General features: G+C 41.2%; 1 protein-coding gene across 7 annotated transcripts; it reads right to left on the bottom strand.

Moving 5' to 3' along the window:
* Window positions 1-68,489: 68,489 nt before the first annotated feature.
* On the bottom strand, window positions 68,490-131,680 carry TFAP2B (transcription factor AP-2 beta). Of its 7 annotated transcripts, XR_010068828.1 has the most exons (11): window positions 131,565-131,679; window positions 130,168-130,304; window positions 125,442-125,900; window positions 117,460-117,520; window positions 101,046-101,265; window positions 97,172-97,290; window positions 93,194-93,335; window positions 77,724-77,983; window positions 75,910-75,972; window positions 75,165-75,275; window positions 72,269-73,019 (listed from the first exon to the last, which is right to left on the bottom strand). XR_010068828.1 is itself a non-coding variant. In XM_063317044.1 (10 exons), exons 2-9 carry the CDS (start codon window positions 130,246-130,248, stop codon window positions 75,932-75,934), a joined length of 1,383 nt encoding a protein of 460 aa, XP_063173114.1. In that variant the 5' UTR covers window positions 130,249-130,304; window positions 131,565-131,679; the 3' UTR covers window positions 68,557-68,666; window positions 75,910-75,931. The 7 variants fall into 7 exon arrangements, 6 of the variants coding, with proteins under 6 accessions (XP_063173134.1, XP_063173125.1, XP_063173114.1 ...); XM_063317044.1 differs by lacking the exons at window positions 72,269-73,019; window positions 75,165-75,275 and adding an exon at window positions 68,557-68,666; XM_063317035.1 differs by lacking the exon at window positions 75,165-75,275.
* Window positions 131,681-144,179: the final 12,499 nt, after the last annotated feature.

The raw sequence follows: 144,179 nt of genomic DNA, 5'->3' as shown, positions 1-144,179 counted from the left end.
TGCAAAGACCATCTATTACCCACTGACTTTTTTTTCAGATGTTATGCTTTAAAATTTCTTTATACACTTTATCACCTTTAGAAAACATTCTGCCAAGATGTCTACTTCTGGTGACTACATGGACAAGGCTCTGCATTTTTCTTGGTGACATTTTTGGAAGTGGTTTGCCATTGCCTTCTTATTAGGGCTGAGAGGGAATGACTGGCAAAAAGTCACCCAATTGACTGTCATGACTAAGACAGGATTAGAAGTCATGGTCTCGTAGCTTCCAGTCCAGTGCTTTTAACCACTACACCAACTGTCTCTGTACACATTCCTCTATTTGCTCAGATGTATCACCATTAACGTATAACCGGCAATCACTATACCTCATTTTACCAGTGGAAGATGATCAAGGAATGTAGTTCACTACCTCTGTAAGCATTCTTTTCAATGAATCAAATGGTTACATGAGACACACTCAACTGAAAGTTTTGAAAACACCAGACAAGAACTAACTTTATTTTTTTCCCCCTCATAAAAGCATGCTCATGCTTATAGTATTATCTGCCTTAGCCTTAGTCTGAGGTGGGGGAGACTGTGGCACTGTCATGTTTGATGTCTTCACCACCAGTTTTGAAGACAACTGGTTTCATTCTGCCTTTTAATTTTTTTTTAAAAGGGGGGGGCATTGATTAGAATCCATTGCATTACATGTACAGTATAAAGATTTTCCTTGGTTCTCAGGTATAAACAGAAGCGGGCTCAAATTCTATTGTAATGTAAAATGTAGTTTAAAACTCTTCCATTAAATTAAGCAATACAAGTACTACACTGACCATTCACAATAGCACTAATTAGGTCTCTAATTTCTTCCTCTCATACAATTTTCTGTTGAGAGCCCATGTGACATTAAATCTATTTCATACATGCTGATTAGTATTCAATTGTATCAAGAAGTGATGGTTTGCACGGAGAATGAATGATGACTGAGAGAATGGGAATATCATTCCGTGCAACCTCCAATGCCATATTTCTCAATGGAGCTCCCTTCACACGTCTAGATTCAAGTCATTACTAATAATATTTAGATGATGACTTATCTATGACTCCTGAAACGTACCTCTATTTTGCCTGTAAAATTGCATTCTGCATGGCCCATTAATTAAGCAATTGAAGGATTATGATGATGACAGAGTTGAACATTCATGTACTAAAATAAACTTGAGAATTACAACTGAACAATGGGTAGAAGGTATTTTCAGATATCATTGCTTCACACTTCAGGATGAGCCCTATTTAAGTCAAACGTGCAGTACGCTTGATAAAACTGTATGTACTATTTTAAAAAATGAATCATTAAAATTCCTGTATCAAACGCAAGATATATTTGATCCAGGTGACGGAATATATTCATATATTCATACAATATATCTTCATCCAGTGCATGAATATACAAGTTTTAGAACTGGTTTGTTAAGGGATAATCTATCAGTTTAATAGAGAAACATTATTTAATAAGAGATAACTTTTCAACTCTCTAAAATCAATGCAACTCACAACAGTCTTTTGTATTAGCTAAAATACTGTATATAGCATCCAAACAATGCACTATGGAAACAAAATGTTTTTGTCAAGATAAACATTGTCTATTCATTTGCCTTCTTTTATGTGTTGGCATTTGCATTCAGGGCTATCAAAGATTTAGGAGTTTTTAATGGAAATGACTGCTCAGAATCAAAATACATGTAAGGATTCATGCTTTGTATGAATGTGTATTTAATTTATAGGACTATATTTTCATTTTTCTCACATCTCTATCAACATGATTTATCAATTAGCATATTTTGAAATCTAATATCAAATTATCTTTTTTTAGCCTCCACAAATTCATGATGCTGATGTTTTAATAAATGCCATGACATCATATGCAATTTTTTAGGGGAAATATGGATATGGATCCATGGATCTGGAAAAGAGAATTCAAAATACAAGTCTTCTAACAGGTTTCACAGAGCTAGCCAGTCCAAGTTCAAGACATAACTGAAATCTGATGGCAATAATGCTGTCAGAATTACTTTATCATAAATCAGTGTCTCTGTTCAATAGTAAGAAAGAAGAAGAAGAAAGATCCCCGAGTCGTTTTCTGACTCTTTGGGGCATGCTGCTTTCTCAACGTTTTCTTGGCAGACTATAGAGTGGGGTGGTTTGCCATTGCCTTCCCCAGTCATCACCTTCCCCAACAAGCTGGGTACTCACTTTACCGGCCTTGGAAGGATGGAAGGCTGAGTTGACCTGAGCCGGCTACCCGAGAATCCAGCTTCTGCTGGAATCGAACTCAGATCGTGGGGAAAGTTTTGGTTGCAATACTGCCACCTGCCACTCTGCACGAGGCTCTGTTCAATAGTAAATAATTTGAAAATGTTTATTGATGATCCAAATCCAGAGCATGTCTGCACATTTTCTCTGACTCCCAAAAACAGACATTGAAAAGAAGCTGAAGTCCTTGAAATGCTAAAAGTGTATTTAATTCTGTGCTTGTGCAGTCTGCATATGGATGGGAAGAATGTAGATAGCACTGAATATGTAGAGATTTTTTTTATATCCCTGGTTAAACATTGCCTCATCCTTTTTACAGAAAAACTGCTTTTACATAAGACGCTCCCACTGGTGGATCATATTACAAATTTCACAGAATTTAAGGTCAGAAGGAACTATTAGAATAATCTAATCTCCCTTCCTGCATAGCACGGGCTGTAGAGTTTCCACAAAATTTGCACAGGTTTGATAGGATTAAAGGACATGCTTCATACTTCCTTGCTTGCTGATAATTGTAGGCCAATGATTGCGGGGTGGGGAGGCTAGGTACTTTCTTTCACAGAAGAAAATCAGAGCCTCTGAGATGCAGAGAGTTTACAGTTATTTATAATTAATATTAATATCCCTTCTATAAATTCTGTTCCTCAAGATGGTGCTTTGATAGTGATTGGAAAATAAAGATTAAAAACATGGGCCTGTTGTGACATAAATAAAAAAATATGCCATTTCTTCTTTCTCAGTGATCAATTTAAAAAGTCCCCAAGACAGACAGTGCTATTCTTTGCCCATCAGAAAAGTCCAAGGGGAAAGGGGGGGTGGGGGTGTAGGGGAGAGTCAGAGAGAGAGAAAGAGAGAGGAAGAACCATGTGGAGGCTTTTCGCTCACAGCTATGAGACAGTTCTGCACTCTCTCCTAATAACCTTGACCTGCTTTTCCTGGCTTAGCAGCAGCAGCAGCAGCAGCAGCTGTGTCACATCAGCTCAGCATCTGTTTATCAATCTAACAGGGCAATCCTGATTCCTGCTTTTATTCTTTTTCATGCCCCCAATATTCAAAACAACTGAATGAATGCAACAGAGTTTACGTGGCCAGAGTGGATCTAGGTAAACTCAGGATGGAAAACAAAGGTTGAAAAAGCAGGGCAATTTGGAGAGAGGACCCAGGGGATAGGGCCCTTTTGCGAGGATGAGCTTTGTTTTATACAGTCAGTGCTTGGATTTGGCTGGATCGCCTAATATGTAGATCATCAAGCAGGAAGAGAGTATGTTAGCCAGGCCAAAGGCCCAAAGAAGCTTCAGGTAGCTCCTCCCTTCCTCTCCTTGGACAGCTTCTATCAGAGTTGTTGCTGACTTTCAAAGAAAGCAAAGGTTGGTTGGTGTGGTTTTAAGTCAGCATTCATTAACGGAAAAAAGCAGGAAAGCAGCAAGCCCTGAAGGTATCGAAGGTCCTCCCTGCACCCACCCCGACACCCACCAGCAGCTGTTCCCCAGTTTTCAACCTGGTTGTTTATTCAGCACTTGGGAAAGCAAGCTGGCCTGGTTCTTTGTTTCTCTGTTAATGCTGGCCCAAAGGAAGGAGGTGGATTTGAAGGGCAACAGGCTAATTCTGCCTGGTCTGAGTCCTTGGTGGCTTGATCTACAAGCCCTTTTGGTAGCTATTAAAAAGAAATATCTCCTCATCTTGTATTAGGCCACAACAGATTTATTTAATTATTTATCTATCTATCTATCAAATGTGTCACCGCCCATCTCCTCCCACCGGAGGGACTCTGGGCAGTTTACAACAAAATAATCAAAAGACAATAAATATATAATAAAATTCCAATATAAAAGTGCACTATAAAACAATTTCACATAGCTTTCAGATTCTGAAATGATGTTGGAACTGGAAGCTTCTTCTGAGAAGGCAGAATTGTGTGCTGTGGGAATGCCAATGCCGAGTTTGCCATTCTTTTTTCTATAATGTTTTGGCATTCTTAACAATATGGTTTATCCATCCCTTCAGAGGGATGCTAAACATGGGAGGAAAGAGAGGAAGAGGACAATCAGCAGCCAAGGGGAGTAGACTCAATTCCAGCAGTGATGGGTGCACCATTGGAAGATCTGAAGAACCAGGTTGGGGACAGATTCTCCTGGAGGAGGGCTACCAGACATCTGGCAAAAGGAAAACATGTCCTCCTTTTTGTCCTCATGTCCTCTGTCCAGTAGGCATAGCCTTAAAATCCAATGTTGCCTGGCTTTTGGAGAGTTTTGCTTTTGTTTCATTTTTTGTATTTTTTTTTTCATAACAGTAATCATTCAAACTTTCATGTATTGTGATCTTGTAAATTGTCTGTGTGGTGGATTTCAGAGCTGCTTTTCTTTCCCAAGAGGGAGGGGGCGCATTCCAGGCAGATAAAAGATTGCACAGTCCGGATTCCGCTGGTGGGAAAGTTGAGAGGTTCAGGGTGACTCCGCCTTAGAGCCATCTCTGATTATTTATCCATAGGTCAGTTAGAGTACCTTTAGTCTGGCAAGATTCTGTTCTATGGCAAGAATAATAAAGAACTAGAATTGGAATTATGGCTCAGAATGGTTCTTCGCCTGATTCCCTGACAGTCTGCTTCTTTCTTTCCCTCATCCATTGACAGACTCAACAACCTAGATTTACATTATTTCCTGATTCCAGCAATCAGCTTCAATCCAGACTCTTCAATTCTATGATCACTGTAGTCTGTAGATCACATGGTTCATCATACGTTTCTGTGGTGAAATTTGAAAAGCACATTGTTGTTGATTCTATATTATTGCTAGCATATGTTCTGAAAACTAAAGGTTTGTTGGAAAAATATTGCAATTGAAAAACCAGTCTTTCTGATGCTGGAAAAGTAATTTAATATACATATAAGCCTAAGTACATTTTTTTGCTTTTTTTTTTACTGTAATTTTTGTTGTGGATGCCAAGACAATTAATCAGTTAGTATGTCCTCCTTTCCCCCACTTGTCCTTCTTTCCAATTGTCTGCATCCTCTTTTATTGTTCAGATATCTGGTAACCATATCCTGGAGGAAATCTATTAATATGGTTGCTAAGAGCCAACATCAGCTTGATAGCACATAATCAACCTCGCTAAATATGATATTAGAGTTTGACTTAAGGGTCACTCAGATACAGGTTGAATAAAGAAGTCTTTATTGCCAACCATGGCCTCTTTCTGGTGTTCCTTCTAGATGCATACAATGAGATGGACACATATGTCTTGATGAGCTCCATGTCATATTCATTCTGCTTCTTTTCTGAAAATTACTTCTTGGGTCCAAAGGGAGATCCTCCACAACAGCTTGGATACTCCACATTATATGAAACTAAACTTTAGAAAGATTAGAGTGTCCTGAAAATGGTTGACGAGCTGAGAGCAGTTTGTCATTTGCCAGCTTTCTGGACACAGTAAACAACTAGCAACAGACTATCTTCAGTGGGATTTTTAATACTTGTTATCAGGACATCGTTTTTATAATGTTTGTGTTTGTGTGCAGGGCAATCTCATTCCTGAGATTCCAGGCAAGAACACTAAGCTATCACAAGATATGCTTATTCTTCAGCAGATAGGGTTTGAGGTTGATATTGTGATTATTTATTGCCACTGTTGAAATGTGAATTTAAAAGCACCCTGTAAATCTTACAATTAAATTAAATAAAAATGAAAAAAAAATATTGGGAAACTCCAGCAAATTAAATAAAATCCAAGGTAACTCCTGCTGTACAAAACTCCTAAGGGCAAATCTATACCTCATTAGTTTTGATTTTCTTCTATGGGTTTCTTAAAAGAAATATCTAGGAATACACACCATACTTTATGGTAAAGCAAGAAAGACTGTGGTAGAGATGTCAAACCTTCATTTAAATTGCAGTCCTTTGTCCATTTTGCAAATTAAGAAGTAGGGATTCCAATTTGGGCAGAACTTTTTCCTACATCGATATTGTAGAGATAGACCTTATAATTTAAAATATAGTCTAATAAGGAACACGAGTCAACAGTATTAAAGACATGGAGATTTTTCACATGACAAAAAACTGGAAGGGATTGGCAGACTAGAAAAAGGCTGTTATATAAACTGTTCAAACACAGTCAGATTAAACTTATGATTTACAAGTCCCTAGTCATGTTGCATATATTTATGGATCCAAAAATATTAGTGAAATAAGATCTCTTGTTTTATTAATGCTGGGTCCAAGTTAGAAATAATGTAAGAGTCCCTCTCCTTTGTAGATCATTACTTTGTAGTGGTGATAATGCTATGCCATTGGGAATATAGACTTCTAGAAGGGTCATCTGCAATGGGCAGGTTATACAGGTGAGGTCAAACTAAACATGGTTCTCTAGAGAAAGGGATGGCAACCCATTCCAGTAGTCTACCAAGAAAACCAAACTGCTATTCATGATCAGGACAATGTCAACATAATAAGGAAAGATGATCCCCCTCCCCACCCCAGGACAGAAAGTATGCAACAAACTACTGGGGAAGAGCAGAAGGCAAATCTGAGTAGCACTAGTTTTTTATGATATGGCTGGATTAAAACCAAAAGGACATTCAGCTGCTGATGTGCCCAGAGGCAAAAAGAAACTTTGATTTTATACAAACACACACACACAAACACACACACACCATTGATAGGTGAAATGTCAGAACCATGAACCAAGACGAACTTGATGTTGTCAGAGCAGAAATGTCAAGATTGAACACTGACATTCTGGAAATCAGCCAACTGAAATGGAGTGGAATGGGTCGCTTCACATCAGAGGAAGAGAAGATCTTTGACTCTGGACAAAAATATAAAGAAGAAATGGAGTTGTCATCATTATTCATAAAAGAATGCTACAGTCAGTGCTTGGGTACAGTCCCCCAAATGGCAGGATGATCTCCACTGGAGCCCAAGGCAAACTTTTCAGTATTACAGTAATCCACGTCTGTGCTCCAACTATGGATGCAAAGGAACTGGATGCTGAACAGTTGTGTGCTGACATACCTTTTTGATACAAAACCAACAAAAGACATTCTTACCAGCAACTGGAATGTTAAAGTTGGAAGTAAAATAGCACCTAGAATAATGGAGAAATTTGGCCTCAATGTACAAAACAAAACAGCAAATACCTTCTTCCAACCATCTAAAATATGCCTCTACAGACAGACATTGGTGAATCGGCAACAATGAATCAAATTGACCACATCCTTCATAACAAAGATGGAGGAGCCCTATTCCTTCAACATAAACAAGACTTGTTTCTGACTGTGGTCCAGACCATGAACTTCTTGCAAAGTACCAACTTAAAGAAAGTAAACAATATCATCAAGCCAACAAGATACAATCTCAGTAATATTCCAAAGAGAATGCAATGTAAGTAAAGAACAGGTTTAATGGACTGGATCTGATAAATATAGTGCCTGAAGAACTCTGGGCCAAAATTCATGGTATTATTAAAGATGAAGTAAAAATCATTGCAGAAAAGCAAAATAAAGATACATGATTGTCAACTAATACAGTGAAAATAACTAAGGAAAGCCAAAAAGCAAAAGGCAACAGGGAGGAAATTTCACCCAGCTAAACACTGCATTCCAAAGAAGAAAAAGAACAGACAAGGAGATATGTCTCAACAGGCAATGCAAAGAAACTGAGAACAAAAATCAAACAGGAAGGTATTTACCAAAATCAAGGAACATTTATGCAAAGATGGGCATAATAAAAGAGAAAGAAGCCAAAGATTTGCCAGAGAAAAAGATATAAAGAAGAGAGGTCATTAATATATGGAAGAACTGTAAAAAACGATCCCAAAATCAATAATGTACATAGGTTTGATCACTGAACTAGAGCTGGTCATTCTGGAAAGTGAAGTTAACTGGACCCTAGAAAATATCACTAACAACCAAGCTGCAGGAGATAATGAAGTACTAGCAGAACTGTTTAAATCTTGCAAAATTACGCTATTAAAATGCTGCCCTTTGTTTGCAAGCAGGTATGGAAAACACTGCTGTGGCAAGACAAGTGGAAAAGATCAATCTACATTCCAGTAGCAAAAAAGGGCTAATGAGCGCACTGCACATATCTCACGTGCTAGAAGGACAAAGCTCAAGGTTTTGCAAACCAGACTTCCATATTAAATGGAACAAGTTCCATTTGTACATAATGAGGTACAAGCTGATTTCAGAAAAGGCAGAGGTACCCAGGGTTACAATGCAAACATTTAATGAATGATGGAAAAGGCAAGAGAATATCAAAAAGGCATTTAATTTTGCTTTATTAATTATATGAATGCTTCTAACCACACCGACCACCGCAACTTATGGGACCCCTTGAACACATAGGTCTTTTAGGCTACCTCATCTAAATGCTGAAACCTTTGTATGCTAATCAAGAAGCAACAGTTAGAACAATGTATGGAGGAAGCAAATGATTCCAAATCAAACAGCAAGCAGCAAAATACCATTTCAAATTGGGTAAAGGTAAACCTCCTCTTTCTTTAGCATCTTACAACATCTTGTATTTAACTTGTGGTTTTTTACCTTGCCAAATAAATTTAGCTATGTCTTTCTGCCATTGTCTAAGTGGTAAATCTGTTGTCAAAATAGGTATTATCTGAAACAAAAAATAATATTCTAGGTAAAACATTCATTTTCATCACAGAAATTCTTCCCATCAATGACAGATGTAATTTCTCCCATCTTGTGAAAGGGGAAAGGTCCCCTGTGCAAGCACCGAGTCATGTCTGACCCTTTGGAGGGATGCCACTTTCACGATGTTTTCTTGGCAGACTGTAGCGGGGTGGTTCGCCATTGCCTTCCCCAGTTGCCATCTCTCATCTTACCATGTCTTTTTAAATTTCATTCCACATTTTAACAGAATTATTTTGAAACAACATACAATTCATATTTGTCAGATTAACACCCAAATACTTTAACTTTCATGCAGAACATAATATGAGAAATGCTGGGGGGGTGGGGGGGGGGAAACAGAATGTGGAACTAAACATGCTGGAAGAAATATTAACAGCCTTAGATATCCTAATGATACCATCTTGGTGGCTGGAAGTGGGAAAGATTTAAGGAATCTCTTGTTGAATGTGAAAGATGGGAGGGTAAAATCCAGTCTGATGCTCAATATTTAAACAAACAAACAAGCAAACAAACTAAGGTTATCGTCAACTGATAGTGGCAGTCAAATTAAACTAGATGAAGAAGTGGTGGAAGTCGTACCAGACTTTACCTTCCCAGGCTCAAAAATCCACAGTGTAAACATGAAATAGACATCTGCTCATTAAAGAAAACTATGGCAAAACTAGACAAAATTATAATAAGTAGAAACATACTGCTAATAAAGGTATTTACTGTTGAGTCCATAGCCTTCCCAGGCATAATGTAAGGGCTATGAAAACCAAACCATTAGAAACAACTGAACAAATGATGTTTTTAATTGGTAGTGATGGAGAAAATTTTGCAGAGTCAAAAGGCATTAGAGAGAATTCTCATGTTCTAAAAACTCAAAGTCAATAGCAAAAGAGACCAGAAGAAGGTAGGATGGCTAGATGCTATCACTGGTATCATAAGCATAAGCTTACAAGAACTCAAAGAGTTCCTGACGAACAATCCTGGCAAGCTGTTTTTCATCAGGTCACAAAGTGACTGAATGACTGAACAACAAGAATAAAATAAATAAAGAATAGAAGAACAGTTCTGGTATTCGAAATAAAACATAACAATATTCTCAATACATTTACCAATTTTAACTGAGTGCCCAGCCAAATCCTTTCAAAACATCCAAGAGGCTGGGAAAGGAAAACATAAAATCCTGATCATTTTGTTTTTTTAATATAATTTTTATTGAAGATTTTTAAAAAGGAAAATAAAAATGAATATGAACTAATATAAAGTAAGAAAAAGAAAGAAATCAAAGAGAAAGCTAAAAGTGCAAGAAGGGGGGGAAAGTAATAGAAAAATAGAAAAAAGATACAAAGAAGTAGCTTTCAATTTTCTTTACAGCAGTTATAAGTACAATTATAAATTTACCTCTTCTTCTATGGTTACAACTTAACTCTCTTCTTTCTATAATCTATCATATCTACTCATCAAAACCATAAATCATAAGTTCATTTTTTGTTTTCCACAAAAAAAATCCATAACAGGTTTCCAGTCAGCAATAAATGTAGATATTGTCTTTTCTCTAATCAAAAAAGTCAGTTTGACCATCTGAGCAAGTTCCATCATTTTCACCAACCTTTCCTCCATTGTGGATAGTGCCGAATCTGTTGTCTACTTTAAATCTTTCTTATAACTGTAAATAAGAAAACCATTGACAACTATATCCTTCTGCCACCAGTTCTTCTCCTGGTTTTATTTTCCATTCCCCTTGACAAAATTCTAGTATCTCACAATAAGTTAGCCATTTGTGTTTGCCTATTATTTCTCATCTATAAAATGCTTCTTGTGCTTCGTGTTTTCAGGCACAATCTGGGCTTGTATCTATTCCATATTCTCAATATGGCACCTCTAACATTTTTAAAATCCACATTAACTTGATTTTGTCGTACCACAAATATCCGTGCCACCCAAATCTTAGGTCATGTCCTTCTAGCTCCAAGAGCCTTCTCAGCATCACTCACTCTTTCATCCAAACCAAACAGCAAGTTGCAAAATACAATTTCAAATCAGGTAGACCCAATCCTGGTAATTGGTAATTTGCCTTCAGTGATTTTAATATTTTTCTCAGAAGTTCTATCTAGTTGTGGGGAGATCACTCCATTCCAATAATACTAAAATATTTTGTTTCTCTTTTGAGGAGTATTTGCTCCATTTATATTCTACATTATGCATCTATAGTACCTAATTCAGTATCATCCCTTTCAGTTTTCTGTTGCACCTGTTAAAGTTTTTGTGTAGTCTCATCTGACACCTCCATTTGAATCTCCTCCAATTCCTCTTTAAATTTTCTAGAAATTCCCTTGCCTTCTGGATAGAATTGAACCAAAACCTCTGCTGCCTGAAAGTAAAAATCACACCTTCCAATCTATCCCATCAAAATGGATTTTTTTTCTGTTTTAATCTAAAAGTAAAAAAAGAATATTCTTTTCTCTTACACAAGATTCTAATAGGAATTTCTTTAAGAACAATTACATCTGTATTATCAATCTTCAGTCTTGTATTAAAATGCTGCTGCAAAACTTGATCCCTTGTCTTCTTCCTGACAAAGTGCGCCAAAACACCCCTTGGAACATATTTCTTAATCTCACAAATCTTGTATTCCATATATTATTCTACATACATTATCAGTTTCTGCCTCTGAATCCTCCTCATCCCAATCCCAAAATTTTTCTAAAGCTTTAGGATTGCTCTAAATTCCTTCTCTCTCAATTCCAGTAGAGCCAGATTATCTAGTTCCCTTTCCAGCTCTCTGTCCATAACTTCTGTCTTACTCTCCGGAATTTCCACTTTGTCATTAATTTGTTTTAAATCTCCAGACACTTGTTTTACAGAGCTTTCCATCTTCTTGACCTCTTCTTTCATCTCCTCTTTCATCTTTACAAGTCTCTGATCCATTCTTTTTTCAAAAGTTGTCAGTTTAGTATCCAGTGATTCAGCTAACTTACTGCCCAGTTGCTCAAACATTTTCTTAAGCAAATCTGGTATAATTCCTCTCTCTGCAGGTTGCTCTAGTGATGCGCTCCTCCCCTCTGCTATGTTTTGCTGCTTTTCTGGTGGTTGCCATTATGATATTGTAATCCAAAACTGGAAGTGTCTCAAACAAAGGAAAGAGAAGGGCAAGCTTCCTCTTTTTTTTTTTCCTGTTTTGTCTTCCTGTGCCCTTAATACTTTCATCTCAAATGGCACTCCATAGTTACAGTCAGCATCACAGCTCATATTACCTTTATCTTTTGTTTTGTAAAATCCACCAATTGTCTGCACTCTTTAAGAGTAAACAAAAAACATTTCTATGACGGTCCAATTCATTTGTCTATTTTAATTCCGGTTTGTTCAAAAGGATTTTCACCAAAAAATAATATTTCAAAAAAACATATCCCCTTTATCCATTTTAAACTTCCTCACACCCTGATCATTTTGGAATGAAAGCCATGCTTCACCATGTGCCCAGCTTGGTGCTCAACCCATATTTTGTTTTGCTGTTGCCATGCCATTGGTTGGATTTATTATGCAAAAGAAGCCACATTGGTACACTAAGGCAACATATCTCTGCCAGTACATAGGACTCTAGAAGAACTTTTGTTCAAGAATGCCAGAGTCCTTATTTCCCATCTTGCTCCTGGAAGAAGGAGAAGAGAGGGTTGTATGGAGGTTTATGCATATCTTTTTTTTCCTTTTGGACCACAATTATATGGGTGTGCTAACTGGGATAAAATACACGCACGTGTTGCCATGCTTAAAACTGATCAGCACCTTGAAGTCTCCTTAGCTTGATGTGGTCATGAGTTTTCTGGTAAGCAGATAGAACCATTGCTTAAGGTGGTTTCTTTTCCTCCTGCTGACAGAGCAAACTGTTTATAGTACCGCGTACATGTAATAGTAAACAGATTGGACAAATTCCACAGTGATACAAATGGATACGCTTGCTGGTGGTGTTTGTTCTGGCCAGGTTTCAGACTGGGTGGGAAGTAAGAACCCCTTAAGGGTTATACAGAGGAACTGCTTCTCAAGAATTACTCATCAGATCTTGATGCAAGGAAACTCTATCCTTGCCAGACTAAAAGAGGTCTATATGAACAGCAAATCATCTGGTAAACTGGTGTTGGACTATTATATGCAGGTGGAAGATAAGACTGTATATGTTGCATGCCTGACAAGGATTCTAGCTTGTCTTCCTTTCTGCCCTAATACTTCCCTTTACATAGTTATTTTCCCCTTGCATGAGCTTTCAAACATTAAAAGTGTCAGAACCAAGCTTGCCTCTGACTTGGAAAGTGAAACTATTTCTGAGTCAGAGGAGGAATTGGAAACTTACCGGGCTGAAACTGGGAAAACGAAACTCCCCGATGAGTCAGCAGTGCGGGAAGAACCCAGGGCGCTGATTGGCCAGGATTCGGAGGAGGATTTGAATCGCCCAATCAGCACGCGCCAATGACGAGGTGAGAAGCGTGCCAAGGAGAAAGCAGCCCCATTGGCTACAGACGGGTCCAAGCACACCAAAGATTGGGATAAAAGGCAGCCACTCTGAGAGCAAGCTGCCAGAGCCAACCGATCCTCCCAGCCTGCAACTTTGAAAGAAGAGTCCTTACCTGTGTCGGAGACAGAGTCTATAACCAAAGAGGAACCAGAGCCTTTGCTCCATGTTGAGGAAGGACTGAAGTCTGTTTCTGCTGCCACTGAGGAATCTGCGTCAGCCATGCCCAGCAGCCTTTGCCTTGCATCCAGCCTTGAAACTTTGTGATTTTCCCCATAGCGTTGCCGTGTCTTGAGGCCTCAGCGCAGCCGTTTGCCTTCTGTCTTGTGCAGCTGTGCCTCATATGCTCAGTCGTGTTTTGGAATTTCACACCTATCTTGTTCAGGATCTGGATTCCAGTCCAGTCCAGGGCTTCCAGCAAAGTCCAGCCTTGTTCTGAGTTCCAAGCCTTGCTCCAAGTCTCCAGTCCAGAGAATCCAGCCTAGTCTGGGGCGTCCAGCCGAGTCCAGTCTTGTTCCGAGTTTCCAGCCTTGCTCCGAGTTCCAGTCCTATCTCAAGCCACAATCTAGTTCAGAGACCTTAGTCAAGTCCAGTCTTGCTCCAAGTTCCAGTTCTGCATCGAGTCTCACCCAAGTCCAGAGCTCCTAGCCAAGACCAGCTTTGTGTTCAGTTCGCAGTCCTGCTTCTAGACCCAGTGTTGTTCCAGTTCAAGAACTGTTGCTTGCAGTTCATAGTACTTCAAGGATTTCTTTACTGTAAATAGTTATTTAATAAAGAGTATTTTTGATATTAATCTGCCTGGTCGCATAGTCTGAACAGGACAAAAAGCCACCTAAAATTTCTAAAATGGTATGAGGTGCAAATTTTAGCATGATCTGATGTTCTTACAGATGAGGCATGTTTCATATTAATAGCCATCTCCAATTACTAGCCACTGAATGAGTGAATGTGGGAGGTCTACATGCACTTCATTACAGAATCAGATTCCTACAAAGACTGGAGATGTCTTCACAAACAAAAGTTGTCATTTTTTTTAAAGTACTGAACCAGGTGATCTGAAAGTTGAGTCATATCCTCTGCCCACATTCACACTGATGGATGGGTTGTACAGATATTGTATCTTGGAAAACATTTTAAAAATCTATTTCCCAGACTGGGTGACAGTAGGGCCAAAGGCATTCATATATATACCAATGGCACTGAAATTTCCTTACACCATTTTCAGATCTCTTTTGAAAGCCACAATTATTATAGCTCTCCTGCTGAACTTCTAAACGAGTTAACTTAGCCTATTCTCACTACTCTTTTATCAGTCCTTGAACTGTTCATCTTCCTGCATTTGCTAATAGCCATCCTTAGACTACCTGCATCTAAGCTAAGACAGCCTCTCTGTTCTCAACTTTTGGTCACATTTGGACATTGTAGGAATCCAGAATTTGTCAGATTGAACTATTGTATGCTTTTTCAACTCTGTTCACTAGAATAAGATCCTGATTTATGTCCTGGTATGAAATGAAATTTGTTATGGTTAGCTGTTCCACGCTTCTTGAAAGCCAGCCATTCAGCAGCAAATGAGCACTGGTACATCAACATAATCTCAAACATGACATCCCAATGTGACCATTTACTGAAAGTTCTCTTGCCTTTAGGGACATGTCCTTCCAAGTGAGACTACTGCCTCAGAGTCTTTCATTGAGATCTGATTCAAACATGATGCTGCCTATGTAAATTAGGTAAGATTACACTATATAAGACAACCAGATAAATCCTATTCAGATGTTGACTCTAAGTTCAGTGGATACATGAGCAAGGGAAGGTACCTGTGCACCTCAGCTTTTACTTGTATGTCTTTAACTGGCTCACTGAGTGATAGCCGTCTTGTAAAAGGTGTAGGCTCCAGCTGGACATGCAGGTGTCAAGCCAGATTCAAGAAGAGCTCCCTCTGCATTTGTTAACTGAACATACCTCTGCTCAGATAAAATACTTGTCATAAGCCAGCATTTTAAAGGGAAGACTGCACTAGTCTGGGTTTGGTAAAGTCAGGGAGCATTTATACAGACAGTTACTCAGAAATATCAGATTCATGGGAAGTGTACTGTACAGGTCAGACTCTGACTTCCTTGATCTGCATAACTTATAGGGTGGCTCTGCCTCTCAAGACTCCCAAATGTTTATTACTTCTTGGTTGTTGGGCCAACAAAGAGTTGCAGTCAGGGAGCCTAAGGGCATCTAAGTAATCTGGAGGAGAATTGTGCAGAGGCAGAGCAAGCTGCACTTCTTACCCAGAAGGCCTTAGCTGCCCTTTGAATGCTTCAGCCTGGCCATGTGTGATCAATATATGTGGTTTCTATTATTTCCAAGCACATTAGGAATGTAAAAGCAATTCCCCCCATTTACCTTGAGGTGCATTAAAGGAGAGAAGGAGGCATCTCTAGGAGGGTGGCCATTACTCAGTACTCTGCATAGAACTCCACTTTCTCACCTGTGCTCTCGTATTTGCTGTAATGGAGTATTTATCCCTCTGAGACAAGAATTCGCTAGGAGAATATTTATGTGGCAGTAAAAAACTTCAGAAGGAGGCGGTCTGGGTCTAATAGACTCAGGTATTTCAACACATCTCGGCTTGCCATGTGTCATGTTGAATTACACCACTTCCTGCCTGTGACAGTAGCCTATAATGCAGCCTGTGTAGCTGAAGTCTGACATGTCATTCAACAGCACAGAATTTTAAAGTAAAAGGGCACCTTTGATCTTGTTGGAAAGGAGCATGGCTTTCTAGCAATATTCATACATGTAGATTCCATTCCTATCACACTTATTATTGATAACAATTCACTTATAACATGAAATAGCCAATCCCACCCCTGTTCCTTCCCACCCCATTTACTGCCTAAGTGGCCATGCAGTTTGCCCCTTTGTTCATATCCAATTTTAATTCCTTTAATGAGAGGAAGACATATTCTTATTTTTTTTCCTCTCATTAGAGGAATTAAAATTTGACTCAGAGTAAAAATGGGTAGTTTCCTTCATTGCACCCAATACTTGTAATCTTTTCAAAAAGGATTTCAAAGATATAAAAAGATAATCCCCATCTGGAGTAATAATATCATTCTAATAATCCCCTGTCTTCTTTCTTAAAGATTACATAGGATGTCCAAAGTAGTCTGCTCAAAAACAACAACAACAACAACAACAACAACAACAACAACAACAACAAAGGTTGGAGGGTAAGAGGAAAGGTTTTATCTTAGTTACTTCACTGGATTGAAAAATTCATTTATTTAAAACCTCTTGACAACCTCTTTGTTGATTACCTGGGACGTCTGGAAGCTGAATTCCAACTTATCTGTAGAACAAATAGGGAAGGAAGGCAAAGGTTTTTGTAAATCGTGGAAGACAGAATGTTAACTGGGAGGAGTTCTTCTTACAGATTTATTTTATAAAATACTCCTGCTATAAAAAGCAGACTAATTCCATAATCAAAGAAAGTTCAGTTTTAAGCTCTTTCCAGCTCAAGCTAAATTTATAACTAAAATCAGAATTCTGCAGGCAAAAAAATTTAACACCTAGACATATACCTGATGGATTTTCATTATTCTAAGTAGTTCTGTTTACTGTACCATATGTGCAACCAGAAATTCAGCAGGTCCACCATTCAGCCACAACAATTTTCAAGAAATTCTATTGGATTTCTTATGTATACCCAGTTCATAGTACTGTGAAACTGTAGAGTGTTATTGTCTGCCTATAGTTTATTAGCAATACACATTCAGAAAATAGTACTGTTATCACACTGGTTCTCTTGCACAAGTGACCTGATTAACATATCTACTGCCATTAACAAGGAATTTCTGTAATTTGGAAAGAACATTTAAAGCACCTTAACCTTCTATTAAAATGCAGCTATGCTGTTTTCTGCTCAACTGTTTTCTGGCAACTCTATTTCTGATGGTACGCAGCTGTTCACAGTTCTGTGGATTTTTCTGCTCTCAACTAGTTCATTAAATTCCTGTTTCCTACCATTTCATTGCAAAAATGGCTCTTGAAAATCCTTGAAAATCTGAGGTCTCATATGTAACCCTTACTTTAAGTGCACAGGGAAGAGCTGCAAACATTGCAGCACTGGGATTCCATTCCTATTAATGCAAGAGCTATTGACCGTCCTTTAGGCTTACTCTCTCCGGCTTCAGCATGATAGCGTAGTGGTGTTGCAACTGTGATACCTTTCTTTCATTCTCTTCAACCTAAGACCTCCTCCTCTGTCCTCTCCTCCACCTCTTACAACTACAGTACTTCTGTGAAATAGCATTTACAATCCTGCCGCTATGGCTTCAATGATAGGGGCCAATTGTCAACATCCATTCGATAATTAATAAGTATAATAATTAATTCCGCCTGCTGAACATTAGCCCAGATGGAATTTTGCCTCGCACCTATACATTAGGCATACTTTCACTGGAGTCTGCCTGGATACAACCTTCCCCAGCCCAAACTTGACCTAAAATATCAATATAAATGGTGGTTAGAGGAAGTATTATTTTTAAAATTATAAAGTATACAAGGTTCAGCAGAAGTTCATAGCTGATATTGTGCAACTAATTGGTGCTTAATTTGCTGGACTTTTCAAGCCTAAATGGAATGAGCTTCATATTATCATCTTAAACCAAAGGAGTTAATAAAATGTATGTTTCTCTATGTTTGCACAGATATCCTGTTTCCAAATACATGTGATTTGATTATCAAAGTATAAGCTGTGAATTGCAAATCCTTCTTCTGGTTTCTTCTCGTTTTGTTTTTAATGTTTTAAACAATTTGTAAACTGCCCAGAGTTGCTGGGAGTCAGGTTGCATATAAATTTAATAAAGTATGGTTGTTGATGTTGTTGTTGTTTATATCAGCCCTGGAAAAGTGTTTTCAATGTCTCAAAATATTTCACACTCAAAAAAAAGCATTTCCACTTCATAAAATATCTTAGAAGGTTTGGTTTCCTACCCCTCCTCCCTTTTGTTTCCCCAAGCTAAAACACAGGTCAACACATTGTCTCTGTCAGAGGAGGAGGAGGAGGAGGAAGGGGACATTGTCCAGGATGAAATATGGAGATTCGGTTGCAAGCTGCAGCCAGTGAATGGCCTATGAGCAGGAGAGGAGGATATTTGTAACGGGACCATCACAACTGCTTAATGGCTTCGTCTTACTTACTGGTTTTGCAGATAGACAGAGAGGTACATTCCTAATTGCTCTAGAATAAATGAGGCCTGGACATACATGCAAGGCACATGGATACTGCTACTTTGAAAGAATTGCTTTAGCCCACAATAGGACCCTGAACTCTTAAGAAATTTATGGAAATTAAACAGATATGGATCTACTGGTAGACCTCTGGGGGATTATTGCCAAGGACTTTTTTATTCCTAATAGTTTAACAGTAACAACATATTGTTGCTGTTGCTGGAATGGGTAACTTCTTTATGGCTAGAACTCAAACATTTTTAAAAATGAAATAACAACAACAACAATTTTGGCCTGTGATAGTAGATGGCATGGCCAAGGATGCCATGATATCACATATGTTTTCAACCCAACCCAACACAAAACAAAACAAAACTAGCCAAAGTTCTTAACCCTATTTTGGGGATATTTAGTATGATTGGGGAGCTTAAGCAGTAAAATGAATGTCTCAGACCTTAAGCAACTCGGTTGATTAGCACTGACCTGATCACAATGGGCAGTGAGATTTGAGGATGGGCCTGTCAGTCTGATGCTTCCCTTCCCTTATTACAAGGTATTTTACACAAGCAAACATAAAAAAAAAAAAACACCTTTTTTGATACAGCATCCATGTGCCACCTAAATCAACACTAGTGCTGGAGCCTCACAGTTTTTGAAAAGGGGGCAGCTAGAAGCTGCGCTTCCCAACTCAAATAAGTGAAAGCAATTGCTCTGATTTGCCCCAGGTTGGAGTTTTGCCCTGAGACTCAAACATATAAATCAAGCCCTCACTAAGCTTCTACTCCTTCTCTTGTCCTTTATGGAAATGCATGCACTTTTGGTCGTATTTATATCTGCCTTTCACCTTACAGAAATATTTTAAACGTCTACTTGTTTAAAAAGATGAAGATTTCATCTTTTTGAGATTGTCCTGGGGTTTGTAGGTGTGGAAATGTAACTATTATTAATCCAATATTTCTTTGTGTCTATGATCACTTGAGAATGGCTGAGTCTTCCAGGATCAGTTAATAAACTTCTGTTGTACAAATCAAAGCATAAATCAATATCATCATCTTCTTCTTCTTGATACCACCAGTTGTTTAAATTGTCACACTGGTATAGTGATTTCCCAAAATCTCAGATTTTCATGGGCTTTCCACAGCATGAAAAATAGGGGAGGGAATGAAGATCCTTCAAAAAGACAAACCACTGCTTATTTTGTGTTGAAAAATGCAATCCTTTCCAATCTCTTGGCAAAGACTTGGGTTGGGCTATATATTGTATGCACAGAATTGCCTCTGTGGAATTGGGAAGTGCCATATTAATGGAGATTCACAGCATGACCAGTCACCCTGCCTTTTGAGTAAAGGGTTTGCCAAGATTTGCCAAGATGTGGAGGGGGAAAGATCATTGTCAGTCTAAGGGTTGCCAAAAGGATTGTGTGTGGTCATTTTGTCACACACTCAGCTTTTTTTTTCTCCTCAGTCCAGTGAGCACAATTTGTTGACTGGCAAGAAGAGTGGCCAAATACGGTATGTAGCCATCTTGAATAAGGAATCACTCTGGGCACATGTTGCCATGCAACGGAGGTCACGTGAGTCCATTCCAAACTGTTATGGTGGTGCTGGATGTAAGAGAAACAGCATGCCCATTAACTGTCAGCAGGTTTGGTTTAGTGTAACACATGGATTTTTGCCAGTGCTCTGTGTGTGCCAAAAAGCACATTTACACTCAGACAGCTGCATACAGGGCTTTGGCTCTACAAGTTGCAAGGTCCAGTAAGCAGCACATTTTGAAAGCATGACGAGAGCATTGATTTGGGTTTTCCAGAGTGTGCTGAGCCAATGTCTGACATTAATCTGGGAGGCTGGGTTGTTCTTCCAAAGCTGAAACAGCAGCAGCAACATTAACTGTGGCTGCACTGTTGACATAACTGCCCATTCTCATCACAGTACCATCCAGAGCAGTAAATAAGTTTATTCACTTCTTAATGGTCGTTATGATTACTTTAACAAATCAGCCAGCAGCCTTTTGGTAGAAATGTCTTTGCAGCTGACAGATCTGGGATCTTTATTTCAAATTTCTTTGGGGAACTGATTCAAAGTCAATTCATGAGACTATCAGACTCACAGGAGATTTGCAAAGGCATTCAAAAATCCAAAACCTGCCAGAGAAAACTGTAAGACCAACTGACCAAAAGCAAAAAAGCCAATGTGCAACAGAATTTCAAGAGTTTTCACAAGCTTGGTGATGAACTGTCATATGACTTGTGCTTGCCTGCTGTACACAAGGACTTTCTTCTACATCAAGGGAAGGTAAAGCGATGCCTGTAGGCACCAAGCTTCTCTGAAACATACTCTTATGTGCCTATCAAGCTTCTTGTCCCTTCTGACTTTTTTTCTTTCCTCTTTTTAAAATATGAAAAAAATTAAATAGGGAGTTGGCATGCTGTAAAGCAAAGTATTAGCTCCTAGCATCCTATTTATTTGCCTCAGAGCTTTGGATTCCACTAGACTTTATTAATAACATCTTAGGGGATACTTTATGTCTGTTAAATGGATGTTTTATGACTGGGAAAACCCACTATTGTACCTATTCTGCAAAGAATAACTACCCTTTCATAGGGGCATCCACCACATGCTTTCAAAATGCCAAATATGTCCCTAACATCAAACAGTTGCCTGTTTCTTTTTTAAGTTGTCAAAGATGCTTCATGTTAGGCAGCAGTATGTCAATATCTTTCTTATAAAGCCTATTCAAGAACTTGAATCCCTAATTTGCAAGCAAAATCCTTTTAATTTTTTTTTTAAAAAGAGAAGTGCAAAACTGCAAAAATAATTGTCCACTGCATGACACCTAGGCATTGAGGGGCAGGGTGGGGGGACACACTCACAAGGAAGACAATTGATGAAATATGCATCTTGATATTATGATGGAAACTTTGTGACTTACAAAACTGTGTCAGTAGTGTTACTTGCATCCAATGTCAGATTGCAAATACAAAAGTCCTGGTGAAATAAAGTTGACTGGCTCATTGGCTCATAGCTGAAAAAGACTAAATGACAGAAAAACAATATTTATGGTCTAAATATTGTTGAAGGGCCTATGTTTAGACCTTAAATATTGTTGTTCTGTCATTTAGTCTTTTTCAACTCTTTATGAGCCAATCAATTTTCAAAGAGATTATGGCACTGAAGATGTTGCCTAGTCTGGCAATGAAACGTCTGCAAGAAAACAACAAGGCTCAGATAGCACCCAGGACTCCAATCAACTTTATTTCACAAGCACTGTCTGTCAGTAACTGATTTTCTGTGTTCTTGCAAGCTTATGTTTGGGTCATCAGTGATAGTATCTAGCCACCATGTCTTCTGACAGTCTCTTTTTTATTACCTTTGGAGTCTTCTCCAGTGATTTTTGCCTTCATGTTGCATGTCCAAAATATTTTACTTTTATATTTATTCTTTGTACTTCCAGGGAGCAGTCTGGATTTACTTTGTCTCATATTTAAAGGTTGGCTCTTCTTGCGGTCCAAGGGAATCTCAATTATTTTCTCTACCACCACAATCCAAAGGCATCAGTTTCTCTCCATCCAGTCTTTCTGATGACCCAGCTTTCATAGCAATGCATGTGTATTATGCGTGAGAAAACCATAGCCTTAACACTAGATATTGCTGCAGATGTCAGAGTTCCTGCCTCTTCTAAAGCCAACTTGTACATCTGGCAGTTCTTGGTCCATGTACTGTTGGAATCTGGATGGCAAAATCTTTTTTAAAAAGGCCCTTACTAACATGTGAGAAAAGTGCAACTATTTGATAGTTTGAGCATTCTTTAGCACTGCCCTTTTTGGATATTGGAATATAATTTATCTTTTCCAGTTCTCTTTCCCACTAGACTGTCATCTATCCCTGATTACATACTGGCAGTATATAATTGCAGCATCTTTAACAATTTGGGTGGTATTTCATCAATTCCTGCAGCTTTGTTGTTAGAAATATTTTTCTAGCGTTTATTTAAGTTCACTTTACAAAATGACTGGTTTTAATTCAGTGATCAAACCTTCTTAGGTATCATCAACCTGGGGTCATTTCTGCATAGTTCTTCTATATATTCCTGCCTTCTTTTTTCTCTATCATCTTTCTCCAGTAGATCTTTTGTCTTTTACAGGCCCCATCTTTGTATAAAAGTTTCCCTTGATATCTCAAATGTTCATAAAGGAACCTATTGTCCTTCCCATTTCTTTGCATTGCCTATTTAGATATAACTCTTTGTCTCCTGTTGTTCTCCACTTGAACTCCACATGATATTGGGCAAATTTTGCTGTATCTCTGTGGCATTTTGCTTTTCAACGTATCAGCACACAGATATTTTACCTTCTTTGGGTTTTGGGGAGAGGTTTGTTTGTTTCATCTTTAATGAGGTTATGAATTTCAGTCCAGAGTTCTTCAGGCCCTCAGTTTATCAAATCTTATCCATTAAATATTCTTACTTTCACTGCATAATCATAGGGATATTGCTGAGTATCTTTTTGGTCTGATTTCATTTGCTTTCTTCTGTGTAAGTTATAGTTTTGCAAGTAGACTTTCATGAATTGTTCTGCAGTTAGCAGCACCAGGTCTTCATTTTGCTGACTGAATAGAACATATCCAGTTTTGCTTGCAGAGAATATAATGACTTTGATTTTGGGGTTGTCCATCTGGTGATGTCCATCTGTAGAGTGATCTTTTACATTGTTGGAGAAGATAGTTGCTAAAACATTGAAATTTCCTGGCAGAACATTATTAGTTTGTCTCCTGCTTTGTTTTGTACACCAGTGCCAAATTTTCCCATTATTTCAGATGCAATTTTTCTTCCAGTGTTAGCATTTCTATGTCCTATAATCACAGTGATGTCTTTTTGCTGACAAGGTGTAGCAGGTCACCATAGAACTGTTCAACTTCTGCTTCCATTGCATCCTTTTTGGAAATACAGGAAGTCCTCAACTTACAACTATTTGTTCAGCAACTTTTTGAAGTTACAGTGGCACTGAATGGACTTATGACCAGTCCCCAAAGTTATGGCCATTGCAGCCCCCCGTGATCAAGTAATCAAAATTCAGGCGCTTGGCAGCTCGCCCATACTTACAACCACAAGGATGATTCAACACCCCCGCACACCTATCTCCAACCATCTATGCCTTTTGGCCCCCTGCATTCTGCGGCCCCTGCCACCCTAGCTGACCTTTGCCAACTTCTTGCTCCTGCCACTGACCAAGCATGCCCGGCCCAGCCCTTCGCAAGGCAGCTGTTGGCTGCATGAGGCCTTCTTCCCAAGGTCACGCATGGCAGTTTCCTTGTGAAAGAGACCTGGGGAAGATGGTCTCACGTGGCCAGCAGCTGCCTCACAAAGGGCCAGAGCGGGCATGCCTTGTCAGCAGCAGAAGCAAGACAGCAGCAAAGATCAGCTGGAGCAGTGAAGCGCAGGGTGGCAGGGGCCTCAGAGTGCAGGGTGGTGAGGCTGATTGAGGCTGGGACTGGGCCGAGGCAGCTAAGGCTGGGCTTCACACTGCACTGCAGCTCAGGCACTTTTTGCAGCCCCACAGCTGCGGCACGCCGGGAGGCCCCTTTGTGCCATGCTACTGGGCTGGGCTGGGGTGACTGAGGCTTCCAGGTGTGGCTTAGCTCAGGGTCTTCTTGCAGCCCCAGAGCTGCAGTACACCAAGAAACCCCTGAGCCACTGCATATTCTTTCCTCAGCCTTCCTGAGCTCAAGCAGCACCACAGCACCCCCCTCCCCCAACTCATGCACGGCCTATGGCAGCCCTCCCAGGCCTCCCCTACCCACCCCGCATGGCACCCCCATGCTCCTTACCTGGGACTCCCGCCTCTTCCTGCTTAATAACCCGCACATCTTAGGGTTACAATGGCAACCAGGATTACCCAGGATTGCCGTTGCTAAGCAATGCAGTCATGTGATGTTGCACTTTACAACTGCATCACTTAGTGGTGGAAATTCCGGTCCCAGTTGTGGTTATAAGTCAAGGACTACCTGTATAGACTTAGATCATATTAATATTGACTTGCCTTGAACTGAAATTGAGATCATTCAACTGTTTTTTGGACTATATCCAAGCACTGACTTGTACACTCTTTTGTTGATAGTGATGACTACTCCATTCTTCTATTATTTTTTCATCTGCAGTAGAAAATCTGATGCTCCTCTGATGTGAAGTGACCCTTTCCAATCTATTTCAGCTTGCTGATTCCCAGTATGTCAATGTTCAGTATTGACATTTCCTTTTTGACAATATCAAGTTCTGACATTAATGTACCACTAGAATATATACCTTTGAAACATCAAACTCTGGGCACTTCAGCAGCTAAATGTTCCTTTGGCTTTGATCCAGACACATCATAAATACCTATGGTACTCATACTTGCCTTCTCCATTTTCCCAGTTGCTTATTGGATAGCTTCTAACTTGAATATTATGTTGACATTGTCCTGGTTGTGAATAACTATTTGATTTTCTTGGCAAAATATTGGAATAGGTTGCCATTTCTTTCTCCACTGGATTGTTTCCTCAGTTGTAACCTGCCCATCATTACACTCCCAATGGTACAGTTCATAACATCATAGGGGTTTGTAAGCCCCATTACCAGTACAAGGTAATGATCCATGAAGGGGAATGACTTTAAAATGGTCCTTCACAGAAAAGCTTTGGGGTCCACATCAGATTGGATCAGTATTCTGGCTTGACTTCACATGATGAAGAAAATTATACCAATCTAGCATGGACTTCATACAGCCCGTCACTTGAGACTAGAACTAATCTGGCTGGTTTTGCAAATACCCACTCAACCTCAGTGATCAGTAGAGGGATTGTCAGAATACCCATGTATGCTAAGCAAACTAGGTATGTAGAATCTGGGCACCTGACAGAGTCCTCTGTCTAAAAGATCAGTAGTAGCCCTGGAAGGTACCTTTACCCTTGGAGATCATAGCAGTTCAGAATTAAATGGCAGGAATGGCAGGGCTGAGAAGTAAGAAAGTGCCTGTCACAGTAATCTAAGTTTCTTTGGATTACTACATGGATTTCCTCTGTAAAAGTTGTGTAGAGTGTGCAAGCAATAGCACAGTGATTTCTACCTGAGGCAACTGAATAAAATCACAAGCAGAAGGAAGCTAGCTTTTCATAGGAGACAGGATGAATGGGTTCAATAAAAATCAGATAAACAGTGGCCAAGAATGCTTCAGGCTACAGCATATCCCTGAAACTCACAACATGGAACTCAACTCTCCAGCTTGAACACTTAAAACAATATGCCTGATTCTATTCTGCTTTATACGGGAATGGGCATGACCATTCCTGATAGAAATGTTCAGACCACGATGCCATATTCTTTTAAAGGAAGATTTCCAAAGATTTTTACTGATTTTTTCCAGTTTTAAGGGAAACTGATTTACTGCAATTTCATTTTAAGTAAATGTAATTAAGTAAAGCTAACCTAAGATTTTTTTTTTTTTTAAAATGAATATAGTATTTTATTCCTACAAGAAGGACCATATAAAGTCCTAACAATCAAAATTTAACCTATTGCCAAAAGTAAAAAGTAAAGATGCCCTAGAGTCAAGCTTAACTCCTGATGACTTCATGGTGACCACACCAGTTCTGACATTAGAATAGATGTATTTTGTGATATTTTCCCATCCAAGCTCTAATCAGACCCAACCCTGTTTAGCTTCCAAGATTAGACCAGATGGACCAGGTACTGCCATCTGCTGAAAGCGAATGCACTCTAGCTAACATTAATCCTTTTTTCAGCTTTCTGGCAAGACTGAAACCCAATTGTTTATGCTCCTTCTATACTGCCTCCCAATTGTAGACATCTCTGTTACATGATCAGTTCCTGATTCCAAATGTTTGGCACCAAAAGATAGTAAGTCCTAAAGCAGGTTTGGCCAGCCTGTGATCATAGGTAACAACTATTTCCTCCTCTTTGCAGCCTCCAGAATCCTAAAGATCACACCATCAAAATTTAGTGGGAAACTGCTGCATTACAGCAATGCATTCTGAAGGGTCCATATGCATGAAGCCTCCAACAATGGCCTTGAGGATCTATGAATGTTTACTATTTTCCACCTCATAAAACCAAAAAATGTGAGCCAAAAATTCCATCTACGCTTTCTCCAGTGACAAGTCCCTGGCCACCAAAGAATATCATTAAAAGCAGCTTTAGGCTTTAACTATGTTGCCAACTCATACTGTACACAAGAGTACATTGCTGAGAAGGTGAGTCCCGCAGTTTTAAGGGGCTGGGGCTGCAGTTGCTTAAGTCATAACTGGTTTGGTGGGAATGTCATAGCCACAAGAGTCTGAACAGTACAGACCCTCTGTTCCTCATTCTGTAGCACTCAGTGAATTAGAGGTCATAATGAGTCAGATATAACAAAGGCAGATTAGCTGCAGTGGTACGGCTGGAACATGGCCTCAAGGCCAAGGTCCTGCAACCTAGTGACATCCAAATTACTTTTCAGAGCAGAGCAACCAAGGGGGACATCAGCAAAGGGCCAGACACCCACCTAAACTAACTTCACTGGAGTGAAGACAAATTATTTTATCCTTTCTTTTTCCTTCTTCCTCATCCTAATGTTTTCCTGCAGGTGTAGGGTCCGCTTTTTGGATCAGCTAACACCATTTCACACAATCGAATTCAGCAACCAGGTCCAACTGGATGTTGTGTCCTGCCACCTTTGCTTTGGTCTTCCGTGTGGGTATTTGCTATCGGTGTTAAAATGGTAGGCAGTTCAGGCGACAGTGTGGGGTGCTGCTTGTACAACATGGCCATACCATTGTAAGCATTTTTCCCACATTTTCTGAGTTATTGGTGCAACCTCATCTGCTGCTGGACTGTATCACTGCTGACATGGTTAAGAAGGAAGATGCCTAATGACCAATGGAGTATGCAGATCTCCGTGGCATGTAAAAAGGTGCTCAGCACTTTTGGTGTTTGGCCAGCACTCAGCACCATACAGTGCTACTGGGTGGACCATCATTCTATACACTTTTGACTTTAGTTGAATTGGCATGCACCTATCACAGAGCAATCCAGTGATCTTCTTCCACCGCAACCATGTTGCATTCACTCTTGCCAACACTTCCTCATTAATGCCACTGTCACTTTGCAGATGGGATCCTAAATAATGGAAGGAGTTTGTTTTCACTAGATCTTTGCCACCGATCAGGATGGTGGAGGTGCTTGCAGTAGTCTCTAGATACTCAGTCTTCTTGATATTGAGGCAGAAACCGAATTGGCTAAGATGGTCGTTCCATGTCTGAACACAGTGCTGCAGTTCTTCCCTAGTGGTAGCTGCAAGCAGGACATTGTCAACATAGAATAAGGCCCAGGGGGCACTGTGGTGCAGGTCTCACCTGATGGTATCCATGAGGAGAATGAATAGCAATGGCGATAATGTTGAGCCTTAGTAAACACCAACTTTCACAGGAAAGCTGTCGGAAGGCCAGCAGCACATCTCACTCAGTTGCTGGTATTAACGTAAAGCATCTGGACCCATTTTATGAGTGGCTCAGACACAACATGATCACATAGTACATACCATATCAGCTGATGCAGAACATGATCAAAAGCGTTTTCTAGGTCGAGGAAAGCCAGGTGCAATTACTTCTTTTCTCTATGCTTCTCCATGAGCATGTGAGCCACGAAAATGGCATCGGTGCTACTCAAGCCATTGACAAAACCGCACTGATTGATACTAATTTCAACGATGTCATGAAGGTACTGATTGAGGATCTACTCAAAAATTTTCATTATGTGTCGCAGATGGCAAAACTTACGGACCAACTAAATGATAAAAATGTGGAAGATTTTCAAAATGACTGGACCCCCTTCTTCAACTATGTAGAATCCACCCAAAAATTAACGTAAATGTGTAAAACATACGAATACAAGATGTAAATATTATGTATTTGACTTATATAATCTCAATAGAACTGTAGAATTATTGTAACCAAATTAGTGAATTGTGAAAAGAAATTATTTAGTTAAGGTATAACATTGTATTACTTAGGGAGGTGGAAATCCATTTCCTTTGTTTTAAACCTCTTCTTCTCTTTCTTCTTTCTCCTTTCCTTTTTTTCTTTCTCTTGTTTTTGCATTTTATGTTTATTGTTGATTTGTCATTTTATGTTTGTATTATTTGTGTAAATAATTTAATAAAAACTATTTTAATTTTAAAAAAAAACTCATTATGTGTGACAGGACGTGGATTGGTCTGTAATTGGAGCAGTCTGCTGGGTCGCCTTTGTTCTTGAAGAGGGGAACTGTGATATGCATGGCCCATTCAGCAGGTGCATGGCCAGAGTTCACAATGGCATGAAGAAGCTTGTCATCCAGTCAGCTGCTGTATCGCAAAGTTCTTTCAGCTTCCAGATGTCTGCTGGTAGATTGTCCAGGCCAGATGCTTTCAAATTCTTCATGCCACTGATAGCTTTGGTAACCTCTTCAGGTGTAATACTCTTCTAAAGAAAAGCCTCCACAGGACCAGGAAGTTCAAGGTCTTTAATTATGAGGGTGATTGGCTGCTGCTTTCCATGACCACATGTGATTTTTAACCACAAGCTCCCATAGCCTAACTTGGTCAAGCAGCTGCAACTTCAGAATTCAAGGGCCACTTTGTGCTCAGCAAGGAAGAAGGCAGTGGCCAAGCAGAGTTCCCCTTCTGCCTTCTCTCTTGCCACCACGTCTGTTGCCAATGCAACTATTTTCAGGTGAAAGTGCTCCTCTTTGTTCCTCATGTTTTCATAACCCACTGGAATAAAGGCAGCTATTTCTACAAATGGCTGCCCTGTGACATTGCACTTTTAAGATCACTCAGAAAGATATGGCTTTTGCTTTCATTTGACAACATTATAGTCCCCTGAACACTCATTGCTGCTTGCTCCTGACCTTAGAGAAATAGTATCCTATTGCTTTTAATAGAGCTTTTTTTCCTAATACATTGTTGACATAAAATGCCATTTAGCAGAATAGGCAAGGGACCGATTTTGCACGGCTTAGAAAAATAGTATAGCCTGAGACTTCATTTTATTTATTTATTTGTTGGGAGACAAAGCCGTTACGTGAGGGAAAGAGAGAGACAGAGGCTGCAATGCTAGGTACGCACTCTATGGAAAGCCCCCTGAGCAGGACAGGGACCTGTTTCTCAGCAAACTGGCTGAGCGTTGGCCTGAAGGAGGGACGCCACTTTCAGATCCCTGGGAAAGGAAGGAAATTCCCCAAAACCAGGGACAAAAAAGGGTCACAGGTTTGTCTGTGGGCATTTGTTATCCATTTGCTACTCAAATTTTAGCCCACATTTCTACCAAACAAATGGTCTTGAAGGGAGCTAACAATTTAAATACACAAGCAAATAAAATGCACCACCCCAACTTTATTAAAACATGTTTATAAGGCAACACCCACCCAACAAACCAATGTATACTGCAAAGGCCCACCTATGTTAAACATGCTTGACTCGCAGCAGAAGACAAAGAATAAGGTTTTATCTTAACATCCATTGGCAGGAAGTTGAACTATCTGGGAGCAACCACTGAGGATACTACCAGAAAAGATTATCAGATGAAATAGGTCTGACAGAAGGTCCTATCTTTATATATGTATATATTTATATATCTATCAGTATAAAACTGGGAACTTTAAGGAATTAATACCTGCAGCTGAAAACAATGTTCTCTTCCTTGCAACTATAAATGGCATATTGGCCATTGAAATTTTAAGTCCACTGGACATCAAATGGAATTGCAGTGAAGCCTGTTGTAAGCATGGTCTTCAAATATGTATTTTTCTATAATTTCTCTTATTTATCCAGCCCTCCTTTACCCTCCTTAATAATTAATTATCTTGCCGATAAAGGTTTTTTTCTCTGTAAGTTACATTCTCTATGCAAGCCCATTGCAAAGCACCGGTGCGGGGGGCAGTGTTTGCTGCCAATAATCCAGGAGGGAAGCCCCACCTTGGCCACCTGGTCTTGGTCACCTGCATGAAGTGCAAGGCAGCAGCACCAGCCATCTCTTCATCTTAGTCCAAGGCCATCCATACGCAAGTGACACACATATCATCAAAGCTGCAGCTTCATTGGTATGGCAGTGACATCCTTCCCCAGCACAGCAAGAGCTCTGGCCCCAAATGGCAGTTTTGAGTAATTGACATAGTTGCCCAATGCTAGAAAATAAACTTGGGAACTGTTCTCATTAGACATCCCCCTGGTTAGCTCCTCTGTTATTGTAAAACCCAAATGCCGAGATTCTACCAGCATGGTTCTGTTTTTAATTAGTTCTGATGGCACTGGGCTAAGTGCCAAGGAAGGGGCGAAAAATGAACTTCCTGCAACGGAAGCTTATTGCTCAGTATGTCGCTCTTCTGGACTGAGATTGTTTTTCCAACATTTTATGAAAAAGGGAAGCTACGGATAGAAATCATGACCATGTTTACAGCTCTTGAGTCTTCCTCCCTCCATCCCCATTCAGGCTTGTAAAAGCACTGCAAGTGAAAGGAATCCTGAAGTTACCGCAAGACCTGCCTTTCTGTTCCATTGATTAAAGACATCCCATCATGTGCAGTTTTGTTTTAATGGAGCCAACCCAAGATCCTGTTACAATTTTAAGACCAGTGATCTCTTAGCATTTAAGTAAATTAAATTAGACATTTTTAATAGTGCCTTTAATGGAAGTAGTGAAAATAATCACACAGAGTGCAACAATACATTCCAAGCATCTAGATGTCATGGCTGTTGACAACACAGAGCAAAAGGAGAGTAGCTTCCACATTTTAGCTTGATTTACATTTTGTGGCTTGGCCATTTTCAAGCACGCTGGTTGTGACTGGAGCTCTCTTGAGCTCTAAAAGCAAAGGGGCAATTAGCTTAATACTTCCAGCACATCACTTTGTGCACAAGAGGCATCCATACGCTCCATGTCTTTAGGAAGGAATCATAGCTCAGTGACAGAACAGATATTTTGCATGTGGATAGCCCCAAATTCTAGTTAGCTCCAGCTAGAAGTCTGACAGATGATGTGAAACGTCCCATCCAGAAATACCAGGAGATCAGTGTAGTTCAGAACAGAGAGTACGGTTTCAAGCTAGGTGGACAGATAATCTGATTTAAGGTAGTTGCCAGAATTTTTTAAACTACCAGGCAGAGGAGTAAGGTAGATTTCTATGGTTGCAAGCACAATAAGTAAATAACCCATTCCTATAGTTGCCTTGTATCTTTCCCCTTAGGAGAAAAAGTTAATGCAGAAAAGTGCAGAAGACTGAAAAGTTCACACCACACATAACTTTTCCAGTGCAGTGCCTTCTCAGGCAGAACATAGCTTCTCATCTATATTTTTAAATAAAATAAAACATTACCCAGGGAGGGTAACTAACTGCATTATCAAGCACACTTTGTCCCCTGAATGAGATGCAGTGTGAGATTTAAGCAGAACATCATGATTCAAGTGTTGTCTTAGTTATAAACTCACTAAGCAGCCACTATCCATCAACTTGAAAGACCCCTTCAATATGGGGACAAACAGTCTGAAATATATATTTTATTCTTGTTTTTGTTGTTGTTGTTATTAGATCCAAGAGGTTTGTCTTTAAATGTTATGATTTCTTTAGGTGCTCTAGTATCTCTGGGCAGGGAATTTCAATTATCCTGAGTTTTTTTACTAATCTAATTAAATAAATATGAACTGGTGAATTTATTCCCAAAGAAGCTTTAGTGCATACACATTGTATTCAGAGTCTGAGTAAGGACAAAGACTTCCACAGATAAAGGTTTTCTTCACACAGATTCCCTCCACTACAGCCACTTAAGTCCATAAGGATATATAAATAAATATAAATAGAGAAATAAAGAATCCATGGGGATAACAAGGCAAATACTGGTTGTCCCTGGTCTGTTGAAAAAGCTGTTGGAATGCGGGGGAAGCCCCTGATTCTTTTTTTTTTTTTTTTTTTGCATATATTGCCTCAATCCAAATGCTGCAGGCAAAACATCACACAGATCTTAGGAAGGGCCACCCCCTCTGGGCAACATGACTCTGGGGATTTGTAAAGTGCATGAGAATACGTTTGGTCTCCGTTTACCTACGATAAGCATGTGAAGTCCGTTAAAGACAGGACAAAGAGAAGACCAACCAGCACTAAAACGAATATTGTTTTAGCAGAAAAAAAATGAAGATATTGGGGGAAAAGACAACTTTGGTTAGGTGCAGTTGAAAAAGGTTTGAAAAAAGGAGAGCATACTTGAAACAATGTTCAAAATAATCCAGTATCTCTCAGATCTTGTGAACTCTGTTGTAAATCTCTTTGAATTTGACCTCACATGTAACTTCCAGTTTAGCTATAATGGTTTATTTTGTGGAGGAAACTATCCCCATAAAATGTTCTGGCTCGGGAAAAAAAAATAAATCCTAGATTCTTTTACTATTATGTACAGAGGAGAGGAGAAAAACTGTGACAATATTGTCCCTCTGTCCATTAGAACTCTGATTTGGAACTGGGGTCTATAAAGCAGATGCAGGTCAGGCCAAGGGCTCTGCTGGTTACTCACAAGTGCCCTTATAGGGGAGAAGACCTTTCTTCTCTTTAACCACAGTCCCCTGGGAAAGAAGACTTTTCCGACCCTAGCCTTCCCGCTTCTCTTTCCATTTCCAGGCTTCTTGACTACCTGTCAGCCCTTCAAGGTAGCTCAGACTAGGAAAACAATGTCATGTAGGTCAGCACTACTTTACTGTAAAGCTATAGTAACAGAATCTTGCAAATCTGATTGCACTCCCCCCCTTCCTCCCTTTATCTTTGTGTGACTTCAGGAGGGGCTTGTTTGAGATGTTTACTCATGTTACATTCTTGCCCTGGACTCAGGCCTCTTTTATCTGACTGTTGCCTTGGTAGCAGCTCTCTTCATGTCCAGTCCCTCTGCCCTCTACATCACCATTGTTGCCAGTTAGGGAAAACTGGAGCTACAAACACTCCACAGCTATTGGGTTGGAGGGAGGCTTGGGACTCTGAGCCTAGTTCAGTCTTCCCTCCCCCTACCTATCACCTGGAGAGGACATCTGGTCCAGAGATGCTTCTAGCTAGACATCACCACAGCTGGAATATCTAGCCCCAGCTTTTTTCATAGCTGTTTGCCAGTCATGGATGTATCCCACCAATTGGATGTACTTTGTAAGCCTTAGCAGCCCTGGTTCCTAGAGAAATTAAGGAGTTTGAATGAAACAGCCCCTCTCCACCCCATTTCCATCATTTTGCAGACCTAGCTCCCCAGACAATCCCCTCTTTTTGTCTCATTCCTCAACTTCTTTTCTCCTCCTTCTCGCTCTTGCCTTTTTTTCCCTCTTCCTCTGTGTTTCAAAGAGTTCTGCTCTCATCCTGTCTCTCATACTCTTGTTCTTTCCTCCTTCTCTCAGCCTTCCCCCTGTGGAACTATTTAAGGGGGCTCCCTTCATCCACTGACCCAGCCTTGTCCCTCCCTGCCCCCCATGGCTGCAACCCATCTAAATAATCTGGCCAGATAGGGGTAGGAGGCATTTTCCAGTGACATCAATCATACTTACATAGTTGCCTTCACCCTCATGGCTGGACCTCACAGGTTCTCCATATAACTTTCAACTCTTTTGAGAGTGATGAGCTACCTCTAGTCTGTTTGTGCCACCTACCCAGCACCTACCCAGCACTGAACTCATGACATATTTCTTCTACATTTCTTCCAAGGAGCCTGGGATGTCTATTCTATTCTCCAATATTTATTGAGTGTAACTTCAGGACACTCTCCACAATATTAAGCTGGCCTGCAATGGAAAAGCTTCTTAATTTCACTCTACTTTGAATTGGGACCCATCCAGGCCTTTATGTCTTTTCAATTTTACAGTGCAATGTGTACTTCTAGAGAACCTTACACCAGGGATTAGTTTGATTCATTAATCTTTGTGCATCACATGTACAGATCCCTGCAAGTATTCAATTATGTTTGATGTTCCATCTTCTAATTTAATCATTACTTAGATTTGTTACCAAAACAGCCAGTTTAAAGAGGCTGTTATCCATCCAGGGAAGAGAGATTTACGCACTTACCTTACATTAGCATTAATAGGAGTTGCCTATATAAATCACTCAGCACTAGTATGGGAAGATCAGGCCCTCTCTGAGTTCAGGAGATGAATGGCTTTCTCAACTGAAAGATCATTTTTGGGGGGAAAAAAAGAAAGAAAGAAATGCAATTATCCAGGATGAGTCTGCACTAAAACTCCATGATCTATAATAGCAAAGTATATATTAAATATGCTTTCCTGCTTAGCAATAGATCAGTAATCAAACATAAATGCCAACAGGATTATTCTTAACTGAGAAACCTCAAAGAATGAAGTACACAAATCCATCCCATTAAAAAAAATTGAAAATATATTATGGTAAGTTTGAGGTCTTACACCTGAAGGAGTTGAGGGGTTAACAGGGCCAGAAGGTTACATAGTGGTCAAACTCTTTGATAGGGAGACTGGTAATAGCAGCAGCTCTAGAATATCCAATACCTCATGTGGGAGGACCAACTATGCCCATTTGCAGCCTACTGAACTTCCCTCTGTCTACAAGCACTGACTGTCTCTCTCTGCAGTGTCCTCTGACTGAGTCACAGTAGGTAAAATGGCCACAGGAAATCTCTGGGCTGCCATGGCACAAACAACCCATTTTCTTCACCATGATTCATTCTAAGGAGCAAGAAGGAGGGGGCTAATGGACCTTCAGAGACCCTTGCCAGGTCTGATGCCAGAGAGAGGCGTAGGAGTCATCTTCACTCTCTTGAGAGTTGCCACTCTGAAATGACTCACTCTGCAACTGAGCACCTGTCCTAGAGCCATACTCCCAAAGGAATTAAAATTGATGCTGTACAGCAATAATAGTCTTGAGGATGTCAACAGCAACTCTGAGATGGGCTCAAGGTGCTGCTGGGTGGCTTAGGGAATTTCAGCAGCAGAATATCTTACTTGTCCCTGAATCCCTTCCTTGGGTATAGGCTCTCAAATCCATCCACCACTAGAGCAGAGCCTCAGGAAACAACCAAGTTGTTAATGGGGATTATCAATATACCTGGCACTATGGCTATTGCACTACCTGAAAACCTGCCACATTTTGATAATAAATGCTAGATCTCCTCTAGCATTTTGAGGACCAAATCAAAATCTTCCTCCTGCCCTCATACTCCCCTCAAGGACTCAGTCTCGCCTTCATTTACCAAGCCTCCTGCTGACATCCTCCCCAGCCACATACCCGCAGTTAACTTAGCACTGGCCCCACCCTTAGCCCCCAGTCAGAATCCGCCTGGCCAAACCCAGGAAGCCCAGCCCCGCTGGCTTCCTCTCACAAAGACTGGCCTGCACTCTCACTCCAAGGCAGGGCCAGGTGCCCTCAGTGTGGAAAGCAGGGAGCCTTCCACTTGTCTCCCCTACTGAATCCTGCCTTAAAAAAAAAAAAGACTTTATTAGAGTTTCAAAATACAGATAAAATACAAAGTATAGAAAAGCTTAAAGAAAAAACTAAAAGAAAAAAGACAAACTAAAAAGGTGCAGAAATACTTAGAAATATAAAGAAAGTGACTTCCGATCTTCTTCAACACAGATATGAATACAAATATACAATACCTTAATCTCTTACTCTAAACTAAACCTTAATAAACATTATTTCTATAAACAATAACAGTTTAATCATCAAAACCCAAAATCAAAACTTCATTTTGTTCAGATACAAGCAAATAGTCCAGGAGCGGTTTCCACTTAGAAACAAATCCAGTCACAGTGCGTTCTCTTACCGATGCTGTCAGTTTTGCCATCTCCAAGATCCCAATAATTTCACCATCCATTCTTCCACTGCAGGAATTTGTGTACCTTTCCATCTTTGTACATACAAAAGTCTTGCTGCTGTTGTCGTGTACAGAAACAGAGTCCCAAATTTCTTTTCAAGTTCTTGGTCCATCAAGCCCAAAAGAAAGAGTTCTGGTTTCAGCTGTCTATTCACAGGTCCACCTACTGAATCCTCCCTTGATGGATGTGTTCTTGCAGGAAAGAAAGGGGCTGCCGGGATCACACTATGGGCCAGGTTCTACAGCCTCGTGCCAAAATCTCTTCCAAGAATCCTGGCATTCAGCTGCCACTATTGCCATATACTGCAGCATATTGTCAGTGGTGGTGGCAGCAGCAGCAGCAGCTCCCAAACAGCCCCATCACTGAGTCCAAACCGCCTATCTGCTAATGGCGACCCTTTCCTTCTTCTCCCAACAATGTTGCTGGAAGTTGCTGGCCATCTTGGACTGACTCCCTTGTTCCATTTGTCCAAATCACACCCTCTCCACAATCTCTGTTAACCCTTTTCTCCTGTCACGTGTACAAGCTCTGCCACTCAAACCATCTGCATGGCTCTATCCCCAGATGCTTTCATAGTCTCTTCATTTGGCCAGGCCACATGCCACCTTTCCTCTTTTTACTTTTAATATTTTCCTTCACTCAACTTCCCCTTCCTTTTTCTCCTCCACCTTCATGTTCTTCTTTTCTGCATTCCAATTCTTGATGCCCATATTTTTCTCTCTTCTTCACCACCTCCACCTCTTCCACTTTTACAGTTGTCTAACAGACTTCTCTCCTTGGTGCACCCCTGGGCTTCCGCCTTCTTCGGCCTACTCAAACACTACATGATCCATCCCAGCCAAGGAGGCTGAGGAGTAATTCGAAGAGAGGCAGCTCTCTTTGTACAACTCCATTCACTCCAGACAGAGGGGGGGGGGGCGGAATTCTGAAGAACAGAACTATAGAGGAGTTCCCAGGTGGTAACATCCTGGGGCTGCCATGACAACGTCAACAAAGAAGAACTTGGTCTGCCCAAAATTACTAAATAACAGTATATACAGTTAAAATGCATTTTGACCATACAGATCAGACCAGAAGCATTGAGACTATTCAAAACTCTTATATATTATTGCTTATTATTACCACTGCCATCATCACTGGAAAGAATTGAGGAGAATACTAAAGCCACTTTTTAATATTGGCAATTGAGGACTATATTATCTAGTAAAGATAGATATTCTGAAACTGGAAATTTGCAAAAAAAATTGAATGAGGAGTTAGAATATTGTGTTTTAACAGATCAGTAGGTTAAGGTTTTAAAGAATATTAAATATATATCTTTTGATCTTAAGATGCATTTAATTCCACAACACATTCTTCAAGCATATTGGACACCTCAGATGTTTAATGAGGACGAGGTGTCAACTTCAGTATGCTGGAAGTGTAAAGTAGTGGACATTGATTGATAGAGAGAGAAAGCCTGCTCCATAGATGTCCAGTTTTGGTTTTATGTTTGTAAGACTGTTAATATAGTATTGGGGAAAGAAATTATCAGTTAGTGGTGGCAGCAGAAGGTTCAAATATGGAGACATATTGTTGAAATATATGCCAAATTTTGGAATTTAATGACTATTACCCAATTTAAAATCTTAAAACTGCACACTGTTTAGTTACTTTCTGTTATGTCTTAGTTTTCTGTTTTTATTTCTGTATATTTAAGCAATAAAATTATAAGAGAAATTCATATAGCTTATGTGATATATCCAGTAATTCTGTGGTTAAGGGTAAATCCATGATGGAATGTGGGAGGGAGGCAGGGAAGATGGGCAGAGCCCTTATAATTATTAGGCTCAGGCACAGTAACATTAAAATTGGTCAAGTTATGTTCCCTCCCCTATCTGTGTAATATAAAACTCTGAGCGTTTTAGCACTGAACTGCACAGTACAGGAGGGAAAGATTAGGAGCTGAAGCTACACTGCAGCATTTTGTTGCAGGTCTCTGTTGGCTATTCTTTCACCTATTATAATACACAGAGGGAAAAAAATAAGGAATGCAGAAATAAATAGACTCTCAATGGCTATTTTGAAATAAGGACAGCCCTTGATGGCCGTAAATAAAGAAAACACACAAACAAACAAACCTTGAACAGCATCCAACATTACAGAAGCAAATTTCAGTTACATGGTAGGATTTCAGTTTACTGTCTTTCCCTTCATCTTCCCAGGACTCCCCCAAATCTGCTTTGGAATAAGATTTGGGGGGAGTGCAAGAAGGGGGGTTCTGTTCTGCTAGCAGATGCCATTTCATCAGCAGATGGACACAACTGGATACTCCTGATACTGATATTGACAATAATTAGGGCAGTTGGGGAGTGCAATTAACAATCACTATGATCTTATGCATGTTAATTCAGATCAACATGCCAGATGATTTTATTTCCTTCTGCATTAAAAAAAAAAAAGGATACTTAGAATTGTAGCTTTCTATGCACTTCTCTCTAAATTCAGCCTTTGTGGATCTCATTCTATATAACTTATTTGGCAGGAAGGATAAATGGATTCACTTCTTAGTGAATGTTAATAATTCAGGCAGTGCCTTGCTGAATTTTGTTTTTAAAAAATGTATGCACGTTTGTAGCAACATTTTTGTTAAATGATAGGATTAATTCTTGGTATTTTTGAACACTTAGGAAAAAGAACACACCAGAATTCTAAAACTAAATTTTTTAAAAATACAAAAGCACGCACATACATTTATGAAGTGCCCATCCCACGGGGGGGAAAAGTGGGGGGAAGCAAAATAGTTGATTGTCTCTTTCTGACATATTTTTTCTCTCAGCCTTGCGCATTTGCATTAAAGTGATTGTGAATAATGTACATTTGACCAGTGCTGTCTGTGGAACTAATGCCTATTAAAGTGATGGGAAGTAGCATATGTTCCGCCTTGGGCAGAGAAAGTCCAATCTCCCCCATTGCGTGAGGCTCCAGCTCAAAATGCAGGGCAGCCGGGGTTTTATCCTAAATGAACCCAGCAGGGAGAAAGACAGCCTAGGCCTTCGTTCTACATTTAAGCCTCTCTCCCAAAGTCAAAAGTGTTTCGTTAGGGAATGGCAACTGTAACATCCCCCAGTGAATTCACACACTGCTGCTCTGGCACCCTCTTTCTCTTTCAACCTGCTTTGTGGACACAAGGAAAGCATTCAGGGAGCGGGAGCAGGGTGTGTGTGCGCGCGCGTGTGCATTCGCTTGTTTCAAAATGTATTCATTTTATTTGCAACCCAAGCAAACTGAGGCAGACAGAGAGAAAGGAGAGCCCTCTGCTCCAATTATTCTCTTATTTTCTACCAGTGCACAATTCTGTCAGTAATTGTCAAAGGACTCGGGTCTGTGGCTGGACTTTTATATTCCTGCACTGTCCTAGAAATGCTTTGCTGCTGTTTGAAAGCTTGGGTAAAGCCTCTCTTTATAGTGAGTTTGGTTATATAATCCTTCAGATGACCTCCAGCTTGAAGTCCTGGTCCAGAACAACCATTTTTTTGTTGGTACAAAAGGAAGCCAAAACTGAATGAAACCAACCCCAAACACCAGGCGGTTTCAAACAGGCCCATGAGTGAGAAATTCAGCTGAAATATGGGAAGAAAATGTTGCCAACATGTCATGACTTCTTCTGCCTCTTTGCCTCCTGTCAGACTAAGAAACCAATGCCAAAACTACTTTAACTGGAACTACTTTAATTGGAACAGCTAGAGCAAGATTACTCAACCTTGGCAGCTGGAAGATGTGTGGACTTCAACTCCCAGAATTCCCCAGTCAGCGCTGACTGGGGAATTCTGGGAGTTGAAGTCCACACATCTTAAAGTTGCCAAGGTTGAGAAACCCTGAGCTAGAGTAATAGAATCCTGCAAGTCTGAATGTGCTCCCTCCCCCTCTTACTTTATCTTCCTGTGAACTCAAGAGGGCCCTGTCTGAGGAGTTTTCTCAAATTAGTTTCTTGGAATGGGCTCAAGCCCTGCCTGTCTGATTGTTGCCTTGGTACCAGATCTTCCTACTGTCCTTCAAGGCCATCCTCTTTGTACTCTATACCTCTTCTTGGAGCAATGGAAGATGGTTATGTTTGTTTATTTATTTATTTATTTAAAACACTTGTATGGCCATCCACCTTAGAACCACAACTCTGGGCAGCTTACAACAGTGATACAAAACCAAACATCATACAAAAGATAAAAGCAAAAGAAACAAAGAAACTCGGTGCCACAACCAATTTCCCTTGATGCAGCCAGCACCACTATCTTCCAGCTCTGACTACACCCTGTCCCAGCACTTAGGAGAAGAGTCAGCTCTTTATGGCTTTCCAGAAAGTTAAGATGGTGGGGGCCTGACGGATCTCAAGCCAAAGGGCTGCCACAGAAAAGGCACACTTCCTAGGTCCCACTAGATGGCCACATTTAAGGAGAGGGACCTGGAGTATGCCCACTCTATCTGATCCGGTAGAACAAGCAGATGCCCTCAGGGAGAGGCAGTTCCACAAATAACCTGGCCCCTTTGCACCCACCTGCCTGCCCAGGATTTCTGGATGGAAGTGGGTCTCCTTTTTTCATTGTATGTGTATGTGTTTAAGCGCATAAGGGGCTGGGAAATAAATATATACCTAGAGTTCCATATCACTGAAGCTAACAACAAATTCCAATCCCCCTAGCTATCAAACAGAGTAAAGTCATATTCTCATTTTATGTATGCAATTGATTCAAGCAAGGTTAATTAAGGTAGGAATTAATGGAGTGCGATGTTACACCAGCCATCCCAAACATGCTGCCCTTCAGAGGTGTCAATGGCCACTCTTTATTATTACAGTCAATACAGCAAAGGGCCCTTTGGTAATGAACATAAGAACATAAGCAGTGCCCTGCTGGATTGGACCCCTAGCCCATCTAGTCCAACAGTCTGTTCTCACAGTGGCCAACCAAGAAGAAAGCCCACTAGTCTCCAAGAAGATGGTCTTCAGAGGCAGTCAGTTCCCCATGACTTCCATGAATTGGTCCAGTTGGTTCAGAAAAAGAATGCATTGGTCCCTTTTTTTGAAACCAGCCAACCTGGTAGCCAGCACCACATCCCATGGTAAAAATGGATGGTGGGAATTGTGGTCCAAGGCATCTATAGCCTGTTTTCACATTTGATTTGGTTGCATACTGAGGCTTTGAGGAGTCCAGTTCCACAAAGGGCCACTTAGACATTCTGAACATACCAAGCAAAGCAAAGCCAAAGGATGGGGAGACAATGTGGGGGACAGTGCATGTGGTTGGAAGCAGCCGATGAGCACAAGCCTGTGCAAAACCCACCAGAATTTTCCTAGAAGTATCTCTATCCAGCTAGCCACTTTCAGAAGTATAATTTGCTATCAGTCCCTGCACAATATGAGCCATTTATGGCATAGTTTTGCATGAAATTCATAACTAAAATAGACACTGCAGAGGGAGATCCTAGACTGGATCTCCCACAGATATTTACAGGGGCAAATGAAGATCCATAGCATAAAACTGCTTGCATAAGGCTGTAAAGTTGGAGGAGGAGTATTTTTACCCTTTCTCTCCATACCATGCTTTTAAATTAAATTGCCCCTGTCACTTTCCCATGGGCAAAAGATAACAACTCAATCAGTTGTCAATCAAATCAGTCTCAACTGCCTAGCACTGCCTTTTAGTGTAGTGTTTTACCTTTTGCCAAATCTTTTAGTATTGGTAGCCATTGACTCCAGAGAGGATATGTCTTGAGCAAGCACAGCAGTCCAAATGGACCTACTCCTCCCACTGTACCCCACTTGATGCTCACTTTATACTATTGGGACTGTGCAGCTCTGCCACCATAGTCTCTTGGTGGTACAGTGCTCCACAGGATTATTTTAATAAGTTCCTGTCTCATTAATCACATGTAATATCAGGGATAGGAAAGTGTCATGACTACTGATGGTGAGCAGGAGGGGGCCTCTATCCAGGGGGGAAAACGCATGCGTAGTACTGAGGAGTTAAGCAGCCATTCAAAGAGACACAGATCAGACCCACCTTGACTTTTGGGGTTTATCTGTCTGGGTTTTCCCACGCTTCTTCAGTTTGTTAGGATTCTGTCTTATGTAGCAGTAATAAACACTAGAGACCTACTCCTCGTCTCAGCATGATTCCTGGCTGTTAGGACAGAAAGACTGTTATGCTGAAGTTTAAAACTGGATAAAAAAAAGTTCCTTGGCATTCCTCAAGTGACTTGGTCTCTCCATCCCATGGGAGGTCTTGCATGGTTCCATTTCTGCTTAAACTTTCAGTAAGTTACTAAGCCACAGCTTTTCCAGCTGGCTTTATTGAGTGTTGCTTCTTGGTCTATAAGCTTTGTTTAGAAAACATTTTAGAGTAAGGCATGTTTGAAATTATATATTTTTATGCTTTACTTATTGTAATAGGAAAGTATAAGTACTGTAATTAAAAAATCATTCCATGGCTTAATGGAGGGGGTGTTAATGCAGAAGATAAATGGTTGGCGAAATGTTGTTACATTTGCACATGCAAAGATTCATCCAATTTATCCATCTGACACAGGTCTTAAGGGGGAATACAGTCTCAGATAATATCATCTGCCCCATTTGAATCCACCTTATCAAGATGTTCTTGGAAGGCTTTAGCCATATTCTGACTGAAAACATTGGTGAAGGCTACCACATCAGATAAGATACAAAACAGATGAACGTTTGTCCATTTTGCATATACAAACTCAAAACAGATCTGCATTGTGATTCTGAAATGTTCTTTGCTTTCTGATGAAAAACCAAGAAAGGAAACGGAAATGCCAATGTTAGCAAAAAGCCTACAGTTCTCATGGTTGGATAGGAAGCAGATGTGGTTCAAAAAAATAAAATCTCAAAAGACAGGCTTTTTTCTAAGATATTTTGCTACTCTGGCATAAGCCTATGGACTGGGACTAAATATTCCAGATAATTTGCTGTTGTAAGACTCATTCAAGCAAATTGGAATTACTAAGGAAGAACATTCAATGCAAGCTAACCATGAGACTCTTCAAAATTGTCCAAGATTTTCCAAATGTTGAAACTTAAGCTCAACTAAAGCTATATCATCTTTCAAGCCCACTAAATAAGATTTGGCAAACCTAAGTTTGGATTTTCAGACACCTTTTTCCCTTTACTTACAAAAATACCTGCTCCCCCCAAAAGAAGGGATATTTAGATCAGCAGTTTTCCTTAGAGATTCCTGCACATCTGTTTGCTGAATGAAGGAAATTATATTGACCAACATTTAGGTTTAATTTTAAAAGAAATCTCTTCCACTTGATGCACAAAATTGAAACATTCAGCATATTCCTAACTAAAAGTATTCTTACTATCGTGCTTTCAAATGCCTTGTTAGCTGTGATAGTAGTTATTTCTACATGACAATCATATACCAGTCTAGTATGATTTTAATTGTTATGGCTTCTCCTAATGAATCCTGGGAGTTTTCTAGAACCCTAGCCCTTCCTCTCAGTGATGGTTCCCTGAAAGAGGAAATGGCCATTGAATCAGTAGTAATGCCTGAAAGAAAATCAGTAGAGCTGATATGCCTGAAGGAAAACTTCACATGGTTAAGGCTTTCCCCTCCAAGTATAATTGCATGGTACAGCCCGCAACAAGCCTCTCTCTTCCAAAAAAAGTAAATTAGGATTGCTATACAGTGGATGGATATTCAGTGGGCTGATTAGTGATAAACCTAAAGCCCACCTTGACAATATTCCATCAAGATTTTATATTTAGTTTAATTTGTTAATACTGAAGGTGCCAATGCAATTGTTTGTTTAGGTGGTCAGCTTGGGGAGCGTTATTTTTTCCAGTGGAGAAGAAGTGCTTCTCCTCTTCAGCAATGCTATTTGTAAGTCTTTTAAAAGTAGAAAACCTGGAAGACTTGGTAAAATTTCCCTTACAGGGGAATCTCCGCACCATGTCACATACCATCCTACATGATCCCCTGATTTATTGTACCCATGGAGTGCTATTACACTAAGCTTTGACTGATGGAGCAACTGCCCATCTCATTCTCAGAATTTTACAGAGCATCCAGGCAACATTGTTCCCCACTTGTAATTCCCTCTGCAATGTTTTCCCATGCCTGGTTCCATCTCCCCACCTCTCTTTTCACCAAATATACTGTTTAAGGAGGTAAAAACTACCAAATAGCTGCACAAGACCTTTGGATTGTATTTCCTCTGTGTGGAAGCAAAGCTGGTCTTTGTGTTTGTCTTGAGTTTTTATTCTCAGTAAAACAAGGTTTATTTAATTGGGGCAGTTGAATAAGGAGAATGGTGACTCCAAGCCAGCCATACATATGGAGTATATCTGGTTTTACAAAGGGCTGTCCTCTGTTTGAGAGGCTGTCAAAGAATTGTCCATTATTTGAAGGGCTACTTAACCAAGTCCAGGTTCAGGGTAAGGACCACAGAAAGGAGAACAGGGAGTTTCAACACCACTTAGCACTTTTACAGGAGACTAAGTAGACATCTTTTCTCCTTAAATTGAAATGTGCTGTATTTCTGTTTAAAATGATAGTAATTGTTTCTAGCTTTGCATCTATACTTATATGTTAACATATGTAATGTTTATGCAAATCTGTGCCCTCAATTGTCCTTCTTGTTGTTGGAAATATTCCAGAAAAAGTATGGATTACATAGGCAATTGCTTAAGTTTTGTGAAATATCTCATGTGACAAAAGTCTGTACAGAGATACTTTTTAAGAATGAAAGGAAGCCTGTCTATTTAAGGTTCATTAAATGATTTATTATTAAAAGAACAGAACCAACATCTTAACCTTTGAACTGGCATAGGGAAGTTCCGATTTCAAAGACAGCTTTTGTAATATATGCCAACAATGTGCACTGTGTCCCAGTTGGCAAAATGTTGGCAGTCATTCAAAAGCTCGTGTTAACAATGATGCTTTTTAATAGACATATCTATATGGTAGATCTTCTCTGTCTCAATACATTTGTTTGAACAGCATTTCAAATTTAAACCATGATCTTCATGAATATATAAGAAGTTCCAGATGTTCCAACATTGCAGAGCATGCTTTTTAACCAAGATATGCAGAAAATACATATTGATTAGGATAGGAAATCTTTTTTTATTTTATTATGTTTGGTATTTCCTAATGAATTAGGTTTCTAGTCCCATTAAATAATTACGATTTGGTGTTATTTCAAGACATAGTTTTAAATACACTGAATGCAGTGTCTCAGTGCTTCACCATATATTGTTCTGAGAAACCCATGATAAACTGAGAGTATAATTTGTTTCTTTACACATGGGAAAAACCAGTATCTGATTTCAAAAAGCATGTTTTGTAGACATGATTTGTGGTTTCTATTTCAAAATTATTTTAAGAATGGAATCTCAGGAGAACCTTGACCAAAACTATTTAATGAATTGAAGCTAGAACATACATTATGGACATTTGCACACACAGTGTTTGGGGTGTACCCATGTAATATCCCACAGTGTAATTTCTGTTCAGTTGTAGAGCCAATGTATTTCCAACTTAACTTCAATTCAACAGAAAATGCACTGTGTCCAGTTTTCTAATAGAAATTCTGGAGCTCTGCAGAAGTTGTGTGCAGGCTGATTTGACATTGGTAGGAAATCTTACCTTACCTTTCCTTCCAGCTATCAGGTTGTCCCCTCTTCCAAGAGGAATAGTTTTGCACTAACATTTGCCTATTATTTTAAACTGAGTAGGATGGTCCTTTAGTCAGCTCGCAGAGTTTGAATATCTCTTGATTGCGAATGCTTGATTAGAATGCTTAGATGTGTTAAGAAATAGCAAACATTGATTAAAATATAATGCAATATCTAGAAATGATAGCACTCCCATCCATACAACCCAAAGTATGGATCCGGTATGTAGATGACATCTTTGTCATAATAAAAAAGGAACAACTAGAGGAGACACATGAAACCAACAACATCTTCAAAGGAATAAAATGCACAAGGGAAGGAGAAAACAACAACACACTACTCTTCTTGGACATCCTCATCAGTAGAGGAAATGATGGCAAACTAGAAACACAAGTCTACAGGAAAGCTACCCACACTAACCAAGTGCTCCCTTACCAAAGCAACAACCCAACCTCCCACAAGAGGAGCTGTGTAAGAACATTATTCAGATGAGCCCAAGTGCACTGCAGCAACCCAGAACACCAGAAAAAGGAAACAGACCACCTATACAGCATCTTCCAGCAAAATGGATACCCCCCCCAACTTTGTCAAAAAGTACCTGACCACTCCACCCCCTACAGCACAACTAACACAAGCTATGAAAAGGATAACATACATCAGAAACAACTCAGAAACCACCAACAGACTGTTACAACCACATGGCATCACTGTAGCACATAAACTAAAACTCTTCAAAACATATTAAGTAACCCAAAAGACCCAATAGCCCAAGGAGAAATAAAAACAGGAGTCATCTACAACATACAGTGCAAGGACTGTAGCAGCCACTATGTAGGACAGACAGGCAGAAGACTAGCAGAGCGCATCCACAACACCAGCTAGCAGTCAGAAGACACAATGAAAACTCCTTAATCTCACAACACATGGACAGACTCAACCATACTTTCAACTGGGAAACGGTGAGTATCCTAAAGCAAGGCAAATCCAAAAACGCCACAGAATTCCTGGAAGCCTGACACTCAGACAAGTCAGCCATCAACAGGCACATAGAGGCAAACAACATTTACATACCATTCAAAAGAGACAATAAAAAAGCTAAAAGGCCAGAGCACCTCCTTGCCAGCAATCAACACCCAGATATGCAAAGATTAACACCAGGATTAACACCAGATGAACAATCAACGGCGCACAATACCCTAATCAAGGAACTATTAACTCAGTCAATCAACCAAGCAGCAAACAACAGCCCAATCAAGGAACTCCCAGAGAACAACACCCCCGCTAACACAAGCAGGGCAAGCCACTGTATATAAACAGAGAGCAAGGCCCACTCCCTTTTCGCACTGAAGATGTTGCCTAGTCTGGCAATAAAATGTCTGCAAGAAAACAACATGGCTCAGAGAGCACCAAGGACTCCACATTGATTAAAATAGCCAATTATCAATAGCCAATGATTATCAGGGCATTTGTTGAATTTCATTTTTACCCCCTTTTGTTAGTTGCCTGGAGGGAACACTGATGAGAACCACTGATCATCTTGAAACTGATGCAGAAGGATTGGGAGTGAATCTAGTGTCGTTGAAGAATGGATTAAGGAGAAGGTGTGATTGTAGGTATGTATTCTGATAAGACCAGTATCGAGAAAGAACATAGAATTCAAGTGGCATTCAATTTTTGGCAACTCTAAGCTTTAATTTCAGGAGGAGGAATCTCACTAATTTTTACAATGCAAAGATATGAGAATAATATTTGACAAAACTTCAGAAACCAGAGGAGCTGCTCAATAAAATTTCAAACAATTGCAGACTGTGTTGAGTTTCAGCATAGGTCTTTACCCTTGTCATGAATAGCAAAATCAGAACATGTTGTGAAAGATACTTAAAATCATGGGATTCAGTATATAAAAGTAATTATGCTAATTTTATATAGGATTCCAAATTTAGGTTGTAACCCGAAGCTTATTTTATGTCAACAGATTCTTTTATTTAAGTTAAGAGTAGGTTGTTAACTGGCCTTGATGGAGAGTATAGACAGTCTGGATGTGGAATTGTAATCCTTTTTAATGAAGTGTGTCGCCAGCCTTACAATAAAGGCAGTAGTCCAACTCAATGCCCCTCATCTAAGCTGGGATTTTATAGGACCACAGCTGCATGGGAAACACAGTGACCGCTCAGAGATCCATTCATGAACCTAGTCAGAAAAAGAATGCATAGCTAAAATTACATATGTACCTTGAAATTTAAGAAACTGCCGGGAAATAGCAAAAAATCTGGAGCAGGGCTACTTCATGGGCAAGCTACTAGTAAGACCAAAGCAGCAATTACAGCCTATGTCTGCGAATGTCCAACCAAAGCATAACTCCTATCCAGAGTAGCAAATATAAATCTGTACTAGTGTGTGATAGGTGATAGATGTATTTTTAACCAAGAACTGGTTGCTAGCAATACAAGATTTATTCTTAGCTGAACTTCTGACTATTGTTGATTGCAAGAAGAACCGTCATTATCTCCCCCATATGCAGAACGGTATTTCAGATTTCAGTGTGGCCCAGAATTGCCCAATTTCCTTGCCCACTCTCTCTTTGTAGAGTTTATACTGATGCTTTCACAACCTTAGTTGATTTTAACAGTGGGCATTCCAGTAACACATTTACATTCATTTGTGGAACATGCATCCTCTTTGGTCCATGTCCTCTGCTGCAGCTGGATTTGGGCTATAAGAAAGTATTGCTCAGTGCAAAGCACATCATCTGTATATCCAAGACCTCATCTTTAAGCAGAGGTAACTCAAGGTTGCAATGCTGGGCACAAGAAATCATGCTCTGTCTCAGGGGAAGACAGCTTCACACTGTTTATATTAGTTTCCATTTCTGAACAAATGACCCAACCAACCCACTCAACTTCATGTGAGTGTATGATGTCTGATTATATAATACATCAAACATGTTTCTGATAGAATAAATTTCCCTTTCTAAAGATTTTGACTTCCGAAGCTTGAAGTTTAAGCAAAACCTGCTGCCTTTTTTTTAATTAAAAATGGCCATTAACCATAAACCGAGGCAGCTACTTCCAACATATGTTATTTTAGAACAAGCCCTGTCAGGCTCTGGTGCTGACTTCTTCTAAGAAGCTGCATCACATTTTCCCTTTAATCTGTTTTGTTTCTTCTCCACAGAATTCATAATTCAAATTAACCTTGCAGAGTGCTTCCTGGTTCAATGACCTCTTAGTCCATGAGCTTTGTCCTAGAAGACAACAGGCACTATAAAAGAAAGGCATGAAACAGTTTTCCTTAGCATTCAAAACCAACTTGGGGTGCAGGAAGAGATAAAGTTTCCAAAATGTATTACCATAATAATATTGGAGGCAATTATTTGCAAGAAATACATTACCAGAAAAATGCCCTGCTTGGCTATCCACTGGATTAGCCCCCTCTTGCCATTTAAAGAAAGGAAACTACTTTGTAATAGGAAAATTATTTTTTATATCTCTGATCTCCCTTGCTGCTTCTTTCCTTCTATTGCGCTGATAATTTCGGTATTTTTTTTTTATGAAGAGCAATTCCAGACTCTATTATTGTTCCATGCCTTGACATTCTCACAGGAAATGAAAAGCTGCCCTAACCTTCCTTCCTGCTCATAAAGTCCTATGAGAAGTGGATACGACCAAAGAGTCTTAAAACTTAAGGCACCTTTTTAACCATTTAATATGCCTCTTGGGCAAAAGGGGGAAATATTTCAAACCCAAAGTTAGATATTTCTCATGAACCATTTTCCATAGAAATTAGAGTGCTACCACCAATCAGGATAGTAGGAGGAGATGGGCAGAATAATGTACAATTTTCAGCCATGGTGATAGAGAGGACGGACTGAGGCTGCAGAAGAGCTAAACAAATCAGTGTGCCAAATACTAGACTGTGTTCTTTGGCAAAGACTTATCAGAAGTTAACCCTGTTTATTTAGGTCAATGGCTTTCAAGCACTGCTCTGGAACTCCAATATCCCTTGAAATCTCTCCTGGAGTTTCTTTGTGGGAACTTTAATAAGAGTGCAGCAGCTCTTCTGAAAAAATATTGTGTCTACCAGTAGTGATCTTCTATACTAAAAACAAGGCAGTTTCAATCTTTCTAGATCACTTGAAATGTGGGTTTTTTTCCCTCTTCAGTGTAGAATGCAAAAGAACAGGCTTCACTTGTAAACAGCATGGGAATAAAGGTAAAAAGCAAAGCTCAAGTAGTGGTAATTTCATGGACATGTTCATTCTTGGAAAGATATAGAGGTAGTTTACTGCTGTTTTCTTCTGGGGTGTTTCTGTGACTTCCCAGTCCTAGGGAATAGTCTTCTATCCCAACCAAGTATTAACCAGGTGAAAACACTGAATAATGCAATAGAAACAACAAAGGAACCAGGTGCATTTTGTTTAATTAGTTTATTATGGTTACTTTATGATGATCTTAAGCAAAACAGCTTCTACTACATTTGGGAATAATGCCCTGAATGTGGGTGTTTACAGTAGTTCTAGTGTTCCAGTCTCTTTGAACTCATGGATCAGAGGTTTATAGACTTGATTTTATTTCCATTCCATGAGTTTCAGAAGAGACAACAGAAAGCTCTAACAAAATTATTACTGCCTCTGCGTATTCCTTGTTGTGCGGCTAAGAGTTTTAACTTTCCTCCTACAATGCAATACAATGGTGTATTGTAATGGCTTACTAGTTAAACATAAATGTATATATGTCGCAAGCTCTTTTTACTTTCTTACCCTGATCTTTTCATTTCATATTAGTTTGGTGGATCAGGGATCAGTATTTTGCTCATGTCATTACAAAAATAAATATAGCAAGAGTGAAGATTGCTTGCATTTTCAGTATATAAGTGGAGTGACAAACCAGTGTTTGTCTAATCTAATAAGTCAGAATTAAATGAGAAAAGAACTAAAAGAAAGAGACAACTACCACCTGAAAGAGAAGTTCTCCATCAAATGAGTGAATGTTAATGAATTTAACTTCAAGTCCAGGACTTTAGAAAAAGGATTACTTTATTATTGTGGCCTTTTTGTTTCTTGTTATGGCTAAAGTCATTGATGTATGAGGGTGTAGTAGCAGCTAAAGCATAAGTGGACATTTCTGAATACAGAACAGGGTCTGAAAACACAGCTTGCTGTTACTTTTGGTTCTGCTGAAGAAAACTAGGCTTGCTTTCTTGCTCTCTTTTCTACTTTTCCCTATCCCAAATAGCTTCCATATCAGTCCTTTTCTCTTTTACTCTGTTTTTACAGCATGTTTGGAGGACATGACATGTTGTATTTCCAAAATGGAAATATATAGCCCATATTTACAATAAGCCGTCTTTTTTTTTTTAGGCTTGATCTGTGTAGCGGTTTTTGCAATTAGTGCGCTTGCCTATCTTGTAAAGACATTCATTTTTTTAAAAAATGGTGCCCAAATTAAAATGTAATTTTAATGAATGCCTTTAATTAAACATTTCTTGTTTATGTGTGTTGTTGCATTGCTTTCTACACTGGTAAGGGGTTAGTGAAGTCTACAAATTATCCTAATGTCAGATTCTACTGCAAGCAAGATTGGGGTCATTATATACTATTGTCTTCATTTTAATAGTAATATAGTGTTATTTTATAATTAAAACAATTAAAAGATGAAATAAAAACAAACCAATAATTGAAATCCCATACAGAAATCGACACTGTAGCAACAGATTATTCAAGCAGTGTTAACCCCTACTAATCCTCCAGTACTCATTAACAAACAATAAGCGGTTTTGCAAGATCCAGTAATTGCTGATAACACTTCATTCAAAATGATCACTGTTGGTATATTTATTAAAATAATAATAATAATAATAATAATAATAATAATAATAATCCTGAGAGTACCAAGTATCGAGTAAAACTCCCTAACAGGTAATTGAAAGCACCCACTCACACAAAACACTAGCTGTTATATACCTGTCTGATTCCTGTTCTCGCCTTGTTGCACGTCTATTCTCTTGTCCCCTTTGGACTAGTCTCTGCTTAGAGTGGACACTTCTGCTGCATCTCACAATCAAAAATGGTTGAATGAATCAATCACCTCCAGCAGAGAACTGAGAAGTAGTAATCAACTTCAGCATGTCAGTGAAGATGTGTGACAAAACTACCCATTGTGTCTCTGCATGAGTTATTTATTTACTAGAATTACTACTAGAGATTTATCGCCCTTCATTCAAAAGTCATTCTGACTAGTTACTGACCTAGAAATAGCTGGATGCAAAATCATATCCTTATACAGTAGGCACCTATATAAGAACAACCAGTTTCTAACAGTGATTGGCCGGGCCAATGGCCAGAAGTAGAAAAGGCCAGAAGTGGAGCATCATTCCCTTTTAAGTATTCTGGTGAAGTGTACTGCCTTTACTATCACTGGGGAGTGGGGGCACCCAAACAAGTATATATACTGATTGGAAGTCTATTAAGCATTGTACTATGAGAACAGGAACAGGAATGTGCTGCATTTGAGTGCTGCAGGATAGAAAGAAACAAATCATTCTTTGATGGGGCATGGCACTAAATAAATTTATGGACTGATCTCACTCCCACTGAAATAATTTAAGTTTTCTTACAGATAATAACAACAGCGGGATCAGATGCTGTAACAGCTTGGATTATTTTAACAGCTAACAATGTGCTTCTGGTAACTGGGATATTAAAGGTTTTATTATTTGAACAACATCCTTCCTCTTTCATTTATGTTTCAAATAAACAGATGTCATCAGGTTGACACGTTAAAAACAAGGAGCTTATGCCAGCATGACAGTTATTCGTGTACAACCAGAATTAGGATTCACCTGTGGCACAATATTTCCTAAAGATAAAATTGGCTTCAGCCATCTTCACCACCACCTCTTAAATTATTTTCATTGTAAAACATAGACCACACAAACTTTGCTCTTCTGGAATTCTTAATCAGAATTTTCAGGTTCTTTTTATCATTTAGCATTCTTTGCAACAAGCAAGCACTTTCTGGTGAGCAATAAGCTGCCCTGAAATAGAATCACTCCATCATTCTGCTCCAGAAACGGGCGGGGAGGACGAGTCATGGAGGGCCATTTTAAACAAATAACTGGTTGAGCCTCCTGATATGCAAGAAGGAGGGAAGGGCAGTGGTCACAATCTAAACCTATTTTGTGGAGCAGATGTTTGTCACAGCTTATGCCAAGTGCTATGGTTGTTTTTGGTCCCTGGCTCATGTTTGAAGCTAAAGAGCAAAAGGCAGGTTTGATTGCTGTTAGTATTTCTTCTCCCACTGAAGGATGATATACATAGTTTGCATTCATATCTGATGCTATGATTCTGCTACCCAATATTTTGCTAGGAAGTCTTGCTAGATGGGTTTTATCCATACAAACAAATCTGCTGAATAGTCTGTCCCATCTTACTCATTCTTACTTTTTTTGCTACTGTTGATACTATCACTGTTACTACTACGTTGCACATTTTGTTTGAAACTTCTACTCCCAAATGCCCACTGTTTGGACTTTTCCTTGCAAAATGGAGATGGTTTTGCTCCTTTGAGGCCTGGGCTACTAGGCTTGGGTGAAGCTATTTCTACAGCAGTCCTTCAAACTACAAATAAGAGGGGCCGCATCCAAAGCATGGATGAAGAAAGCAAGGAAAGAAGGGATCAGAGTATTAAAAGGAAAGAGCTGTGATCTAGAAACCCTATTTATGACTTGTTTTCTTTATGTAAGGTTTTTTACACCTCCCCATGTAGTTCTGGAATTTCCTAGAAATTGAGAGTCCTGCCACTATTCCTCACTGCTGAATTCTAGAAATACGTGCAAGGTCCATCGTTCTTTTGAAGAGATGCAGGTGCACAAGAGCTGAAATGCTTGGATTCTTCTACTAACTAATTAAGTGTTTGGGTACTACTTGTCCTTATTTTTAATTGTTGGGTTTAATTTTACTATATAGCACTTCTGTTGTTTTGTTTTGTTTTGTTTTGTTTTTGATATGACTGTTGATGCATTCACATACTTTGTAAGCTGCCCAAAGCACTAGCGAGGAACTCCAAATATTTAAATAAATAATTTGGTCAGAGAAATTGCACCAGCTTACCAGAAGAAACCCAGCCCTGGTTTTGATATATCAGAAATTAAAATCAGAGGAAAGCTGGTTTTTCTAAACCTTACCACTAGGAATGAATGAAAAGGCTCCCCGGGGTTTTTAAAGGCTTTTAAATAAACATTTGGAACCAACTGGCTGGCAAAATCTTGGGATATCTTTTTCACTTTAAAGAAAGTCCTTCGTGGTCATGAAATATAAACCTCTCATCACATTGGCCACAACAAGGATTACAGCTTCGTATAGCAATATATTTTTTTCCAAAAGTGCTTTATGCAGACCTTAAACAAACCCACACTGAGACCTTTCTGTTGACCTTAACCACAACTTTCTAGACTGACAGCCCAATCCTGAGTGTATATTTAGTCAAGATGTTAATCCTGCTGCGTTGAATGGGATTTGCTCCCAAATTAACTTTAGGATTGTAGTCTAATTCTATTAGCAAGGGTGGTCTAGATCTGAAATTTCAAACTCTTAGTCAACTTTTTCATGTGTGTGTGTGTACACACACACACACACACACATTCTTTGTGGCCACATATAGCCTTCTGGCCTCAGAGAAGTTGTCCAAGAACTTTTGCTTAGGTTGCTAACAGACTAAAGGAAAAAAAAATGAAAATGAAAATGAAAACAGCCTGTCCTCTTTCTCTGCCTTTAATCAGATCCTAAAGTTCAATCAACAGGATCAAAGTTTTTTCACATTCTGGAGATAAAATATCTGCTCTGTGCAAGTATTTGGTACTTTAATAAATACTGCACTGTATGAAGGAACAGGTACAAATGCATGGTCCAGGCCACCAAGAGGCCAGCATCTATACTGACTACTGCTCTTAAAATTTGCCTTCAGTCTGTAGGGAGATTAAAATGTGTATGTGTCAAATGCCAGAACAAGTCTTTTACACTATCAGCCACTAATGTGAAAGATTACTGGACTACTGAAAAATACTTCACATGGGCTGCCTTTAAAGACTACTCAGATTGAAGACTACTATTCTTTAATCTTGAAGATACTCCTGAAAAAGATGCAGTTGTCAATTAAAGTCAGGGGGTTTGTTTTCTGAATCTTGAATCATACCATTAGGTATATATTCTGATTACTACCAAATTTTGGATGGTTTCATTCAGTATACACTCTCTTTTCCGGAGCCTTTTGGAATATTCACACCTAGCACCATCAATTAATTGAACTATAAAGCCCTACATGGCATGGGTCCGGGTTACCTGAGGAATTGCCTCACCCTCACTACATCGACCCGTCCCACCCAGTCAGGCAGAGAGGGCATGTTACAGACCGTGTCCATGAGGGATTGCCGATCGGCAGGGTCCAGGGGGAGGGCCTTCTCTGCCGTGGCACCCGCCCTCTGGATCAAGCTACCCCCAGTAGTTTGGGGTTAAGACAGGCCCCCACTCCCGGCCTTTTGAAAGGGGATAAAAACTTGGCTATGCCACCTGAGATGGTAGGAGCGACAGCTCTTCATGGGGTGATTGGCCCCGTGAGGTTGCCAGGATAAGATCTCATTGCCCATTTTGAATTTTATATTTTATATTCGATATTTACATTGTATTTATACATTTTTATATTATTTTTATTCTTTGTAAGCCACCCAGAATCATTGTGTACGAGATGGGCGGCGCAGAAATTTAATAATAAATAAATAAATAAATAATTGGATTGTTAACTACATTTATATTAGGGAGTAATCTAGACCTTAAAGATTTTTTTTAATACCCTGTTATATGGAAGATTTCAATCAATGCTGGGATTTTAGACCAATTACTCCATGAGTTTTCATCACTTCCACATTATTTATTTTTTTGCAACCCACTTGCAATATTTACAACTACATCATTTATTGACATTTCAGTTTGGACAAATGACATTTTCAGCTTCAGAGACACCTAAATTATTAAAAGTGATTACCAAATCTTATGGGAATAAAAATCCCACAATAAATCTTTATAATTACTTCTTATTTATAAATCAATTAGATATGTAACTTTTAAAGACTGGATGGAATAAGGAATTGGAGATCCCTATTTTATCTAAACAATGGGAGATTCTCTTAACATTTGTATCAAAAAGTTCAATCTTTGACTACAGCTTATTGAGCAAAAAAGAGTATTTTATAAAGCTGCCCATTTCAAACAATGTGACTCTGGGCAGCATATAGTATAACAAACAAACAATAAATCAAAAAAGAAAAAAACACCATATAATAATAAACAAATATAAATATAAATATAAAATATAAACTGAGCACATAACTTGGGGCTATGTTACCTGAGGAACCATCTTCTCCCAGTTGTTTTTACCAGTCAAATCCAGTCCAGCAGGATGGGCATGCTCCAGGTCCGATCAGCCAAGGAATGTCAGTGGCGGGGACTAGGAGGCATGGCTTCTCTGCCGTAGCCCTTGCCCTCTGGAACACTTTCCCGCCAGAGATTAGGATGGCCCTGACCCTGCTAGCCTTTCGTAAGGTCTTGAAGACCTGATTGTGCACCTGGGCATGGGACCCTGAGTGTGTTAAGGGCCCCATTTTTTGGTTATATTAACATCTACAGTTATTACTTTTCTTGGCTGGTATATATATTTATTTTTGAATTGGGTTTGTATTTGGTTTTAATTGATTTTATAATTGTTTGCCACCCAGAGTCACTTGTTTGAGATGGGAGGCCATATAAATTGAATGAATGAATGAATGAATGAATGAATGAATGAATACATACATACATACATACATACATACATACATACCAAAACAATCAAAAGAGGATTTTCACCCAACTGGCACCTCATGCCCAGGGCAATTGGACCCCATTGTGAATGTACAGAAAAGGAATGATCACGTTGAAGATACAATGAAAATAATGCTTCATTTGTTTCAACAGGTTTTGCATCCTCCTAAAACTGTTACATTCTGGAAAAAAAATTACATATATCAATTTAGCTTTGAGACAAATTTCAATATTTTCAGATATGTACATTGTTTTTAGTTACATACCTACTACATAGAAATTTATTTATTTATTTATTTTTATCCTGCCTTTATTATTTTTATAAATAACTGAAATTGATGGTTGGACAACAGAAATAGATTCTTTGTACCCCTGATATTGCCAAGATACTTGTTTTTCAGCATCAGGAAGATAAATTTATGGTCCCATTTGCTCAATGGGCAAAAGACCTGATGGAACTTATGAACAAGTTATTCTACCCTTTATTGAAACTTTTGTGTAAAACTCCATATATATATACATGCATGAGATGCCCTTATATGTTTTTCCCTTTTTCTTTTCTTTATTCTGTTTAATTAAATTAATAAAGGCCAAAAGAAAACAAAAACAAAAACCCACCACCCAAAAACTGCAATTGATTCAGAGAAGAACAAATAACTGAATTCATCGACTTTAGTAGAATGTTTACTAAAAATGGGGAAATGGATAAAGAAACTGTAACATATGCAAACAGTGGTAGAAAGGAAATGGTTTTTAGAGGACTGTTGCAAAGAATTCATTTTTGTTAAAAGAAGTGAAAATGGCTGTGTATAAGAGTGTGTATCTGCCCACTTTGTTATACAGAACAGAAAGTTGGGTAGGTCAGGTGAAACACAGAAGTTAAATTCAGCAGGAACGGGCTACTTAAGAAGAGTGGTATGTGGTAAAGCAAAAAAAAAAGTGTCAAGAATGAATGGGTGATGAATGAACATGAATTAAATACAAAAGGGAACGACCACTACAAAAGTATACTCAGATGGTTTGATCACAGAGAAAATGAACTAGGATCAAGTTGCAAAAATATGAAGCAGGGCTTCTTAACCTTTCTGCTATAGACCCCTTTGACAGTCTGGTGAAACCCATGGACTCCTCAAAAAGCATATTTAAATGTGTGTATATACACACACACACTATAGATATAGATATAGATGTACAGTATACACACACACACACACGCAAACAAACCAAATTATGCTTACAGTTATCAAAATATTAAAAAACAACAAACAACAAATATGTAATATATGTGCTTCTTTATTAATTAAGGTTCCCTGAGTTGCATTCAAAAATTAGGGAGGCTTTATGAGGTACTTTTATATTCCACCCTTCCTCTAAGGAGCACAAAGCAGTATACTCCCAGAGTCCTCCTTGGGGGAGATGGGCGGTGACAGAAATTTGAAATATAAATAAATAAATACATACATACATGGTTTTTCTCTACCCCCACCGGAAATATTTTCTCCTAACAACAGTTCTTTGTGTTATGTTTGGCTGAGAGTGTGTGGCCAGCCTACCATTACCCAGTGAATTCTATGGCTGAGTGGGGCTTTGAACCTGCATCTCCTCAGTCCTAGTCTAAATCTCTTTAAAAAGCACAGACCCCACTGAGCTGAGCTCAACCCTGGATGATGCGGGGGATGGGGCAATTGCCAACAGTTCAGAAGGGGTCCAGACACAATCACTTGCTGAGGTTCTACCTTTCTTAGTCACTCAGTCCCTACCTGGACCTTCATGTAAATTTGACTACAACTTTCATTATCCCAGCCAGTACACTTACTAGATTGCTGACATGAAGCCAGCAAAACCATTAGAAATAAATTTTGCCTTCTATTGAATTCTATTTGTATTATCATTCTATTTGGACTCTATTTGCAGTCGCATAGCCATTGCAGTACTGGGTTTCTCTGCCTGCATGACCTTATATCCCATATCCTTCAAATATAGACAGGAAAGGAAACCGTAGCTGTTAAGAATGATAAGAAATAGAAGAGTTGGTGGTGGCAAGGCACTTCGCCGAGATCAGGGTGCCTTTTTCTGGCATCCACAGCTGGGGAAATCCCCAGTGCCAGCCAGGCCAGCTCGCCTTTTATTTCCGAACTGCTGTTTTGCCGGCCCGGCCCGCGTCATGCTTCTCAGTTCAAACACGCTTTGGCTCTTTATTATTCATGGGCCTTTTTCTCAGTCGGTGGTGTTGAATAATAAAACAGCTCAGGATCAAATGGGCCAATTCTCCACGCCTGACACCAACTGCTACTGTTCGCTGGGCTCTGCCAAGCGTTGCCTCTGATAATGAGTGGGATTTGGTTAAACAGTAAATTAATGAATAATGAAATATCCAGGTTGATCAGTTAGAGAGCACGCTTGCTTGGCCCCGAGCGGAACGCCGGGGGCAAAAATTACTTTCAAACGGCGCTTGCCTGTCTGCTGGGCTGGATAACTATTTTACAGCCTATTGCCTGACAGAATAGGCGGGGAGGGAGAGAGGGTGGAAATGGTGCGGGGGGGGGGGAAGAGGGGGGAGGCTAAGTAGCCGAAAGAAAGCAGCCGGGGCGGGGGAAGACTAGAGGAAGCCGGCGGGTCCGTCTAGTTATTGTTACTTTGCGGCCTGCTGCAAGAAGGAAGAGCCTTAACACAGTCCCTGGGAAACTCCACGGCGTTGCGGGGCAGAAAGAGATCTGGATAAAAGCGCACAGGGGCGGGGGGGGGGCATCATTCACTGGAAGAGCTCTTGGGAAGGCTAGATTTGTTTGAAAAGCTCTTCTCGCCCCAAGTGAACCTGAAAGGCTTCAGGCGGCAGCAGCAGGTAGCAGCGAATGAGGCCACACCTGTATAGAAAGAGAGCAAGCGCAACACCTGAGTACCACTTACCTCCAGTCGCGGAGAGCCGGCGGACAGCGGTGCTGTAAAAAGCAAGCAATGGGGGACCAGTGGCAGAAGAGGCGGGAGCAGCTGTTGAGTTTGAATTCGGCTCAAGCTACCTAAAAAATAGCCTGGAGCTTGATTCTGACTGTATTTCAGGCGAAGAAAAATGATCTGCTAGATGCGTCTTTTCCTCTAGTTTTTTTATTTTACTACAGCGACGCTGTGATTTAAATGCTTTCTCTAAGGCCCTGGTCTCATTTAAAGGGAAGGGAGGTATATAAATTTAAATAATAATTCGCAGCTATAGCAGTCTTCCCAATCTTAGGGGGTATTTAAACTACAATTCCCAGCAAGCACGCTCAACATCTCAGGGCATCCGCAGTATGCCAGAGTCAAGGCTGGCGTACAGCTGCCGCGCTGGTGGCGCAGCAGCCAGAAAAACAAGAAGGAAACAGACAACCTCCCGCCGTACCCTGGTCAACTTTTTTTGAAAACACCACATTGACAGATTACGAGTTACAGCAGCGGGAGTGATCCTTCCAATCAACACCCGCAGGTTTCTTGACAAAGGCGATCGCACGCGGGCACATGCCAAGCCGGGCTGGGCGAAGCGGGAAGGCGCGGCGCGCCACCCAAAAGCACCGCCCCACATCTCCCCATGGAGGCGGGTGACGCGGCCTGCCGTGGCAGGAAAGGCGGGTCGCCGGCTAAACCGACGAGCTCCGGCTTTCCAGGTCAGGACTTGCTCCGACTACTTCCGTTGCGCGGGGCGGGACGGAGGGGAAAACGCTGCGTCCTTTCTTGCAGTTCGTGGCAGCCCGGCCGAGGGGTGAGGCCGCCCTAGTTTGCCTCACTCCGCGGGTTCCAGCTGGAGAGTTTAGGAGGCGCGACTGTTCCTGAGCTGCAGCAATTCCTGCAAAAGGTCCTCAAGCGCCCGCCCAGGGCCGGCTCCAAGCTTGTGTAAGCCTCGGGCACTCCCATAAATGTACCGTCCCCTCCCCCTCCACATTCTTTTGTGATTAAAACGTGTTATAAACGAATCTAAGTGAAGCGAATTAAGTTCGATTTAATAACTTGCTTTTCTTAGTTTTGAGTCGGGTGGGAGGCAAAATTTTCCGGGGGTTATTGGGAATTCGCAGGCCCCGGGCGCTGCGCTCCTTGTGTTTAATAGATAATCCGGCCCTGGTCCCACAACGGGGCCCAACGAAAGACAGGATTATTGTGCTGGCATCTCTGCGGGGCAGGACGGCTACCTTAAATCGGGCAGGCAAAGCGAGGCCTCCCTTTCTGAAGATGCCTCTCACTTAAGATATTTTGCTTGTTTATTATTATGCAAGACCTATCGAGAAGCCTAGAGACGTCTCTGCAGCGAAAGCAATAGTTGCAGTGGGAACAGTCTATTTTCGGTAGAGAAGAAGTCTTTCCACTCAGCCACTGAGTGTCGATGTTCCTGATAATGTGGTTATTGTATTTATCAGTATAGCAATTTGCTTTGTTTTCCACAAATCCATTGCACCTCCTTTTTTAAAAACTTTGGGAGACCCCAGTGTTAGGATCGCTGAGATTCTGAGCAGGTCACCCAATTCAGGGGCAAGGTGATCCCAGGACCCCCTTTTACCCAGAGTACTTTTGGCTGGCTTGTTTAAAATGAATAATAAGGATCCTTGACTATTGCTGATTCCTAAACATTTGGACCCAGAATTCAGTTCCATTGCAGTTAATGACATTTAACTTTCCTCCGAAGGCAAGCAAATTCATCATGCCCTGGTCCCAGTGTCATCTGAAGGGCAGAGCAAACATACATCCCATGCTTGAATGCTGTTCTTCTGGCTTTTTTTTTCTTTTTGCTTTATTTGTTAGATTTGTATCCCACGCTTTCATCAGGAGCTCAGGGTAGTATACCTAGTGCTCCCTTCTCCTTTTTTCCCAGCAGCAACAACAAGCTTCTTGGGCTGAGGGAGACTGATTAGTTGAAAATCACTCAGTGGGACTTCAGCCAATACATAGCTTCTCTGTCTTAGCTAATTTGCCTGAGGAAGCAACTATCACTAGCATAATTTCATTTGTTAGATAGAGGGGTGTTGGTTGTTATTGTCATTTTTACAATCAGATTTACATCTCCTGGACACAAAACCAAATAGTCAGAATAGGCTTTCAAGTGGGCTGAAATCTACCAATTTCTTTATTTTTAGGAGATACATACTTACATACATCCCTTTCAGCCCATAGAGCATTCCGTAAGGCTAACAATAAAACATGAAACAGTTAAAGTCTTATAAAAACATGTTTTTTAAAAAAACAAAATTCAAACTGGAAAGAATGTGGGCTGAACTACGGGCTGTGCCAGCTGGGATTTCAGCTGCTTCTGTGAAATCAAAGGGAAGCGTGTAAAAATCCAAAGATCCGCTTAAATTATCTTATTGGTAATTTGATATATCTACATTTGGATTATTATTGTTATTATTAATAATAATAATAATAGTAATTTTGGATTGCTCCTCAGTTCCCCGCAGAAATAGTTTTCTAGCAAACTTATCCACAGTCCTGATAAGAGAAAATGCTTGGGTTTAAGAGTTATGGAGAAAGTGGGTCATAAGGTATTTCAGCTTGCTTCCTTGAGAGACATAGAAGTATCTATCCAAATGCAGACCACAAGCTCCCAAAGGAGCATTTGAGGCAAGTGTGGAAGTTTTCAAAGACCAAGCCATTTGTGGCAATTAGAGACATGCATTGCTCTCTCGCTTTTGTAAACAAATAGTTTATTCCTGGAGAAAACGAACAATCCTAACAGCGGTTCCTTACTGTTAGAGAGGAAGAATTCATACCTGTAAAGGAGTGCTAGCCATCTGGTGACAGCAGGATTGTTCTGTAACAACTATTGAAGGTTAAGTCAGACCCATTATGACATCACCCAGTTTAAAGAACTTCCCAAACACATTTTTTCCCAGTTCTAAACACGCTGCTTACATTTCAAAAGGGCTTCCGGTGGCAGCTTCTTGCACCTGCTAAGATTAGGCTAGAGAAGCCATAATTTACAAAACTACCAAAATTCTCCAGGATTCTTAGCAATGGGCAAGTTGGTGGGGAGGGGGTAGCTACACTTGATAAGGCACAGGGGAAGGATGCATGGGTGGGTGATTGTGCAAAGTAGGTCAAAGCCAGATTTTTTTTAATCTTTAAGAAACAGGTTTTTAGGTTGAGCTGTGTGGGGCCCTAGATCTAAGGTTGCTTGCCCTTGCTTTGGGCATGATGATTAAGATTTATGAGAGTTGAAGTCCAGTCTGCTCGAGTCATGCTTAAAAGCACCAGACATCTTTAAGTCCCATTGACTTGTACCTGGGTATACGATCCAGCCACCTTCTTACTAAGTGTTAATTCCACTGGAACTTTCTAGCAAAGGCACAAGGATCAGAACAGAACTTTGGGGAACAAGCCCATAATTCTACTCAGGAGAAAGAGCAGTTTTGCACAGAGATGCAAAGGATTGTGTATTGGAGGCAGTAATTCTTAAAATGTGGTGAAACAATCACTGGCTCTTTTACTGTATAGTTCTAAAATCAGAAGCAGGCAAGCTCAGGTGTCCTCTTGTCCTGACTTTCATTCAGTTTTCCTCCCACCCCCTCTGTCTCTCTCCCTCCTTCTGCATGGACATGGAAGTAAAAACCCCATTGGGTTCCATAAAAGTTGCTTTCCAAGTTTGCAGCCATTTCGATTCAGACCATACCAAGGATTAAACTGGACCGTTTGTTTCTAAGTAGATACCCAGATCCAGTCAGGAGAGGGGACAGTTGGGAGAAGCAGCAACAGGAGTGGGCTAATCCTGGAAACCAGTCCATGCAGGATGAAAATTGAGGGTGCACCTTTCTATCTTGCAAAGGGAATTAGAATGGAACTGGATTTCACCACCATCTGTAATCTCCATGTACTAGTCTGATGGCTGCATGCACCAAAACTTTTGTACTTATCTCTAGCCAAGACCATTGTGGCTGGGAACTATGGCAGTTGTAGTCCAAAATACCTGGAAGATACCTGCTTTGGGAAGGCAGCTTTATGTGGTGGAGGGGAATCTCTACGTTCTTCTCTCTCTATATATGAGTTAGCGCCAAGGTTGTAACTGATGTATGGAGCTAGAAATAATCTAAAAGGTAGAACAGCTTGCAATTTTAAAAACATTTTATTGGATAGTTCCCACATATTTTTAATGGATTATTCCAAGGGAAGAGAAAATTTGTTGGTGAAGTGAACTTTAATGGGTGGAGCTGAGATGCACACATTTTTAAAGTTTAAGCTTAATCTCCACCTATTAATTATACTGGTTTAACCATCCGACAAATCCCAGCAACTGTAATTATGTTTACTTCCAAGTAAGTTTGCATAGCATGGCAGTCTTCAATTACAGTATAGTTCAATTTATTCAACACTTTTTCATTACCTCAAAAGTGTGTTTTAACCGAACTATTTGAAACCAGTGATAAAACTCATCAGATTATTTTTCTAATAAGAATAATGAAAATAAAAGACATTAAAATTTGACTGCAGTGGAAGAATTAAACCACATCATTTTTCTTCCATGTTTAAAACAATGGAAATTAAGAGTGTTTACCTGATTGATGCAGTTCTTCAGATAAGTCTTTTATAATAACAGTAAATATAAGAATAGGCACCAGAGGCATACGCTGCAAGACATGTCAGATAGAACTGAGTGGGACTACTCAGATATAAATTATATTACACATTTGCCTGTGATTGGGGAGGAGCAGTAGAGGATTGATTTGCTCCACTGAAGTCAGTGATAAAACAAACACTCCTTGAATCTTTCAATCTTTTGCCTTCATTGCAAACCGATCGACAAAGCAGTAAATGTCATAGATTTCAATGGAATGTACATCTTAGGAAATCAGCATTTTCTCAGTCAAAGAATGAAAGCAGAATTCCTAATTATTTCGAACTGGCTAGTCATATCGTCATTCAGTGATACTATTTACAAGGAAGCCTTACAAAGCTGAGTTCAAGTTAAGCCAAAGAAGGAGAGTTCTCCCTCAGGTTTTCAAGGAACTTTTTGTATATAGCTATAAGCAGTTTTTTACTGCTTATAGCTATATACATTAAGGCAAAGCTTTATCACTGAAAAATGACCAAATTGCCACTTCAGAGCAGAGAAAATAGCAGCCCATTTTAGTGTATGCCTACTCAGAAACAAATCTCATGCAGTTCAGTGGGACTTATTTCTGGGTAAATTCGTTTAAGATTGTAACACTGGTGGCACAACATGGAAATCAGAGTTTTATTCTAATTCTCATTATACAGTCAAACCCTAAAATTCTCCAATTTAACTAAAGTAATCCTGACCAGGTTCCGCTTGGAAACCAGTCCTTCATTCCACTTGAGCCAGGATTAAAGTTGGCTAGATGGAGGCCTCCCACTGACACCACACAAGAGGGCATTAACTAGCAAATACAAAATCTTAATGGTCTACAGTTCTAGAAAAGCTTAAGAGCAGAGCCTCTTTTAGATCATGAACAGTTGACTCAGTTCTGTCATAAGAAGCCATGGCTGTATTTTACTTATTTAAACATCTGAACTGCCTCTGCCTCATCTAGGCCAACTCTTCCAGTAAAAGTTAAAAGTCCCTTGATCGGAACTCAGCTTCTGGCAACATGGCCATTGGCAGGAATACTGATGTGGTTTCTCACTGCCATCTGGGATATTTTGTTATCCACTTCCCAGTATAATCTACAGCCTTGGGATGTCTTGTGGTCTCCCATCCAAGTAGTATTCTGTTCCAGCCTACTTAGCTTTGGGGATGAGCCCCATTCAGCTAGTTGCTGCCACCTGTTTTAGGGTCTCAACAATCCACTCTGCAATCTCTGGTCCTTGCCTCGGTGCTATGGCCATTTCCTCTCTAGTGATTTGAAGCCTCTTCTAGACTCACCCACCCAACTTCAGGGGTGAAGAGGATCTTTATATTGCCACAGAATTGTCAGGTAACTCTATAAATTCCTAGTGCAGGGTTTATGACGTCACTGTGCCAAGGATCACATTCTAAGGGGCGGTCGACGCTCCGGATAAAAGACGTTTCCTTCTTTGCTGTACTTTTGACTCCGACCCTCCTGCTCTGTTCGCCGCAGTGGCAAAGCCCGCACGGGAAAGAGAGATTTCCTCCCTGGCTAGTAGGAGGTGCTATTGTGCTGCAAGCCTAAAAGACGTGTTTCTATCATGGTCACAAGAGCCGTCTTTATATGAAGTTGTACGGGATTCGTTTTCGTTACTTCGGCCCGGCCTCGGGTCCACACTGCTCTTCCCTGCCTTGGCCGTGTCCCGAGGGAAAGTGGCCGCTGGCCCACACCAGCCTCTTAAAAACTAACCCATTTAGGAAGGCATCGGCTTTCCCGGATTCTATAAAACTTTATAGACCTCGAGACCTGTGTTGGACTCCAACTCTCCGAAGGAAGTGCCGGTGGGGACTGTGAGAGTTGTAGTCCATGACGGCTGGAGGACACCAGTTTGGAGCAGGCTGATTCGGAACCTTAAGTTCGGAATTATTCGAGGGAGGGAAGGAAAGAGGGGTGAATGAATGAATTTTTGCGCCGTGCATCCTCCAGATTACGGGACTACATCTTCCATCATCCTTAATCATGGGCCATGCTGGCGAAGAATGATGGGAAGGAGCTGTAGCTGAGTATCTCAGGAGGATACCGGCAGGTTATGGAAAGATTGCGTGGAAGCACCTCTTGTTGAGTGGGAGAGGGACTTTCTCAGAAAGTTCATTTGAAACAGGAACTACAGTCTATTGAAAAGCAGTGAAATGCTCTGGTTTCTCCCCCCACCCCATCAGAACCGAAATTAAAAATGCTGGCATTTAAATATTCGCCGATTATTCTGTTTAGAATTGAAAAGGGGTGTGTGTGTGTGCGCGCAATGCAAATTTATGTCATTCCAGAAATTCTCCGTTCGCTATTATTTTCATTCTCTTTTCTTTAAAAAGGATTCCACCTGATAGTTCGTAAAGTGCAGTTACAAAATGCATTGTTAGCCCTTTCCAAGGACATCAGAGTAGATGACGCCAATTCTCTGGTTCACTTTGAAATAAAACTTGAGGAACTCCCCCCTTCCCTGATAATTGGGACACTGAGTAATAAGATAACTGCGAGGAGAATTAAGATGAACGTTTTCGTTGAAATGAAAACGGAATGCTTCCTTCAGTCTTTGCCCTTTACTCTCCTCGCCTGGAAATGCACAGAGCTTTGTTTGGCAGAGAGCCAGATGCGCCAGTTCCACTGGGCTTTGTCTGTTGGGCTTAACCCTCTGCGCAGTCCGGTTGAACCACCAAAGTACACTAGGGCTGAATTGGGTTTCTTTCTCTTGAAATGTGCAAAGTGCGACCTTATTCACAGCCATATACCCGCACTATCAATTTCAGTGGAAAGTAATGCATTGGGGCGTCATTCTCATTGGCGGATCATGTCCATTTAGTAGTAATTTTACCACTTACCCTTAGGATTCATACGCCGCCTCGAAAAATGTGTAGAAATGGGCATAGATTTCACTTTATAGAGGCCATTCCCATTAGTGAGCTAGTCTCTTACAGTGTCACTCAGCGATATTGCTCAGTTAATCTAAAGGCAGCCGACGTCACTACTCAAATCTTTTGCTTACACTCCATGGAAAAGAGATTAGAAAAGGAAGGCTTGCAGCCTCTTGGCGCTGGAGTCAATTCCGGGGAATTCAGCGCGTCTAAATTCTAAGACAGATAAAGGATTGCGCTAATAGGATGCGCAATCCCATCCACTCTAAAGAAAATCCAAATGACTCCAATCTTGGAAATAAAACTGATTGAACTCAGTTGGAATTACTCCTGTGTCATCCGCTTCGATTCAAGGCTGGGCTCTACAGGAGGTAAACAGGGTTGAAGTTCGGGTTCTAACACGCCCCCCCCCACCAACCCTTCGGCCGGAGGCTTTGTTCCCTTGCTGGAGCTCAAGAAAGACAATACGCTTGTCGATGTGATCGCGCCGAGGGCCCCAACTGACTTAGGTGACAGGAGTCAAGTACACTCCCACGGATGGGGCAAAAATTAAATGTAGTCAAAATGCATGTCATTTAACTCAATCCAGTTAATATCCCTACTCTCTCTGTTTTTTATAATTCTATTCACAGGATCAACCACGTAGCCACTTGGGGAGGAAGACTGGGCCTTGGAGGCGGCACGCCCTCCCTTACACGCGTGGAACAATCTGCGCTTTCAGCAGCGAGACGCCGACACGCTCGAAGAGCTTGTTTCGCAAAAGGAGCCGGCTGCGTCTGCCTGGTTAACGGCGGCTTTGCTGAAAGGCAACGGGACTGCGGGGCTCGGAGCCGCCCGGGCAATCGCCTGCCGACCTGGCCTTGGCCGTCGCACACCTGGGCGGCGGTGCGGAAGCAGGACCTCGTCAGAAAAAAAGGAAACGGGAGTCTGCTTAGGTGGGGGAGAGGCGGTCAGCAAGTTCAGACAAAGTCAAATGGCCAAACACTTCTGAGAAGCAACGTTTATTTTTTTGTTTTCACCGTAGAACCAGGTCCTGAATTTCCCAGAAGCCCAGAATGGGAAAGTTTTTTGTTTGATTTCTCGGCTGCAGAAGTAAATCCATCTTCAGCACTGAAGCAGCACCAATGTTTTGTTTTGGTTTTTTGTTAAAAAAGAGAGAGGGAAAAATCTGAAGAGGAAAATACAACAAAACACAACAATCTTTTTATTCTTCTTATTTATGTAAATCAGGTCATCACTGGACAAGAAACCAAGTTCTACCCATTACCATAACAGTTTGTCGATAAAGAACGGAAAAAAAAATCAGATTGGGTACTATCTAGTATCAAGCGCTTGTTCTTTTTTCTTTTTTTTTGTCTTTTTGATCTCAACCCTCCCCGTGATTTAAATTCCCCACCCATTCACAGAGGTATAGTCACAGATAAATAATCCCCAAACTACTTGCTTGCTGTATTTACACAATCCCATTAAATTAAGCATAAATAAATATATACAAACTCATCACTGAATACCTTTCCCATTTTTTTTTACCCGCCCCCTGTTACTTTTCTGGAAGAGTCCCTAAAACAGTTAATGCTTCCCCATTGTTATGGAAAAACTATTCAAGGAGAATAGGCATCAGTTTTACTGTTCTAAATAGGTTTTGTGTTGACATAAAAAGGGAACATAACTGATTTCCGAGTCTTATTTCCTGTATAGGAATTTGCCTTGTTTTAGCTTTGCTCTTTGAGGCCTCACTTCTTAAAAACTCACCGTGCGAGCACAGAGCCCCTTCAATGCACACCAGGGTTTAACTTTCCTGGGATGAGTGTCAGAGATGGCAGCAGCCTGAGCCACACAAGGGGTTACACCCTCCAGGCTCATAGCCACCGCGTTTCCTTTACCAGGACAGGTGACGGTTCACTTTAAACGTTTTTTAAAAAACACAAGATGATAGAAAATTGGAGAAAACAAATACCAATACCGAAAAACATACACTCACACATATATTTTAATAAACATATGGCCGAGAACATACATCAGTGCAATTAAAGCATTAATTTATTAATTGCAAATAAGTTGCTTTTTAGAAGGGTGGAAAATTTTAGTCAGAGCTGTCCCACAAAAAAGGGCATTCAATGCTGAAGACATCATCATCATCATTGGAAAAAGGAGAAAACTCCTTTAGAGACACCCTTTCCAGGTACCAAAAATCCGGACAACCACTGCATGGAAGAAAGAGCTAAGAGATTTCTGTATCTCTGCTGCCATCTAGTGATTGCCCAGATTTTTCAGCCAGCTACATGTTTGATTTAACAATATGATTGTAGGAATCCCCTGCCCCACCCTACTACTTCCACTACTACTCAGCAAAAGAAATCAAAGACAAAGATTTTAATAATATATGGAAATGCCCCCGAGGTAAACCCAATGGGAGAGTGGGGATCACGCCTTGGTCGAATAAGCAACTCTAGAGCAAGGTGACTGTAATCAACTTAAAGCCCAATTAGCAGCAAGTTCGTTCCAGTAGTGGATGGTCATCCCTGCCACTCCGGCAGCTTTTCTTTGAATGAAAAATTAAGTAAATAATTGGGGGAAAAAGGGGGGGCAAGGACCAATATGAGAATGGGGGGATGTCTTTAAAATGTTACAGAAAAGACTCACTGTTCTCCCCAAGTAGATCCACCATTCCTTGCATCATGAATTCAGGGCCTTTTTCAGTGGGGTTAGGGTTGGCTGATAGTGTATCCCCCCCTTCTGCCCACTGAAATGTCTTGGATTGCTACAGTCCCATTGTCCTTCCCCACAGGTCATGCTACCATTGCAGTTCCCTTACTATCTCAAGGGTGGTGTACTGCCCACTCCCTCTGGGAGACTGCTGAGAACTTACTCAACTAACTGGAAGAATGGATTGAGCCAAAAGCTGAAAAGAGAAGGCCGTGAATCCAGAGCTTTGCTCCTCTTAGACTGATTGCCAGCCTGGACTGAGGGACGTTGTGCGTTCCCATTTTCCTTCCATATCTAAGGGAAGTGTCTCACAAGAACATGTATCTTTTCCACAGGTGTACCAAAGTGTTTGCAACAGAGCTTGGGCAGAAAGCAAAGGGAGGCCATTTCAAGTGAGAAACCACCCCAAAAGGAAAGAGTCAAACAGTCCTTCTTTCAGGATTGCTGGTTTCTTTTAAAGGAAACCTGGTTACAGCAGGGTTGTAATTGTCACATACTTGTCTACCAAAATACTATGAACCTAAAGAGAAAAAAGTTTCACTTAAACCAAATTCCAGAAATTCCCTTTCAAATAACTTTCCTTAAAATGCAGAACTTAAATACTCATGACTAATGCAACCTTCCTCCCTAAATTATTCTAGAGATCAAATGGACTTGCTTCTAGCATGGTACTTGCTATTATTGCATCGCTCAGTCTTTATCTGCTGCAAAACTGGCCAAACCACCAAGCCTATGCTTTTCCCAGGACACAGTAATAGGAAAAGTTGCACCTGTTGAATGTGGAAGTGACTATGAAGCTGCTGACAGCCAGAAGAAACAGAAGGTGCCAAGTACCTCTGCCATTCATAGCATCAATTCTTCTTACGTCATTTAGCTGAAAAACAGACTGTTAACTATCACAAACAAGATTACTGGGAGGGAGTGCCCTGTGGCTCCACGGACGGTGCTGACCACTCTATCGGCTCTTGCCAGCAGCACCAACGAGGGATGCTGCGAATTGTAGTTGTCAGAACTGGAGAGCCATGTAAGGGGACATTTCAAATTACCTGAAGGGTACACATGGCAGCACACCTGTTTGGCTCCAGAACAAATACCAGTGGTCTCTCCTTTAAACACTTCTTTGGGTTTAAAACAAAGCTCTTCTCCTACTCTACCTGCATGTGTATTTATCTACAGACAAGATATTTGGACAAAGCAGAACAATTTCCAAACATAGACTTTGGGGCAGAATGTGCAGGAAGCACTAAAGGCCTGGGTACAGCGTTTGGCAAAGTATTTGTTCACGTGTACCAAATTTAGCGCCAGGTTGGCTTCTGAGTGACACAACCAAGTTGTGGCCAATCTTGGTTCCCTAATAACGGAAGCAGGTTGATTTAACAATTGGATTCGTTAAAGGGGGAGACAATTTCTTTATCCCAGATGACTTTGGGAGAGTCCTTGGTAAAGCCTCACATCACTTTTATGTCTGAGAGCACCTATTCCACCAAAGACAATAACCTAGTGCAGGCATTAAATACTGTTTATTCCCCTTCTCCACTGTCTGATCAATAGTCCCTAAAAATGGAAAAGTCTGAACACTGATTTGTTATTCAGTTTATATCTTCTTTTTCTACCAGAAAGCCTGTGCCTTTAATGGCTCCTTAACATGAATGCCAGCAAAAATGTAGCAGGTGAAGCATCACATGCCACGTAGTGGGAAAACTTCACATTCTCTTCAAAGAACAGAAATAGTTGGCAAGAGAACCAACAGTGGTAGATACCTGCTTCTAGCTGCCACAAAAGTATGTACATAATCTCAGAACGATATTGCTTTTCAGCAGAATTCTCTCCCTAGAACTAGGAATGCTAGTTTTTCAGCTAGATTCTTTAACAGCAGCTTGATACACAGGAATTTTCATATAGCATCATATAGCGAAGGATTATATTATCAGCTACTTTTAATGATACTGCAGATTTGTTTCTTCCTCTTTAGATCTCAGCCGTGACAAGACTTTACTCCTACTCCCCCAATCTTGCAATAATACTGAGAAAATGTAATGGATTAAAATGACAATGCTATGTTTTCCCCATGTAATCAAAACATTCAGTTTCCCCCAGCCACTTTAAAGAAGTTTGACCAAAGATCATTTTTTTCTATAACTGCAGTCCATGGGGATGCCAAAATGTTTCCTCCAGTAATGCAATACTGCCCTTTAAGCAGGGGATACAGTACATGAAAAGTACCACATAAGACAAGATTTTATATTTTCCCATGCACTGACTTTATGAGGCAACTCTACAGATCAATAGTGGAACTGTATAGGCAGTACTTGAACGTCGTATGGTTTACAGGGATTAGAAAAGTGAGACATATTGTAGGGGTTTTTTTTACTTTACAAAGGTATCACTGACTCATAAATTAATCTCACTTAGATCAATGTGATTTATTCATGAATGAGATTAAGACGGTATCAATTATTTCTAAGAATGTATTGATGACTATTATTTTAATACATTGCTTCCAAAAAAGATTGGGTCCTGCAGCTGTGATGTAACAGTGGCATGGGCAGCCAATTTTTATATACTCAAGAGTAATTTACAAACTCTTTAAGAAAAAAAAATGAAAAGTAGAGGGGCCAGATTACCAGCTTCTAGGAACACTGACAGGATGAGGAATAAAATTACGAAAAACAAGAGATGGGGGAAGAATCATAGTTCAGTAAAGAGTAGGGCTTGGCATAGCAAAGGTTGGATTGCGAAAAATATGAAGAAGCCAATCAGTGTGTAGACAATACTGCTCAATCCATTTGTGCATTCTGCTGCAGGTTCACAGAATCTGTTGGTGATACCAAAAAAACAAACAAACAAACTTGTGAAAGAACATTCTCCCGGAATAGTTAACAAGTTATTTGGACAGAAGACCCTATCCAGTAAAACCACTGGAATTTCTTTCTATTTCCTTCTGTCTTTATGATACCCATAAGCACACACAAAATTAATTTGAGGATCAGCACGCTGAAATTGGGACACATTTATCAAGTAATGTTTCCAGATGCCTACTCTTTAAAGCTAAATAATAATTGGTCTTCCCCTACCCACCCCCCCAAAAAAATCTTGCGTATTTTATTCTAAAACAGCAAAACAGGTTTTTCTGGGGTGTTATGCACAAACTTTAGCAACATTTAAAAGAAAAAGGCGGATATATCTGCAGTTCAATAAATGATACATTTTGGGCCACTGAATGCCCAGATCAGTTGTATGTGCATTAAGGGCAAAATATCTCCTAATTAGCTGTTTGACATTTTAATTCTTCCGTCTCAATGTCTTGCTTAATTTCAATGATAATCTGTATCTTAGGCACAAACAGTTGAATTTTAAATAATGGAATATTTCTTCAGTTGGCCTTTTTAATGTTAACTCAGTTTGGATCCTGCATGTTCACATCAACAGGACGAACGGTAAATTATTTTTATGTTGTAATAGGGAACTTGCTACATTTATAAAATTCTGCAGCCTAACTTCAAAGAAAAGGGAGAACTAATCAATACTGCAACTGACTTCAAGCCCCATAAAGTGTCCTCTAAAGTATGTCCATAAAGGTCCATTGCCTTTCTTTTCTTCTCCTTTCTTTCTGGGTGCTGGAATGGATAAGACACACAAACAAGATGCAAATTTCCAATATGTCATACAAAGAAAGTTATTTTAAAAATATGCTGTGTAATCCAGTCAATATTAAGCACATTTAAGCTCCATTGGCTTTAACAGGACTAAGTTAAACACATACTCAATTCTCTGAAAAATAAATGTAGCGGACTGGGTAGATGAAACTGTAGTTTTAACTTTGCCATGTTGCCTGATGAAGACATTTCTTTTCCCTTAGGAACAGTTCCTACTACCCTGCAATATTTAATACATTAACCAGTTAGCCTTTTAATTGCCTTGATAAATTGGGCAGCTTTTTTTAAAGCACTAGCACTCAAGACCTCAAGCATTTTTTTCCCCTTAGGGAGAATGGAATGCCTACACTAAGATGATATCCACTATCTAAACATTTAAAAAGAACACTTTTGACTTCATAACTTTTTTATACTATATCCCCCTAATTAAAATGAATCAAAATCAATATCATATGGAAGTTAAGATTTTTCAAGTTCTGCAGTAGCCATGATCCTAATCTTATTGTAGAATGCTGTGCTCAATCTCTCCTCCTTCTACAATGTCACCGAAATTAGACAGATATGCATTAAGATCAGAATTTAAAGCTTCACCCACAACTGAATTAAAATAGTTGGCATTAACTCAACTCCTATTAAAGTCAATAGAACTGCAATTTTAATCTTTAGACATTATATATGGAAGCTCCTTAGACTGATGAAATTTCCTGCCTAGATAAACATACTCAAGAATGTTGCCTTAAATTGACCATATAGTCCTATTTAATAGCTTGGGAATATGTCTCATTAAAACAAAAATAAAAATCTGAATTCATGACACAAGTAAAGATACTCAGTGTGAAATAATGACTTTAGGTACATCTTAATTGGTTTGGTTGGGAAATAGGAATCACAGGGTCAAGTTCCAAATGCACAGCACATAACTTATCACCCATGGTGTATAGTTTCCTATATGGAAAAAGTACTGATAATTATAAATTAGGAATGTACATTTTCATATTTCAAGCATCTGCACATTGATACATATCTGTGTATATGCTGCAAAGGACTGCAGCTCTCTGGAATATATGATATGTGCAGTTGCTTCAAATGAAACATCAATCACTGCTGTACTATGTGCTCCCAGTTTATATTGTGTAAAATGATCTAAGTTTTACTGAAAACTGCAAGTACCCAAATAGCATTTGAAAACTGCATTTCAAATAAAAAGTTGAGTTCAGTAAAATGCATGGATGATTAGCCATAGACCCAAGTCTTCAATGTTCCCTTAAGTGGAATTAAATTCCACCAAAATTAATGGAACTTACAGCCATATAATGTGTTTGGGATCAGGGTGGCAGGCATAATACATCTTTATCCTATTCTCATCTTCTAGCATGAATTCAGTATGTGAGGCCAAAATGAAGCATAGACACAAGCTGTTGTGACAAAGGGAAACAATCTTTCAAAATGCATGAAATACCATAGCCACTGTCAATTCAACAAAACCTTTGCAAAGTGATAACATGCAGGGTGACATTCATTTTGCACTTAAGCATGATTTCTTTTCTTATGTATTCCAAAAAAGGAGGTTAAATATTTTAAAAATGTAATTCAAAAGCACACACAGTGACACACTTAATTACTGCAAATCATTGGAAAATAGCCAATTCTTCCCCCTCCACCCCAAGGCCAAGACAACTATTTGTTTTCCAAGTCAAGATTTGCAACTCTCCTTTGATAACCAGGGGAAACAGATTTTCTTAAAATTAGACACTAACTTAATAATGAGCCATGATTCTTATTAACTTCTCTAAAAGAGGAAATACACTTAACAAACCTGATTTTTTCTCTGTGCATCAAACACTATTGCCCCACTTCCCAATTCTTTTTTTTTAATATTGGAGGACATAGTATTTGCCTCTATATCAGCATCCCTTGCTCAGACAGTGAAGCTTTACATAATCTATTCCCTTTGAGCTTCTTTAAAGAAGTACACCTGCAGAATGCCAAAACAACTGACTTTGATTTGAAAAGGAAAAGTGTCAGAATTGTGGATTTTCATCTCAGTACCTGATGAAATGTGTACGGAGCTCTAGTCCTCTTTGAAGAAGCTCATAAGCCAAGCGGGCAAAGCTTTGGGAAACAGAAGAAAATTAAAAAGGTGCATACTCCTGAGAAGGTTTAACATACTTATCAAGACATTCTTCTTATTATTAACATTTCTTTAAAAGAACAAAGTGTGTGTCTGTGATCTGAGACATTTTAAAGAGCAGCAGTCATTGCTGAAATTTTAGAGCAAGAATGAACAGACTGATACCTTCATCCTAATCACACTATCCCCAGTCTAGGAGGCCCATCTGCACTCCAATGCCTACTTGAATCACCCACATATATGGATTTTCATTCGTGCCTCTTTTGTGGCACAGGGAACTCTCCCCTTCAATAGGACAAGTTATTTCACTGAAATGTAAAAGGCAGTCTTCCAGGTGAGAGGTCCATGTGTACATTAAAAATCTTTATCAAACAGACTTGGAAATAAAGTTTTCAATTCCAACCACAGGGCTGTTTCTGCAGTAACATCTGCCATCCACAGAAAACAAATACTTATGAAAAAAGTTGCAGTTGAAAGGAAAAGGCATGCTGATCTTTAGATCCATCCACAAAGAGGAATGTTCCTTCTCTCTTTCCTGTTTACAGGTGAGGCATGTCTGTGCAACTTTTTCACAAGTACATCTTCATGAAAATGTCTACTTCCATGATAGGCAGATTTTATTATGAAATGAAGGGCTAATTCTCATTGTCAATTATTTGGTTTCAGACTTAGTCATGCTGAGTAGTAGGTCTACAGTTAGTTATGGCTAATTTTGATTGCAATGGATCTGCTCCAAATATGACCAAGTCTGGATCCAATCCAATACCTTAATGGAACATATATATACAAATTCTACACACCCTTATAGACAGAGAAAATGACTATTTGCAGCCCCCAAGTTTTAGAATTAAATATGCTAAGTGGGCAGCTTTTGATTAACACTTTAGGTAGGTATCCAGAATAAGCACGGGCATCTGATAATAACCCATTAGCTCTTCCACTTACTCATCCATGTAGTTAGTTACATTTTAACACTTTCACAGCCTGAACAGGTCACCTCTGCATGTAGTTACTAACAATTCTTCTTAATGACTCCTAATGTAGACAGACCCAGATTTGGTTTTTTTCCCCCTTTCTTCCTGTTGTTAAGAAATCTACGGCCCAAATGCTATTGATAAATTTTAGGCCTAGCTATTCAGACCACACAGAGAGAGAACAGCAAAATTTTGCACAAAATCAGGAAACCTTGCTCTGAACAGGACAGTCCAGTATAAAATATATCCATCCCTTAGGTTTTTCTTTCTACCTTAGATTTTTTAAAAATAATAATAATACAGAAACAGACTATGTACCTCGGCCAACATAGCAACATTATCAAAATGATTCTTCCAATAAATTATTGATTGCTTTTATCTGTTATAATTTCATCCCCATCAAAAATCAATTAAAAAAAAAGATTGTGGGATGACAGAAGTGGAAAATACTGGATGTTATCTTCAACAGTTCCTTTGCCATAGCCACTGAGCCACTCTTCCTGTTCCACTGTGCGCCTCTGACCTTATTTTCTTCTTTAAATTATTTGCAGGTGTGACCTACCTAGCATAATTCTTCCAAAACCCAATCCAATATTTTAAAGCTAAAATTAAATGGTTTTCCTCCCAAAGGATCGCTCTCAATCTCTCCTTTTCCTTTCTGTTTTCCCCCCTAATTTCATTAGCTTGCTTTCTTTTCTCCCTCCCTCTCTCTCTCTCTCATTTTCTGTGCTTTTCTTCCTTGTCTCCAGTTTTACTACCTGGTCCTTCCCCAGAAGTGTGCCTGTTAGCAGAGTTGTTGTTCAAGAACATCTTGTCCATGCCTTTGAGGGCTTCCGTCAGGTAATTCTGGAGAGCAGTCAGGGCAGCACAGATGGCTGGGGACCCAAAGCCGTGAGTGATGAGACTGAAGTGAGTCAAGCAGCTCTGGATCCCTGGCTCCAAGATGGGGCTGGGTCGGCTATTGCCAATGGGTGTCCGGTCTTGGGCCAAAAGATCGGTAAATTCTTTACAAACTTGCCTGGAGATGAAGAAAGCAGATGACAAGAGCCAAGGTCGGTCAGGATCAGAGAACTCTGATGAGTGACTATCAGTATTTTGAGGAAAAAAAAGTGTCAAAATCTGACAATTACAGCACTCTTTCAATATGGCAAGGAGATTTTACTTTAAAAATCATACTTGTGTTTTGCTCTTCCTCCAGAGAGCTCAGTGTATGACATTTGTCCCACTTTATACTTACAACACCCAGGTTGAAAGATTATGACAAAGAAACCAAGCAAATGCCACTGCAGAGTAGGAACTTGAAGCGGGTTCTTCAGAGCTATTAGACAACTATATTCCGTTTGATATAACTTAAGGAATTTGTTTCTTATTTTTATAATCATACTGAATATAACTTTTTGCATTTAAATATGATTAAATTATCAAATCACTGCACATTTTTCAGTGCAATTTGTGAATATTGAGAAGGCTTTTTTTTTTTCCCACCATGCACATAGCATTTAATTCATAGCCCTGTGAGAATACTCCAGTGCATTGACGGAGCTTCTGGTTAAACAGGATTTCACATTCAGTTCTACAGAGGGAATAAATGCATACAATGGTCCTCTGTGAGAAGGAATGCTCTGATTTCTCATACAGAAAATAAAACAAAGGATGGGATGGGATGGGATGGGATGCTGGAGTTAGAAGAGACCAAAAATCTTAGATCAAGAGGGAGAAAAAACAGTTCAAATAAAATCAACTATGGTTGCTCTTTATGCATGTTTACTTAGGAATGCAAATACTGAATGAAATATTTGAAGTTACATGCATACAACTGCCTACTAATCCCCAAGACACATCACCCCTTTCTTCCTCCATCAACCTAATCAATCTGCTTGACAGTGTGCCACAAGTAAAAAATAATGTTGCAAGAAAAGCCCAGCTCTGCTCTGAAAGTTCTAGTTCATAAAATATATTGAATGGAACTATATAAAAATACCTACAAGGAGCAAAATCTAAATCATTGGAACTTCTATTTAATTACAAAAAGAATACTGTGGTGATCCAATCAGATCTTTCCCGAACTCTTGCACTGTTCCAAGTTTACCCTCCCATGTACATATCTGGGATGGGTGAAAACAGGAAGCTCTGAGATATTGTTGCTAAGGCAGCCCCCTTTCTATCTGTTCCTTCCTTCTGTCTGTATATCTGAAGACCAGAAAGAGAAGTTGATAACAGACTCTCGCAACCAATAGCCATGGCCAAAGTAATTCAACCAGCTACCAACCACGAGTACAAAACAGTGGTTAAGACAAACTTTTTTAAGCCCAGTGTAATCCATGGCTGAGACTTACACATCATATGAGGCAAGCTTATATCTGATTTACAGTAGCACATGTATGGGCAGCATTCATATAATTAAATACAAGAAATTTCATGTGCTCAGAACACTAAGGAGGACTGTAACACAGCCTTATGTCTCACAAGGTATTAAATCCATGAGCATTAATTTTTGAAGGGAAACAACCTATCATGCACCCCTCAATTTCAGTCTAAGCTGGTACAATTGTTTTTGTTTGTGAGAACAAGAGCAAAGTTTTAAGACTATCCCATACGTATAACTTTGGTTGTTGTCCTCACTCTTAAGCACTGGTTTCATTAAGATGAGAGGCAGAACTTTCCATTCATTAAAGTTTATATACGTATGAATAAGAATCCTGCATTGCCTCACTCAGCAATAAATATCATGTATTAGTTTGGCACCAGCCACAATGGAGGAATGGCTGGTGAAGATGATGGAACTTGCGGAGGTGGCTAAATTAACATCTTTGATCAAAAAAAGACAATATCTACATCTATGGCTGACTGGAAACCCCTTGTAGATTTTTTACATGAAATGGGAAAAAAATCCACTTATGATTTGTGGTTTTGATGATTTAAAAAAAAACTGGGTAATAGAAAAAAGTGAGCTTTTTTTGTAATCATAGAGTAAGAGATAATTTTGCGATTGTGCTTATATTTGCTGCAAAGGAAATCTGAAGCTTATTTTTTCTATTTATTTATTTATTCAAATTTCTATCACCGCCCATCTCCCCCCAAAAAGGGGGACTCTGGGCAGTTTACAAAAAAATTTACAATTTAAAACCATCAAACACATAAATTACAATGCAACAACCATTTCTTGTTATTCTTTGTTCTTGCACTTTTGCTTTTCTTTCTTTCTTTCTTTCTTCCTTTCTTTCCTCCTTTTACTCTTTATTAGTTTGTTAGTTTTTCTGTTCTTTGTAAAACTTCTAATAAAATTTATAGAAAAACCCAATATCATGGATTCATAAGGAGAGTTGGAAAACAATAATGCCAGAGACAGTGACAGTCATGCCTTCAGTGTACCTTTCTGAATATGGAATCATGAGAACAGAAGGCTGCAGAAGCTTAACTCTAAATACATGAAGTTTTTATATTCTCAAGTATGTATTAAATACACACACAATCTGTCACTGTGCAGGTTGTAATTCATGCATATCTTAGAAATGCAATTGTTTCCATATTATGTATTTATCTATTTATTAAATTTATATCTCTCAATGAAGTCAGTAAATGCATAGAGGGACTAGGATATCACAGATATACAAACATATTTTATTTATATTGTTGTACAACTACCTATCAGCCCTAAATAGACTGCCTGGGCAGGCACACACATCCGTATAACAGAAAAATATAACTGAAGGAAATCACAGTATCTTATTGTCTGCCTTTACATTTCTAGGCATACATATAATCTATAATCAAGACTAGAAGTGGACTCCCAGTGGCCATCCAATTGTTGGATTCAATTCCCCACAGTCTGTTTTATTTTAATTTATTCGATTAACCTTAGAACAATTTTTGTCCCAATTTCTGTAGCAAATGAAGTACTAATTATCAGGAATGTTAAGCTCCATTGGCTAATGGATGCACAACTATTTTGACCTTGCTCTTAGTTCTGATGCATAGGTAAATTCGGACAAAATGTTAGCCATGCCTGCTCATTAACGTTCCACTGGTAACACTCTAGTCACTTCCATATTGTTCAAGACTTCAATTAGGCAAGTGCAGTGCCAAAGTAAATAATAAGTAGGATACATTTGTCACATTTTCTAAACTCAACGATTTATGCTAACTACAGAAAGTTGATTAAAATTGACAAATTGATGCAATCCAGAAGCTGGAATAACAGATGTGCCAGTGAGATGGGTGCATGCCAGTATAATCCATCCATTCTATAAACATTTAGAAACATGGAGCAAGGCAATTGATTACAAAATCCATTTTCTATACTAGGCAAAGTGATTTACAGGAAGACAATATACAGTCAGGATCAGAAATATTGGAACAAGGATAACTGTTTTGGCATTTGGCCTCTGTACACCACCACATTGAAGTTGAAAGGAAAAACACTCAGATGGGAGTGAAGTCAGGACTTTCAGCTGTAATTCAAGAGGTTTGACAAAGGTGGGGCACTAACCATTCAGGAAGTACAGCCAGTGGCATACACACTTCCCCATCGTTGGTGGCTCATAAGTAATGGAACGAATGGCTGACAAACAGCTGCATGGCCAGGTGTGGCCTGTTTCCTGGGTACCCCATGACCAATCAAGCAGATAAAAGGCCTGGAGGTGGTTCTGAGTGTCACATTTGCATTTGGTAGCTATTCACTGGAACTCTCAACATGAGGTCCAAAGAGGTGTCCATGCAAGTGAAGGAGGCCATCATTAGGCTGAGAAAACAAAATAAACCCATCAGAGAGATAGCAAAAACATTGGGAGTGGCCAATACAACAGTTTGGAACATCCTGAAAAAGAAGGAATTAACTGGCAAGCTCAGCAACAGCAAAAGTCCTGGAAGACTACAGAAGACAACTAAAGTGGATGACCATAGAATTCTACTCATGGTGAAGAGGAACCCTTTCACAACATCTAGCGAGGTCAAGAACACTCTTGAGGAGGTAGGCATGTCATTGTCAACATCTACAGTCAAGAGACGGCTTTATGAATGTAAATACAGAGACTTCACAACAAGGTGCAAACCACTGATAACGCTCAAGAATAGAAAGGCCAGATTAGACTTTGCCAGCAGACACCTAAAAAAGCCTGCCCAGTTCTGGAATAAGATTCTTTGGACTGATGAAACCAAGATTAACTTGCACCAGAATGATGGGAAGAGAAAAGTATGGAGAAGGAAAGGAACAGCTCATGATCCAAAGCATACCACATCATCTGTCAAACATAGTAGAGGCAGTGTTATGGCATGGGCATGTATGGCTGCCAATGGAACTGGGTCACTGGTGTTTCTTGATGACCTGACTTCTGATAAAAGCAGCAGGATGAATTCTGAAGTGTATAGGGCTATACTTTCTGCTCAGATTCAGCCACATGCTGCCAAACTGATAGGAAGCCGCTTCATATTGCAGATTGATAATGACCCAAAACATACAGCAAAAGCCACCCAAGAGTTTCTCAAGGCAAAGAAGTGGGATGTTCTTCAATGGCCAAGTCAGTCACCTGATCTCAACCCAACAGAGCGTGCTGTTCACTTACTGAAGACAAGACTGAAGGCAGAAAGACCCACAAACAAGCAGCAGCTGAAGGCAGCTGCAGTAAAGGCCTGGCAAAGCATCTCGAAGGAGGAAACTCAGCATTTGGTCATGTCCATGGGTTCCAGACCTCAGGCAGTCATTGATTGCAAAGGGTTTTCATCCAGGTATTAAAGGCAATCCTTACGTTTGTAATGATTTTGGTTTGTTCCATTACTTATGAGCCACCAATGATGGTGGTGGGTGTATGCCACTGGCTGTACTTCCTGAATGGTTAGTGCCCCACTTTTGTCAAACACCTTGAATTACAGCTGAAAGTCCTGACTTCGCTACCATCTGGGTGTGTTTCCTTTCAACTTCAATGTGGTGGTGTACAGAGGCCAAAAGCCAAAACAGTTATCATTGTTCCAATATTTCTGGTCCTGTAAATAGTATTTCAGCATTTCAGCATGAAATGATGTTATGTATATAAAGCTGTATTACAATACATTGGCTCAGCTGTGATGTTTTGAAAGTGATGGCAAGTGATAGTGGAAGTTTAAAGAGTCCTATTTGTGGGTCTCAACCATTAGAAATATGAAGATGGTAAAAAATAAAAAATGGAAATGTTGAAGATACACACCAAATGATAAAACATTGCCATCTTCATCTTCAAAGACCAAAGGCAGGAGGTGGGGTCTGTGAGCAATTAAAGGTCTGAGACATTAATATCATTTGACCCTGAAAACAAGGGCAATCTAATTCCAATCACGTCTAAAAAACATCTGGACAAATTTGGGCAAATGATTTTTCAGCCATCCATATATTTCTTTAAATTATGCTGTCAACAGAGCAAACCACATTCTAAGGCACAAAATAAACGAGATCTCTTTGGGACTTGCCTGCAAGATAGAACACCTGGGGAAACAGGCAGCTACACACTACGAAAGGACTAGGTCTGCCATAAAGCACCAAACAATATGGCAGGGAAGCCATAGGGAGGCATAAATCAAATAAACAGAAAAGCTATTGTAAAAGTTTCAATGAGCTAGGGAGAAACATCTAAATATAGCCACAAGTTTAATATTCCCCCCTGCTGTTCCCCCAGCTGCTGTGGTAAAAGCATCAGATCTATGGATGATTAACTGTAAATATTGGGAAACAAGTATTAAAAATTATTTTTTGTCATCTCGAATGGATAGCTACAAGCCAAGAATCTTACTGGAATTCAGATTTTTTTGTGTGTGAAAGGGAATTAGGCCCAAGGTCACCCTTCTTAAGGAAAAATGGGGCAGAGAAGGTAGTATGTTCTCCCATGTCCACACAACTCATTTGGGATGACAGTAATACAACTGGGAATACCTCAACTGTTATGGAAGAATGATAAAGCAGCTATAGTCACATTTGTCATCACCTTATTTAGAAATATTTTACCCATGTAATAATGTAGAGCTGGGATACATTTTTGTACCATCTATATGGGACTCTGACTCTAACTGTTACAGTTTCCAGAAATATGTCCTCCATAATGGCACCTGGCATACGAAATTTCTTAAACTGGTTTGTCTGGACATGCCCCAATGTCCAAGGAACAACCACTGTAGAATATTTACATGCTTGATACCAAATTTGAACATGCTTTTTGCCTCCTCATTAATCTGGTAATGTCTCAATGCAAGAATAGTATTGGACAGGGGAGAATTATATATTTTCTTGCAACATCCATATCTGGATGACAGAACACTAATCAGAAACCTTGGGTACAAAGGTTACTTCAACAGTAATAGAAACAGGATGCTCTGCAAGCATTCAACAGTACTTAACCTTTTTGCCTCAGGTGGTAAAAAAGTTAAAGCCAGTTCTAAGATACTCATTTTGCAGTAACCACAGAACAAGTCAGGTCTACCTAGTTATAGTCTCACAATTTCACTATGGTTGTGTTAATCTGATCAATACAGGAAGCAGGTTACTCACAGCTCAAACCAAGTGAATTAGCACACTCAAGCAGAAAGGGGAAAAACTGCAATAATGTGCACAAAGAATGAAGTCTACCTAACATACATTACATGGAATAGAAAGCTATTCATATGAATGAAACATTTAATTAAGTAACATCAGAGTCAAAATTCAAGAACAAGGGTAACATTGTGGGATAAATTATCACCTTGTCAAAATTGTCAAACTAGTAATTGATTTTATAATTTTTCACTACATCAGGAAAGAATAACAAATCAAAGCAATAGCCACACAACTACTGGAGTGATACAACCATTCACAAAAATTCAAAATATTGGAGTGGCTAAGGAATTATTATAGAAGTGATGTGGATGATTAAAGAAATCCCAAATTAACTTGTGAACAATTTGTTCACATCTTGCCTAATAATTGTTTATTGAACAAGCTGTAATTAGGGATTAAACAACACACAATAAACTACAGTCAGCTTTGTTCACACATCACACTGATCCATAATCAGATTTGTTTGGTTTTGGCTTAGTGTGTTATTTAAACCTAACCAATTCACAGACAACTGTATAGGTAATCCTTGGTAGTTAACAACAGTAATTGAGACTGGGAACTCTGTTGCTAAGCGACCCAGTTGTAAAGCGCAATGTCACGTAACTGCCCCGACTTACGATGGCAGTATCAGTTGCCATCGTTAGGCGAATCCCATGCAGTCGTTAGATGTGACATCATGTGATCACCAGTTGCAACCTCCTGCCGGCTTCCCCGTTGACTTTGCTTGTCAGAAGCCAGCAGTGAAGGTTGCAAATGGAGATCACGTGACCACAGGACACTGAAATGTCGTAACTGTGAGCTGGTTGCCAAGTGCCCAAATCGCAGTCATGTGACAGTGGGGACGCTGCAACCTCCACAACTATGAGGACCAGTTGTAAGTCTCCTCATTCAGCACTATTATAACTTTGAACATCATGAGCTACAGCACCTACAGCTCACAGATAGGATATGGAGAAGTGCAGCCACCAGGCCAAGAAAAGTTATCCACTGTTACTTTACCTCCTAAACATATGCCTCAAAAGACAAAAAAAAAAAAATTGTACAGCACATTGAATAATCCAAACTCTTCATGTTTATTATTTCTACAGCCAACATTAGAAAGAAAGGTCCCCAAGTCATTTTCTGACTCTTTGGGGGATGCCGCTTTTGCGACATTTTCTTGGCAGACTATACAGCGGGGTGGTTTTACCTTTCCCCCAGAGAGCTGGGTCCTCATTTTACCGACCTCGGAAGGATGGGAGGCTGAGTCAACCTGAGCCGGCTACCCGAGAAACCAACTTCTGCTGGGATCTAACTCAGGTCGTGGGGAGAGTTTTGGTTGCAATACTGCCGCCTGCCACTCTGCGCCACACGAGGCTCTTCATTACAAGACTTTTATTAAGTTTATCTACATATTATCTTCCCTGAAAATAATACGTTTTGCTTCCAAGTAAAATTATGGAAAAGAAGGAGGAAGGGAGAGAGAACTACTTCTGGTTTTATTTTACCACCATTGTTAAAGAGCTCCTGGTACCAAGGCATGGTACCGCATACAGACCTCTATTAAAATTCTAGCAGCTGTCTTCAGGAAAGAAAGGTGAAATAATTATCTGCATGGCACCCCAAGTAATCTACACAATACCTTTAAATAGGACCACAACAAATAATGCCTAGAACATTGTGATGAGCCTGTATTCAACTATTTTGAATGTTAAAATATACATTATGCTCATCTACTATAAGACTGAAACCAAAGATTTTGCTAGTACAGGTAGTCCTCAATTAGCGACCACAACTGGGACTGGCAACTCCATTGCTAAGCGCCATGGTTGCTAAGCAGAAAATCATGAGACCGCAACAGGCTTATAGCATCACTTCCCATTCAGTCGTTAAGCAAATCACTGAGGTCATTAAGTGAAACATCACGTGACCATGACTTATGATTTTACTTCCACGTTCTCCATTAACTGCTTGTTGCAAGCCAGTTGTGAAGCAGATAAATGGCAATCATGTGACCATGAGATGCTGTGATGGTCATAAATGCAAGGATTGGTCACAAAGCTGTTTTTTTTACACCATTGTAACTTTGGCTGCTAAATGAGGAAGTTGGTAAGCAAGGACTACTTATTATTTCACATTAATAAGGGATTACTGGCCATAGGCAGATCTGAACTCTAGCCCTTTGTTCTTCCAGCTTTACTTTTTCTTCTTAGACACTTTCTACTGATGTTCTCCTAATTTCTCCAGAGCATTTCTACTTACTCAAGTTCCAACTTTTATTTGCTAACCCCCCATTTCCTACAGTACATTACCTGACTTTCTTAGGGTCTACTTCCTTATTTATTTATTTAGTGCCTTTGAGTCAGTGTTGACTCCTGGAAACTGCCTGGATTAATCCCTGCAGTTTTCTTGGCAAGATTTTTCAGAAGTGGGTTGCCATTGCCTCCTTCCTAGGGCTGAGAGGAGTGACTGGCCCAGGGTCACCCAGCTGGCTTTGTGCCTAAAGTGTCACTAGAACCCACAGTCTCCTCGTTTCTAGCCTGGTGCCTTAACCACTACACCAAATTGGCTCTCTTCTACTTCCATAAGCTGGTTTGGTTTGGTTTGGTCACTCCTTTTCTAGGCTATTTTTCTCCTGCTTCTATCTAGAATCTGAGCTACTGACTTCTAAAACTCCCTTGCTACTGAATTTGGCCCTAGAAAGTAATGTTGAAAAACAAAAATATTAGTCTTTATAAGCTGTTAAAGAGTTCTGACATACTGATATTTAATTATGTATTTTATTTATAATACCTGAACCCCACTTTTTAGAATTAAAAGCAAATCTCCAAGCAGGGAACAACAAAAAACCCACAATTTATAAGCAGTTAATTAAATAAATAAAACAGTAAAAATAGTACACTTAAAACTATAATGGCTTCAGAATTACCACACAAGACCAAATCAGGTGATATAGCATTACCACATGTCTGAGTTAACAGATTCACTACAAGACTGTGGGCTAACATTAGAAGGCCCTTTTCAAAGGCTAAATATATCTTCACAGTGACTCTTTATTACTAGTTTACTGCTAGAATTAACATAGCAAATTATTCTGTACAGGACTCACATTCCACTGCATACTTCAGCAGTTTAATTTGATACTAATTTTAGTTATTACACACAGATCCAGAGTGGATGAATATCCCCACTTTCAAATGGTGAATTCTCAAAATTCCCTGATCACATAACAAAGGAACTACAGTATTTCATCAGCATCATGAATGCACTGTAGCATGTTAAGCACATGGACCGAAAGTACATAATACAGTCTTACTTCTGAAACTAATCAAGTGTGATCTGTAAGCCTATTGAGCACTACATGTAAACCTCTTTGGAGATCAAATAAACAAATAAACCACATTTAACCTTTCAGTTGATTGGGCATTTGAATGCTACAAAAATGGGTTTATTAACTGTAAAGCTATAATAAAGTTGCAATAGCTTACATTCTACTATTCCCACAGAAAAAAGCAGGATTTAGTCTAACATGCAACTGGATAATTCGTGCCGCATCCAAAACCATTTGTTCAGTATGAAGAATGTTTTTGCACAGATGGGTATATAAGATTTAATAAAGCACTTGTCGATTTCTTAAAATAAATAAATAAGGAGATACTGTGGTAGCTCTTTTTAACAGACTAAATGGAAGATTGGTTCCATTATTTGGAAAGTCTCTCAAATCAGAGTATTTCATGGCAACAATGCAAAATATGTAATTTGTGTAATGACATCATTATGCAAGTGATGCAAATCATGTCATTTAATGATGCCAAATTATGCACTTTGCATCATTTGCATAATCATACAGCTATGCAAATACTGCAAATCAAAATGGGGTTTGTTACATGTATAATCTGTTCAATGAAGCTTTCACTGTATTACAAAGAGAATTGAAGATGATATTGTTTCTATTCACTTTGTTCTTCATAACTACAGTGCATTATAAAACTTACAACTAAAATGCATTTATTGACTATTACTAAACTCCACAGCTATATATTCTACAGCTTTGCTGGGACCCCTTGACTCGCTTTATTGTTGGACCTTCAGCTCTAGAAATAGCTAGACCTGCTTTATGCAGAGGACAGTGGCCTTTCCCAAGCCATCTGAGCACTGGTGAAAGTGAAAGGTCCCCTGTACAAGCACCGAGTCATGTCTGACCCTTTGGGGGGATGCTGCTTTTGCGATATTTTCTTGGCAGACTATAGCAGGGTAGTTTGCCATTGCCTTCCGCAGTCCTCACAGTAATCTGAGCATTACTGTATTCAAAAAACTGAAAACTCCATCCTCCATCATCTAGCATGGAAAAAATCTAAATAAATGGTTGTGATGCCTTGCCAAAATTGAATCTTGGCAAGGATATCTAGGGAGCATAAGTGAGTCCCCCACTTGTGCAGTAGGCAACAGGCCTTCTCAGTGATGACCCCCCATCTTATGGAACTCCTTACTCCCAACCCTTTTGCTTCAGATGTCTTAGGACTATCAGTGACTGGTTAGTGTGAACTATTTTCCTACAAGTCTCTGTTAAAATATTCGTAAACCACTTCCACTTCCTTTGTTTTAATATCTTTGCATCTGGGTTTTCATTTTTTTAATTCATATGATCACTGATGCTTTAGGACCACTTTCAAGAATAACAATATATGTATGATATAGATAGTATGTGTTTTCGATTCAACAGAGTCTATTTCTGCTGATGGATTTCAACTTAATACTGATAATTTCAACTTAACATCAGTACTGTGAGATTTTGCTATCAGAAAATCTTTGTGAATACTGTCACATGTCTGTATGTATCATATAATGCAAGGTAATTAATTAAATGGGAGAATGTCATCATGTGAACATTATTTATGTTGTCAAATTGAAGTTGCTTCCCATGCTCTATAAAAGTCTGCCAGGCTGAAGGTGATCTGTTCTCATGTGATGAAAATATATTACTCTGACATTTAAAAATGTATGTTTAAATCCCATTTAACAGGCAGCAGCAACTCATTCCATTCCAGTGTTTTTTACAGTCCAAAATTAAGTTTATTGTTTTATAGCAACAATAAGCTAAATGGATTGACACACAGTACAGAAGTGCAAATGAAGATACTTTCAATTCAAAACAGATGTTGGTTTTAGAGAAAGATGAGATGATGAAATAGTAGGTAAAACATAAAGAATGTAAAGAATGATAAGGTTAAGAGGGTTGTGATTTCAGCTGCTCTAACAGCCCTGATGCCTGGTGATCACATCTTCTAATTCCCCAGACATCTGGTCCCTTGAGGGAGTTCTGGGATCTCTCTGAACAGGTTGCACCCAGGCTTGGGTAGGCATCAGAGGATTTTAGGATTTAAGCAGCTGTGAAGTGAGTAGTTACAGCCATTAGCATGAATAGAGCAATTGATAGATTAAAGGGCTGGAGGGATATCCATAAGGAACTTGGGGTAAAACAGAGGGCTTGAACTGCTTCTAGCTTTACTGAAGTGGCAAACAGTTGTGTAACTAGAAACAGAACCACATGGGCCATTTAGGACACTGAGTCCAATCCAGTGCTAAGTGCAGGAATCCAAATTAAAGCTTCCTAGAGAAAGTGTTGTCCTTCATCCACTTGAATACAACCAGTAAAGAAGAACCTGCCAACTCTCTTGGTAAATAGTTCTACTTGTGAACTGTTTTTAGTATCAACAAGTACGCAAATACTTCATTGAAGAAAACATTAATATTTCTTTGGTCAGATACTTGTTGGTAGCACTCCCTGCATTGTAAAGCACTTTTTTTTTAGATGAATTCCTTTTAACATCATTGTTGTATCATACAAATGCTGGTTTCTCTATACTTTGGTTTTATTATATACGTGTAGTCAGTTTCTCTATGTCAGTGATAGTAATCCCATATCTTAAAGCTATTTATGGTGCCAATTTAGACCATAAATATATCAGCTTCAAAGGACACAAGTAAGGATAAGGAAAAGCAAGGAGGAAAACATGAACATCCCTTCTTTGATTTAAAAAAGAATTCAGTAGTGAGAAGGAAATCTCCTTCTATCTGATTTAAAAAAACACATGAATTGTGAAGAGACAGAAGTTATTCAATTCTACAATATCTCAAAGTCTTCTGAATTGGAAGTCTGATATGTGGAAATGTGCTAAGCCCTACAAGGTGATACAACATGATTCAAATTCACTCACCAAGCTATTTGTCAACTCTCATACACTGATCAAGTTATTTGTTAGCATGTTGATTGCATTCCAACTCTTCAGTTGAGGGACAGAATGTTCTTAGCCATCCTTTTCTCTCTCTCTTTTTTTTGGGGGGGAGGGGAGCAGGAAGGTCCCCAAACCATACCTTTCACTTTTGTTGATGACTGTTCAATTTGTGATCAGAGAGGAGGCGTTCAGGAAGATATACCTGACTTCCTTGGAGCCAACTCATCTAACTACAACCCATATCCCTTTTGCTCTGTAGCCATAAAATTCCCCAGCAAGACAGTTCTTTGTTATCCAGTTTTCTGATGACCTTTGCCATTATATCAATGTATCAATTCTTGTCTGGCCTACAGTGATGTCATATCTCAAGGACAGCCACAGTGTATTTGAAGTCCTCAGTAAGAGCCTCTCTCTTTCTACAATTGACTTCAGAAGTATGCTGTGGGCATATGGATGCAAATACTAAACATCTGTGTTGTTTCTATACATCAATTATGCGCTGTTAAAGGAAAAAGCAAATGTCCTACACAGTGAGAATCAGCTTCTGTAGGTTTGCATCTTCATGCAGGAGAAACTTGATCTATTTGTTTTTCTGCTGGCCTTAGGTATTGCTTTTCACACCTAAGAATTCTGAGTAGTTTCCACAGGTGTCAAGACTAATAGTCAGAATGCTTGAACCCTTCCACTGTGCTTTCTGGTTCTCACATCTGGAAATTGTGCCACATTCTGTTACAATGGCAAACTTCTTTGTAGTAGTTGAAAATTACTCTGTTAGTTCTACAACGAACATAATCTTGTTCATTTGATAAAAATACTCATGCTTTTTAGGACCATGCTCAAGGAAATTAGAATTGGTCTTTAAGACATGTATATTTGGAAACTTCACCACATCTGACTGACTTAGAAGCAACGCTCTCAGCAATGGGACCTTCTCCAACTTTCCTCTGATGGTGGTGGGAGCCATCACATATTGTTTGACTGGCAGCAAGGTCTGTATCTGTAGAGTTCTAACATTTATAAGCAGGTAGACAGCTGCAAAAGCTGGGTTAGCAGGTGGCACATGAGGCTTATTGGCTAGCATAGCCATTGTAGGGAGTGTTATATTATTAGATATAATTAGCCAGAAACACAGGACATTTGTTTTTGTACATCAGTTTTGTTATTAGTGGTTTGGTTTTTATTTTTAAGACTGGATCAAAGTGGCATACACAGACTCAGTAAAAGGATTTTTTCCCCCTCAGGTAAGAAGGATATACAAAAGATGAGCATTAAAAGGACAATTTAAAATAACTTACATGAAAACAGGGTAACCACATTTTCTCTTTATCCATGTCTAATTGTTTATTGTTTTGTCTGGCCAAAGAAGTAGTGTGCAAGCTTGAGCTTTGGCAGCTTGTGACCCATAGGCATTCTCAACAGCCACAGTGTTTCTCAGCCCTTGAACTGACGTCTTCATGTTCATCTATTCAGTAGAATTTAGCATTCTATTTCATTTCATTGCAGACACTGCAGCCTGACATGTCACAGGACAGAACCTCCATCACTCCTTCTTGGAGGTTTTCATGCAGACTCTGGAACTCTTTTCTTTTCTGTAGAGCAGTTATGGCACACTACAGGCTCCAGCTGAATCCTACTACAATTCCCAGGATTGTTTGATATGTTTTCTTAACTATCATTATCAAATTTGTCCTGGAGTATTTATCTTTGAAGATGTTTATTACATTAATACAACTCTGGAGATTTCCAAGATGGGGAAGCAACATCTCAAAGACATTCCAAAACTGAAACAAGTCCTCATCCAGACCCAGCGGGCTGAAGTTTTACAGATTTATTTAGGTAGGCACAAGATCACCAGACAAACTGAAGGACAGTCAGATACAACAATAAATGGTATCCCTGGAATACAGGAATTGCTAATATCAGGCAACTGCAATGCGCTTGTGACCGGTCATTTTGTGCTAAGTCTCCATTTATCTCCCTACTGTGTTGTAATGATAAATATCTACATTTTCCAGGGATTATAATCAATTTGCCAAAGGTTGTAAACCTAGCAACTGCATTTATTCAGTTATATTCTTTGGGGAGGGATTTTCAATACCTAAGCACAGAATAGAATTGGAAAGCTAATTGGGAGAAGAATACTAATTTATTTTCATATGCTTCTGTTCATTCTTTTTACATAACACTTTCTCAGCCTTTTTGCCTTTTATTGATCTCCCTATCTGTCTATCTTTTCCTCTCTTTTGTTCACATTTATTCTTCTTTTTCCTGTTCTCTTTTTTTCAGTTAGAAATAGTTTTGCAGCCAGTACTGGCTAGGTGCTTGGGAAAGACGAAAAAAAATTTTTTAGAATGAAACTTGAAATGAAATCAGCTAGCTTGCTGATGTTAGAGGAAAAAAAAAAACAGGGCCAGGACCTTGAAAGCAAAGCATTTTCAAGGATTGTGTTTCTACTCACTTTGTGGCAAGCAGCATATTCTTTCGGGAGTGGAGATCAGTGGGGTCTGTGTGCTGTCTGTTCAGGTATTCAGAAACAGCTTTGGCTGGGAACTCAGTTTCACAGATGTATCCAAAATCCCGAGCTAAATGTACAGCTTCTCCTAGGAAAAGACAAGCAGCTTTGGTTATCATAACCAGCTCAGTTAGTTCAATTTTCAATCCACCTGAAAGCCAAAGTTAGTGCTTACTATTTCAATTTAAGTTTACCTCAAAATTAAAATAACTCAAAACTTTATTTCGTCCCAATCCAAATTTGGGAATGTGGGCCTTGGCACACTCTTCAAAAGTCCAGTGCAGTTCTCAGCTTAAAAAAAAAAAGTTAAGAAGGAGGCCCAGTTAACCTGAAAGATCTGGGAGATGTTCAAGGCATATTGACATTAAAAATAGAAAGGAAATTTTTATATGAAAGAGACATAACAAAGAGAACATAAAGAACTGGGTAAGCGTCAGATGCGTAAAATTCTGCTTATTAATATGGCAGAGATTCCAGTTCAGACATGGCCTCAAAATACAAAGTTTGTGAAAAACAAATGAACAGTGCCTCGGAACACATACAATTTATATTTGTCTCTTTTGGACACTCAGCACAATTCAAGTTCAAAGGTACTCTGAATTATCCAAGTCAGGCCATATGTAACAAATCAGAGGGCAGGTTCCAGGCTCTGGTCCCAATCAGTTCCCAGCAGCTCAGTAATTAGAAACAAGGTGCCATGAAATGCAATGACAAAACAGCACAAACACACACATCAGAATATTCATGCATGCTATTCACCCATTAGGAACAAAGATGGTGATATATTAATTCATCTTATCTATCTCAGTAAGTTACCACAGACCTAGGTCACATGACATACTAAGTAATACTGTGGCTTGGCTTAGCATGCCATCCCAACTCAAACCTTGGGTCAATTTAAGGTTAATTAGAGCACTGTCACCACAATTTATAATCATGGCTTGATTCTGGTTAGCAAATAGTCCTCCAGGAGCACAACGTAGGATGTTGGAGATGCTGCAAAGCAGATCCTCTCCTGATCCTCCTTTTTTCATCCCCCATAGTTTAACTGGAAGTGGGGGGTAGAAAGAGAATGGGAGCAGAATGGGAGGAAACACATGGTGCCTCTGACTTAAGCCAGCATAGGCTTGTGTCTGTTGTGTAAGCACATACACATGCACACACAATTGGCTGGAATACTGACCACACAGAAGGGGGGCTGGCAAATTACACTTGGCTTCCCTGTTTAGTGTATGTCCGCTGGATAACTACCTTATCCATGATTAACTCCAAGGCAAGTACAGAGATCGAGAATGTAATCTTACAGCCAGATTACTCATGTGAAGTCTAAATATACATGTCTGAATTTGCTGACATTGGCCTCTTGTTATTTTTGTCTCTTGTCGGTTTCCTTCTCCTCTTGCCATTTTCTTTTCGCACATGTTAAGAGTATAATCTGAAGCACACTTGTCATCACCTTTTAAAAAAACTCTTTTATTTCAAAGGTACTGGATAAATTATAAGCAAATGCAACTGAAGTTATTGCTATTCAGTTGTCTTTGCCTCTGGAGACTGCAAATACACAGCTTATGCCAACTCTCTCAAAAACAGAGCTTAAAAGCCATGATCCTATGCATAGTTACTCCAGAATCCTATTCTTGCTAGTGGGGATTACTTTGACATAAAAGGGATGAGTGGGTATAAAACTACAAAGCTTAAATTACTGCTTATTTTCATAATTCTTTGCTCTGATATCAAACTATGACACTCTTGCAATTTAAACTCAAAGGAAGAAGAGAAGCAGAATATACTCCCGATTTATAATATAAAGCAAATGCATTATATTTTAGTAACTGTTCTAATGATTGATTGATAGATAAATAAGTGATGACACTCAATCTTGAACAGGTAAGCAAATGGAAGAGAAAAAAACGAATTTCCCATGGATATTTAATTGTTGTAATAAAATTTACAGAAGATATAGGAGTACCTCCATCCTTGGTAAACCCTTGACATAGGGAGAGAAAGAGACAACAATCTGTCTAGTTAGCTATCCATCCATCATCCTTCAGATTTCATCACTTGGCTAACTTTCTCTTTCTATAACCCACATATAGGTTGTTAAAATTTGAGGACTGATTACCAGAAGAAGGTGCAATAATGCTGATAGAGGTGCTAATTCCTGCCAGGTGGACTGACATTTAGTTTTTTAGTGAAAAAACTGATTGCCCCAGATGAGAAATTACATTATGTTGTAACATATATATTAATAGCCATCATAGTGTTTACTAAAATTACCTTTTCCCATTAACTTTAAAGTTCCCCTAGACATTACACTCCACAAAATAAATGCCTCCCTTTAAGTAATTTGATTTGAATGGCAAAGATTTGCTAGGAAGGTATTGAAAACTGTGTTCTTGGACTCAGCACAGCACCAACAGCTCTAGGTAACTGCTATTGATCTCTGTCAAAAAGGACTTGTAGTTTGTTTCTTTCTGTAAGTTTACTTTTACCTTGTCCTCCTATTTGTAATAGGCAATGTGTTTCTTTATTTGCTCCAAAAGAGCACAATTGTTCATTAAAATGGCTGCTTGGAAATTAACAATCAAAAGAACCAAAAACACATTATCTTTATGCAACAGTCACATCCTAGGATTATTAAAAGCAGTCAGTGTCCCTATGAAAGGGATCTCCTCTGGTGCTAAGATCTTCATTCAGTTTATCAGTGAGTAACCAGGCTAATTTTTGAGTTTACTGTTTAACTGCCTTCTCCATAACTACACTTTGGCTTTCTGACACTTCTCAATTTCTGCTGATTCAGTTCAATTCAATTCAGTTCAGCTGCTTCTTCCATGTCCATCTTTTCAAATTAACCTATGCAATAGATCCTCAGTTTTTCTTTACTTCTATTCTTTTTTTGGAGATGAGATCTGCAAATCTGAATCTGTGTTAAGTAGCAAATGTAGTTCCCTAGTGATGTATATACAGTATTCATCTATCCAAGTCTGCATCTGTATGTCCCTCACATATTTTTCACAATTTCCCAGAAGGTTGGTCTGTTGCAGCAAAAACACCACAAAATATTGTTCCTTTTTAAGATAAGTGAATTAATTATGCATAGGTTTTTGCAGGCTAAGTCCACATCCTCAAATGAAGTAATGAACAAACGACATATATTAATCAACTCATCAGCTGTTTTGCAAACAGTTGCTATTGATAAGTCATTACCCTTCTCACCTCTATTTCACTGCCCTGTGTCTTCTCCTGTTACTATTCCTCTTCAACCACAGGTATGTACAGTATATAATAGCTACGAATCTGATGAAAAGTTCTGTTGTCCATGAAGACATATGTCATAAACATTTATTTCTCTTCCAAGTACAGTAATACATAACAGTTTGTTATATGTTCTAGAATCTTGAGTTCTATGTATATTTATTTGAGAATAAGTTTCACATCTATGAATACCGTGGGACTTTCCTTTACTGTATATAAATTTGAGTATAGTGGAGAAGTTAGTTTGCAGGGAGTGCTATTCCCAGAAAAACATTTTAATTAAAGTATTTTCCTCTTCCTTGGGGACCAATTTAACTCCACCTTCATAGGTCCTAACAAATATATTAGATGACGGTTGTTAATTTCAGAAGTACTATTTAAATATGAATGAAATTTAGCTGGCAACTGCAGAATTCATGTAACACGGTTACTTAAAAGTAAATGCCAATTTCTTTTTCAGACTGCAACTTTAATCTTGCTGAATCTTAAACACAGCCCGGGTTGGGATCTGTAATGAGCCTTGATTTTCTGCATGGCAGATTTTTCATGCCACAGCAGCAACGATTCGATGCAACTTCACAAAATGTCAAACCTTTCCTCGCCCAGAAGTGTCGCCAGAGGAGGTGGGGGGTATGAGAAGAAATCGAAACGGACAGAAAGTCTGCTTACCTTCCACCAGGGAGGTGAGTAAAGTGACATTTGCCGCTTTGCGCCTCCCGGCTGGTAAATTCAAACCGATTTTTTCTAGCCGCTCTCGCAACGATCGCCCCCCGTTTTTCGATTTGGCTCTGCAGTGGCGAGAAAAGCAACGCTGGGATTCAAAACTCAAGGAATGTCCCCGGGAGAGAGAAGAAGGGGCTGAGGGGTGGGAGGCAAGAGAGCCCCGGCGCTTAAAGGGGCTTTGGGCACAAGCATCGGCGTGCGAGCAACGCTGACAGAAGAGGTCTCGTGGTGCTACAAGGCGGGAAAGAAAGAAACGCCGCCCTTGTTACAAGAGTCTCGCGGGGCCCGTTGCAACCTGACCCACTGCTGCTCTTTGGGCCGCCAGTTCCGCCTATCCCGCTCGGGTTTGCTCGTTGCAAGTTAACGAGGAGAAGGGTTATGCCCGTTTTGGTTCCGCTACTGCCAGGAAGCAACTGGGTGTTCTTGGAAAACAGCGTCAGCAACAGCATTTAGCTGTCCAGTGGTGGTGTTTTGTTGTTGTTTCTGTTGTAATTCTGCTTACAAAGCACTCAAAGAGGCTAAGAAGTGGAAAGAGGGGTTCGAGCTGAAGAATGGCTTGGGGTGGAATGTCAGCCATGCAATCGCCCTCAGCAATATACAGTAGGGCTGTGAAAGTGTCTGGTTTTAGTGTGTAATAACAAAATTCAGTAAGTTCGAATTACTTTTTTATAAAGTATGGTAATAATGATGATGATGTTATTTCAAGACAACAAATGCTACTTCAGAAATAATTATCACTGCCTTAGAAGATGCAATCCTATTATACCCACCGGCTGGCAGGGTCAGAAGAAGGAATTCAAAGGCAACATGGCTACTAGGCCTCCATTAGGAGACAGATTTGGTGCAGCAGCAATTGGGAAGCCTTTCAAGGGGTGTATTGTATTATACTCTCTGTGTGTGTTTTTTTTTTAAAAAAAATAAGCATCACCTTCCCCTTCGTTTGCCTCTGCATTTTATGGCAAAATAAAACAAACATATGCAGGGGCACATGGGGGAACGGGGTGGGGGGGAATGCATCAGCAATGTATTTTGTTTTTGTGAGGAGGGGAAGAGCCCATTTCCAAGGCAGGGATCCAGTGAAACCTAGGGAGGTGGGCAGTTGTTGATCAATTTGGAAGGGTAACAGCACTGACTGGCTGACAGTTGCCTGTGAGCTACAGACAGGATCCCCACTAGCATCTTCTAGAGCAGGGGTTCTCAAAAGGTGGTCTGAGGACCCCTGGGGGTCCCCAAGACCCCTTCAGTAAAATATTTAACGTCAAGGTATTTAACCGTGACGTTAAATATTTTACAATTTCTCAGTTTTAATTTCTAATACAGTCAATATCAATAGACATAACCCACATACCCCAAAGCTCTTTGGGGTCCTCAGTTATTTTTAAGAATGTAAAGGGGTCCTGAAACCAAATGTTTGAGAACCGCTGCTCTAGACTCATCCAACCATCATTAGGCCAATATAGCAGTCACAACAGACTATATTGCCTGGGTGATGCCAGAAAATGCTAGAAGTCACTACATGTACAGGTAGTGTGGACAGCCATGTAACCTTGCAAAACTATGGAGATAGGATCATGCTTACAGCATGTAGATTTGCAAATGGTCAGAACAGTTGAATAGCACAATCCCAGATGTGCTGGATGACATGGATTGGGAAATGTAAGGTCTGGTTGTTTCTGGAAGACCTTAAAGTTTTGTTTTGTTTTTTAATTCTGAAGTGTTTATGTTAGGACAACCTCCAACCTCATGCCCTTCGGATAGGTTCCTAATACCACTCTGAGAATTCCCAGCCAGCATATAAGGGCAAAGGCTTCTCCTATTATTGTTCTCCATGCTGCTGACCCTGGAGATAGCATGTAACTATCACAACTAATAGCCACAATGTTGTGGTTAAAGTGCTGGATTAGGACCAGGGAGACCCAGCTTCAGGTCCTCCCTCAGCCACAGAAACTTACTGACTTGGGGCCAGTCAGTCTCTCAGCCCAACCTACTTAGCAGGGTTGTTGTGGGGAAAATGGAGGAAGGTTAGCTGTGTATATTATCTGAAGGAAAGCCAGGATTTAAATCTAAGAAACATATTTTTCTAATCTTTCAAAGCCACCCACACTAGTTATCCTGTGATAGTGAATTCCATATTTCAGCCAGGCACTGTGAAAAGCTACTCCATTTTATCTCTGCCGCATATGCTGCCATGCAGCTTTAGTGATGATCCCAGGTTCTGGCATTTTGAGAAAGACAAATTTGTCTCTACCAACTTCTTCCCCATCATGCATAATTTTATAATTCTATTATGTCTGCTTTAGTCAACTTTTTTCTAAGCTAAAATATAACAATAATGCTATTAACATTATAGCTGTTCCTCATAGGTCCTTCAGTTACTTTGGTTGCCTTTTTTTTGCATTTTCTCCTACTCTACAATATTGTTTTTGAGACTGAATGATAAGAACTGTGCAGTTTTCCAAATGTACTTGCATTATAGATTGTCAGTAAACTGATACTTGCAGTTTTATTTTCAGAGCCCTTCCCAATGATCCCCTAGCATTGAAATTCAGCTTTTTCACATTGAGTTGATCTTTTCATTAAATTGTTCACCATAGCAACAAGACTGTATTCTTGGTTATTCTGATCTTATATCTAAAAATAGGGTTCTCCCCACCCCTATGTGCATGACTTTACTTACAATGAATAACATTTTATAGGCATTTCCCCATTTTAAAAATACCCATTCAGAGCTTTTATTAATCCCTTTTTGTTTTTAATACCTTCAGTGGTTTTGTGTCTTCCAATTTGGTCACATATCTATAAGTTGTTTTTGAACCAACTAGTCCTAATTCAAGTCCTCAGAGAACCCCACTGTTTACTCTTTTCCATTGTGGAACTTCATCCCTATTTTATCCATTCTTTTTGATTCTTAAGACAAATGTTCTTATCCCATGTCTATGTTTACTCCAGGGCTTTTCATGAAAGACTTGCATTCTGTATCCCATTAATAACATCTGCCCAATAATGCTGTCATATTTGTGATATTCTTAAAGAACCAGAGGCATAATTCAATGAAACCCGTGTTGACGAGTAAGCCACATTAATGAGGGATTTATTAAAATTAAGGGGAATGCAAAAAAAAAACAAAAGGTTATTTCTTCATAGTTTACAATCATTGGTATATATATTTGGTATGTAACTCTTCACATCTTTTACAAATTCTTACAGCAACCATACAAAATAAATAAATGTTATAAATTCATACTGGGGAAGGGAACAAAATTTTAAAAGATTGCTTCAGTCACCTAATGCATCTGAAACCTCATCTGTTCCCTCATTCTCTACTAGAACAATATACCAAACTGAATGGTAAATTATCATTCATAACCATTAATTATTTAAAACTAATCCAACTGTAACATTCAGTTAAAACTTCCAGACAGCTTACAGCATAGCTTACAACAACATTCAGAAATAAAAATAGGAACAACCCTAAAGGAACAAGTAAAAGGAACAATGTAATGAAGCATAGCCACCGCCTTGTAAGGCAGATGATAGCACAACTAAATTTTCTAAATAAGTGCCTTCTAAATAAGTGGGCCTTCATCCAGCATCTCATTGACCAAAGAGATTGCATTCACACCTACCCAGCCTCCCTGGTTGAGCAGTAAAGGTTGGGCATTAGTGAAAAAGCTTTTTTGCTAATTGTCATCTATATCTTCTTAACATCTAGGCGGCTCCATATGGGAGTACTAAGTACTAACCCAACAACTGCTTGTAACAATTTTAATACAATTTTAATCCCACCAGAAAGTACAGATTGGGCTGCCCCATGACTTACCTTCTAAGGACTCCTCCAAGAAGGGAAGCGTTTAAGCACTCTGGAGGTGAAAGGCGCCGTTGAACTTCTCCAACAGTGACTTTGTACTTGGACGTCGAACTAAGCAAGGAGAGCCTCCCAGGTACTGAACAAAACACTTCGCCTGTGTTCACAGACACACCACCAAGGAAGCCATCTTTGTTCATCATCAGAGAAGTAACAGATTTTGGAGGAACTGGAACTAGGAAGAGAGGAAAGCAGTATGGGCAAGATCACATTGTCAGGGGCAACCTGCGTAGCTCATAATTACATTCATCCAGAAGAGATTCCTACTAATAAAAAAAGGCTTCAGACTTGTTGTAAAGGAATGGCTGGCATTCATTTTATGTTTCATTTATAACACCCCTACATGCCACCTCTCACGCAAAACATCTTCAGGCAGTATACAACATCAAAATAAACTCAGTACATTAGTAAAGAAATAGTTAAAATTACAGATACATTAAAATACAATCACTGGTGGCAAATTGTAGAACAAAATCATAATGAGAAGTCAAATGCATAGTGAATGAAAGCGTGTTCCCCATATGTCTAAAGTATAATAAAAAACTGAATCCGAAAGAAAGGCAGATTCAGCTGTCCAACTCTCCTAGCAGACTAGATAACATCAGGAAACATACCTTTGGAAAAGTAAGCTGCCCCAATGTAATTTTCTCTTTATGTAGGAGGGAGCAAAGCACCTACTTCTTCCTATTCGCCCTCTTGATTGCTGGCTTAGGAAGAAGCTCCTGCAGAATCAGTATTTTCAAGCATTGTGCATAAATTGCCTTTCCCCTTTGAAGGATAAGCTTGAGGCACAGGCAAAACCAGCAAAGCTCAGCCTTCAGGGTTTTTTTCCCAGAAGCACAGCTGTAGGGGGTGGGGTGGGGTGGGGTGGGGTGGGGAAAACAGTCTGCTGAAGAAGAAGGAACCTTGCTTGAGGCCTGTTGATGGATGGGCTAGTCTGGCAGACCATATATTAAGTCCAGACAGAAGTTTTCCATCTCTAAGACCTGGCATAGACTGGTACAAGGAATCTTTGACACAATGGCCAGACTATTAGCCAAGGTAGAGAAGTTTAAAATGAAAAGTCCAGAAAGAGTCTCTTTGGACATTATCTTAGTGTATAACCACAAGAAACCATAACATAGGTTTTTTTTTTCTGTGTGGCTTCAATATTATACAAGGCTGGAGGCTGGATACATACAGGGGACCCCATGGCACACCTCTGTCCCAGATCTCTTCCAGCAGGAATATCAATGAAGTAGGAATAGTGTGTGCAGTGTGATTTCATTCTCCATGTTTAATAATATCTGAAAATCTTTCTGGAAAAGAAACTGGAGTAATGCAGGATTTAGTCAAGTTCCAAGAACAAATAACTCTCCGTAGGAGGGAGTGATTCCAGGCATTTGCCAGTTCTGAGTATTATAGGATAAAACCATGCTGCTGAAGGTCAGGTTGGAAAGAGGCATACCGCATATTGACCTAACTCCAAAGGAGGCACTGCTTTTATAAGAAAGGACCACACTGTAGATGCTTAACATCTAGGGATTACTGAAAGAAGATTATGTAGCATGGGGTCCACTATAAACTTGAATTGGACCCCATTTGGAAATAAGTCAATGACCTAATTACTGTACTTTCTAGCCAGAGAATAGCTTCAGATGGAGTGTCCTAAGAATAAATCTTAAGGCAACAGCACAGTGCTACCAACAGTAACCTAAGAATTGGCAACACAGTACACTTCCCTAGTTAGGAATCCATATATTCTGTGTTTCTGGATTACTAAATCAGTAGTAAAGTGTAAGAATGGAACTTTCACATGCATGCAACCCTTGGATACTGTTTTGGTAAGCCTTGGAGGCCCTTTTGAGAATGTCTGCTGAAAAGTGAAGGCAGAGTTTCCTGCCAGTCTGAGCTGGCAAACCAATTAAACTATGAGATCCAAAATTCTCCTCAAAACCCAGTCCTGCCAGCCTGTGTGGTGTGGCCTCACCTACTCTGCTGCCTGAGTATTAAGTGCAGCCTTTGGTCAACAAAAGAACGCCTGCTCTACTACAGATCAAGAATACAGCTGAAGAAAGGGATATATGGCAGATTGTAAATCAGCTACGGCAGAGTGAGTCTTCCTTCCCCTAAGAAGTTGAAAACTAATTTTCTTGCAGAGTTCTTGCGTCTTTAAGAATTAGGTGATATCTAACAATTCTAGTACTTTCCTGTTCAGGTTGCAAAACATCATTAAAGATTATCATTAAATGGCAGCAAAGAGTTGGATTTTTATGTTATGCCATCTAATGTCCAGATTTTTGTAGTCCAATTATGATAGTCCTAAATAATTCAGTAGGTGAATGTTTCTCTCCAGGGCAAGAGAGTACTCTTGCTATTTTACTTCTGGCTTTTGCATGACAATTAAAAATTCAGAAGCGCTTGACAAGAAAAAAAGAAAACAAGACTAAAACTCTTAAGATTTCACCACTGAGAAATAGGGTGAACCACAGCCATGATGGGCCCCAGATTAACAGAATGTAGCAGGGCTTTCTTTTTGCATTTTGAACTCCAAGCTTGCATATATGAAATTAGTAGACATGCACATGCAGCCCCATGCCCCTAAAGACTATGTTACATAGCATAACATTGAAAAGATATGCTGTACTGTATAACATAGTGGATCTTAACCTCTTACATATTTTCCTTATAGCATTCTTTTTAGGTTAACAGTGAAAGTAGTGTACACTGGTGGTCTCAACATTCCTTTTGTTAGTCATATTTGAATATATTCTGTACATTAAAATATTACAGATGAAAGGTAATTCTGGATACAAATGTTCGCACTTCTTCAGCACTGTGAATTATAGGCCAATCATTAATATTTTCATCAGCAAATGATTAGAGCAAAAACTTACCCCTATTTCAACTGGTAACATAGTTGCTAGCTTTCAAGTCAGAAATGGTATATTTTTTCTGTGCCAGAACTAACCTTGGTCACATTATATATTTAATTATATATTTTAAATATATATCTTTATCAAACCATGTACCGTATCTATTAGTACTGTTCCTGTGTAACTGTCTTTAGAATGTAATGTTGAGAATAATTGCAAAAAAAATGTTATACTCAAAATACAACAAGTACAGTATAATAACTGAAGTGTTGCACTTGACCAGGAGATCCATTTCAAGTTCACAAATAACCATAGTGCACACTGGGCAACTTCATGCTAAACATTCTCTTTCAACCCAGCCTTCCTCAGAAGAGCTTGTTCTTGTAGGAACAAAATTAGAGAAACCTCTATTTATTCTGCCTTGAGTCAGGGTACAAATAAATAATAATCACAATCCTCTCTCAGCCTATATCATCAACAGATAGAATAGGCTGTAAAGGTTAATGTGTACTGATAAAGGTTAAAGGTTTAATGTGTACTGATAAGAATACATTTTGTGGTAAGCTGTTTATTATTCCACCAACGTTTGTAATTTAAATCTGAGAAAGTGAACAAATCAGCTAGATCATTTTTCATTGAATACTGACTTAATATACATTAAAATATTTTTCTTTTTTAAATTTAGCAAGCCAAAAAAGCCAGTATTTCTCCTTTGACCTGACCATAAAGAAAACATTCTTTCTGGGCAGGGGAACAAAGAGGAAAAGTCCAATAATACAAATGAATAAAAACTGTTTGTGGCATATATGAAACTGTAAAATATACTATTCATACTTCTTAAGATCCCCTGGTTTTGTTAACTTGTTTCTTCTAGGAAGAATGACTGTTAAGAAAATTAAATTAAAACAAATTTATTTGTTCAAAGGTGATTGTCATGAGTACTGGTGGTGAGCAGGAGGGGAAAACACATGCTAGTACTATCCAGGGGGGAAAACACATGCTAGTACTGAGGAGTTAAGCAGCCATTCAAAGAGACACAGATCAGACCCGCCTTAACTTCCGGGGTTTATCTGTCTGGGTTTTTCCCACGCTTCTTCCGTTTGTTAGGATTTTCTGTCTAATGTAGCAGTAATAAAGCACTAGAGACCTATTCCTTGTCTCGGTGTGGTTCCTGGCTATTAGGACAATGATTTAGATATAAAGCTCTCTGTAGCCCCCCTCCCAAAAAAACCCAACCCCACCAAAAACAAATGCAAGCAATTTATTCCTGACATGAGTTTTATTTACAGTTGAACCTAAATCAATGTCATAATTGGGAGGTGTGTGTATAGTTTATGATTAACAGCAAGTATGCTGATCAACCAACCAATCACTTTAATTTACATAATGCCTCACTGAATGTCTCTACTCCCCCTATTTCTTTTGCTGCCAGTTATTGATAACAAACCATACAGGTTCCTGGTGCACTCATGTATCTTTGTTAGAGTCCCAATCTATACATAGCAAAGAAACATACAACAGGATTTCCAATCTAGTTCAACACCTTCATAGTAAGGACTGTTACAGCGTGGTCCTCACTGAGAGCTGAGAAGGAAGTCCCACTGATTTAACTGGGACTATTGCCTCCTCAAGGAAGTGTTTTATAAGCAAAAGAATGAAAGCTCTGGAAGATAAGAAGCCAAGTACCTGTGTACAAGGATCATCATCTCCTGATCCTGGGCATCCAAGACAGAAGACAGAGTAGCTTAAAAACCATCAAGTGCAAGTATTGGGGAATAGCACTACTAGAACTTCTAGGCAAGAAATAAACAAAGCCAACTTTCCACTAGGTTTCATACAAATTTTTTGTTAGTACCATGCAAAAACCCTCAGTACAGCCTCTGAAAATTGCAGAAATCCCAGCTCTGTGTGAAATATCATAAACCTGAGTTAAGTGTAAGGAAATGACCAAATGGTCTTCTCCATAGAAAATTGGCTCTGTTTCTGATGCTCATTTTTCTCATTGCTGTTGAATGTGAACTTAAGCACCCTGAGTCTTCTAGGGTGAAACTTCAGTCAATTCATTTTCCACTCTAAATTACTTGGAGGCCAATCCCATTGATCTCCATCAAGCACTCAGTTCCAGGTAAGGATCTGGGATGAAGGCAGCAAATGTTCCAATATCTAAACACATAGGCATTGTCCAATTTCACTAACATGTGGCAGGCACTGGGGACAGGAGGTCATGGGATGAAGGAGGAGGGAGCTCTCAAAATGCTTCTTACAATCCTTCCTACAGTCTCTGCTGCTGTCAACTGGAATGTTGCTATACACTGTCCTCAGTACCATGTTCAGCAATAGCCCAGGTAACAGGCATAGAGGGAAGTGTAGAATGAAGTAGGAGCTCTCTCTCAGCGCCCCTGCACAGTTCAGTCCTTTCTTTCCAGTAAGGCTATTTTGGGACAGGGGTGCAGCACCAAACCTATGTTCAGAAATAGCCCAACTGACAGATAACACATCGGTAAGGAGGGGGAGTCACCTGGATGGTGCAGGACAGAATGAAGAAGGAAGGATCACTGAAGGCACAATCCATAGCATGGAAGCTCTGTCTTCAACTAATGCTGGAAGGTGGCAATGAGTGGCCAAGGAGTCCAGTTCTGACCTTGTGGCTAGCTGCATCCAGAAGTAGCCAAGGAAAGACCATAAAAAACAGACTTCTGGAACTGGGCAACTGTGATTGGCTCATGTAGTGGGAATAGAGTGGGCAAAATGAGAGCCACCTACCACCCACCAAGGACAGAAATAATTGTGGTGTGTTACAGAAAGAGTGATAGAAACTGCAGCTGCATGTGATCAGTCCAGGGAGCATTAACTGCTGATGGGAATAGGTATAGCACTCTTCCATGAGTCTTCAGAGATGCGATTAAAAATAAATAAATAAATAAAAGTATGGTTTTGCAAAACCTCTTTTTGGCAGAAGCAGCAGAAAACCTGTAATGTACCTGGGGTGGCAGAAATATCAGCATGCAGTTGGCAGAAGCTGGCTTTCTTTTACAGCTTAAATTGACCATCTGAGCAGCATAGGACTAGCACCCTTTCAGAAGAGCACTATATCGTTTTGTTTTGTTGTTTGCTATATCCTTGTTTATCAGTAGCCTGTGCATGACCTGTCAAAGAGGTTGCTGGGATAAGCTTGTACTGTGGTTTTAGTCCCTAGTCAGTGTATTCTGAATTGTAGCAGCCCTAGCCAAAGTTGGCTTGGAAACTGTGAAAGGTCAGATTTGATTAGGATTCGGAACACCACCAGGCTAGATTGAACATTTTTAAAAAATCTGAAGAACAAAGTGGCAAACTACTTCTGTATTGTTGCCAAGGAAACTGCATCGTTGAGTTCAGTTTGAGGGCATTTTTTACCTTCATTCCCAATACTAGCTAGGATCCCTTAACAGCACAGCATTTCTCCATCACAAGATTATTTATTCATTGTTCTAATAGGCATTGACTGTTGTAATCATAAACTTATGAAACTGCTCTTTGTGGATTTGCTAATTGCCCTTGCCACCAACAATTGTTGGTGGCAAGGGCAATTAGAGGCCACCTGTTTCTTTGAATGAAAGGCCCCCTGGGGCAGAGTTGCCCCATTGCCTTTCTTCAACAGGATGTACAAGGGAGTCAAGAGAAAGCCTTGGCTACCAAAACTTCCACTACTGTTTAGAAAGTATATTTCTGCAGCCTGATCCTGTCCAAGTTGACTCAGAACTGTGCTCTGTGGGTCTTCCTATCAGAGAAGCACATCAGATCTTCAGACATCTAAAGAGAAGCAGTCCAGTTAAATCAATAAGACTTACATCCCGTTCAGCTTAGGATAAAGGGCCAAAATTAAAATATAGCAAAACTAAGAGCCATCCAGTCCATGTTATTCTTCCTCCAGCCAGATGCCTCTTCTTGGTAGGCTTGGATTTTAATTTCCATTTATTCCACTCAAGACATCATGAAATTCTGGGAGTCATCTGACCATCCAACATATCTGGTTAGCTCCAGATGTTGGAGTTCCAAGCCATTTCAAAGTGACTTACTGGTTCACATTTTGAAAAAGTGGGTGGCGTATGGTAGCATAGTTGTCCTTAGTCCCTCCAAACCAATCTACTGAGGAAGAGAGGAGAACTGCAGGCACCTGGCTGGATCAGGAGGTCATCTGAATCAGAGGTTGTGATCCTAACCAACATGGAAGTTTCCTTGAAAAGAATAAAACTTGCCTCTAAGCTACATGGCTTTGGGTTGGGAGGAATTTCAGTGCTGTAGACACTGCTTATTGGCTCTGAATATTTACAGACTGCATTTAATTTTTGCCAAATCTACATTCTTACTGGGTATTTCCCACTGAGGGAGATATGACTGTGCCTGCCTGTTTCCTGCTATATGCACCTTGGGAGAAAGGGAAGCCCAAAAACCATCAATTCTTTTGTAAACAGCTTGACGACTTGTGCAAATATATCAAGAGTTCCTCCAAGTCTCTGCCACATATCGACTGCTACTTCATAGCACCAGGGATGCAAGCTCTAATCTGTATTCCATCTTTTGTAAATTACTTAATTCTTCTTTTAAAAAAATGCAAGCCTCCCATGGAAGAAACAACTGGGATCAGGTTCTCTAGATCTGTATAATTATTTTAACATTAAAGCTATTGCCAGAGGTAATGCAATTTGGTGATTTCAGTTACTCAAGATACATGCATTAGGTGTATACACCAGAGCAAGGGGGTGTGTATAATAGGATAAAGCTATAAAACAAAGCTCATTTGGTAATTGATGCTCGATTTTAATTTACATGTCTCTCTTGCCGTTCTTTAAGATCAAGGGACATTTATTTTGTTACTGATTTCAGTATGTAGTAAGGATTCCAGCCTTCCAGATTTAGCTGAAGCTACAGATCCAGTTTCAAATCCTAGAACTCCACTCCAGAACATGGGGAATAATGACAATTGCCTTTAACCCTAAGTAGGGTACCCTCCTGTCCTGCAATTGCAGGGTCTCACACAAACACACCCATATGCACATGAGATTAAAATCCCACTCAAATGAGTACGGTTTATTATTAACATTTGTTCTTTGCATTACAGTGTACCAAAAGGGCAACAGCATTCAGAAATGTGCAGCTTCAAAACTGTAGAATTTCTCAATGCTTTCTCCAACCAGACTTGAGAAGGCGCAGCAGACAAAAAAGTTGATCGCTGTCCTCTCCCCAATGAATGTATGGTGTGATTGTCCAAGAGTCTCAAAAGCCCTTGTGCGTGGGTGGCATTCAAAAATACCAGCCCAATCGACAGTAAGAAGAGGCACAATCCAGACCCCGCTCGCCTCATTTTGCAAGACACCGATGCTCCTGCGGCTGCACACCCATAGGTCCGTCCTTTGGACAAAGCCTATGAATGTAACCGTACTAACCTCGGAATAAACTCAGGACTAAGCTTGCTCTTCAAGAATGCTTCCTTGTATGGAAGGCATCATTACAGATCAACGATATGTACACCCAATCGATAAGTGGGGCTGTGGAGGCGTGTAAAGGATGCAACCGCAGCTCTCCCTCCCTCAAGACTTCAAATAATCCATGCTTGGGAATTTTTTTCTGACCCCATTACTTCAGTTGCACCTCTCAGCAGTCCCCACCTGCTCCGCCTTCCTGCTAAGATTCAAACTTCGTTCACTTTGGAAATGCCTGCTTTGTTTCTTCTCCTCTCCGCTCCCCTTTTTAAATTGCAAATTTGTGAACAGGATGGCTACTTTTAATTCTTCATCCGCTAAGGGACCGTGCCAGCTCTTGCTCCCGCCTCCTTCTCTTATTTCTCTCGAGCTTCTCCATAAAAGCGAGAAAGCAGCTAAGCAACAGTCGCCGCTTGGTTTGTTAGTAATTACGAACAACGTTGTTCCCGGAAACGGGAGCTGGTCGTCGATCGAGGCAGGCTTTACAACGACAGCAGCGGGATACAGCAAGGAAATGGAGCATGGAGCAACCCAGCGTGAAACTTTCGCTCCTTGACATGTATACCATTTTCCGCGCATATATTACAGTTGGGTTGGGAGGCGGCGGCAAGGCAAACGGATCTCCCTGGGTGGGGCTGTTCCCAATGGCAGAGCAGGAAGCTTGGAAGCAGCTGCACCTCAGAGGCTCTCTGTATCTCTCTTGCTCCGCGTCTCGCCGGGGGCGGGGGGGTGTCGTTTGCCTGCAATTGGACTCGTAGGTTAAATGTCGATATATCTAAATAGGTACCTGTCGTTCCACCACGAGTGCAATAGTGAAGTAGTTTCCTATGTGGGTATGTTTTCCTCAGCTAGAATGCAATCCGCAGATATTATATTTATAGGGCCGGCGCTGGGGCAAGTGGATTCATTATTTTTCCCCTCCCGAGGAAATACAATATTTTGAAACACTCGTTGAAGCAACCCCCCCCCCCGAAATAATCTAATTTTATCCATACTTAGGCAAAATTAAGCCCCCGTCGATTTCATTGCAGCTCATTTCTTCTCTGAAATTCGACTGGTCTCATCCTTTCAGGCCACTGCCCCCCAGTAGCTTAGAGAGTCTCCATAGGATCTCCCAGCCGTCGTTGAAATAATATAAAATCTGTCCTCTCAGTATAACGACAGTTTGGAGGAGTGTAGAAGATGCTCTGAGCTCTCAGCACACATTTACTACCAAAAAAAAGCCTCTTCCGCCCCCCCTCCACGCCCTCCAGCCACTTGGATATTTTCTCAAGGGTTAGAAAGCATCACCGGGAACATCTAAGCTTATCTATAATTCTCGATTATACAGAATTAAATTATTAGGCTGGTAAGCCTGGCGGAAGAGGTAGGAAAACAGTCAGCAGAAATGTGCATGGATTAGGTCAGTGTTTCTCAACCTCAGCAACTTTAAGACGTGTGGACTTCAACTCCCAGAATTCCCCATGCTGCCGGGGAATTCTGGGAGTTGAAGTTCACACGTCTTAAAGTTGCCGAGGTTGAGAAACGCTGGTTTAGACTGATGTCTTGTGCTTGCAAACTCCAGATTAGCTCGAGTTCGTCCTTTGTCACAAAAGCAGCCTTCTTTGTCCATCCCTTGGCACTTCCGACTAGCTGGAAGGAACTCAACTCAGCCTCTTTCGGCAAGCAGCCAAACCAGGAGAAAGGGTGGCGAGTGGGCGATCCTAAATCACACTTAGACCCACGCCTGAGAATGTGCGTGTAAAAATGCGGTTGCCATCGTATACAAGCTTCTTTCAGGGTAAATCCCATTGAAGGGATTAGAATTTATTTCTTGAGGACATCAGTATCATGTTAGAACTGTGTCTGCCCCTTTTCACACCGGGTGGATTGAACATGAAATGCTTGAGTTTCGGCATTCACCTGTAGTACGAAAAGGCAGGCTTAGCTAAACTTCGGTCCCAACAACTTTAAGCTTGAATCCTCCCTATCACGACCATTAGTAAGACTGATCATATCTGGGTACAAAATCCAGACCGGCGGAACACTGAAAATATCTGAAAATAAAGTAAAGGCGAACTTTTGCCTGCCCTCTAGCGATCATTCAGATTTTTGCAACCCAGATAACGTAGCCCTAGAGTTAACTATTCCTTATTGGCCGGGGAGGTGTCAACCTTCGTATTGTCAGCAGGTGGCAATTACGCCCGCGGGCTTTTAACGCCATCCTGAGACTTCTATTGCTTCTCATTCGCTTCCTCCTGGAGCAGCTTCCAGAGGAAACCAAACATTCTGCCGAGGTCATCACCCTGGCCCCCTTCCTGTCCCATATTCCACCGGCATTTTCAGGAGCCTTCTCTAAAAGCCCGAGGAGGGCAAGAATGGCAAGTCCGCCCCCCCCCCCCCGCATCCTCTGAAGACGCCCAGTTTCCCCGGGCGTATTGATTTGCCGACGACCGCAGGGTGAGTAGCTGGGATTCCTTTAAAGCCTCGCTCCCTCCCCCTGTCATCCACATAACGTTATTTCCCCCTAAAGCCAGTTCCAGAGAAAACTCCACCTGGCCGGAAATAATTGCACCCTTGCCGCATCCAGAACGAGGCATATCAAACCACCCAGCCTGTTGTTAATGTTTCAGGAGTAAAGGTGATATGGCGCCGCCTTCAAAGCGCAGCACTGTCTGAAGAAACCCACCTGGGCCGGGGCAAATATTCAGGAACCCCCACCAGCCTGGACGAGAGACCCCTTCCTCGCTCGCAGGCCAGGTGGGGGCACCACCAAAGCGAACCTCTCCAAACAAGCACAAAGAGCTCGCACCTTGTAAGGGGGCCTGGGGTTGGAGCCTAAGTATCCTGCCCCACTCCAAGGCTGGACGGGCAACCCCGCCTCCATGTTCAGTGCAGCTATACCGTGAAGGGGGATCCCGATCTACATTTCTGTAATCAACGCAGAAGCTGAGCGGGGAAGTGGGGGAAGGGAGAGGGGAGGTGGTGGATAAATTATCCCAGGGTAGAAAAAGCACATGGCCTGGCAGAGATAATTGCAACAAAAAGCTTGAATGGATAACATATTCCTCGCTTAACCCAGATTAGTTCTTCGTTAAGCACATACAATTAGTTTAAGGGGATTAGTTACTTATTAAAGACTCATTGGGTGCAGGGCTGGAAAACAGACTTACTCAGAAGTAAGCTCCGTTGGTAACCATTTGGTTTATCTGAAGCCAAGCCGGGTCAAGGCTGAAGGAGACGCCTTTGCACTCTGAATGAAGCTGCACACAATACCTCCCTCCCTCCCTCCCTCCCTCTCTATTGCTGGGCAAGAACCCCCTGCAAACTTTGTTCCACAAGCCTTGAAAACTAAAAATGTCTACGGCTGGGTCTCACATCACACCGCGCCGTGGCTTCCTTAGCTTACCGACTAAGCCACAGTTGCCTGAGTTCACACATTATCTAAACCACCAACTATGATTTACAGGACTCCAAGACGGGGTTCGCATAACCCACTAAACCCAAAAGAAACACACACACCCGTCTCGCTTCAGGCACGCGGAAGCCGCCCGACCCCTGATCGGAGTGCGGGGGATTCAAAGCGCCTTCCAGAGGCCAGCTTCCGCTCGGGGGCCTGGGGGCCCTCTTTCTGGGACAACCATTAGCCCCACGCCGGGCTCAGCCTCCTCCTCCTTTCGCCCGCCTTAATAGCGACGAGAGTTCCGAATGATTCTTTAATGTCTCGTTGGATTTCTAGCCTGTTAATGTAGCGCGTCCCTCTCATTATTACTTTATTGATTGCTCATTGACCAGCCCCCTCCAAATCGTATTAACCCCCCTCCGCCACTTTAGATTAAGAGGAGGGTGGGTTCCCCCCTCCCCTAAGACAGCGCCGTTCGCTCCTCTTCTCCGGCCCGGTGGCCAGGCATCAGCTCGGGGCGCGGCGGGGTCTTTCCTGGCGGGGCAGCCCCAAGCCGAGGAGCCACGGTCGCCGCCTGGTGTCTTAATAGCTCAAAGGGGGCTAATACAGAAAATGAGCCTTAAACGAGCTCTGGAGATCTCCAAATGAAAGCGCCGTTTATCACGCTGGCTACCTCCCCTCCATTCGTTTGCGCTCTCTACTGGGAACAACTCATTTCTCCTTAACTAAATTACTTCAGAAATGTCAAGGAAGCCCGGATCGCAAACAGCACCAGACCAGTGGGGAGGGGGGTGGCGGCTGCGCAGCCGCATCATATCGCATCTCAACCGGCAGCGGCGCGGAAAACAGCCAACGAACCCGCCTCCTGCTTCAGTTCGAGAGAGAGACCTGAAAGGGCTCCGCAACTCCAGGCCTTAACACGGGAACATCAGATTAACAGTGTCCTCTAGCATGGATTTATTAGGAAGAAAGCCCAGTGAAGCTGAAGCGTCTGCTATAAACTCTGGCGACCGCGGGAATAAACTTCTGGATCGCTGACGTTTGGGCGCCGCGGAGAAGCCAGTTTGGTTTTGAAGGAGAACTCAGAAAAATAATTAGCGCTCCGATCCGAATCGCCGGTTCCTCACGTGGCAGGCCGTCTCTCAAGTATCCTGCCGTACTTGGTGGCTGGGTTCACACCACCTGATAAACCATGGTTTACAAATCGCATTGGCCAAACCAAAACGCAACAAAGCAAATGACTGGGAACCAGATCACCACGTTGCTTGTTGTGGCTTAGCATATTGCGTGAACAATGCGAAACTATTATTATTAGTGTAGGTAGAAGATGTTAGACTGTGACTGGGGATAGAGACCTCAGTCATGGAAGCCCCTGGTGACTTTGGGCCACTCACATTCTCTCAGTTCAGTCTACCTCGCAGGGCTGTTGGGTGAGGAAAAGTAGATCTTGTACTGTGCCCGGATATAAGCACATGCTAAATACAAACAGTACAATACTAAACACCACCACTGAGGTTTGTTAGCCGTGGCTAATGGAACACGTTGTGCCAAGGCAGCCACGAGCGAGCTGTCCCTCTTGAAATGGAAATGTGCTTGAGAGGATTTGGTGTGTGTTGGCTGGTCTAAGCATCAATACACAGGTATGAACTACTGTTGCTCCGATTACAGAAGTTTCCACCTAGCCGCCCAGAGTCGTCACTGAACGAGATTGGGCGGTGGATAAATTTAATAAATAAATAAATAAATAAATAAATAAATCTTTGTCCTGAATTTTCACCGTTGAATTGGCTATACTGTATTCTTGAACAGGAGGCAAGAAAGGAAGAAGCAGAGGACGTCAAGAGGAGGAAAGGAAGGGCGATCCGTTAAACGTAGAAAAAGCGATATGGGGGAGAGGGGGGCGTCACACTCGGAGGCCAAAGTAGCAATAAAAGATGACAGATATGGCCATTACTTTTAGAGGCCTCAGTGCTCATAAAAACTAGGCTCTAAGGGATGAGCTATTTGTATTAATAATTTATCTCCTTAACGCATCTTGGTCACAAGGATATTTTTGTGCTAGAAAAACGGGGAGAGGTCTGGGCAACTGGGGAGCCACTCCCATACCCCGTCGATTCAGCGGAGGCTGGAGAAAGAGGCGGCCAGAGGCATCCCCACGGGAATCATCCACTTACTTATAGCAAGCCCCAACGACGAAACCAAGAACCATAAGCTAGCCAACTTATTTTAGCCAAACGTGTTGTGCCGACCCGAACGAGCTACGAGTCAGTTAACCAAAGTAAACAAGTACTACGATCCCCGACCCACGGACCGAGATATTGTGGACGAAAGTCCGCGGGTAGGCGGTGCCTAGCGCCTGAGTGACTGAGGTTCTCAAGCTGGAGAAAGAGCTACCTTCCCCAGGAGGTATTATAAAGAATAGTTAATACATTTCAAGACTATGATAATAAACTTATTCACCTGGATATTAAGCCCCAAGGCTTTCAGGGGAACAGATGTCCGATAAACACTCTATTCCTAGACTATTTATTCCAAAGTAAGCTCGACGAAGGCCATTTCTTCACTCGTGATTTATAGCGTTATCCATCCATCGCGGGGCCGACATATCAATAATGAAGGCAGGTTTTCTGTGGCCACACCGATAGTTAGGCGATGTTATAAATCACTCCTGAGAAAATACCTCAAGGCCTCTTTTCCAATCCTAAACACGCTTAGCGTTCATGGGTGAAAATACTTAGGATTGCGCTTCTTGTTCAAGCAACAGGATCTAGATTGAATTATTGAATAGATGAGCAGAAATCAATTCCAGGCTGATTTCTAAAGTCTGTATCAGGGTGGCAAGCAGCATTTGGATGACATCACCGCTGCTTCTGCCCACTCTGGTTCTTACTCAACCCGCATTTACTTCTTAAGGAGCTGAAAAGAACGGAGCTACTTATGTCACGCGTTCCTGAATTAATGTATTTATTTCCCACATGGCCGCCTCGCCATTCCCGAAGAACGCCTCTTAAGCAGGCGTTCTATGAACTCTCCTTGAAGGTTGATTTCCAGATAGACTGGCGAGAAAAGTAGATGCCAAGTGAAGCCTGGGGAGGTCAATGGGATCGTGCGAGGGGGGGTCTGTCGCAGAGTGAGTCTCCTGCGTCTGGGCGGGCCTTGGGTCAGACTAAGCGCAGCCTGATCCCAAACCTCTGGGGCACCCAAGTCAGCCAGCGCAGCGCACAGACGCCCCGGGTACGAGGCAGGGCCAGTTCCTAATTCCACCCGAGGGCCCGAAGAGCGGCGAAAGCACTCGAACTGGCCCAAACCCCAGAGAGCTGCTTGATTTATTCTGCGGATCTCAATCCCAAACAAGCATTCTAGGTGAGGAAAGCGAGTCCCATTAATTCGGGTAAGGTTGTTGCTATTGGGGTAAATACAGAGATGACAAGGAAAGCAGCCAAGGCTGGAGAGGTTTCCCACTTCTTGGGGAGACCAGCTGAATTTCAGCGCGACTTTCTGCTGCTGCTGAAAGCTCCCTCCCTCCCTCGCTCGCTCGCTCGCTCGCTCAGGGAGGGGGCGTGTCTCTCCCCGAGCCTGTCAAAGAAATTCAAAACGAGAAGGAGGGGGCCTGAAGCAGCTGCAATACGCCCAAAATGAGTTATTGTAATTACATTTAATTAGTTTAATTAGTTAATTATTTTGCTTACAGCTGTACAAGAGATTGCAAACATTTGTTAAGATCACGTTCCCTCTACTAGTGTGGGGCAAAGCCGCACACTTACACTAAATCACGTTTGCCTGTGTAGACAAATGGAGCACGGGGATCCCCCTCTCCTGACTTTTTCCTCTGAACACAGTAACCTCATTCTGGCCCACAAGTACTGGGCAGCTAAAAAAATGTCCCCAAGGAGGACCAACGCCACATCCCCTGCTTGCTTACTTGGAGGAGGTTGTCCCACGCCCGCCTAGGACTGCAGCCTTCTGCTCTGGGGGTGGATCAGATCTCTTCTACCTAGATCTAGGTACGTGCACACAAGCCAGGGGTGGGAATCGCCAACATTCAAGAGAACAAGTGGCATTGAAATGCAAGGCAATATTTTCTGTGAGTGTGAGTGCTAAGAGTCCCCCACCCACCCCCCTTTAAAAAGAGGGGCTAAAAGACGTGGCAGCTTTTCATCCATCCTGGAAATCATGAGTCCCACCTAGAAGCAAGTTCCACTCATATCCACCCAACACTAAACATTGCTTGGAAAGAAGTTCCAGCAAAGCCAAGCACACCAGTCAGGAATCTGGTCTCTTGCTGATGATGCTGGGGCTAATTCCCAGGATCATGACCAAAGCGGAGAAGTTATTCCCTAGAACTAGAGAAAAAGGCTCCACCACAGGCAGTGAAGCTAGAGTCCCAGCCAATTGGCTGCTTCATTCATTACCTCTGATTGGGTCTCACAATTACTTCAAAATGCATACATTGCGATTATTGAATCAAATCAGGGCACAAGGACCTTCCTTTCTGGAATTTGTATAGCTTTCTCTCTATGCAAAACACACAAACCCATCCTTGGTGGTCTACTTGGGAGAAAGCTCCTCTGGAATGGGGTAGGAGGCTTACTTCCAAGCAGGCCTGAAATGATTCTGCAAAATGCCCACAAATACCCCAAAAAACTGTGCAACAGTTGAAAAGTTGCCCATACCTTTTTTGATGACCGACTGGTCCAGCAAGTTCATGCCGCTGTTATTAGCATCTTCTACTGCCTAAGGACAGAGGGGGAGAAAGAAGGGAAAAATCACTATTCAAATTTCCTAGCTCTTACCAAGAGCAAAGAGGTGCATAGAGCTGGACAAAGGCCCACACCATCTCAGATTCATTTAGGACCTGGAACCCCTGTTATTTTCAGGAAAAGCAATTAACTGGGGAAAGGGATATTTTTCCATATTAAAAAGATGTGAGAATGAAGCTTCCTTCAATTGGGGGATCTAGAGTAAAAAAAGGAAGTGCAAGACACAAGCCTGTTGTTTCTAACGTTTTAAGAGGCCAAGTAACCTATCAATGGTGCTCAGCCTTTATTCCCTGGAGCTTACAACTTTGGCTATGGTATCTGGGCAAGCCATGACACCTGCAACAAAACCTTTGTCAGGTGACAAGGAATGAGCAGTGGGTGCATGTTTGCTAGGCAGGAAAACTCTTGAATTTGTCTACTTCCCTTCTTAACTAGGTTTTATTGAAGTTCCCCTGCACTCAGCAGGGCTTGTCCCAAGAAAACAGGTACAGAGTTTCGCTCTGGGAGAAAGTAAACAAGGGAGGCTTCACATCTCTCTTTATAAGGATCAGTGGCCATGGCTTGCTATAGATTTATCGTGCAATTTATGCTGCCGAGTTTCTGATCGGTGTTGCTATAGATCGCTAGGTGGAAATGGCCTTAGACCTTGAAATCAACCACCTTAGGCTTTGGAATTAGGCAAATGTATGCAAAAGTTACTCAACCATCTCCAGTCCACCAACTCTAAGGATTACTGCCTGGGGGAGGGGCACCACCCCAAACACAGATCAGTGTTTGACATGATCAGTTGTTGGAGATCTTTTCATTTAAAGCAGAAAACTGATCAAATAAAATGGTATCCCAAGAGTTATTTCAGCATTTTGAGTTTATTTCCATGCTCCCTTTTATGGGACAGTTGACTTCAATGGCTTAGAGGAGGAGAGGGAGAGGGAGAGAAATTACAATGACATAGAAGGCAGTGCAAAGAAAACGAGGGGTGGCAGGTCTCAAATATACATTATGGCACTGAGCCACAGACGGCAGGAGTAAAGAGGTGACTTCAGCTTTTATTTATTTCAGAACAATCGGACTCCTGCCTTCTCTGGAGCGTGGGAGGGAGCAAAGAATAGATGGGATGGGAGTAGTAGCCAGTTGGCATAATTATCAGTCTCCCTGCAAGGGCAACGGTTGCTTTTGACACCAGAGGCTCATCGCCACCTTGAGGTCTGCTGTCAGTGACAAGGAGGCAAGAGGCCCTGAACTTTTGCAGAGAACTTGTATGTGCACATGATTCCTAATCAAACAGATTAGGGCTCCAAGGAGGCTTCATTTTAATATTGGCTTAGGTAGCCTGAGCTTATTTCCCAAAGGCTGATAAATTTGTATCTGGATCATACAATGCTAGAATGCAGATCAGAGGATGGTAAACTCTGATTCATCACTAGCCAGTAGGGATGGTGGGAGGCCAACACTTTTGGACATTGTGGGAGGAGACCCCTGTTAGTGAATGGTGGCAAAAAATCTGGAGTCTGACAGCACCTTTTCTGATTAACACATTTTATTAAACAGTATTAGCTTTAGTGAAATGCAGCTCACCAAAGCTAATGCCTTTTAATAGAATGCTTTCAAACGCTGAAGACCATCAGGTTGGGGAAGTGTCCGTTCTGTATTGGCAGATGCACCCTACACTCTCTTGGGAATAAATCCTATGGAGTAAGAGGCATTTGCCGCTAAGTAGTCAGCGATGGGACGGCACTGTTGATATCCTCCTGAATGATAATTATAGCCCCTTACATATAGCAACTCACAGTGGACAGAAGCATCTTGAAAGGAGCAGGGGAATCCCCCTACAATTAATTAAGCCCCACCCATTCCTATCAGGAGCATTTCTTGCTACATTTATATGAACTCAGTCAGCTTGAATCTGCTTCAGTTTATCAAGACAGACTTCTTGTTTCCTGTTCCATTAAATAATAGACAAGTTAGCCACTGTGGCTTAGTGATAAAGAAAAAAGAAATGGCCATAATTTCAGGTAAAATTAGAATATATCATTCCCCACTCCCTTGTACATGGCAAGAACATGATCTGGTCACACCCTTTCTCTTCTCCTGCTTCTCAGCCCAAGTTAAACATTGATTACATTCCCTTAGGTTTACATCAATTTAGGTTGCTGTCTTATGAAAGTTGTACGCTCTCTCACACTGCCCATTACATCAAAACTGGTTAATATATTTCAGATCAAGATGTTGTGTGAACCCAACCATGGTAGTTAATTCAGTGTGTCCTAGAAATTCAGAAATTGGGGTTGAGTAAACCACGGTTCAATTAACAATGAGTAAATGTCTTCTGTGGACACAGTCATGATTCAGGAGAGGACAGCTGAAATCCAGGGAATTAACTGTGCTCTTCCAAGGCATTTGGCTCATCCAGTTGCTCCAGAGCTTCAGAGAACACTAGAGAACCTTGAGCAGGACCCACAATCATTTCATGTGACAGTAGAGGAACAAGATTCAATATGTGACCGGCAAGTGAACAGACATCTATGAAGTCAACCCACTCCAGAGTTTTGGGGCTGAGTCACTCAGAGGCCAAGTGTGGTTCTGGGTACCCCAGTGTCCTAGACCAAGGCCTACATTTCTGACTCTTCTTTTGGATGGCAGCCTGCATTCCATTTCATTCAAGGTTTTCTGCATCACCCAGGTCAAGTCAGTTATAATTTGGTCCTCAACACATTGCCTTGGAAGTAGGCCTGACAATCGAACAGACCAGAAATCCATGCAGCCTTCCCCCAGCTCCATGCCACAGAAGTAGCCAAAGGCTCATCCCCACCATTTGGATATTTCACTGCCTTCTGAGAGGTTGCAGTCTTCGGGGCCACCTTTTACTTTGTGGCTTTCCTTGGTGGTGGCACACTGGCATGACATTGACTAATGCATTGTAAACCTGTGATTGATTTATTTATCAAATTTCTATAGCCGCCCATCTCACAGAACCACATCGTTTTGGGGGTTTGTGCGTGCCCCACACGGACTCCTAGCCTCAGCCGGAACACCACATCCCGCTCCCACCATTCAGCCGGGCACAGTGTGTTGGGTGAACCTCACCAGTAGTTCTTGCATTGCATCTGCAGAGCTACCTAGATCTGCCCACAGCAGCTTCTCAGCCTGAGCAGAAGCAGGGGCTTCCATAAAGTGATTAAAGTTGGTGATCTTGCTCCTTCCCCCTCCTCACTTTTATAGTTTCGGGTGAGCTTTTAAGAATACAAGAACAACTCCTTTGGGTCAACAGTCACATAGTGGCTGTTCAAAGATCCACAGCTCTCTAAACAAGGTCCCACGTTCTCCACAGAGAGGTTTACTCTATGCCAGGGGTGTATTGAGATGGTGGTGGGTTTTAAACTGCCCATGTCATATATTTGCGGCAGATTTTCTTCCGGGACAGAATGAAATGTTAATCTGCCAATTTGTCATTAATCTGGATTCACTACACTAACGTCACCCTTCTTGCGGAGGCGGGCGGATGAGCGGTGCTACTTCGGCCAAGAAGTTCCACACGACTTCCGCTCCTCTCCGACTCCCCTCTCCCCCACTCCGCAATGTGGCTGAGCTGTTGTAGTTAATGAGAAGAGTCTTGTCTGATTTTCTATCTAATTACGGCCGCCTGCTGGGTTTTTGTACAGGATATTCGCGCAGCATGCTGGCAGTTAATAGTCACAGAGAGAATCGTAAAGATTTAATTAGGACTGCGCGCAGAAACGTGGAAAGAAGCGTGCGCGCGCACGGATACCCACCCACCTACACAAACTCACACATACCCCTCAGACTTCTAATTGTTACGTTTCTTTGGTTGTAGGGATCACTTCCCCAACTCGGGGTCCTCCAGAGGCACTGGACTTCAGCTCCCAGAATACCTTGGGTCCCGCTGGTAGGGATGGTGGGAGCTGAGGTCCAAGAGGGCAGCGGATTGGGAAAGACTCGAATATTTCGCCCGCCACAAAACTTGCTCTCTTCAGCTCCTGTAAGGAGAGGCGGCAAGCGGAGAGAAGAGGCGAAGAATGAAATAAGGGTTGGAGCGGAGAAGAGGGGAGACCGCTAAAGACCTACCAGCAATTGAAGACGTTTCTCGCCAGTTGATTTAATAAAATCAGGGTGTAGGGGAGGGACTGAGCGTGAGGGTGGACATTCCCAGCCCATCGCCTTCCTCTTGAACGCTTGCTCCGAAGTCAGCACCCTCTACTGCCCAGGGATTCATTTTCTCGGCCATTTGCAAAAGTGGGGTTGCAACCTGATGCACGCTCGCCCGGGCCGAAGTCTCCTGGAGCTCCGTGGGAGACACGTGCACGGGGGCGCCCCATCCAGGGACTTCTGTCAGAGGGAATTCCTGGGGCTGCCCTTCCAGTCCCGAGGCTAAAGAGCGCCCGGCTGCAAATGAGTAGTTTGCTCGAGGCTCCATCCAATAGGACGCCGAACCGGTCTCTGAAGCTAGTTTGGCCCACAACCAGGGAAGCCGAAACAGACGCTTGGAAAACTTGCAACGCCCTCCACTTCGGAAGCAAGGCCCCAAAGCTGAGACTCTGACTTGGGAGTAAGCCTCCCCAGTTTCCCTTTCATCTTCTTCCAGGTAATAAAATTTGCAACGGAAGTGATAAGCGAAGCAAAACCAGTGCACGGACTGGGCTGTGGGATTGTGAACGGCGGCGTGTGCCTGAAAAAACTATCCAATATTTCTAATGGTAATCTCATCAGTTTTTACCTTAATCTCTCCCCTCCACAAACACACTCTCACGCAGACAGCACTCTGCATGAGTGTATATCATACCTGATATCATAGATAAGTCGACCATCACATTTTAATTGAAGACCGGGCAAAATTGCAACGAAGTCCCTGGCATACACACGTGTGTACACCATAACGCTCCCTAGACCAAGTTCTCCCATCTTTTATTTACAGAGGAGATTAAGAAATAAATACCAACCACCTGATATACGTTTGTTACATATGGGTGTGTATTCACTATGCGTATATTATAAGAGTCCAGTCCTATATCTGTTCAGAAATAAGTCCCACTGAACTTCGAAGTGAATTGTTTTCTTTGAAAGTTACAGGAATTCCATCTAATAACCGACAACTGTTACCCATTCATGAATTCCTGCCAACAGAATTTTGCGATTATTTATAAAGAATCCAACTCAGAATGGACAGCCCATGATGGTATCTATAGATGCAGCAAATTTAATCCGTTTTGCTAAGGCACCTGTCAGTCTCACGTCATAGTACTTATAGCACAATAAATGGAATGATGTCTTCAAGCCCATTACCACCAACATACACATTTTGCGTCGTCTAGAACAACTTAAAATCGGATCTCTTAAGAGGATAACGGAGTGTTTGGATAATCTTGTTCTCTGCTCTTTCAACGGTGTTTACCCTTCAACAGGCCAGCTGCAGTTATGCAAACCCAACTTCCACTGAACTGATTGGGAGAGATTCAAGTCTGTGATCTCAGTGAGGTTTAAAATGGGTTAACTTTTACTGAGATAATACAGTGACCTAGACGTATTTTTTGAGCTGATCCACAACTTAGAGAGCTTTTTGCTGCTACTTCTCACAGAAAACCTTAATTTCTAAAAAAAAAAAAGGAGTGCTTGACTGGGGTGGTGTGTGGAAGACCCAATGTTATTGACACAAGATCGCCCAATGTACCCCCTGCCCGTTTAGATTCCAGCTGCCCACAGGCCCCGTTGGACCACTCTCGGGGCATTCTCTCATGCCCTGCCACTTGACGGGCTGTCCACTAGGCACCTTTGGCTTGAAAGCAAGCGACTTGGAAGGCGATTCAGCTCTCTTTAGAGAGAACCTGTCCGGGGCTGGGCTGCCCGAAGACCCCGCTTCATGTTCAGAAGAACACATCCCTGGGCTGTCCGGGATGTGTAGTTCTCCTTAATTTCTTACTTGCCTGATTTCTTTTGGTCACAGTCAAATACATTCCCGTTCAGCCTACTTAACTGAAGGGGGACAAGATGCCTTTTCTTTCAGCTTTCCCCTCATTTTTTCCAGAAGCCAAAAAAGTCCTGTATTATAGTATAAAAGACATCCTGGGTTCTCCTTATCTACATTCAGATAAATTCTAAGTAAACAACGAATTGCCTTAGAAAGGCGAGAAGAATCGTTAGAAGGGGAAACAAGGCATCTTAACTTTATCTGGCAAACATCCTTGAAAATGTAACACATCGCAGGGCCTTCCCCTTTCTCTGCTTCTGCTCCTGAAGGTGATCTCTAAGTAGTCATATCGATTTTCTATGATAATTCCTGATAAGCAGTTTTTTGCCTACAAAGGTATCCTTGTAGGCAGAAATTTTGTAATACGTGTCTTTCAAAATTAAACTGCCTTTCTTTGTAAAGGCACACACCTAATCCAGGGAAGGTAAGGGGACAGTTGGTTACTGTAATCTCGACCACTGGCTAGAGCCCTCTGGGTAGGAGGTAAATCTATGGGCAAAGTGGAGAGTGGGGTTCCTTTGGATTAGAAAGCGGAAGGTCCTTTCCCGAGAAGGCCCTTTCTTCTGATCTTTTCTCCCATTCAGTCTGGCAGCCTGAAGAGGAAGCATCCTGTTTTGCCTAGTGGATGGTTACCCTGAAGGGAAAAAGCCAGGATCGGGCCTGTTAAATCGGAGGAGACTGCCTCAAGCAGTTGCACGCCAAAATCCTCGGACTGAGTCCAGAAAGGGTTGGTGGAAAATGCAAGCACAAAACCACCCAGATTGCGGGGAAACGCAAAACCGTAGTGACCCCCACACCACTTCCTAGCAGCGGAGCTGCAAAACATGTCCGTAAGCCCCTTTTCCCTCCATATTATTCGCTCCTCTCCTCTCCCCGCTCCAGCTTTCGCTTTGGAAGGTTATTTCCTTCCACACAGAGATTCCACCCCCTCCCCCAAGCAACGGGCATCCAAAGCCCGGGGATACTGATTCCAAGGCATTCAGCTGCCCGCCAACACCAAAGAGAGAGAGCCCGGTGTGCTCAGGATCCGGCTCCAAGGCCAGAAACCATCGGAGTTCAGTAGCTAAGAACGAGGCCACACAATATAGGCTGAAAACGACCTCCTTCCTCTCCCTCCCCAAAACAGACGCCTTGGTCAGGCTAATCTGTAAAGTGCTTTAGACTTGGCTGTCTAAATTGGAAAGGGGGGAAGCCAGGTTAAAATTGAGCCAGGCCCCCGGCGCTGTGAAGGACAGGGCTGAGACACAAAGTCCTGGGCTCTCCAAGCCGCCCCGTCCTGGAGCGCCTGGAATTTAAATCTTTCTGCCCAGCCTTTTTCTTCGAAGGCCCGCGGCTCTAGGCCAGCCTAGGTAGGTAGGGGAGAACGGTGTGTTGCGGACCAACAAGACTCCTCAGCTCCGGGAAGGGACGGGGAGTCGGAGTTGGAATCTCGCCGTTTCTTTCCACCTCCTCGAGAATCCAGAGCCCACCGGCTCGGTGCTCGCCCCGTCCTTGCCAGCCGCCTCCACTTGGAAGGGAGTTCCTTGGGGGCCGGGAAAATGTGGCAGGGCCAGGCCCTGTGCGGCTGGGCAGAAACCTCGCCGCCGCTGCCTGGGTCTGGTTCTGTGGAAAATCAGGGCTGCAGTTCCGAAGGAGCCCGTCGCGCTTCTGGCAACTGGCAGCACGGAGGCGGCGGAGTCACCTCTTGCCAAGGCCAGGCCTGCTCCGGGGCCTGGCGCGGCAAACTTGTGTGGAGCAGAAGAGTCCCTTAGGCCATTTCGCCGTGGCATCCAACCCAGCCTGCACTGGTATCACGGGGGCTTTCGAGCCCCAGAAGGCTCCCGGGTTGCACCATCAACTCTGCGGGGAAAGCAACCCGCCCCGACGGTTCCAGAGGCCGATCCCCTGCCGCTGCCGCCCTTCCGCGAGGACTTACCTGCACATCCTCCATGCCGGGGTGCCCGATGCCGTGAAGCGAAAGCGTGTCGCCCATGCCGGAGTCCAGGCCGTGGTGAGCCGAATGGAGAAGGACGTCTGGCCGCCGGACGGAGTGGTAGTCCCGCCGCGGGTCGAGGCCCGAGAGCTGCGGCAAAGAAGCCCGTGGCTGGGGCAGCAACGAGCCGGCCTCGGAACCCACCTCTTGCCGCTGCCGCTGGCCCCAGGGGTGCTGCTGGGGCTGGTGCAGCGGGTTCAGGGCGTAGGGGTCGTTGACGTGGGAGTAGGGGTCCTGGCTCTGGTGGTAAGGAAGAGGCTGGTAGGGCGGCGGGAAGTAGGGCGGCTGGAAGTCCGAGGAGGGGGTGTGAGAGAGCGGCGGGGCGCTGGAGTAAGGGCCTTGAGAGACCGAGCCCAGCTGGGACAGCCGGGAACTGTGGCTGGGGACTCCATCGTGCCGGTCCTGGAGGGAGCGGTTCAGGCCCCAGACAGAGATACAAACAAAGAGGCAGAGAGAAAGAGAGAGACGTTTTAAAAAGCCATTCCGTACTATAAAAAAACCACCCTGAAGTGCTTCTGTTCCTCCCAGTGTAAGGATGGTGATGGTAGTGGTGGTGGTCGCCATGTGCCACCATTCGAGCCACTGCAAATATTTCCCTGGGATTCATAGCCGTTTGTTTCTTATCTTTTGCCCATACATTCAGCTATAATTATAACAAATGTAAAGGGGAGGAACAGCTTTACTAAAGCCCAAAGCTCAGCTGGGATGATGATGATGATGATAAAATGGCTGATTTTTAAAAAGTTCGTCAAAAGGCTTTAATTGTGCCACCAAGGATGATTACGACAACTATAATAACAATATAATGCTGCCTGAGCAAACTGACAGCATACGAACAAATGTGAACCTATAGAACCATCTATTGCTTCAGAAAAAGCTTTACAACGTTAGAAGAAATCAGCAAAAGAGCCATCCACCGAGGTTTTGGATGGCAGGAATCTGACCTGGAAGGCTATAATTCTAAGGGCAGGAACAGAAGATATAAAGACCGCATTTACCAGAATATTTCTTGAAGAAACTCAATACCAAAGGAAAAAAACGAAGTGATCTGGTCCACGAACTAGACAAATGAGTCTGTTTCTGGTCCGAAATGAATTTATTGTTCTTGGTCTTTTTCCCCCCAAAATCACATTTGTCTCCGATAGAAAAAAAATTAAATGATTATAAAAAGAGGATGTGTGTGTGTGTATATACACATATATATACACGCACACACACATATACACACACACGGACACACACAGACACACACAATTATCTTTAACCACCTGAAAAAAATAATTAAAATGTCAATGAATATTCTTATAACATGGATATATACTATATCCGAAGCAAAGCACCCCCCCATCTACACCAGAAAATGTAGCTTCTTTCCTTAACAGCAATAACTCTTTCCTCCCCTGAAAAAGTTTCCCCTCACTGATCCCCCCCTCCTTCCCAGTTCAAACGAAGAGCGCACAATGCAAAATGGAGAAGCAGCTGCAAGCTTCTTCCAATTATTGTGCTAAATTACCAAGCCAAAGGCGTTGGCGGGGGGGGGGGGGGGGAGGCAGAGAGAGAGAGAGAGAAGGAATGAGAGAGGGTGTAGAAACAGGGCAATTTTAAATCACAACACGGACCCAACTCACCATAGCGGAGTAGGTGTGGACTAACATCTGGAAATTTGTTTAAAAAATCTTGAAACAGGTAAAAATAAAATAGCAGTAGAATAATCCTACTACTAATAAATTAATACTAATAATATTAGTAACAAGGAGAGGGGCTGTATCAAGAAAATCTGCAAAGGACCTTGGTGCACCCAGGAGAACAGCTGGAGGTATTTCCGAGTCTATCCATCAAAACCAAAATTTGGAGGAAAATATGTACAGCGAGAGTCTACGATCTACGCGGAGCGTCCTCGCGTTGGCCCCCCCTCCCCGCCAGTCGCGCTTCCAAAGGCAATCCTCTTCAACCCAAGGCAAGCTTCAGACTGCTCCAGTGCCCCTTTCTCCTTTCCCTTCCCTACGCCGCCTCATAATAATTGATATTCATGACTATTAATATTACACGACTACTTTAAAGGGAGAATGCAAGACCAAATGGAGCGTGAAGGCTTTGCAGGCAGCTCGAGAGCTCCCCTCGTATTGTAAATGACGTTCATTCAGTGGAGAATTACTAGATGTAATCAGACGAGGGGGCTGGCGGAGGCAGAGTTGGGGGAGAGCGAGAGGGAAGGGACAGAAAGTTGAGCGGGCAAGAGGCAGAACTTCTATTAATTTGAGCAGGGGAAGACGTGTAAACGAGGCACTACTGATCTGGAGCAAGGAAGTGATCTGGAGCAACGCTAGAGGCAAAAGAAGGGAGGGAGAAAATCATATTTCCCTTCTTCCCCCCACTTTTTTTTTTTACATTTAATTATACATTCCAAATACGGAAGAAAATCGACTGCCCTCGGTGCTTTTGTTCTGATTTTTAAAGCAAATAAGAGCTTCTCCAATCCTGTCATTGTTTTAACATTTAAAGGCAGCCAAGGCGATTTGTTTACAGAAGCAATCAAGCTTTTAAAAAAGAAAGAAAGAAAGAAAGAAAACTCGAACGAACCCTGCTATAGATTGCCGCTGTTCCGCAAGGGCGACAGAAAGCGCTGTTCCGCCGGCCGGCGTACCTGAGCGAGTGGGCGCCCGCGCAAGATACACTCACTTCACCTCTGGCAGCTGCTGTGCCAAAAAGGCGCCCAGCAGTCACCTAGACAGAACAGGTATGCAACGATTCTAAAGGAAAAACAAATTTATAGTTCTCTGGCAAAGCCAGAGGCGACAGAACACCTTTCTGATAGCCCTTTCAGTTAAAGTTCAACCGAACTGTTTCCTAAACGCGTTCTCGGTCGGCAGAGCAGAGCAAAACCGAGCCCCGAATCAGTTTCAGGAGAAACGTGGCTGCCTGGGTTCCTAAAAATCAACATTACCACTATTTTACCTTACATTTCTAAGCATGGGCCAATTGATGTATGCATGGAAATCGGAAGGATTCCCTACGTGTGGGTGGGTGGGTGAATTTACACGCGCGGGCACACACATACACACACCTGCCTTAAGAGCAAATTTATTGCACAATTAGAAAACCCTAAAATGAACAGTTTTAGAGGCCTCCCGTTATTTCGGTCCCCTTTCTAGCATTTGCAAGGATCTTTTGATCCATCCAAAGTCAGTTCCACGCTATTCAGGGCAAGTTGAGCAAAGGAAACACCTCGGCGGCGCACTTGGAAACATTCTGTAGCCGGACTGGAGGACCCATAATTGAGAGGCAGAATCTTTACCTTGCACTCTCGCCTTCCCCCCAGTAGGACGCAGCTTACTTTGAACCTTGTATTTCAGGGAGTCGTTGGGAAGGGGACACGGGCGGGGGCGGGGAGAGAGAACCAGAGAGCGGTTGGGAGGGAGAGAAGTCTGCAGTGGGGAAGCGGGACAGAACTGAGCCCCTTTGCCGGCGCTCCGTTGATCCTTGCCCTGGTGGGCGCTTTTGAAAATCTGAAGACCTGCCGTGGGGCTGCAAGACAGCTACGCGAGTGCCACAGCCTAGCTCGTTGGAGGAAGGCGAGGCGAGAAAGTCCCGTTCTCCCGCAGGTTTAAGCTTTTAAACACTAACTGCTTCCGGGCAAGCCGGCGCTGGGCTTTGGGTTCATTCAGAAGGGAACGGCCAACTTAGCCGGCCGGAGGAGACTCGAATCCCCCTGCTGCCCCGCGTGCGATGCTTTCTCCAAGGGCGCCAGCCGATCGCCCAGCAGAAGGGAGAGGGGTGGGGAAAAAACCCGAAACTACCCACCACCGGCGCCCAAACGAGAGAAATCTCTCCCCTTTCAGCGCCCCGGAACAGGCATTCCAAGGAAGGCGACGGGACCTAAGTGCTCAGGGCAAATGGCTTTAGTTCTGGGAAGACCAAGTGGAACTCGGCGATAAAACTTGCCCGGTTTGGAGAAAGCCGGATGGCGCCTGGTAAATGAGAGGAACGGTTCGAGATAACAGAGCCGAGGTGGGAAGCAAGAGAGCCGACTGTCCGGCTCCTGGGCGCGGAAGATGCCTCGAAAGGAAAGGGGAAAGAGCCCAGATCACAGTGAGGACTCTTCTGGCGGGCAGGGGTCTCCGGGGCACGTCTGGGCTTGTGCCTTTCCGCCCTAATTCGCGCTGCCTCACAAAGAAAAGCGAGCCGACCAAAGCAAGCCCCTCCGGTTCCGCAGGAGGCTGCCTTTATATGAAAATGCGCCGAAAAGGAAGGCTGCGGTCTAATCGAATTCCGGTGGATCTAAAGCGAGCGCGGCGTGGCAGGCAATCCCTCCTTTCCCTCCCAGCCGAGTGCAGCGCGCCTGCCTCTTTCATTTCTTGATGAGAGGGAGAAGGAAACGAAAGAAAAAATGAGAAAAGTTCCTCTCTGGATCTAAGGCGGTGGTTAAGGAAGCCTCCGAAATCCTTGCCTGCCTGCCTGCCTCACTCCGCCCCGGTTCCCTTTCCCCAGCGCGAGGCAGGCAGGCAGGCAGGCAGGCAACTGCGCCAGGGCTCCTGGAGTCGAGCGCCGGGCTGGTCTCGGACCCCGCTCTGGTCTGCCTTCCTGAGATCTCCACGCCTGCCTGGGGACTCTTGCCCGGGTCTTTAAATCTTCTTTGCCCCGCCAAGGTGCCTCTTCTCTCCATACTGACCTCGTAGATGTCTTCATATTTCACATTTTCCACCAGTTTCCAGAGCATGATGGCGGGCTGTCCTCTAGGAGGTGAGTGCATTCATGTGAAGAGCAGATGTCTGGATTCTCAGGACTTCTCTGTCTGTAATGATCCATCTATAATTGGAAATGGGGGACAGACACCAAATCCGACGTTCCTCTCCCATCGCAACTTATATCTGTTGTCTGAAACAATAGGCTGGAGAAGGAAGCCTCAGACAGAGAGGAAAAATCATTCCCATCTGTGGAGTTTATATAGAACACATAGACATATTGAACACACATAGATTATGCATATAATTACTCACCCACCCTGGATACATCCACGACTATATGTTCATACACACGCGCGCGCACACAGGCAAGTACGAAAAAGAGAGTTGGAGAGATTTCTGCAGGTAAACATCCCAATTCGGTGCGTGTGTCTGCACACACATACATACATGTAGGGATATAAACAGGCGTGGATCTTAACTTTCTGACTACAGGGAGCGTGTACTTCTACAGATCGATTTGTTTATGCAGGATACCTAGGCACTATCTCAAACAGTTTAAAGGGATAACTTCGTACGTCTGTAATACACATAGGTATTTTATATATGTGAAATTTACAGCTAAAAGCTCACATACAGCCACACATGCACATACAACACCCACACAATTATGCGTGATGTAAATGAGAATTTTCCCCCTTTCTTGGTGGGTTGGGAGAGAAATATAGAGTTTTATACATTCTGATTCACTGACAAATGCAGAGACATGGGGTAGCAATGGTTTTAGAAGCTAAAACGTTGCATAAGTTTACAACCCATGTGCTTTAATTTCAATCATTTCAGACAATTTTCTCTCTTTCCTCGGTTGAAAACCAAAGTCTAGGACCATCCTACTCTGGCCATATTGAATCGAGGAGCACTACTTTCAAAGACCCTCTCGGGAAACGGTTTTTCTTTGTTTTATTTTGTTTCGACACTTGCCTGGTCTTTTGAGCGGATGTTTAACGAACTGCACATTTTAAAAGGAGCCCCATCTCAGCGAGACAAGCTGGCAAGCTTTCACCCTTGCGGAGGGAAAAAACGACCCTTGGCTGGGTGCGCAAACAGGCCTTTCCCGCTCGGATTTCAGGTACTTTTCGAAAGGTCTGCGAATTTCTCGGCGCCTCCAAAGTGACTTGGGAGGAGAATAGCTACCTTAAAGCGCACTCTTCTAGATGTCTTTACACGAGGGGGCAAGCCATCGATTTTTCGCCTTCTAGGAAGGGGACAGGGTGAGCTGCTCAGCGAAGGGTCCAGATGTCCTTGCCCACCCCAATAACAGTGAAAAATCCAACTTTTTTCTCTCCCTCTCCCCCCTCCCGGTGCCCGTAACCTCGGAAGGCACCTTTCCAGCAGGAGCTGTCGGAAAGGGCAGGAGGAGGGAGCAGGTCAGACGCTCCGGCAGCCAGCAGGTAGCTGGAATAAGAGGAGCAAGGCAGGTTGGCCTTTGCACGGAAGTGATGAAAGCTGGGAAGAGGGAGCCGTGGCAGCAAAGCTGGTCTTATAAGCGGCTCTGGGCGGGAGGCGGAGTGGGAGGTAGAAGAGGCGGCGGCGTTAGGACGGGAGCGGCGCAACGCTGAACACACCGTTCTCAGCTTTGGGAAAAGAGAGAGGACAGCAGAAACGATTTCAGGCTCCCAAGCAGAGCACATTCGTTGGTGAGGGGCGGGGGGGGAAGGAGAGAACGCCCGCACACCCTCTTTTCTTTTCTCTCTCTCTCACACACACGGAAGGACGCGCGCACTCTCCTACTCCTTCCAAAGCTGGCACTATTAAAATAGGTTAAAATCTTCACCCCGAGATTCAAGTCTGGGTTCGGGGCGCTTCAACTCCTATTTACTCGGGAGGCAGTTCTGCTGCTTTCAGTGGGGGCTTACTCCCAAGTAAATGTGACTCCCTCCTTGGCACCCGGAACGGACTCCCCAGTTTTCAAGCTAAGGGTCTCGACCTTGCCACTGGTCAGAGAACTCATTGCAAAACGATTCGTGGACCCTTTGTCCTTCCACTCAACCTGCCTCCCTCCTCCCGGTTCCGAATGGTAGCAGGGCTTCTTCTCCGACTGTGATTGAAGCCGATCGCTTTGGGCTGTGCTGGGATGGAAATGATCCCCGTGTCCCCGCAGTGGTGAGGTCGGGTTGGTCCTGTCGGGAAAACCCACGTGCATAAAAATACTACGAAGGGTAAAGCGGATTTGTAGCCTTATTGGCTGGTTCGCCAGCAAAAGATATTGCTGCCTTCCTGCAGGAAACTCCGCCGGAGGTGCTAAACTTAAGCACGCGAACTCCTGGCTCCCAGCCTTCCTTAAGAGCCCGGGGGAAATGCCCGTTTTGCACTGAAGCAGGCAGTTAGCAGTTAGGTCGAGCTTCCCCTGCAGCTCAACTAGACCTCGAATAGGAAAGAGAAGCGTTTAAGGCTTCAGCAGCGCAGGATGGAGAAAGCGCAGTCTTCGTTTAGGAATACGTTCTGATTCCCCTTTCTTACACTGATCAGCCTGTAATCTTATGCGCGCGTACCCTGGGATAAATGCCGTTGAACGCACTGGCGCTTCCCTCCGAGTAAACGTGGAGAAGACTGCTCAGGCTATGCTTTACAGAGATGCTGATTTCACTCGCTTCCAGGTATCTCAGCTGAATTGGTTGTTGGGCAGGCCTGAGCATATCGCACGATCCAATTCAACTGAAAACACCAGAGAAATTCGCCTCCCCGTGAAATGTTTCTCCAGTTGATGGGAGGGGGCAAATAAAACCTGAGGTTTAAGCATATTAAGGCCGAAGAGCTACGTTCCTTGGGACTTCCACCGCATTGTATATTCCAAAGCACTGCCCCTAGATGGGACGTAAGATTTGGGAAATGCGAACACACCGTTGAAGGCAATTTGGCCGGGTGGGTTTAATATGTCGAGAAAACTTGGCACGGCAGAAGAATTACAGTCGAGGGACCTGCCTTTCTACGGGCTACATAGATCCTCGAGCCCCTATTAATGGGAAGCTTGAGTGTGAAATAGGCCGGGGGTGGGGAGGCGGAGACCTGTAATTCAACAGGATAATAGCGCCCTCTATAGGCTCTTGAAAGCTGCAAACAGTTGAAATCAACCTTTCGGTTTATTAAAGACATACAGGGGGCCGGGGGGGGGGGCTTGAATGGCAGGAAGCTGTCCTCTCCTTTATTAGAAGAAAGATTCAAGCAAAAATAGTATTTTAACAACGCAGGGTTTAAGGTGTTTGACTAGGTTGGGAAGACTTAGGTTCAAGCCCACCCTCAGCAACAGAAGCAGCCAATCCACCTCATCGGGTTGTTATGGGGGAAAAAGTGCAGGCGGGAACCCGTGCATGTTGGACTTGTGCTCCTGGAGAACAGGCGGGTCTCTGTAGGCCACTGTTTCTCAACCTTGGCAACTTTAAGACGTGTGGACTTCAACTCCCAGAATTCCCCAGCCAGCAAAGCTGGCTAGGGAATTCTGGAAGTCCACACGTCTTAAAGTTGCCAAGGTTGAGAAACACTGCTGTAGACGCACGCAACCCAGGAACGTCGGGGTCATCTAATGTCGAGGTCATCTATTTGGGCCTCAGTTTCGAAACAATTTATTCTCGCGCCCTCTGCTGGTGGTCGTAAGCATTTTTTCGCGCTGCTCTTTAAAACGCTGTGCGTCTCGATTTTAATCTCTTACAAACACGAGAGGATTCAGAATCATATTTTTCTATTGTCTACAAACTGTATATTCCGTTTTAGAATGGCCGTCCAATTCTGGTTTCACGGGCGCAGGCGTTATTGACGCTAATCCGAATTAACGGAGCTAAATTTCTAAGACTAGAGTTGGACCTCAATAACATTTAAAAATAACGTGTTTTATCTCGAACACCTTAACTACTAAAAATTCCAGGAAATGTCGGAAATAGTGGCATTGAAATTCACTGTGTTTATATTCAGAAATACTTATATCTGGAGTGCAAAAATCTGGACAGCTATTAGATGGCAGCAAATAATACATATACAATTATTTCGTTAAACTTATATGCCCTCGAAACTTTAACAGCTCACAGAGATATTCTTCATATCTCATATCTTTCTATGTCATAGGCTTTTCACAGAAACATAAAATTCAGCTGCTAATCTGATTTTCAGATACAAACTGTGTAAAAGTTACCATTTTAGCAGAAGACATTTTAAATTTTTTTTAAAGGAATGATGAGCCCAATGATTAAAGGCATGGCATTTTATAAAATATAGCTTCAAACTCTAGAATGTTCTCTTTTCATTTCAGGTATTCATTATTTATATTAAGAATACCTTCTCACTTTGTTGTATGGAATTGAGAGTTGGGTATATTAGAAAAGAGGGGGGGGGGGAGAAAACTGAATGCAATGGGAATGGGCTGCTTAAGAAATGGGTATGATTTTGGTGTAAACTAGATGTAGATATTTTTCTGTTCCTACATCACGCCTTACTTTTTCAGGAGCTGTCCAGTGTAAAGCTGGGAGAATCGTTCAATCTGGATGTAACTAATGAATGTAGCACCAGGCTGGTTTGAGTATACCAAGAATGGATGCATCTGGCCCACCAGACTTGGCAAACATATTCTCAAAACAGCCAATGACTGAACATCTAAGAGGACTTTCAAGCTATGAGTCTGATCTCTTCAAGGGGGCACAATCCCATCAACAACAGCTGACCTGGCTGCACTGCTAGATTTCCCATTCAGTAATGCCCCTTTCTTACCAGGATTAAATTTCAGTTTGTTGCTCTCATTCAAGTATCCACCACATTTCCAATGCTGACTCAGAACTTCCACAGAATACAATGGAAGCAAGATACAAAACACACTGGCATCAGCATACTGTATGATGAAAATCCACTGCCTGTCACTGGTGGAGCAATTTTCCCAGGAGATCTAAGCAGGTTTTGCAAAGCAGAAGCATAGGCCAAGGCCAAAAGCATAGGCCAAGGGTTAGGTGTGTGACCCTTGGAACCATTTTAACAGTTATCTCTATGGAAGAAAAGATTTTTGATTATGTGCCATCAGGTCATTTTTGACTCCTAGTGACCACACAGAACCATTGCAAAATGGAGCACCCCTTCAGAAAGCTGATTCAGAAGATACTATGGGCAACATTTTGAAAGCCAGATCATAAGTCAAGATACCGCCTTGTCTTACTCCCACTGTGTGAACACACAGGAGTTGGACAGGTTTTTCTGTCCACACCCCTTACCACCACCAAAGCAGAAATGTCAACATTCTTGCACAAGGTCTCCTGAAATCCACCAATTTTAAATCACCAAACTTTCTAGGTGATGGGCACCTCTTGGAGATCTGGCTGGAGTTTTCTCCGAATACCAATTTAGCAGTTTTTGCTAAGGTTGTGCAGGTTGAAGAAGCTTGAGGGAAGCACCTTCTCAAAGCTGCTTCTCAAAGCAATGAAATTTTGACTGGCACGTGCAATGGGCAAAGAGATTTCTATACAGATGCAAAGCCTCTGTGAACTGTTGCAAATGCTGGTCAAGCCTTCAAATCTGTGCAAAACACCACTTTGAAGCAACTCAAGTTTCTTCTTTGCTTCCATGTTGAGAACTGCATGTCCTGTTCTCTGCAGTGAAGCAAATCTGGGCTACCTTGCACATGCCTATTTATTTTGGAACAATTATTTATTTTGGATTTATTATTATTATTATTATTATTATTATTATTATTATTATTATTATTATTATTATTTTATCATACTTCTCTTTTATATATATAACTCAAGGCGGGGAACATAGCTAATACTCCTGCCTCCTATTTTCCCTATACAACAGCCCTGTCAGGTGAGTTGGGCTGAGAGAAAGAGAGACTGGCCCAAAGTCACCCAGCCGGCTTTCAGGCCTAAGGGAGGCATAGAATTGAGAATGTCCTGGTTTCTAAGCCAGCACCTTAACCGCTACGCTAAACTGGCTCTCTATACATGATCATAATTGTGCTTTTGATAGAAAGGACTCACTCCATCTGAAGTTAATCACATTTCAATCACAGTGGATTTCAGGAGGAATGTCCTGCACATATTGTGCATGTGTGTGTGATATACACACACAATTCATATCCAATCCATGGGGCATAAATATTAATTTCTCCTGAGATCTTCAAGCTGTGCATACTCAGTTGAAAGTAAGCTTCATTGCTGAGGTTACACATTATAGACTAAAATAGAGATAGAAAACATTCAATCTCCCCACCACCAATCAGCTGGAGGGTCAAAGGTAACAAGTGATAGGACTGTTTTTTTTAGCCTAGTGGTGTTTTGGGGGGGGGGGAGGAGCATTCAAATTTTTAATAGGAATGGGAGCAAGAAATGAAAAATTTGTGGGAAGCAAACTGCTCCTTTTCCAACTTTAGCTGCTTCTCAACCCTCCCAAAATTCTCAGAAATTGCATTGTTGAAATTTGGTGTCAAAATGATCAAATTTTGGTGATGCCCTTTAAGCTGTTTAGGGAAGGGGGGATTGTATTTTTAAGTGTGGGAACTGGAGCCACAAACATCCCAAATTCAATGATAAGATTTTGGGGTGCAGATAATGGGGTACTAGTGCTATAGGTTGCCTACACTTGCATTAAGCCATTATGAGTTTTAACTATAATTTATTGAGCAAGCCATGAAAAACTGTAAATATTATGCAAGTCTAATGGTCACCCATTTCTATGCCAAAATCAAGCAAATCATATGGCTTAGCATAACATATAAATCCAGCTTCTGAATTCAAAAGTACTTAATTTATATCCTGTCTTATTCCGCACAGGGAAACTTCTCTTCCTAAATATTCTGATCTCACAAGAATATGGACCTGAAATCTTATCAGGCTTGTATCATTTCAAGGTTTTCTTAATGTCCAAGCTATATTTTATTGTTTTATAGCAAGTTCAAGTTAAAGGGAGGGGTTTTGACTTTACAGCAGAAATGCAAATCCTCAGCCCAAAAGAGCTGCAGATTGCTTCAGCTGAAGAAAGAGTCAAGGGAAGGTAAAATGGCCAGGCATTACAAGGTAAAAGGAGATTATAGTTTAGCTGTTGATCCCTGGCAATCCCATCTCAGTAATGGAGATCCCAGGATATCTAGTGCCTGCAGAGCACTCTGGGGTCTCTTTGGAGCAGATTACATGCAGGTTTGTAGAAGCATTTGAGCTTGTTAGGATTTAAGTGGCTTAAATCCATTACAGCAGTGTTTCTCAACTTTGGCAACTTTAAGATGTGTGGACTTCAACTCCCAGAGTTGCTGGCTGGGGAATTCTGGGAGTTGAAGTCCACACATCTTAAAGTTGCCAAGGTTGAGAAACACTGCATTATAGTAACATGAATGGGCAATCTTAGCAAGTCAGGGTAGATTAGAGGGTCAAATAACATGTGACTATTTGGAGCAGAACGCTAAACATTATTTCAGAGGTATATGCCATTTTAAAGAGGGGTGTTTTTTTTGCCATTTTATTCTCCCCAAAATAATACTCCAAGCCATCTCCTATCTGTATCTTGTTATGTACCTTCCTGTGTTTTTTTAATGCTTAGGATAGTTTAAAATTAAATGCATAGTGAAACCCATACACACTTGTATTCCTGAACCTTCAAACATTCCCCCTCCATTAATACATGTCAACAAACCAGTCAGAAAACGTAGTTGCAGTACGGAATTTAATGAAATATACTACAATATGTCACTAAATGCTAAGCAATGGATGTACTTAAAATGTCTTTGCTTATGTCCATCAGCTGCAACCCAAACAATAAAGAGTTTTTTGACAACTCAAAGAGTGCCACATTTTTATACTGCAGTGTAAACCCCATAATCCATTTCATCAAATGCATCTGGTAAAGGAGATTTTAATCCACAAAATGAGACGTTATAATATGGAATAGTATCTCCTGCCTCACCTGCAGAATCCAACTTGGTTTGTAGATTATTGGAGTAGCTGCTTCTCAGTTGTTGCTCATTGGTGAAAGGTAGTCTCCTCATAGTTTTCATAGACTCAGTACTGCAATGCTTGTCCTATGTGGGGGAATGTACGTTTATTTCATGAATACATTAACCACTAGGGGGCACTGAAAATCTCCCAAATAATATTTTTAGTGCACGAAGAAGATCGTTAGTATTTTAGCCATAAAGGGTGTCATTACAATTTTGGTTAGGGAAATAGAAAAAAATGACATGAAGTCATAGAAGGAGAAATTAGGCACAGCTGCAAAGATAGATAAAAGGACATTTAAAAAAAAAGGATTTGCACACACACACAGACATCTTCGCAGTTCAGGAGACAGGGCAGGTGAGTAAAAAGTCATGCTTGCTGTATTTGACTTGAAACTTACTTGGGCCAAGTGGCCAACAGCTCTGCCAGTTTAAACCCAAAGAGCCCCTCTCATTAAGTGCTGATTTTTAGACCCCCTCCTGTCCCTAGTTAGGTTATGAAAACAACCTTTTTGGAAAATTATTTGCATTGTGATGGTTTCCCATATTTTTCCAGCTCACAGGAATGCTGTTTGGCACAATAACAAGTATTTCTGTAGTTCTATATAGCATTTAACAGGCTTCATTTAAAATATTTGGTTTACATATTATATTATTCCACAATCGAACTTAACCAAGCATCTATCAGTTAGGCATAATAGTCTGGTTCATGGATAAGCAATAAACCCCGTTTTCCAAACCAAAACTGTTATTTTTTCTGTATAAAGCTTGTTATGGTTTAGTGTAATAAGCGAGCCCAGCTATTATTCCAATAGATCTCACAACAACCCTATGAAGTAGGGCAGCATTATTATCTTCATGGTGCCCTTGAGGAGGCTATGTGGGCAGTCATTTTACCAGTTGTCCCCTCTCTGCAGAGGTTAAGCCATGGTGGCATCACACTGAGATGGTCCCATTTCACCACTCGCTGTTCTTTTACATTGTGAGCTAAGGAAGGCTGCCATGGCAGCTTCCCCATTTTTGCCACCAAGGAGACTTTTTAAAGAAATAATTAAATAAGTGAACATGGTGTCAGGAGAGGAGAATTAGGTGTTATATTTCTGAGGAGGCACTAGGTGGCATTTGGGGGGTTCCCAGTGTTTTGAAGTTAGCAGCAGTAAAAAATGGTGCTGGCCAACCTGAAATTATTTCTGTGGTTCGGGGAGTGGAAACATTGGCAGTGTGGAATAAACTTGATAGTGATTCTTCAGGATCCAAGAAGAGATTTCCCCTGCCCCCCCCCCCAAACTGCTAGTATCTTCCCATGATATTTTGGAATAGAAATCTGGGATCTTTAGGATACCAAGCATGTGATCCTTCCCTATGAAAGATGGAAGGCTGCATTTATCAAAGCAGACATCATCTAAGAAATGACCTTGATTCCACCAGTCTTTGATTCATATCTTTTTTTTTAAAATAAGCACACACACACACACACACACACACACACAAACCTACATCTCCACAGAGGAAAAAAGAAAAATAGTAATTTCAGAGTGAAGAAAGAAAATCTAAATATATTATAGTGATCAAAATAAACTAAAATAAAAAACACTAATATAGGATCCATGTAATTACAGATAACAATATAAAGTTAATTTAGTCCTGAAGCTTATGATTAAATCTAGAAAGATATAGAAAGATATTACAGCATTTCCTCTTTTTTAGAATACAGAGACTTTTCAAAAATAGGTAATGAATCCTAGATCCATTCCTTAAAATCAGTGAGTTTCTTTCCAGTTATACAAAATTATCCTCTTTACCAGAGTTGTTGAGACTCGGGCAGCATATAAATTTAATTTGTTGTTGTTGTTGTCAAAATTCTTCATGAAATGACAAATTCCATGTTTTAGTAACATTACATTGAGTTCAACATCACATTGAGATCCTCAACTATAAAATAGCATTTTCTGATTGATTTATTTCATTTTTAAATCATTTTCATTTTCATTAAATCATTTTCGAATTTCATTTTTAAAGTAAATTCCATATTTCTTAGTACCTGGAGCCACTGATTCTCCAAAATTGGGTATTCCATTTCTTCATTTCATAATACAGATATATAACTAATACTTTTATTTTATGTTTTAATTCCTTATAAAATTGAATTGTCAGTTTGTGCTGAAATGATGTATCTCTTAAGGAACCTAAAACTGCAAGTATTTTGGAGGCTGCTAGAGTCTATGGGCCATACTGCTTAACTAGTATAAGTTTTAGTTGTATGTACTGCTAAGTGAATATTGTAGGTAAGTGATACTCAACAGGAAATCTCTCAAAAATCTTTAAAACAACCATTAGAAATCAACCGATGTAAAGTGTCAATCACTGTTTAGCCCAAACTTTCCAATAAAACATCTTCACCACTATTCGGGTTATTCCACAATGTCAATGTCTTCTGTGATTCCGAATCAAAAAGTAATCTCTACTTATTAATAAACCAAATGTGCCTGACCACTCTCAAGGCTAGAAACAAAGATCCTTGTTTAATATACCTGGACCCTAAACTTGCCAAAATTTCAAAAATGTTACACACTTGTTCTTCATGTGATCCCAAAGAGGGAAATAATCATAAAAAGTTTCCAAAAAAGATGTTAAAATAAGATCCTAATAATATAGTTGAAAATCTGGTAGATTAAAGCTGCCATCATCATAAGATAACCTTGATTTGGCAAAAGATATTTGAGGGGTTGTAGCCTGTCATAATTTTTTTCTCATTAACTTACTTATCTGTGTAAAATATATAATAGGAATTAACATTGGAATCCCTCTTTAGGTATAAGATTGATGTAACGTTCATTCTGATAACCTTTCTTTTGCCCCAAAGGATGGGGACTTTTACCACTGGGTTATAGCTCCTGAAATTGCATCTATACTTTTTCCCCATATTTAATCCAACATATTGTACTCGGTACTTTAGAATTTTCCACAACACCCAATTTAAGCTTTGCTATCATAAATGCTTGATATGGTTCATCAGTGGGGTTTCTAGCATATAACAAGTGTGAATCTTTAACCACCTTTTCCAGCTGTATAAGATTAGAGTCTCTGAGTCTCTCCTTTGCTAAGGCAAAAGTGATAATGGATCCCTGATGCATCTTTCAGGGGATCCATTAAATGCATTCCAGAGAGTTAACATGTTGGTTGTGCATGATTTATTTATTTTTTTAAAAAAAGAACAAAAATTCCTTTTTAATATATTCCACAAAAAGACAATCTCTTAGGAGTCTCTTAGTACAATCTCTTAGTACCATCTAGAATTGGCTGATTTATGATTGTTAAATTTTAGTATTAGAGTCACTGGAACTTGGTCTGAGATTATGATGGGACCTATTGTAGAGTCCATAACTTGATCCACCAAAGAGGAAAAAAAATAAATAAACTGAAACATTTTTGATGTGCACATGAGAATACAGTTAGTTCTCGTTTAACAACTACTTGTTCAGCAACCATTCAAAGTTACGACGGCATTGAAGAAGTGGTACTTACAACTGGTTCTCAAAGTTATGGCCATCCCAGCACCCCTGCAGTCACAGGATTGTGATCTGGGTGCTTGGCAACCAGCTTGCACTTACAATGGTTACAGAGTCCCATGGTCACGTGATCGCCATTTGCAACCTTCCCTGCCAGCTTCCCACAGACAAAGTCAAGGGGGAAGCTGGCAGGGAAGGTTGCAAGTCACTCCAGTAAGTTCCTCGCACTCCCCACATCCAGCAGCAGCCACCCCTGCCCCACCATGCTCATGCTGCACCTCCTCTGCCTGGCAGCAGCCATTTACCTGCCTGCCAGCCTGCTTACAAGCCACCTGGGATTCACTTAACGACCTGTGATATTTGCTTAACAATGGCAACAGGGAGTGCTGGGATTGCCGTTGCTAAGCAATGCGGTCACGGGACATCGCACTTTATGACTGCATCACTTAGCATTGGAAATTCCAGTCCCAATTGCCATCGTTAATCAAGGACTACATACATACAGTACATTCATATACAGTATATACAGTATATACAGTGTGTTTGTGTGTGTGTGTGTATATATATATAGTATATATGTATATGTATATATTCTCTATGATTTGGATTTAAAAAAAACCCAAATATCTATTCATTCCAGTATCATCATCACCACTCTTGTCAATGACCAATCCATAAAAAAACTATTATATACATAAGATTAATATTGGTTATAAAATTATTAGGTAAGAGTGTCAGCAAAGACCTAGCTCTCTGGAGAAGTCTACAATGCTGGCAAAGGTGGAAGGAAAGAGACGAAGAGGACAACTAGCAGCAAGGTGGATGGACTCTGTTATAGAGGTGATGGGTGTATTGTTGGAAGACCTGAAGGACCAGGTTGGGGACAATTTTTCCTGGAGAAAATCTGTGTGGTCACCAAGAGTTGACAGCAACCTGAAGGCTCATAATAAAACATGTCAGTCAAACTGCGGCATCTTACATAAAAAAAATTGGCTTCAATTAACGAAATAGAACCCTTGAATCCAAGAGTCATAGTTGTAAATAAAATTGATCAGAATGACCAGAGAATTTATCAGCTCAAGATGGGTGCCAACATAAAGCAAGCAGTATAATAAGACATGTCTTATGGTTTCAAAGGCTCTTTCTCCTCATGGGTGTAGTCTAGATTCAAATGGAATGCCCTTATATCTTCCCTCTAAAGTCACTAATGGGAGTACATTGTGTTGGAGGTCCCAGCAAATCAGCCTGCCTCATTAGCATGTGGATGAGTTTGCTCTAGGATGCAAATTCTTTATGTGCTTCTGGAGGAAGATGTTTGTTGCCCCTCCCACATTCCTCACTTCCTCCTTCTTCACCATCCTGGAAGGGAGCATGTGGCAGCAGCTCTTTCCTTCTCTGGGAGCCATGCTTGGCCCTAGAGTGAGGAGGTTCCCCCTTTCTCCATGCAGCCTTCAGAAGCAATGAGGGCTGAGGGTGAATTACATTTAGGGACAGAAGAAGAACAAGAATCATCTTTTCCTGAATGATGTAACTGGACCAAATAAATGAGTAAGATATTCTTTTACTTACTTTTGAACCTACTTTGTCTAGGTGTGTAATTCTTTATGCTTAGGTGGGCTAAGTGTGTAAGATCAGTAACCTATATTTCTCTAACATGCTCATTAAAGCTATTTTAGATAATACTCTTTTTCCGTGCGCATCTTTCGCTGTGTTAAGCTCTGCTCCATTCAGTGGTCCTAGCTGTCCACTAACGGCTTCACATTGAACCATGTTAGGGTTCAGGCCCTCCTGAATTTGACTTAGGTATCTCACAGGTCTGGAAAGGCTGCAGAAGCTACTTAAAACAAACATTTTTAGGGAAGAATATCATATCTGATTCAATTTTGATGTCCTTAAGACATTGCTTGATAATCTCTGTTGCGTGCCCTAGCACACATACGTGAGTACAGAAAATGCTAAAATATTCCAGTTTCTTGTGTACTGTCTTGGCCCAAAATGAAACACAGTTATCAGTAAGGACCTAGGAAGTTAGACTTGCCAGGGAGAAAAGCAGCTTGGTCCAGCATGTAAAGATACGTGGCCAGGCATTAGATTCATCTTACAAATACCACCCTTGAGATACACAATTACATTTGAAGTGCAACATGGAAAATTTGTAACATGTTCCTAAGGAACTTAGACTGGACCTTTTGCAAGGGGGCAAAAGCGGTATATGAACCTAACTGGGTACCAAACAATAACTGTGCCTGAAGTTGAACTGAATGCACTCCAGGTATAGAAGGAACGTGTGACACCCCTTTTGTTTAAAAAAAAATTTGCAAGGCTGTGGCAGATCTTTCGACTTTGGGGGCGGCATATTCCCCATGCATCCAGTGTTTGGTTGTGGTATAGCATTCAATGCTGAGACGCTTAAAACAGCTTGACCTGCCCAACAGAATCGAATGTAAGGATGTTTAGCAAACGCCAGCGCCTTGGTTTTGCTATAATTGACTTCTGGTGCCTCTGCATTACAATATTCAGCCAGGGCCTCCAA

Source organism: Candoia aspera, chromosome 1 (genome assembly GCF_035149785.1).
Source record: "Candoia aspera isolate rCanAsp1 chromosome 1, rCanAsp1.hap2, whole genome shotgun sequence".
In the NCBI taxonomy this organism is placed as follows: Eukaryota; Metazoa; Chordata; class Lepidosauria; order Squamata; family Boidae; genus Candoia; species Candoia aspera.
Note: the sequence above shows the minus strand (reverse complement) of the source record. Positions and strands in the feature narration are given on the sequence as shown.

What these genes read in the sequence shown, in the direction of transcription:
- TFAP2B (XM_063317013.1), bottom strand. Translation starts at nt 130,248, where the DNA reads ATGCACTCACCTCCTAGAGGACAGCCCGCCATCATGCTCTGGAAACTG. An exon ending in CCAGTCGGTCATCAAAAAAG is followed by an intron (nt 101,266 to 117,459) that starts GTATGGGCAACT and finishes CTCTCTTCCTAG; the next exon opens with TTCCAGTTCCTCCAAAATCT. An exon ending in AATATGCTGCTTGCCACAAA is followed by an intron (nt 77,984 to 93,193) that starts GTGAGTAGAAAC and finishes CTTCATCTCCAG; the next exon opens with GCAAGTTTGTAAAGAATTTA.